At 44.9% G+C, this 128,167-nt stretch overlaps 1 protein-coding gene across 1 annotated transcript; it reads left to right on the plus strand.

The window, feature by feature from the left end:
* The first annotated feature begins 31,586 nt into the window (after positions 1 to 31,586).
* On the plus strand, positions 31,587 to 118,085 carry BCAM (basal cell adhesion molecule (Lutheran blood group)). Its single transcript, XM_063942604.1, has 16 exons — positions 31,587 to 32,047; positions 74,709 to 74,833; positions 77,531 to 77,747; positions 78,684 to 78,754; positions 79,445 to 79,541; positions 81,852 to 82,034; positions 83,272 to 83,396; positions 83,489 to 83,642; positions 84,600 to 84,715; positions 84,851 to 84,992; positions 85,262 to 85,389; positions 86,233 to 86,368; positions 87,301 to 87,336; positions 88,024 to 88,159; positions 117,250 to 117,358; positions 117,443 to 118,085. Exons 1-16 carry the CDS (start codon positions 31,993 to 31,995, stop codon positions 117,446 to 117,448), a joined length of 1,836 nt encoding a protein of 611 aa, XP_063798674.1. The 5' UTR covers positions 31,587 to 31,992; the 3' UTR covers positions 117,449 to 118,085.
* Positions 118,086 to 128,167: the final 10,082 nt, after the last annotated feature.

The raw sequence follows: 128,167 nt of genomic DNA on the forward strand, positions 1-128,167 counted from the left end.
GAAGGACTCACAGTACTGGCAGGTGCTGGAGTAACAGGAACTGTAGGAGTGTGTACACTAGGCAGGGATTGCTGTAGTGTATCTATCCGGGAGGACATCCCTTGCAGGAACTGGAACATCTGCTGCTGCGCAGCCTCTTGACCATCCAAACGGGAGACCAGATTTTGCAAGGCCTCTGACCCCACACTCCGTCCACCGTCCGAGTCCATCGATCCTGAACTTACTGTCAGACTTGGTTTTGTCTGTGTCCCCGGAGGGGGCGCTAGTGGGTCAGTGGAGGTGGATGGGAGAAAACGAGGAGACTGGATTATGTTTCTGCGCATGAGCGCAATGATATTTATTAGACAGATGGTTCACAAAACGGCAGCAGAAAATAACAGTAGGAAATGCAAATGTCAATTGTACAGCGTGGCAGCTGAAAGTCTATGGTAACAGAATGAATGGTGACTGATGAAATGATAACCGGTAGTGATGATAACAGATGAGTGATAACTTGGCAGAGAATATTCTGGTATGGGAACCAGAGCAGATTAAAACATGGAACCAGCAGAGATGGTGTTGTATGGCAAACCTGGTAGCAGAGGCAGGAGTCTGACTATGTCCACAGTGCAGGTGATGAGGCACTGGCAGCATGCAAGCTGCATCACAGGTGGAGAGATGGAACACACCTGGAGTCAGTCTCTACTGCTAGGCTGAAGCACACAGAGATGGTGGTGAGTGTGAAGCCTGTAGATGGAAGCAGGTATTGCTGGTGCTTGTAGTTCCACGGAGCTGTGAGAAGTAACCAGGAGTACAGAGTCTTAAGTAGATAGCCAGGAACACGGAACAGCAGGTAGGTATCCAGGTACACGGAGGAAACAGGAACCAGATCCTTACACATGAGTCGCAGGAGTGACACAAAGTTCAGGAAGCCTGCAGACTGATCCTGCAGCTTCATATATACCCCTTGTTACACAGTCATTGGTGGAGTGAGGAAAAGTGGGTGCGGCCAAGCACCGGATTGGCCGCCGTATGCTGACTGCTGGAGGCTGTCATGGCGGCGTCCATGCCGCGGCCTAGCGGGAACGCGGCGTGCTACACGCCCGCTATCACAGGAGCGCTCCCAGGCCCAGGATGGCGTCCGATGGCAGAGACGCGGACGACAGATGAACGCAGGGACCCAGGACGGAGTCCGCAGCGGCGGACAGATGTCACCGTGGTGAGTCGATTCCTGACACCAAAGTTATATCGGTTAGTACTTTCTACATGTATCATATTGTTTCGCTATGCTTGTTGTGACTCCACGTGACTTCCTGACGTGCTCTTTTAGCCCTTCCCCTGCTCGCTGGGACGGGGGATTGGGCTTTCGATTGTGGCTTCTCCTTCTGCGTTCCATCGGACTGGGCATTGGATAATGCCGGACCCTAAAGATGTAGAGCCCCCCCTTGATAGCTCAAGGAGGTCTCTCAAGTTTGTCTCTTGGAACGTAGAGGGTTTGAACACACCAATCAAGAGGAAAAAAGTACTGAACCACCTTAAAAAATTCCATCCCGATGTGGTGTTTCTACAAGAGACACACTGGCGAATTACTGATCCTAACATACTTAGGGACACCTGGGTTGGAGACTTTAGAAGTGCCTCATATACTACCAAAACAAGGGGAGTATTGCTCCTTTTTCGTAAATCATTGCACTACGAGATTAGGGAGGAGTGGATAGACCCAGAGGGCCGATTTTTGTTTCTAAAGGTTGATATTGAGGGGGAACGGTTTACTCTGGCGTGTATCTATGCCCCCACAGGGCCAAACGCTTCCTTTTTTTCAGACATCTTTGTTAATTTGCAGGACTGGGTAGAAGGTTCTTTGATTTTAGGGGGAGATCTTAATGTTGTTTTAGACCCGCTGCTAGACGTGTCAGGTGGTCCCAGACAATCGAGTTTGAACAGATCCACTCCCCCACCATTGTCCCTAATGCTGGACTCCTTACAGCTCCTGGACCCCTGGCAATTTCTTTATCCTGACTCTAGGGAATACTCCTTTTTTTCACACCCACACAAAATATTTTCTAGATTAGATTACTGGCTAGTATCCGCCTCTTTGATCCATAGAGTAGAAGACACCACCATAGCTAATATTCTTCTATCAGACCACGCCCCAAGCACTCTATTAATTGCTTTGACCACACCCCGCGCATATTCTCATATCTGGAGGTTCCCAGAACATTTAGCCCACTCAGAAGACTTCAAACTCTATTTGACCCAGTCATATCTCAATTACACAAGTGACAATGCAACACATATTGATGATATGAACCTTTTCTGGCAGGCTTCTAAGCCTGTTATTAGAGGTCAAATAATCTCATATGTTGCCACCAGGAAGAAACAATTTCGGGAGAGGATGGCTAAGGCCTCCCTCCAGGTTGCCTCAGTTTATTCCCAACTACTGGCTGACCCATCTGAATCCAATAGAATACGATATAAAGATGCCAAATTAGTTCATGATACCCTCTGTACTGAACAAGCCAAACTGTTTCTTTCCTTCCAGTCCAACAAATATTTTCGTTGGGGTAACCGCCCCGGGAAGTTATTGGCAAATATGGTGAAGGCTCATACGACCCCTAGGCATATCTCCTCAATTCGAGACACTCACACGTCACCTACACTGACACAGGAAAAAATCAGTGACACCTTTCTGACTTTCTTTGAGACTTTATATACCGCCCCTCCCGACAAACCAGAAATTGGCTCAGACTTTTTAACACAAGCTGGCCTTCCCGCATTATCGGAAGAGGACAAAGAGTTCCTCACTACTCCCATCACCACAGCGGAATTGGAAGAGGCCATTAAATCCTTAACCAATGGGAAGTCCCCGGGTCCTGACGGATTATCGGCAGCCTATTACAAACTACTCCTCCCACATATAAGCGACCACCTTTTAACATTGTATAATTCAATTCTGGCAGGCCATCCAGCCTCTCCTGACTTTAACACGGCACGGGTTATAGTCCTCCCTAAACCCAATAAAGATCACACTTTGGTCTCGTCTTACCGGCCAATTTCATTATTAAATCAAGACTTTAAATTATTCACGAAGATGCTTGCTTCCCGCCTCCAGTTGGTTCTGCCTAAACTGCTCCATCCTGCTCAGACAGGATTTCTATGCAATAGGCACTCCGTACATAATATTCGCTCTTTACTAGCGGCCATGATTAAAACTCATAGCTCACTAAAGATGGGAAACATAGTTCTAAGTTGCGATGCAGATAAGGCCTTTGACCGAGTCTCTTGGGCCCATATTGATAGAATACTTAGATTTCAGAATTTTGGCCTTGATTTTCTCCAGGTGTTTCGCACCCTCTACCAAACTCCACAAGCCTTCTTAACGATTAATGGTCACAACTCCAGACTCTTTTCCCTACGCCGTGGCACCAGACAGGGCTGCCCCCTATCTCCCCTACTTTTTAACTTAGCTTTAGATCCTCTTCTCCGCCACTTTGTAAAGGAAACCAGATGGCAGGGTATAAAACTAGCGGATCGAGAACTTAAATTCTCGGCATTCGCGGATGATATTTTACTTTACTTTGGCAACCCCAGGTGGCCATACCACATCTACTCAACATTTTAGATTCCTTTGAACAAGTTTCTGGGTTCAAAATCAATTATTCTAAAACGGAGGCTTTGGCCTTCTTTCCCTCGGCCAAAATGGGTTGGGGCGATACCTTCCCATTTCACTGGGCCCCAAATAACTGTATTACCTATTTAGGTATTGTGTTCCCTAATCATCCTTCCGAACTGTACTCCCTTAACTTTCCCCCATTGTTCACCTGGACATATGCTGACTTCGCTAGGTGGGCCCACCTCCCCCTTACATACACGGGCAGGAGTCATTTGTACAAAATGATCAGTTTCCCGCGTTTCTTATATGTGCTTCAGATGCTTCCGATGATTCCGCCCAGGGACATATTCGCTCAATTGGACAAGGCACTATCCAAATTTATTTGGGCGGGTAAACGCCCTAGATTCTCATTGTTTAAACAACGTCAACCTCAGTCCCTTGGGGGCTTGAATTTGCCGTGCCTGTACACTTACGCTTTAGCAGCCAATTACAGGATTGCTTTGGACTGGATCGGCGGACAGAGCATATATGCTAACACATATTTAGAACAATCCTTTACACCTTCCTGGAATCTGGTAGCCCTATTACACGCAACTCCCAATTCCATGCCAAATAGTGTAAAGGACAATTTACTTATATCCTCTACCTGTGCAGCATGGCGGTTGGTCCGCTCACAGCTTAAACTATCGCGTTACACGTCACTGTTCTTACCCCTCTGGGGTAACCCAGACTTTCAACCCCACACAACCTCTCACATATTTCAGACTTGGTACGACGGAGGCCTGAAATACATTCATCATTTTCTGGATGCTGAAACTTTGACCTTGCTAACACATTCACAGGTTATAGCACGTTTCCCACATTTCCAGATACCATTATTTCCCTTTCTCCAAGCCTGTAGCTATGTGCAGAAGGTTCTGTCCTTGTTATCGCTACTGGACAAATCCCACAATTTGGATAAAACCCTACGTCTGACAGTAAATAGTAGCTTTCCCACAGCCCTCATACACTCACACTCTCACACCCTTCTAAACATAGAATCCGGCTCAGTGGGACTCATGAAATGGCGACTGGAGTTCCCGGATCTTTCTTTAAAGTTGATCCTAGAGACCAACACTTACTTGGATAAAACATTGGGTTCCATTTCATACTTAGAAATGCATCAGAAAATCCTACATAGAGCATATGTCACCCCGAAGTTGCGATACCTTATTGGAGCTGCCTCCTCATCCCATTGTTTCAAATGCGCTGCTCCAGACGCAGATCTGGTTCATTGTCTATGGTCCTGCCCTAAGGTACAGGCACTATGGCAAGCACTCCAGTCATATATTACAATAGACCTACAGATACAGTTTGATATTACTAAAACATGGGCATTTTGGGGCATATATCCGAAATCCTCTCCTATCAGGCTGGCTAAAGGACAGCGCATTTTATTAATTAAACTAGCAGCTGCCACCAAGAAGACAATTCTCTCCCAGTGGATCTCTGCTGATCCTATACCCATCTCACTAGTACACCCTAGGATCTCTCATCTTTTCCACCTTGACTGGACTAACACCACTTTACAGAAGGAAAAACTGACGGCACAATATTTTCATATTTGGTTACCCTATGTCCTAACTCTTCCCCCGATCATAAAAGAGGCTCTACGAAACTGTTTTAAGGATACTAAATGGTATCTTTTGGAGACTCTTGATTCCGCAGCCCCCTTCTGATCGTACTGCTCCTAAATGTTCAACTGGCCCAATTGTTACTGCTCTCTTTTGCTGATACGATACTTGTTTGCCTCCTCTAAAGTATAGTTTTGATATTGCTCGGGATCTACGTGGAGCACTATTACAATCACAACTACTTTTACTATTACAGTATTGCATATCTCTCAATGTTCTCATGTATAACTTGTTGTCTATCATTTGTATGTTTTTGATGTTCACCTGTCAATAAAAAACTTTTGGGAAAAAAAAAACTGTCTCATCAGATAAACATTGAAACTTTCTTTTTTTTTCAATAATGATTTTTTTTATTAATTTCCAAATATAGAAAAGAAAAACCAGATAAAAAAAATGTACACGAACATAGGCCATATAATGAGTACAACTTTGAGCCAATACTATAGGTCCAATCATATATAACAACTCTGAGTCTAGAAGCTCAGTTCACTAACCGTGTACACATATTCTCTTAACTATCAATCATATATATAACCTTAAGAGTAGCAGAGTAGAAAGTGCAGTAGAGAGGGGAATATATAACAAGACAGCGACACATGAGGGTAAAAAAAAATAAAGACAAAGGGAGAAGGATATGCGTGTCAGGGGAGCACCTCACTCAAGTATAGTAACATAGAGATAAATAGCTAGTTAGTTAGAGGGGGCATCTGCATTAATGGGTAGTATCAGGTTGTGGAGAATGCAGAATTGCCGTGTCAATGGGATCACTAAAAATTACGGAGTGACCCTGTCTCTCCTGGAATTCACTCCATTTAAACCATCTCATGTAAATAGAAGAAGGGGATGAAGAATACACACATCCCGCTGTTTCAAACAGAAAATGCTTATGGGTATTATTAATAACCGTCTGAATGTGAGGTATGGACTGTGATTTCCACAGTTGGCCTATCGCTGCTTTAGCTGATATTAAGACATGTCCTACGATATACCTGTCGCAGCTGAGAAGAGTGTGAGAAGGGTAGTGAAACAGGGCAAACAGCGGATCCAATGGCACTGTTGTTCCCACTATTTCCCCCAAAAGAGAGAATACTTCCATCCACAGAGGCCCCAAGACTGGGCAGTTCCAAAAAATATGTAGAATGGAGCCCTCGCCACCACATTTTCTCCAGAATAGCTGGGAAGTCGAGGGCCAGATCTGGTGAAGCCGCTGCGGAGTGAAGTACGCCCTATTGCATAATTTATAGAACATTTCTGAGTGCTGGAGACATTTAGAGATTTTAAAGCACTGTAATGAAATTGTATCCCACTCTTCTTCTCGAAGTACAATAGAGAGATCTCTCTCCCACTTCAACTGCGCAGGTAATTTGCCTTTTTTATTCAAAAGAACAATATACTGGTACCACCTGGATATCCCACCCCTATGGCCCGGGGATGACAATCTAGAGAGCATACTAGCAGGAAACGGGAGGGGATTTCTGGACCCGTTAACATGTCATTGGAGCCAATGGCGTAGTTGTAAATACTTGAAAAAGTCATGCTTTGAAATCCCAAACTGAGACTGAAGCTGAGAGAACGGGATCAAGCTATTATTCAAAAAAAGATCTTTCAGTCTCACAACTCCAGCATCAATCCAGGCGTCTAATATAAGATCAGGGATAATACAAGCAACCGTTCTGATAGAGAGGTCCGCTGCGGGTAATATTATATTTGGGTCAGACTCAACCACTGAGTGCCATAGCTTCAGAGTACTTCTAATCGCGTCCCCAGGACCTACCCATTTCGGGACACTATGTATAGGTAATAGAAATAGATCAGTAATATTAATCTGTCCTAAGAAGACTTTTTCAATAACTACCCATGGTTTGGGGGAATGAGCGACAAACCAATCTCGGGCCTGGCTGAGAAGGCAAGCGGAGTGGTAGGCATCTAAGTTGGGGTAGGCAACCCCACCAAAGCCCTTGGGCAATGACAGAACCTGCCTAGAGATCCGCGGTTTCGCTCCCTTCCAGATAAAGTTTGATAAGGTTTTATTAGCTTTAACACTAAGAGCTTTAGGGAAATGGCGGGGGATGGCCCGAAACAGATAGAGGAGTTTCGGTAGCAGTACCATCTTTGTTGCAGAGACACGCCCCAGCCAGGAGATTTCATGTAAAGACCACTCTTTAATCAATTTGTCGAAGGCGCTAAATAAAGGTGTGTAGTTACAATCATAAAGGTCTTTATCGAGCGATAGATGTATACCTAAATATTTAATGGATCTCGTATGCCAAGCATATCTGTATCTATCCTTAAGTAAGGCCAGGATATGTGGCGGGATATGAAGCGGTAGAGCTTCCGTTTTGGAAGTATTCAATTTATAGAATGACAGTCTGGAGTACTTATCTAATATGGCATGGAGTCCGATAAGGGAGGATTCGGGGTTTGTCAAACATAATAGAATATCATCTGCGAAGAGGTTGATTTTATGACTCAGTCCCCCTATCTCGGGTCCCGAGATTTCCGTGTCAGACCTAATGGTCTCAGCCAGGGGTTCAATAGCCAGAGCGAAGATCAGGGGAGACAAAGGGCACCCCTGTCTTGTGCCGTTTAGAATTTCAAAACCCCTGGACAGACACCCATTGACATACACCTTGGCGGAGGGGGCAGAATATAATGCAAAGATGGAATCTAGAAACCTACCCTGGAATCCAAACTTACCCAGAACTGATCTTAGATATTCCCAGTGTAACCTATCAAACGCCTTCTCTGCGTCTAACGATAGGACGAGGAGGGGCGCTCTATTAGCATTACAATGCTCAATGACATTATAAACTCCATTGAAACTTTCTTAATGACAAAGGCATAGACGGTATCTAATTAATACCAGGCCCTTATCATAGATATTGGGATAGAGCCTCTTTTTCGCCGGACCTAACATTCTCGCTGCTAATCAAATATCCCAAATAACAGGGAGTATAGCGACTGAATGGTATATACTTTAACTACCAACCGCTTTTTGTAGTATGTTTTGTCTATCCGCTTTAGGATTGTGTTATGTATATTGGTTCTAGGAGATTAATCTTTTAAGAATTATAATTAAAAGTTAAGTTTTAATTATTTAATCGAAACATTATATTACATTTTCATAAGAGTGCGCCCACAAAGAAGTCTTCTTTCTTTTTCTTGTATAACAGGTCTACAGTAAGCAATTACTGACTTTAGGGTGAACCACTAGTTACATTTATTTGGCATTTTGGCTGAGATATTTGATATACACTGGTCTACATAATAGATACTTATGAACTGATACCAGTGAGGAATCGAACCCATACCCCTTTACATAGTTTCATGATATCATGGTGATGGGACCCAAGTCTAAGCACAGAATGCATTTATGTTTCATATACACCTCATACACACAGCCTGAAGGTAATTTTAACCAATATTTTTAATAACTTTGTGCATTAAAGTGTGTGTACATTCACACAAATCATTTATGTTTCATATACACCTTATACACACAGCCTGAAGGTCATATAATACACAAAGGGGTCAATTCTATTCTCCGACAGTTGAATAGCACCGGGAATTAGCTCCCAACGCTATTCAATTCAGCTCCAGTTAAGTCGGCGATGGCCCGTTCTCGCCGACTAAACAGGTTGAATTGTCGGGAGAACAGGCATTCTTCGACTTAACTCCCCGGCGCGAGGCTGATTCCCGACAGAATCAGCCTCGCGCCCCCCGCGAGGCAGCACTTTTGTCGGGTTTCTTCTCTCATCCCCCGGGGATGAGAGAAGAATTCCCGACAATTGAGGGTCACTTGTCGCTGTATTGAATAGCGCCGGGAGCAAACTCCCAGCGCTATTCAACTGTCGGAGAATAGAATTGACCCCAAAGTTATTAAAAATATTGTATTAAACAAAGTTTGTGTACATTGAGCCATCATAAAACAACATGATAAAACAACAACAGTCTCACTCACAAAAATTCTGTATCTTGGAATATTTGGATATGGGATACTCAACCTGTATATATATATATATATATATTAGAGCTTGTGAGATCCGCACACGTCTTCAATAGCAGTGGGGGTGCCGGCTAAAATATCAAATAGCAAAGTCCGTGTCAACCTGGGCCAATGGGTATAGAGCAACACGGGTAGACAGCACACCAATTTTGAATGCAATTAAAACTTTAATCCAATTCAGCAAAGTCTGAGCATAGCAGCACAACAAATCATTATGAGCAGTAGGTTAGCAGGGTATTTGCTGTATATATATATATATATATACACAGGTTGAGTATCCCTTATCCAAAATGCTTGGGACCAGAGGTATTTTAAATATCGGATATTTCCGTATTTTGGAATAATTGCATACCATAATGAGATATCATGGTGATGGGACCTAAGTCTAAGCACAGAATGCATTTATGTTTCATATACACCTTATACACACAGCCTGAAGTCAATTTTAGCCAACATTTTTAATAACTTTGTGCATTAAACAAAGTGTGTGTACATTCACAAAATTTATTTATGTTTCATATACACCTTATACACACAGTCTGAAGGTCATTTAATACAATATTTTAAATAACTTTGTGTATTAAACAAAGTTTGTGTACATTGAGCCATCAGAAAACAAAGGTTTCACTATCTCACTCTCACTCAAAAAAGTCTGTATTTCGGAATATTCCATATTTCGGAATATTTGGATATGGAATACTCAACCTGTATATATATATATATATATATATATATATATAGTATCTTTGAGGTCATAGGGCCCCCTGTTTTAATTCCCCTGGGACCCCCAAAGGCTAAATCCGGCTCTGGAACTGCCCCAGGCTGAACAACAACAGCAGGCCGATGCACTACATACAAACAAGCCTTCCTTGCGTACCAGCTCTCTATGGATCACTACTGTAGGTCCGCAGCGCTTCACTTACATATGGACGGAATACAGTGCCCTAGAGCTCCAGTCCAAGTGAGTGAAGATTGCATCACAGAGGAGAAGACAGAAAGACCAGCCAAAGTAGAAGATAAATAATAAAAATGTGTAAGCAGGCCACAATCATAGAGAAATAGGAGGCCAATTTTTAGGGGAGCGGGGGGTGGGTTTAGGGAACTACCTATATTTCCATGGGCACCACAATTTCTGATGGCAGCCCTGTGCTTTCTTAATAAGTGCAGGGCAGTATATCATATTGACAATTTTAGGGTAGGGGGCCCCACAAACTTAACTTGGCCCTGAATATGTCCCATGAGTGTAGGCTATAGATTACGGCCAATAAGAAGGAGTAAGAAGAGCAGGCACAGTAGTCATTAAGGAAAAGCGGCAGAGAATTTGAACCAATATATCTGTAAAAAGAGATAAAAGGGAATCTAAAGGCAGAATTAGGGGTTGTAAATACGCTAGCAGTAGAGCTCAGAATAAAAGAGTGAAGCCTATAAATTAATTGCTGAGACTTTATTCGGATGTGAGGCTTAGAGGGAAACTATAGACAAAAAAAAGAAGAGGCAAGAAATGTGCAATAAATAAAGCTGACTGGGGAAAGAGAGTGCGTAAAGACTGTATAAGTCAGGTCTTGTACTCCTGAATGCCTGTGAGGTAAAGGGGAAAACAATCCAGTGCTCTGAGGCTATAGGAAATGGCAAGAGGCAATAACAGAGCTAAGAACACAGAAGGCAGCATAGAGACCTTGAGACTCTGCCTTGCACCCCTGACTCAAGTGAAATTTAAGACCGTCACTCTGTTCTCCCATTGTTCGCACTGTCTTGAAAACAAGAGACATGACAGAGTGCAGCCATTTGCGGTCTTCACAATTCCATATGTGTGATATATTGTCCATAGCGCTAGTAAAAGAGAAGAGTGTCTGGGACTCATAGTCCAGCCAGTGACCCATAATAAATGTGTGACAGTGGTGAATTAATGCTACAGTCAAGAGGAAAAGTACAACTTTGATGTCCTAATGATGCAAGCCTGACGGATGTGTGGCTTATTCTGATTTCAAACTATTTATAGGACAAAATAACACAAAAGAACTGGGAAGTATTTAAGAATATCCTGAATTGTCAGTAAATTATATAAAAACAAAAAGCGTAAAATACAAATGCCGTACAGCTCACCCCACGTGTGGTGGGGAGCTGTGGTGTTATTCATAACCTAAAAATTAAAATAAACAATTTAAAAAAAAAAAAAATACAAATGCCGTAAGACACTTCCAAATTACTTTTGTCGATGGCTGAGTGTCTCATCTCGGCCAGCGTTTAAGACACGTTACATTGGTGCACTACCAGTACAGTGATGGAAAACAGTTCCCTTACATTATGAAAATATACCATGGTGATGGACTCTGTCATGACCACACTCTGGTAAATAAAAACACAAACACACCTTATCCAGTTCCTGTGACCTTAGGACCAGTGATCCCAGCAAGAGATACACAGCAAGTGTTTTTTGTCTAAGTTCCTATTCAGTTAGTCTTAAACATCCACCCACTAAATCCAAGGAAATGGGTGAGGGACTTTGGAGTCCCCCGAATCTCTCTCTTCTGGCACCTAGAGAGATGGGGAAGGGGGACAGGGGAGGGCACATTTGTTTTAAAGAGAGGAGTCCCTTCTTTCAAACTAAGCGCTTCCATAGATGCTAATGCCTTGTAATCAAGTGATCACAAGACATTAACTTCCTATATTGCATAATAAAACATGGAGCAGGGTGGAACCGCTTAGCACATATAAACATACATGTTATGATGTATGTAGTATATGTGCTGGCTTGTTCCCAAAGGAATCAGCAGCGCTGTGTCTATCAGGTGACATGCGGCACCCGGACCTCGACATAAGGCTTCACACTCCTAAGGCCGCCCCCAGACTCCTGTGAACCTAGCCAATGGGAGTCTGGGGGCAGGCTTACAAGGAGTGTGAAGCCTTATGCTGAGTCCCGGGTGCTGCACGGCACCTGATACACACTGCACTGCTCATAACATGTAGTTGTATATCTATTGTTGGTAGAGATGAGCAGGTTTGGTTCCCTGAGAACCGAAACACCACCTCCCCAAAAAAAAAAAAAACCTTCACGCTTCGAGTCCAGATCCGAGTCCGGCTTGGGGCTTCCTGCCAGACTCGGAAACCAGAACGAGGCAAAACGCAATCATCCTGATGTCGGATTTGGATCCCATATAAACAGCTGTGCGTTGCCGCCATTTTCACTCTGGACTTGGAGAGTGAGGGAGACAGACCTCTATCTCTCTGTGGTGTCGGGTGGGGTTAGTGTGCGCTCTCTAGGGGTGCTGCTGCAGTCACTGTGCTGTACCTGTGCTGTGTTAGGGGTGCTGTCCTGGCTGTCATTGGTGTCTCATGTGCTGCAGCTGTACATGGGTGTTACTGTCCTGGCTGTCACTGTGTTGTACAGGGGGCAGGGGCACTGTAAAATATAGGGGTGCTGATGTCTTAATAACATTACACTGGCCCAGTCTTCTATAAAAATTTGGGTGCAGTTCTTAAAATTACAGTGGTATTGTGAAAATACAGGGGTGCTGGCACTGTCTGCGGTTGCGAAGTCTAGGCCTGACTTTCACAACTCTGTATGGGAAAAGGCGGCTCCTACCACCATTTGCACGCCCCCTGCAAGTGCTGGGAGGAGCACCACCAGTCCAGTTGCTGATATTGAGATTGAGGATGTCACTGTAGAAGTACACCAGGATGAGGAGGATATGGGTGTAGCTGGCGCTGCGGAGGAAGTTGACAATGAGGATTCTGATGGTTTGTTTGAATAAGGCACCAGTGGAGACAGTTGTTGGCCATGGGATGAAAAAGCCTATTGTCATGCCCGGGCAAAATACCAAAAAAGCCACCTCTTCGGTGTGGAATTACTGTATTTCTCCACAAATCCGGACAACAGGTGTCAAGCCATCTGTTGCCTTTGTCAATCCATAATAAGTAGGGGTAAGGACGTTACACTATTAGATGGGCCAGGTGTTTGTGCCGCATACTTGTGTCGCTTAGCTTAGTCATCCAGCGACCTCGGTGCACCTCTTTTTTTCTTTGCATGATGTGCTCTTTGGGGCCTAGATTTTTTAAGTGCCATCCTGTCTGCCACTGCAGTGCCACTCCTAGATGGGCCAGGTGTTCATGCCGCACACTTGTGTCGCATAGCTTAGTCACCCAGCGACCTCGGAGCACCTCTTTTTTTTTCTTTGCATGATGTGCTGTTTGGGGCATAGTTTTTAAAACTGCCATGCTGTCTGCCACTGCAGTACCACTCCTAGATGGGCCAGGTGTTTGTGCCGCACACTTGTGTCGCTTTGCTTAGTCACCCAGCGACCTCGGTGCACCTCTTTTTTTTCTTTGCATGATGTGCTGTTTGGGGCCTAGTTTTTAAAACTGCCATGCTGTCTGCCATTGCAGTGCCACTCCTAGTTGGGCCAGGTGTTTTGTGCCGCACACTTGTGTCGCTTAGCTTAGTTACCCAGCGACCTCGGTGCACCTCTTTTTTTCTTTGCATGATGTGCTGTTTGGAGCCTAGTTTTTAAAATTGCCATCCTGTCTGCCACTGCAGTGCCACTTCTAGATGGGCCAGGTATTTGTGCCGCCCACTTGTGCGCTTAGCTTAGTCATCCAGCGACCTTGGTGCAACCTTTTGGCCTAAAAACAATATTGTGAGGTGTGAGGTGTTCAGTATAGACTGGAAATGAGTAGAAATGAATGCTATTAAGGTTAATAATAACGTAGGATCAAAATTACCCCCAAATTCTGTGATTTTAGCTTTTTTTATGTTTTTTTCTAACATCATCCAGATCCAAAACCAAAACCCGAAAGGATGGTTTTGGCAAAACCAATCCAGATCCAAAACACGAGCGGGGATCTAGATCCAAAACCAAAACACGAAAAGTGCATCTCTAATTGTTGGTGATCACAAGACAATTTTACTCTGTGCTACATAAAATGTACACTTTCCCTCTATAGTAGGGGGGCACTAACTGCTGCTTCATCCCCATACTGCCACCTGCACACATGGGGGTGTGCAGGTGGCACATGGAGCCCCCTTCTTTAAATGCTGTGGCCCAATAGAAACTATTATATTGTAATCACCAAACAATGGGCCTAACTCAGATGTGCATGGAGCTGTGGTACATAGATGTTTGATACTTTGCGCACGTGCTGGACCTGTACTAAGCATATCGGTAGCAGATAATCTGCAGTCTGTCAGTGACTGACAGTCTGACTCTGTTGTCATTTGGGGGCGATGAGGGTGCAGAGGAGTGTCGCCTCCATTTTGGGAGATCTCCATCGGAAGATGGAGATTTCTTGGCCTGTTTGTTGGACCCGTGGCAGGCTTGGGTCACTCAGCCGAACCTATGATGTTGCAGTTGATCTAATGCTGCGTGCCTGCATCCTATGAAGCAGCAGGGATCACATGCAAGTAGAAGGTATCTACTTATATCAGACACCCCATACTGCATTAACGTACTAGTGCATCTCCAACCACATCTGAATCAGGCCCATTATTACCCCTATGTGGCATACTGGAATGTTAGGAGACAACAGATTTTGGAAAGTTCCAAAAGCCTTTTGATTCTTATCAGTGAGTGGGGAAGTTTATGGCCCCAAAACCAGTTCTGGCAGACCCTGCAACATGTAAGAGGTTAGGACAGGAAGTGTAGGGGGTTTTAGGACAAGGAACAAGACACAGGTGAGAATTCAGTGTGAGCTGAGGACAGAGATGGAGGGCACAGGCTAGTGTCCAGGAGAAACGCAGTCTGGGGACTGTGGAACAAGCATGGTACTCCACAGTCCCTGGCATTATAGAACAGCATGTAGGTGCTGCTAGGAAGAGCAAGAGATATCCAGATTTGCAGTGTGAGAGCCACAGTATGCAGAGTACAGTGGAAGGAACCAGTAACAAAGGCATCTTCAGGGGTACCCAAGAAGCAGCACGGGAGGTGTGAGTCTGCGGGAGAGGACGACCTGGGTGAGTGGTAGGAAACCACGTTTGGCGGAAGGCCCCAGTAACGTGTCCATAAGAGATCCCGTTTAGATAGAGCCTCTAGCGAATGGGGGAGAGCACACTGAAATGAATCTCAGTTTGCGGTCGCCGCACTACTGATTCCCAGAGACTGCGCTGGTAAGTACTGTACTATAATGCTGTCACATCACTGTAAATGCTGTTATTGCCAGTGAAGCAAATAAAAAGAGATGTAACTTGATGTAACCCATATGAATATTGCGCTGGAGAGGAGAACAAGGAGTTAAATGTTATTGTCGTGATAACTCTGACTGAACTGTGAATAAACTTCTTGCTTATGTGATGAAACGGCCTGGCGTGCAATGCTTTTTAAAATGACTGATGGACCTCCCGCTGCCCGGCTACCACACCTGCACCATAGAAAATGTGTTCCATAGATTAGGGGGCTGGGGGAGGGGTTCCCTATATCTTCCATACCAGCCTGAACACACATGTGGGCACCCTCTTTCAGACAAGTGCTCGATAAACAGTGACGTATTTGTGATCACCAAAGACTAAAGCTGGATACAAACTATAAAGGTCAGTACACACTAGCCGAGCTCCCACCGACGCCGATATTGGTGGCAGCGGGGACTCGGCGGTGTGCCGGCATTGGTAAGTGCATACACACTTTCCGATGCCAGCGGGGAAGGGGGAAGTGAGCAACAGCGGGGTGGGAGGTTGTCGGGGGGAACGACAGAGATGTAGCATGGCTGTCATTAACGAGGACCTACCTCGTCTGTACATGTTCAGAAGAGGGAGGGAGTCATTAACGACGCGCGGGAGCATGCATCGTTAACGATAATGAGTGTACACTCATAGGGGGTCATTCCGAGTTGATAGCTCGCTAGCAACTTTTTGCAGCGCTGCGATCAGGTTAAATCTTGGCAAAACTGCGCATGCGTATGCACCGCAATGCGCAGGCGTGTCGTACGGGTACAACGAGGATCGGTGCTGGCCGATGGATTTAACAATCCATTCGCACAGCCGATCGCAAGGTGATTTACAGAAAGAAGGCATTTGTGGGTGTCAACTGATCGTTTTCTGGGAGTGTTTGCAAAAAAGCAGGCGTGTCCAAGCGTTTGCAGGGCGGGTGTCTGACGTCAATCCGGGACCAAAAAGACTGAAGTGATCGCAGTGGCTGAGTAAGTCCAGAGCTACTCACAAACTGCAAAAAACTTTTTTTGTGCCCTCGGCTGCAACAGCGTATGCACACTTGCAAAGCGAAAATACACTCCCCCATAGGCAGCGACTATCTGATCACAGCACTGCAAAAGGTTGCTAGCCAGCGATCTATTCGGAATGACCCCCAGTGTCCTTTCTGAGCAATATTGGCCCTCATTACGAATTGTTCGCTCGCTAGCTGATTTTAGCAGCTTTGCACACGCTAAACCGCCGCCTACTGGGAGTGAATCTTAGCTTTGCAGAATTGCGAACGAAAGATTGGCATAATTGCGAATAGAAATTTCTTTGCAGTTTCTGAGTAGCTCGGGACTTACTCTGCCACTGCGATCAGTTCAGTCAGTTTCGTTCCTGGTTTGACGTCACAAACACACCCAGCGTTCGCCCAGACACTCCCCCATTTCTCCAACCACTCCCGCGTTTTTCTCAGAAACGGCAGCGTTTTTCCGCACACACCCATAAAACGGCCAGTTTCCGCCCAGAAACACCCACTTCCTGTCAATCACACTCCGATCACCAGAACGAAGAAATGTCTTCGTTAAGCCTTGAGTAAAATACCTAACTTTTTGGCAAATTTACTTGGCTCAGACGCACTGCGAACATTGCGCATGCGCAGTTTGCGACAAATCGCTCCGTTGCGAAAACCACTAACGAGCGATCAACTCGGAATGAGGGCCATTGTTCAAAATATCGCCTAGTGTGTATAGGGGTTTAGATTATCTGTCCAATCTGTCGGGTATAGTGTATATCCAGCTTAAAACAGTACTTAAAAAATTATTTTTTTTCCAAAGGTGGGAGAGATCTGATATCCAGACTTACCCCCCATTAAAAAAAAGCCGGGTTCTCCTAATTTAAAGATTTTCTAGCTTACAAATTGTACACTTTGCTGGTCTTCCATATCACTCCTATACATTATAAATGCATTTAATTTAGGATGATTAAAAGAAAAAATGCATTAGAATTTTTAAGAAAAATGACTATGAAAACCTACATATCGAGTCCATGCCAAATTAATGCCAAAGCAAGTATCTTTTTGTGGTGTGAGAAGGTGATAGAAACGGCCGTTGGGCACAGAGTGCATCTGTTTTCTAACATGTTGTTTTGATAGAATTAAACAGTTTTTCTTCTGCTAATGTCAGTGCTGGATCTGCTTCTTCCCTGCTGGATCCGGTGAGTGTTTTCATAATTGTTACTGCGGACCTGGCACCAGAGTATTTACATTTATGTGTGCCATTGCTGTTAGTGGGGGTAATTCCAAGTTGATCGCAGCAGGAATTTTGTTAGCAGTTGGGCAAAACCATGTGCCCTGCAGGGGAGGCAGATTTAACATGTGCAGAGAGAGTTAGATTTGGGTGGGGTGTGTTCAATCTGCAATCTAATTTGCAGTGTAAAAATAAAGCAGCCAGTATTTACCCTGCACAGAACCAATATAACCCACACAAATCTAACTCTCTCTGCACATGTTATATCTGCCTCCCCTGCAGTGCACATGGTTTTGCCCAACTGCTAACAAAATTCCTGCTGCGATCAACTTGGAATTACCCCCTGTGTTAGCAGGGCCGGAGCTTCCACTAGGCAGCTTTAGGCAGCTGCCTAGGGGCGCCGGGACCTGAAGGGGCGGCTTGTTACAGCTGCATGAAAAAGGTAGTGTGGTCCTACATCTCATAGCAGCCGCACTCCCCATGGCACTCGTAGCTACAATAGCCGCGACTACCAAGCTCCTGTATTGCAGCATCCAGCTCCACCTGGCACAGACAGTAACTTTGACAACTCCTGGAGTCCTGGCTGGGGGTGACATGCGGTGCTGCTCTTCATTCCAGACTCTTTCACAGACTACTCAGTCCCAACTCTGCATCGCAGCCTGCAGGTAAGGTGGCCGCACAGTGCACTCTCTGCATTTAATAAGAAATGAGGGGGAGAGCAGCAGTCTGGGGGGGGGGGGGGGGGGGGGGGGGGGGGGGGGGGGGAGGGAGAGGAGTAGCTGGCATGCAAACAGAAGACATTTAAAAAAGTGGGGGGGGGGGGCAGCTGGAGCCCACACAGGCTGGGGAGAAGGGAGCAGCCATACAACAGACGGTGTGGGGGAGAGCAACAGTATGCCTTTCTCCTGAAGGGCAGGTAGGGGGAAGGGGCAGTAGGCAAAAGTTTTGCCTAGGGTGCCAAGAGACCTTGCACCGGCCCTGTGTGTTAGACATTTTAGTTACATTTTATTTGACGTTAGAGTTTTCTGAAGGGGCTCTGCACATAAGTGAGAAAGCCCTCAGCAGCGAAGGAGTAAAGGGTCTGTGGGCCTGATTTAGACCTGACCACTGCTGTGCGTTTTCACACAGTGGGCGATCAGGTCATAATTGCACATGCATATGCACCACAATGCGCATGCCCGTCGGCCAACAACAACGGGCATCGCCGGTCAGTGACAAGATGGTGCCAAAATTTAATTCGCATGGGCACTCGCAAGGTGATTCAAAGGAGGAAGCCATTTGTGGTTGGTAACTGACCGTTTACTGGGAGTGTCCGGAAAAACACAGACGTTCCCAAGGGTTTTCAGGGAGGGTATCTGGCGTCAGCTCCGTCCCCGATCAGCCTGTTGTGATCGCACTGTAGGAGTAAGTTCTGGGCTGCGCAGAGACTGCACAGTGCACACACTGGATTTTTGCAGCTCGGAGTACACATGGGATCGCACACTTGCACGGCGAATATACACTCCCCCTGGGACTACGACTATCTGAACGCAGGACAACAAAGTTAGCAGCCCAGCGATCAGGTCTAAATCACTCCCTATGTACTAAGCCTTGAAGCGAGATAACGTTAATGGAGATAAAGGGCCTAATTCAGACCTGATCGCTGTTGTGCAAAATCGCACAGCGACCGATTATCGAATGACTGTGCATGCGTATGCACCGCAATGTTCAGGCGCAAGCCCAAACAGCGACAGAATGGTGCGAAAATTTAGATCGCTAGGCGTACGCAAAGTGATTGACAGGAAGAGAACATTTGTGGGTGGTAACTGCTCGTTTTCTGGGAGTGTCAGAAAAAACGCAGGCGTTCCCAAGCGTTTTCTGGGTGGGTGTGTGACGTCATCACCGGCTACGACCAGCCTGATTCTATCGCACTGGAGGAGTAGGTCCTGGGCTACGCACAGACTGCACAGACTGGAAAAATCATTCGATGGTGAGTGAGTTGCAAACCGATTTGCAGATGTCCGCTGTCTGGCAACGTTTTTGCACGGCGTACGCATGCATTCGCACACTTGCACGGGGCGGGTTTTCTATGGGCGGCGACTATCTGATCACATTTGCAGAGGAGTGATCAGGTCTGAATAAGGCCCAAAGTGCCAGCCAATCAGTTCCTGCAGTTTTTCAAACACAGCCTGTAACATGGCAGTTAGGAGCTGATTGGTCGGTACTTTATCTCTGTCTACTTTATCACTCCCAAGGCTTGTTACATAGGGGTCTTAAATTAGGGATCATTAACAGTTCCAAAATTAATGAATTGATTTTAAACTAATTTCACCATTACATTTAAACTGATTGTTTTCACCTCACAGAGATAATTTTCAGGTGTATTAAAAATATTATTAATATTTTTGTTTGATACATTATTGATTTTAATATGATATAGTCCAACCTATTTAGTCCTCATTATAAATGGGCAACATCACCAGTTTTCTGTTTTAGAAGCTTTAGTAAATTTACCCCTAAGTGTCTATCAGATATTGGGACGTCTCGTGATATGGGGTGGTGTCTCTAAGGTAGGCTATTGGTAGTCGTTTATAGGGGATGCGGTCAACATACCAGGAGTCGCTTTCCCAACAGTCAGAAGAATGACAGCGGGATCCCAATGGTCAAAATCCCAATAGATCTCGGCATTAAGTACAAGGGTTGGAGTTAGGGTTAGGAACTAGGGTGTGGGTTAGAGTTAGGCCAGGTCGGAGATGGTCATGGTTAGGCTGCGGGAGCCTAGGGGGAGATTAGGGTTAGGCTGCAGGAGGGGTGGGTTAGGGTAAAAATGCCATATGTCAGGATTCTGGCCATGGGGATCCCGCTGTCAGTCTTCTGACTGTCGGGATTCCGACTGCCTGGGATTTCGTACCCAACCTGATATATAGGATTACCAGTGTTTTGCAAAGGAGATATCTAACTTAGTAGGAAGCGCCTATCAAAATAATCAATGTTTTATAGTCTGAGAGATAAGCTATGGAATTTGCTCTTTAAGAGGTTTATTTACTAAGCCTTGGATGGAGATAAAGTGCACGGAGATAAAGTACCAGCCAATCAGCAACTACATGGCATGTCACAGGCTGCATTTGAAAAATGACAGTTAGGAGCTGGTTTGTTGGGACTTTATCTCCATCCAAGGCTTAGTAAATAGACCCCTATGTGAATGATAGCAGCTTATGTCTCATTATGATTATGCTTCTTGAACAATTATATATTCTAGGTCTATGACCTCTTTTAGCCTAAAGCCCATCGTCCTCTGTCATAACAAATCATGCTACTGTATGACTTACATTTTTAGCCCTAGTCAGTGATGAACTTCCCTTTAGGCACATAACGCACAAGCCTAGGGGCGCCACTTGCTTGTTTTATTACTATTAGTCCAAAATGTACCAGTAACTACAAAATATTTCCACTGTACTGTACCGAATGCCATCTTTAGTGAAGTGCGGACAAGTAGAATGTGTGCAGGCTGCCTCTGCAAGCTGTCCTAATTAGTAAATATGCATATACTGTATCATTAAAACTAAAATAAAATGTCTTAGCTCATAGCTTGTTTTATTATGTAATAGGCAGATGTATTGAGCATGGAGAAGTGATAAACAAGTAATAAATGCAAGGTGATAACGCACCAGACAGTCAGCTCCTGCCAATTTACATATTGGAGTTGATTGGCTGATACGTTATCACCTTGCACTTATCACTGCTTTATCACTTCTCCAGACTTAATACATCTGCCCCAATTAAACTACCAATCACCAAATGAGTCTTTACTATATAAGAATATAAAAATTCACTCAGCCCCTAACTATGTGTTGACTATAAGGGATGCAGTCAGGATTCCAGCAGTTGGGATACCGACAGTGGCATCCCGATGGTCACAGTACAGACAGTAAGTACCGAGGTTAGGGTTAGGCACTATGGGAAGTTTAGGTTTAGGCTGAGGGGGTGGGGGAGGTTATGGTTAGTCTGCAGTGGGGGTAGGGTTAGGCTGCGGGAGGGTTGGGTCAGGGTTAAGGGTGGGGTAAACTACAAAGTGGCATCACAAGGGAGGTGTGGCCCACTCCCAGGTGCCACCCTTCCAGGGGCTGACACCAAAATCATGACAGTCACAGGAGCCGGGTGCTGCAGTGTGACATTAACCTGAAGCACTCACCTCCCATCACTGAGAAGGACCTGGCAGTGCTGGAAGAGTCTCCGGGGGTGTGATGTTAGTGTATTAGAATGCTTAATAGTTGTAGACACTCCCTTACTAATATGTGTAAGCCTGACTCTTCAGTGATGGTCCCTGGGACCAGGGGGATGCTGGGAAGTGGGTGGTCCAGTGTGCAGTGTGTCTGGAGTTGGTGATGAAATAAAACAGCACAGCAGTGAACTCACATGTCTCTGTGTCCTTATGACTGGATTTCCAAACATATGAACAAAACGTGGTGTCAGAAGAAGTTTAACTTGGACTGCTAGTGCTCTCAGAGTGTGAAAGAATCCTGCAGCAGTTTGTAAAGCTGTGATACTCAGTGTCTGCAAAGCCTGCCGTGTGCTCCTATCTTCAAACAGTGAGTAACCATGGATAAACTAGCTCCTCCAACCGGCATGCTGATGTCTGGTAACTTGTCTGAAAACTGGAAAAGATTTAAGCAAAGGTTTAATATATATCTTGCTGCATGTGGAGCTGATACAGAGGCTGACAAAACTAAGGCATCCATTTTCCTCCATGTGATAGGAGAGGATGTGCTGGACATTTATAAGTTTTCAGTTTGCTGAGGGGCAGAATATGGTGCTATCTTCTATAATGCAAAAGTTTGAAGATTACTTTGTGCCAAGAAAAAATGTGACATATGAAAGATATGTTTTTCACATGTGATCAGAAGTCTGTAGATGGATTTGATCAGTATGTTACAGAGCTGCAATCACTCAGTAAAACCTGTGAGTTTAGTGATTTAAAGGATTCACTGATTAGAGATCATATTGTCTGTGGAATACCTGATAATGGACTCAGAGAGAGACTGCTGAGAGAGCAAGACCTAACACTAGAAAAGGCAGTGACTGTGTGCAGATCAGCAGAAATAACTAGATTTCAAGCCAAAAAGTTACACAAGGAAGCTGATGTAGTGCAGAAAATAGAGCCAAGCAAACCTGTAGTGCAGGTAGTGCAGAAAACAGAGCCAATCAAACCTCCATTCTCAAGAATGAAGCAGTCTAAGCCACAGTCTAACAAGGAAATATCTAGTAGATGTGGACATGCTCACAATCCTAAAATGTGCCCTGCTTATGGTAAAACCTGCATGAAATGTGGTAGACTAAATCACTTTGCCAAATGCTGTAAAATGAAAAGTGAAACAACCAAAGTGCATGTTGTTAAACAGAGGAATTCTTTGTGGATTGCATTGAACTTTGCAGTGCAGATAAGAAAGAATGGATTGTCCCTTTAACTGTGAACGAGATTGTCATTCCCTTTAAGCTTGATACTGGAGCGTAGGTGAATTTAATATCATTTCAAGACTATAAGACTTTTAGAGTAAAACCTAAAATTCATCCAACCAAAGTGAAAGTTACAGGGTACACTGGGGAGGAAATTCCTGTGAAAGGTACATGCTTAGTGACACTGAGATATAAGGGACAACAGTTTAAAACATCTCTACTGATTGTGGATAAAAATGTGCAACCGATTCTAGGATTAAGTTCCTGTGAGAAACTAAGCTTGCTAAAGAAAGTTTTTATGGTGACATCACAAGTAGAAGATGACTGCAAATCGATATTTACAGAATACAGAGACTTGTTTGAAGGTCTAGGTTGTTTGCCTGGAGAGCATAAAATAAATATAGACACACAAGTTTCTTCAGTGATACACCCCTGTAGAAAAGTGCCGTTTGCACTGAGAGAAAAACTGAAACAAGAGTTAAATCGCAAGGAAGCCTTGGGTGTGATACAGATAGTTGATGAGCCTACTGAATGGGTAAGCTCCTTAGTAATTGTTGAAAAGAAAAATGGACAACTCAGAATATGTCTAGACCCCAGATATTTAAACAAAGCTATTAAACGAGAACATTTCAAACTACCAACCAGAGATGAAATCATGTCGCAATTTGCGGGAGCAAAATGGTTCAGTAAATTGGACGCATCTTCAGGATTCTGGCAAATGAAGCTAGATGAGGCCAGCTCAAAGTTTTGTACATTTAATACACCAGAAGGTCGATACAGATTTCTTCGACTACCATATGGAATATTGTCTGCTCCAGAAGTATATCACAAAAAGATACACATGATTTTTGAACATATTCCAGGTGTTGAAACAATGATGGATGACATTATTGTCTGGGGATCTACAAAGGAAGAACATGATTCTAGATTGAGACAAGTAATGGAACTTGTCAAGAAAGTGAATCTAAAGCTAAACAAGGACAAATGTGAATTTGGCGTGAATACACTTACCTTTATGGGCGACGTGGTCTCGGATGAAGGTGTAAAATCAGACCCAAGGAAAATATCAGCCATAGTGAACATGGAACGTCCTAACAACAAAGACGACGTCAGAAGATTCTTAGGAATGATTACTTACTTAGGAAAGTTTATTTCTCAACTCTCTGAATGAACAGCCTCTCTTAGATGGTTGTTGGACAAAGATAACGAGTGGATGTGGTCACATGAACAAGAAGAAAGTTGGCAAAACTTGAAACAGATTATTACAGAGCAACCAGTGCTAAAATTCTTTGATCCTGCGAAAAGAATAAGAATTTCAGCAGATGCTTCGCAATTTGGCCTAGGCTCAGTGCTGTTACAAGAACATGAGGATACATGGCAACCAGTAATCTATGCATCAAGAGCACTGACAAGTGCTGAAACAAGGTATGCTCAGATAGAAAAAGAACTTCTAGCGATCACATATGCATGTGAGCGATTTCATCAGTTTGTGTATGGTCAAACATTTACAGTGGAAACTGACCACAAGCCATTGGTAGCTATCATGACTAAATCATTACATGACTGTCCCATGAGAATTCAACGAATGCTTATTAGACTACAGAAATATGATGTACACTTGCTGTACTGTCCCGGCAAATACATGCACATTGCTGATACACTTTCTCGTGCTGTGGACAAAAGTGAAGGTTCCAAAAGTCTGATGGATGAAGAGATAGAATCCTATGTTAATTTGATCGTAGCTTCTCTACCAGTGTCTTTTGCAAGACAAGAACAGATTAGGAAAGAAACTGAGACAGATGACACAATGAAAGTGTTGAAAGATATCATTCTGAAAGGTTGGCCAGCAGAAAAACATGCGTGCCCGCTGTCTATCCATGATTATTGGATGTACCGCAGTGACCTTACAGTTGTCGATGGTATTATTTACAAAGGCAATAGGTTTGTCATACCTGCATGACTAAGAAAAACTGTGCTGTGCAAGATACATGAAGGCCACTTAGGAGAAGAAAAATGTAAGCGGAGAGCGTGTGAAGTTATGTATTGGCCAATAATGAACCAAGACATAGCAGAGACTACAGCTACATGTGAATTATGTCTTACGTATAGACTGAAACAACAAGTCGAGCCACTGAGTCCTCACGCAGTGCCAGAGAGACCGTACCAGAAAGTTGGCGCAGATTTGTTTGATTGTAATGGGAAAACGTACATTGTCGTGACTGATTATTACTCTAACTACCCTGAGGTGAAGACACTACATACAACTACTAGTAAAGCCATAATCAATTGCATGAAGCCAATCTTTGCAAGGCATGGTGTTCCTATGGAAGTGTTTACTGACAATGGTCCTCAGTTTTCCAGTGCTGAATTTAGACAATTTGCTGATGAGTGGGAATTTGTCCATACTACGTCAAGTTCCCACTATCCACGCTCAAATGGGTTGGTGGAAAGTTCAGTAAAAACTGTAAACAGTCTCATGAAAAAAGCTCAAGAAGGTAAAGAAGATTTCTATAAAAGTCTTTTAATCTACCGCAGTACACCTTTACAGAATGGACTTTCTCCTGCACAAATGCTGATGGGAAGGAGGATTAGAGCAAATCTCCCGATACATGATGAACTGCTTAACACACATAACTCAGCGTTGGTCAGACTGAGTAAGGAACGTCAACAAGCGAAACAGAAACTGTTCCATGACAGGCGAGCAAAAAGCTTATCTGATCTAAAATCGGGTGACCAAGTCCATCTCAGAGATCATGAGAAAGGTATTTGGGTGCAAAAGGTATTGTGCAAGCACAAGTAGCACCAAGATCTTATACTATACGTGGAATGGAAGTAAGAAGAAATCGGGTGGATTTAAGATCTCAACCTAACCATAATGAAGACAACATGACTGAAGAATACCCTTCATCTGACATGTATGATGATCCTGATAATGGCGAACAAACCACGATTCTAGAAAGGTCCAACTTGGTCGATGAAACACAGACTGTGTATGAAAGACCCAAAAGGGAAATACGCAGACCTGAGAGACTCATTGAAACGTGTTAGATGATGTTCTTAATATGACGTTGTTAATTGTTGCATTGAAGCGTACAGGGCTTATCTTTAAAGAAAAGAGGATGTGATGTTAGTGTATTAGAATGCTTAATATTTGTAGACACTCCCTTACTAATATGTGTAAGCCTGACTCTTCAGTGATGGTCCCTGGGACCAGGGGGATGCTGGGAAGTGGGTGGTCCAGTGTGCAGTGTGTCTGGAGTTGGTGATGGAATAAAACAGCACAGCAGTGAACTCACATGTCTCTGTGTCCTTATGACTGGATTTCCAAACATATGAACAAAACAGGGCGCACCCTGCACAGCCCTGGAGTGAGGTAATCAGGGGCTTTCCCTGCAAAGCCACACCCCATTTAGTGATGTAAGCGGGGCTCCCATGAGTCCACACCTCCTTCACATGGAACCCCACACCCCCTCTTCAGTCTCTTGGCTGCACTAGCTGTCACTGACCCTGAGTCTCCGACTGAAAATACCACGATCCATTGGGATTTTGAACGTCGGGATACCGCTGTTGGCATCCTGATTGTAACTACCGGGATTTCGTACCCAACCCAGCTACACAGTATCATAAGGAGTGGTCAAATGAAACCACCATTTAGCACAAAGTGATTGATTAATCGGTGTTACTTTGCAAAGTTCAAATGAGCACTCATTTAATGTCCAGACCAGAGCAGTATAAAAAATATATACCTTATATATTATAGTTATATGGTACCTTATTCAGAAATATATGTGATCTTTGTGCTCCAGATTAATCAAAATAAACTGCTTTATAGATGCCGATCCAATTGAAATAAATATTGCAGATTCCTGGAGTCCGGCAAGATGTATTACCCCCCTTGACTATTAGCACAATTGCATATACATGAAGCCTGGCTGCAGTCTCTGTATAGCCAGCCATTTTCTCCAGGATGGTCGGAAACTGCTATGGTATGGCGCTTGATCCATTCACCACCTCTAACTGCTCCGCTCCACCAGACCTGATGGATTAGCCGGGAGACAGCACTGTAGGCAGCAGAAGGCACTCGTTAGTACTCTGCCCTCAGGGTAGGAGTCAGCAGACATGTATTGTCCTAATCAACATAAAGCGGCAGTGGTAATAGAGATATCCTGTCGGTAAGAGAGCAGCTACATGTTTCATCCACTACTTTGGACTTATTCAAGCTGAAAACCAAACCAAAAACCAAAAGAGTGATCTGACCCCTGTGGCAGCACGGATGGTGTAATGGTTAGCATTACTGCCTCATAGCACTGAGGTCATGGGTTCGATTCCCACCATGGCCCTAACTGTGTGGAGTTTATATATTCTCCCCATGCTTGCATGGGTTTCCTCTGGGTCCTCTGGTTTTCTCCCACAATCCAAAAATATACTGGTAGGTTAATTGGCTTCCAACAAAAAATAACCCTAGTGCAGAGGCGGAACTACCGGCAGTGCACTGCACTGGGGCCCGCCTCTGTCCAGGGGCCCAAGCATGTAATGAGTCAAACTGACTCATTACATGCCGCTGTGCGCTGCAGGCAACCGCTGCCCGCAGCGCACAGCCGCCCGGAGATAGGAGCTGAGCAGCGGTACAGACGGGGGAAGGAGGAGGGAGCCGGAGGACGGAGCCGCAGCAGCGCTTTGTTACTGGTGGAGGCGCTGCTGCTGCTGCTCCTCTGCTTCCCTATAGGCTGTCTTCCGAGAACAGCCTATAGGGAAGCAGAGGGGCAGCAGCAGCAGCGCCTCCACCAGTAACAAAGCGCTGCTGCGGCTCCGTCCTCCGGCTCCCTCCTCCTCATTCTCTACTGCCTGGGAATCGTCGTCTGACGCAGCTGCACCGAGGAGCCTGAGGGTAAGTATAATTCTTCTTTCTTTCTTTCTTTCTTTCTTTCTTTCTTTCTTTCTTTCTTTCTTTCTTTTTCTTTCCTTCTTTCTTTCTTGTGCCTGCCTGCCGCAATGTGTAAAAAGGGGGGACTACCTGCCGCAATGTGTAAAAAGGGGGGACTGCCTGCCGCACTGTGTAAAAAGGGGGGACTGCCTGCCGCAATGTGTAAAAAGGGGGGACTACCTGCCGCAATGTGTAAAAAGGGGGGACTGCCTGCCGCAATGTGTAAAAATGGGGGACTACCTGCCGCAATGTGTAAAAAGGGGGGACTGCCTGCCGCAATGTGTAAAAAGGGGGGACTGCCTGCCGCACTGTGTAAAAAGGGGGGACTGCCTGCCGCAATGTGTAAAAAGGGGGGACTACCTGCCGCAATGTGTAAAAAGGGGGGACTGCCTGCCACTATGTGTAAAAAGGGGAATCTGCCTGCCGTAATGTGTAAAAATGGGGACGCTGTCTGCCGTAATGTGTAACAAGGGCACGCTGTCTGCCGTAATGTGTAAAAAGGGCACGCTGTCTGCCGTAATGTGTAACAAGGGCACGCGGTCTGCCGTTATGTGTAAAAAGGGGTAATCTGCCCGACGCTATGTGTAAAAATGGGGAATCTGCCTGCCGTAATGTGTAAAAAAGGGGGGCTGCCTGACGCTATGTGTAAAAATGGGGAATCTGCCTGCTGCTATGTGTAAAAAGGAGGAATCTGCCTGCCGTAATGTGTAAAAATGGGGACGCTGTCTGCCGTAATGTGTAACAAGGGCACGCTGTCTGCCGTAATGTGTAACAAGGGCACGCTGTCTACCGTAATGTGTAAAAAGGGCACGCTGTCTGCCGTAATGTGTAACAAGGGCACGCGGTCTGCCGTTATGTGTAAAAAGGGCACGCTGTCTGCCGTTATGTGTAAAAAGGGCACGCTGTCTGCTGTAATGTGTAAAAAGAGGAATCTGTTCGCTGTAAGGTGTAAAAGGGTCTCTACCTGGTGTAGTGGTGCTACTGTGCGGCGTAATTTGAATAATGGAGACTACTGTGTTGGTATTATTTTGTGGCCACACCCCTTCCCCACGAAGCCACGCCACTATGTATTTTTGCGCGCGCCTACGGCGCGCACTGCCCCCGGGGTGGACTTGGATGGGGGGGCCCAAAGCATTTTGTCGCACCTGGGCCCACCGCTTGCTTGTTCCGCCACTGCCCTAGTGTGTGTGTACATGTGTAAGGAATATAGATTGTAAGATCCACTGGGGCAGGGACTGATGTGAATGGGCAAATATTATCTGTAAAGCGCTGTGGAATATGTGTGCGCTATATAAATAACTGGTAATAAATAAATGCGCCCATTGCTCTAATAAAAGCATTTACCAATTATAAGGATGGACACTATTTGTTCTTATGACCGCATACCCACTGTGCTTGCAGTGGGGAGCAGTGACTTCTTTTGGGTTCTGTCTGTTATATTTACTCCAGTGAATGCAACTGGGTCAGTGGCGACTTTTTCATTAATCTCCTCCCCCAACTGCATACACTGGTTACCGACACATGCTTAATGAGACTGCGGTAATCAGCTGAGGGTGCAGGGAGCGGAGGTAAGGACGACAACCTCACTGGCGGCAGCATGATGCCTCTGCACTGGGTCCTTGGTGTGACATAGCCACGTGTCCAATTTGGCCTGCACTCTAGCATCGGGGGCCTTCACAGCCCATGATGGCCCTGAACCAGACTAATGAGCTGAGAATTTAGACATTTAACTAGGGGTTAAAGATTATTTTTGTTAGCATAAGGAAGTGATAGACAAGCGGATGCAGTTCAGGGGTCACATAGTTGGCCTCCTACCCTTCATAAGAGCTACACCTTATTTTTATCCTTAGTAATAAAATATCTAATCTATTAAAGATACACCTATATGCAACATCATATCAGCTGCTGCAGGCCTCATACTTGCCTATTCTCCCGCAATGTCTGTAGAGTCCCAAATTTCAGGGATTTCTCCAAGGAATGTAGACCAGCTACATGGATCTTTCCACTTCCTTAAATAAGCGGGTGATCTGGGGGTTCGATGATGCAATTTGCAGTGAATTGTGTCATCTTGGCCCTGTTATCTGATGCCCAAGGCCCTAAATTGTGGTATACAATTGTGCAGCTGGAAGGGGGAAACAATTATGCGGTTTACAACACCATACTCCAACACATTTCACCAGGATCTCTGGGATCTCCTAGGCCAGTGGTTCCCAATCTTTGTGGAATCACGGTGCCCTAGGGTATCAGAATTTTTGTTCACGTCACCTCTAGGCCAAAAGTTTCTTATTGAGAAATGTAGAAAGAAATATTAAATTAAGTAAACTGTGTTTATATGTCATCCTAAGGTTATGTGGTGAGGGACAGGATTCACTTCTGTTTGTCCACATATTTTATGATTGGACACCACCAGCACTGGTTTTGCCTATTACATTGACAATAAATGATTTAAATTGGTCCAGGACCACCAACCCAGGGCACATCTGCAAGTGCCCCGAGGCACCCCAGGGAGCCACGGCACACAGTTTGAGAACCGCTGGCCTATGCCACAAAGTAAATACAGGTTGAGTATCCCTTATCCAAAATGCTTGGGACCAGAGGTATTTTGCATATGGGATTTTTCCGTGTTTTGGAATAATTGCATACCATAATGAGATCTCATGGTGATGGGACCTAAATCTAAGCACAGAATGCATTTATGTTACATATACACCTTATACACACAGCCTGAAGGTCATTTTAGCCAATATTTTTTATAACTTTGTACGTTAAACAAAGTGTGTCTACATTCACACAATTCATTTATGTTTCATATACACCTTATACACACAGCCTGAAGGTTATTTAATACAATATTTTTAATAACTTTGTGTATTAAACAAAGTTTGTGTACATTGAGCCATCAGAAAACAAAGGTTTCTCTATCTCACTCTCACTCCAAAAAGTCCGTATTTCGGAATATTCCGTATTTCGGAATATTTGGATATGGGATACTCAACCTGTAGTATAACATGTATCGGAGGCATTTTCATACAGGTAGTGCGGGCTGTAACAAAAACAAATGGGACAATATATCAGGAAGAAGGTGAAAAGACCATCTGTTGCCATCACTGGTATGTCCATTGCTATGCTGTCTCACTGAATAAAGCGACTGTTCTGATTGAGTCACACCCAAATTTCTCTGTGCCATAATTCCAGGACAATCTAAATCTTGATCTAACTGAAGAAGAGATGACTCCATCAGTACGGTAACTGTGCGGGCTTATACTATATCTGCCAATGAGTAATACAGTATAGTATATCACTATATATTTATATTGGGATTCATAATATTGTGCCAGCTTGATGCAGTCTGTCTCAGTGTGTGATGTCAGGCAGCAGTCTGTCTCTCAGCAACTGTACCCCACTAAGAGGGTCCCAGAAATGACTCTGAAATAGGGGTCTCTCTCTTTATTAGGGATTTGGCTAATTATAAGAGGTGCACAGTCTATTATACAGTGTGACTGGGAGCGGTCTGTTATTCAGTAGGGGGTGTCTCACGGCCGGTGGGAGGTGTAAGATGAATGCAGGGTGGGATGTCTCTGCCATAGTGGGAGCTGCAGAGTATTACTCAGTACGGGGGTCTCACGGCCAGTGGGCAGTGCAGTCTATTACTCAGTGGGATCGGTCTCGCACGAGAGAGAGAGTATAATATTCAGAAAGGGGCTGTCTCTTTCCCTGTAGGCGGTGTCTCTGCCAGTGCTGCCACTGTCCCCTTTATTCTCTCTCAGGGGTCGGCGAAAGTGACTGCCCTCCTGCAGCAGCAGCGGAGACAGCCGGGGCTGGGGGAGCTATAGAGCCGGGATCGGGTGGATATATAGGAGACACTTTCTCGGGACACCTGCTGAGCGCTCCCGGCATTGCCCTTAGGGCGTCCTCCCACCCGAGACAACAGCAGCCACTGACACTCCCACCCGAGACACCATCCCGCTGCAGCAGCCCACACCTCACTACTGCTCTCTCTATGGGACCCCCGGCTGCCCACATGGATGTGCTGCTCCTAGCCCTGCTGCTGCCAGGTAAGGGGCTGTGCCCTGCTATACTGCCATGTGCTGCAAAGTAACATGTCTGCCACAGGGGCATGTGTCACATATGTAACATGCTCACATATCTATGTCACAGGGGCATGTGTCACATATGTACCCTGCTCATATATCCTATGTCACAGGGACATGTATCATATATGTAACATGCTCACATATCTGTCACATGGGAATGTATCACATATGTAACATGCTCACATATCCTATGTCACAGGGACATGTATCATATATGTAACATGCTCACATATCTGTCACATGGGAATGTATCACATATGTAACATGCTCACATATCTATGTCACAGGGGCATGTGTCACATATGTAACATGCTCACATATCTATGTCACAGGGGCATGTGTCACATATGTAACATGCTCACATATCTATGTCACAGGGACATGTGCCACATATGTACCCTGCTCACATATCATATGTCCCATCACATATGTAACATGCTCACATATCTGTCACATGGGCATGTATCACATATGTAATATGCTCACATATCTATCTGGTAGTGTGATATTTATTACATATATAATAATGTGTAAGATATTCTGTCCTCTTGTTAATGGAATCTGTCCCAGTACAATGATGATCAGTGATCAGCTATGTATAGGACACAGGTTTATTATAATGGATTTGGATTGTAATAGTCAGGGCAGGGTATATCTGCTGTACTTACAGATGAGTGACATATTGTGATGGCAGCACAAGCCCTATTAACAGAGGGGCTGGAGTATTGACAAGCACAGTGTAGAATTACCTCTGGCTAAGCACTGTACCTTGTGCCTAATATTACAGATAGGGATGGGATGTATTTTCTTATTTGGTGTTATCATTGAGTGTTACAGTATTTGCTTTTGAATTTGTAAATAACATATCATGTAATGTGATCTTTAGGTGTGTAATGTACAATATGGTTGTTTTTGGAGAGGTGTCCATACAGTAATGTTCTAGTTAATATTTGGGGGTCTAGTATATCTGTTTTGGGGATGTTGAGCTGTATCCTGCAAACACCTTACCTATATAATGCACTGTCATGGTGCATAGAGCCTTGCAGTTACATTCAGGGTTGGTATATATATTCTAACATTATAGTACAGCCTTAATATTCCAGCCCCATGAGACATGGCTTGAGACAAACACATTCTTTTGCCATTCATTATTGATTATATTGTCCGACTTCCTCATCCAAATTAGCATTTGCTAGCTCTGCTGGGTGGCTGTTTTGTGCGTTGGTGTGTCACCCTTTTCCATCCATGCCAGGATATGCTTCAGGATATTATCTGATGTATGGTCACCTCCTGTTCTGCGAGCAACACCTTACATTTATTTTAAAGTTTTGGATCTCTCTCTTGTTCTTTCATCCAAGCAGTAAATCTTGAGATCCTTTTATCTTTGGTGACACATATTGTTCCCGTATTTTAGCTAGCCATTTATCATTCGTTACTACACTTCTCGTCCTTGCAAAACTCTTCAGAGTAGAGTACTGCTTTGTTGGGTGACGCCATTTGCCTTTACTAGACATCCCTAAAGACTCATGAGTGTTACAGTATGCGCAAAGTAACAGGGTATGGCACTTTTAGTCACCGTAGCTCCAAAGATAGCTGACTGCGCCAACAGCTTATCCAGTATTTACCTTGTACCTCCTGAAAGTAAGGTAAGTCAGTATGGAGCCATATCCTATCTATGGCCAGTGTGGCACAGTCAGCGACTGGCAGTGCCCACAACATGCTGTCTTATTACATCCTCATAATGTGCTCACAGCAACAAGTGTGAAACACACCACAAGGCAAGCCTATGGCATTTCTTATTTATTCACAAAGCGTTGCACTGTTTTCTGGGAAAAGATGTTTTTTTGTTTTTTCTCGTCGCATTTCAATTTCCTTTGTCTGCTGTGATTTGTGTCTCAGGTGGTCTTAATTTGTACCCTCTCCCTTCTGTGAGCTTCCTTCCACAATAGGAAGGGCACTACTACCTATATACAGTACTAGCTAGCTAGCCTTTGTCTTTTATCTCAGGTTGCAGTGCCTGCAGTCCAGTTATTTACACTTTTTTAGACAAAGCCTGATTTGTTGATGATTAGGTCTAGTGGTTGCATGGTGGGTGCTCATTGAACAGGTTGGGACAGGCTCTGTGTACTCTGTTATTTCACAGCAAATTCCCACATTCCAGACATGGCAAATCATCACCCTTCCCCACCTCAGGAGCCCACAGAGCCCCCTCCAACAACAAACACACACGGCCCGCCCCATAGGCACACTTGCCGCCAGGTGTGATCTACTCACAAACCCGTCTGGAATCTCAGGTGCTTCCACTGATAGAAGCACGGTCCCACCAGAGAGATTGTACCCATCATCCCCTCAGCCTTCTGCCGCCCACCTCCACTCAGAATGTCTGTTGCTGCTAAGTCTTTGTTGTCATAGGAGGTTGAAATACATAGGTGAAGTTTGAAAGGGTTAAAATAGTAGTCTTTTTCTTCTATTGGAAATGGTGGCATGCAGCACTCCGCTGATTGCCCACAGAAAGATGTCAGTGCAGGTGTATATTATGAGACACCGTGAGGTTACAGGGCAGGTAACACCTGTACAGTATGTCACTGTGCTGGAGAAACACCATTTACGTAACATCTATCAGATACAAGGATAAAGCAATACATCAGTAAAAGGCTTAATTATAGCCACTGTCTGCATTGTGTAGTAATAATAATAATAATAATCATTTTATATATATATATATATATATATATATATATATATATATAGTTTTTTTTTTACTTGATCAATTATTAAATTACATGGTTTTCAGAGGTTTTATCAATATCTTGGGATTTGTAGTTCCACAACGGGGTGCCAAAATCAGTTTGTACATCAGTCTTACAGCATAATATACAAGTTTGAAACACAAATTTTATATTATATGTTTATATTAATTCAAACACACAATCAGTAATATTGTGTTGCCATCTTTCTTTTAGGCTCTTATTCTATATATTTTTCTTCCTGCACCCCGCTTCCCCCTCCAGTTCCCAGGGTGCCACTGGCTCCCCTCTTACCTCATTGAGGCTGCCTCTCTGTTGTCCATATTGACCTCTGCTCCAAGAGCAATGGTCATTTTAAGGTCTATGTAACCCAAGGCTTATGGCATTGTAGACATTAGGATATTGTATTTGCCTGTCAAAGAATAAGTCAGATTGTTTGTGCCTTCAATGGTCAAACTAGACAGTAGGGGCATTGTAGTGTGTGGTAGAGGCAAAATGTGGATCCTGATTGAAGAGATTTTTATGGAATATTTGCGAAACTTCATAACAACCTGGATTTGTTGATCGCTCATAGGGGACCATTTATCAATAAATATTTGCAGCATATTCGGGGGTGTTTTTGGTGTATTCCTGCAAATATCATGTATCACCAACACGTTTGATGGAGAGACTGCAGCAGATATCTCTGTAAGCCTCCCCAGCAATGGCTGCAACCACGCATGAGTCCTAACACAGGAGTGTACACATTGCAGAGACCTTTTCCTGCACATTCCAACAGTATAATCGCTAATATCACGCCCAGATCTCACTGCAGATGCGATTATTGATAAATGGGCATCTTAAGACAGGATGTACTAAGCATCGCATTTTGAATGCGATACATCCCGACTCTTATCAGGTGCATAGCGGCGTTAGTAGCGCCGCTATGCACCTAGAACTGTGATTAAAATCGCAAAGGACAGCTCTTCCAAAGAGAGTTTGATAGGACTTCCGGGTTTATGACCTGGGAGTGTTTCTGTGCATGCGCCCAAGGACATGAGCACCATGGGCATGCTGGGAGGGATCTGATCGGATCCCTCTTAGAGAACACTGGAAAAAGAAGCCCATAGGCTACTGTTAGGGAATGCCATCACTTAACGGGTCCAAGATCCAGAATGGGTGTGGATTATTAGATATACTCTAAAAAAGTCTACGGTCAATGGGCCTAATTCAAACCTGATCGCTCGCTAGCTTTTTTTTGCAGCGCTGAGATCAGATAGTCGCAGCCTATAGGGGAGTGTATTTTTGCTTTGCAAGCGTGCGATCGCATGTGCAGCCGAGCGGTACAAAAAAGTTTTGTGCAGTTTCTGAGTAGCCCAGAACTTACTCAGCTGATGCGATCACTTCAGCCTGTCCGGTCCCGGAATTGACATCAGACACCCGCCTGCAAACGCTTGGACACGCCTGTGTTTTTCCAACCACTCCCAGAAAACGGTCAGTTGACACCCACAAACTCCCTCTTCCTGTCAATCTCCTTGCGATCGGCTGTGCGAATGGATTATTCGTTAAATCCATCGCTCAGCAACGATCTGCTTTGTGCCCATACGACGCGCCTGCGCATTGTGGTGCATACGCATGCGCAGTTCTGACCTGATCGCAGCGCAGCAAAAAAAACCTATAGTGCGATCAGGTCTGAATGACCCCCAATGGGTCTACCACTAATGGTAGACATGCATTAGGTCGAGAGGGTTAAAAGGTCGACATAGCATAGGTAGACAGTGGGAAAGGTCGACAGGGTCAAAATGTCAACATGGAAATGGTCGACACAAAAAAGGTAGACACAATTTGTGTTTTGTCACTTTTCTGCTACAAACAAGTCCCATTAGTGTACTGCGTCGACCTAATGCATGTCTACCATTAGTGGTAGACCTATTGACTGTAGACCTTTTTATTGCAGATCTATAAACCGGATATAGGCCAGAATGTGTAGTTTTCTGGAGTTTGGCACATATGGGACATGCCGCCAAAACTCTTGAAATTGGCATTTTTCAGAGTTTTGGCTGTATTTTGCTCTTAGTGCATCCCGCCCTTACTTTGTAAAGCAAGTATATAGGGGGTTATTCAGTATGGATCATTTCTGAGATCCTCAGTACAGTTTCCCGATATTGGGGGCGTGTCCGAGAGTGGCGAGGTCAAAGACTTTGTTGCAAGACGCAGTTTCCTTGGCCACGCAAGCCACCCTGCGGCGGGCAGCCTGAGTAAGCTGAGGCTTATTCAGCTGGCAGTCTGCTGGGAACATCACCTTCTACTGCATTTGCATTGCTATGGCTCGCATTTGCAAAACTTCCTGCGAGCAGCTTTACAAATGTGATCCATGCTGAATTAGACCCATATTAGTGTGTGAGATAGAGACTTCTTTTGAAACCTATTGCATTGTTGTGATGCTTTCAAAAAACATTCTATTTTACATGATAAGTTGGCCACTAGGTGGCATACTTATTTTACAGTGTATGGCATCTCCCACTCAGATCAATACAAAAATAATATTAGGCCTAATTCAGACCTGATCGCTAGGGTGCGTTTTTTGCATCGCTGCGATCAGGATTCTCTGTGCAGGGGTGCGATCGCATGTGCAGGAGAGCTGCACAAACAAAAGTTTGTGCAGTCTCTGCACAGCCCAGGACTTACTCATCCAGTGCGATGATCAGGGCTGGAGCTGACGTCAGAAACCCTCCCTCCAAACGCCTGGTCCCTCCTGCGTTTCTCCGGACACTCCCTGAAAACGGTCAGTTGCCACCCACAAACGGCCTCTTCCTGTCAGTCACCTTGCGATCGCCCGTGCGATGGCTTTTCTCGCACATCCCGTTTCTGCCCAGCGCCCCCCATCGTTGTGGACCGACGCGCCTGCGAATTGCGGTGCATACGCATGCGCAGTTCAGACCTGATCACAGGCTGTACAAAAATGCAGTCTGGTGATCAGGTCTGAATTACCCCCATTGTCTGTGGTGTGCATATATATTATTTTGACCCATACGGACAACCCTAATCTGTATATTATTGCCTGGCCATATTTTATTGCATAGATTGTATGGCAGGTCCCTCTTTCCTTTGTCTTTTGTACATCATTATGCTAACTGTAACTTGTATTTATGTATTTCTCTCTGTGCATTTATATACTGTCTGTATTAGTCTGTACTTACGTATTTTGTTGTACGTTTTCCCCCGTGTAAGACACTACGGAGCCCTTGTGGTGCATTATAAATAAATGATAATATTAATAATGTTATATTCATACAATGAATGTGACTTCCAGGATTTTCCTCTGAATATGATATCATTGCGACTTCTAAAGTTAATAAGTAAAGTATATATGTATAATTTATCATGGACGACATAAGAAGACCAGCCCTCTCATGAAATATATGTCTCATCTTTATTTTTCATTCAGTCAGATTCTTTTTCTCAAAGCAGGATCACATTTGGGGCCTAACTCGGGTAAGGATTGCATTTGTAAAGCTGCTGGCAGTTCTGGATGAACACATCGACTATCGGTCACGATTTTATCAGCGACTGCAGGCTGCGTAAACCTGAGCTTACTCAGACTAGCAGTCGTAGTGCGGCTTGCGAGGCCAAGGAAACTGCATCTGGGACGCCACTGCCGGGAAATGACAATGCAGAACGGGTGCTGCGCATACGCAGTTTCCCGATAAGCTTAGGTGATCCAATCTGAATCAGGCCCTTGGTGCCTGTTGATTCCAATATGGGAGAGCTTATTTGGTTCCTCATACACCATAGGGCAGTGCCGTTACCAGTTCCCTGCGTGTAACAATGCTGGGAAGTGATCAGAAAAACGCTGTCAACTAGATAGGGCACCAATCTGGTCTTGCAAGTTATGGTCCTGACTGTTCTGACAACTGCAGATATCAATTTCAACAGCTCCAGCTGTCGCAGCTGCATAAACTGCACTGTCCGTGGCTGTTGGTACAGTACTGTATATGCAGGCAGGGATTGTGTTTAGAAAAAAAAATAAAAAATAATATATATATATATATATATATATATATAAAAATATATTTTCCCATAAGCCGCTGGGAAGTTTTCACCAGCACATGTGTAGACTCACTGCAAGCGCCAGTAGGAGGGAGAGGATGATTTGTCGGATAGGTGAGTTAGTATTCTCCCTCTTTGGCGAATGCTTAGCTCACACACTGTATCGGTAATTGGTCCTAATGGCATTTCTTTGGGGGGCCGCACAGCCCTCCATGTGCTCGCCAGAGGTAGCCTGACTGCCATTAGGTACCGAGATGAGATCCTCAGACCCCTTGTGAGACCATATGCTGGTGCGGTTGGCCCTGGGTTCCTCCTAATGCAAGACAATGCTAGACCTCATGTGGCTGGAGTGTGTCAGCAGTTCCTGCAAGACGAAGGTATTGATGCTATGGACTGGCCCGCCCGTTCCCCAGACCTGAATCCAATTGAGAACATCTGGGACATCATGTCTCGCTCCATCCACCAACCATAGACTGTCCAGGAGTTGGCGGATGCTTTAGTCCAGGTCTGGGAGGAGATCCCTCAGGAGACCATCCGCCACCTCATCAGGAGCATGCCCAGGCGTTGTAGGAAGGTCATACAGGCACGTGGAGGCCACACACACTACTGAGCCTCATTTTGACTTGTTTTAAGGACATTACATCAAAGTTGGATCAGCCTGTAGTGTGTTTTTCCACTATAATTTTGAGTGTGTCTCCAAATCCAGACCTCCATGGATCAATAAATTTGATTTCCATTGATAATTTTTGTGTGATTTTGTTGTCAGCACATTCAACTATGTAAAAAACAAAGTATTTAATAAGAATATTTCATTCATTCAGATCTAGGATGTGTTATTTTAGTGTTCCCTTTATTTTTTTGAGCAGTGTATATATATATATATATATGGAGTAAAAAGGTTCTCGTGGGAGCCAATCAGCCTTTAGAATAACAATATTTAAAAGTTTTTATTCATACACAAATGAAAGGTATTTGTAACCTAAAAGTTCGTCATTGGTACAATTATCTAAAAATTCAATAAAACAATTTTACAATCTTATACATAGACATTTTTAGTTGATATGAGGAATTTACAATCAGGTGATCACAATCGGAACTTGAAAGGGACGTGTATCCAACCAGATGCTTGTGGTGGTGGCTTTGTTAACCCAATAATGCGAAACCCAATGCGTTTCGTCCGTTAGGACTTCATCAGGGGTTTACAATCCGTTTTTATGATAAAATGATTTACCACTGGTTAAGACAGGTTTAAATTCTTAATGTTACATCCAATCACATGTTCTTTTCAGATGATATGGTATCTAAATGTGCTTCATCAAAACAGAAAATTTACAATTAAGTTGAAGTCAGATGTTGTAATTTTCCCTAATCTCCTCAAGGAGAGTGGAACCCTATAATCCACCTCTGCTCCAAACAATATCACCAAAAATGGGGTTCTTTAGAGATCTCCAATCCTGAACCGCACTATTCCTTTTTCACAGGAACCGGCACAACCTCACAGGAACACAGCTACGTAGATATTGTTTGGAACAGAGGTGGATTATAGGGTTCCACTCTCCTTGAGGAGATTAGGGAAAATTACAACATCTGACTTCAACTTAATTGTAAATTTTCTGTTTTGATGAAGCACATTTAGATACCATATCATCTGAAAAGAACATGTGATTGGATGTAACATTAAGAATTTAAACCTGTCTTAACCAGTGGTAAATCATTTTATCATAAAAACGGATTGTAAACCCCTGATGAAGTCCTAAAGGACGAAACGCGTTGGGTTTCGCATTATTGGGTTAACAAAGCCACCACCACAAGCATCTGGTTGGATACACGTCCCTTTCAAGTTCCGATTGTGATCACCTGATTGTAAATTCCTCATATCAACTAAAAATGTCTATGTATAAGATTGTAAAATTGTTTTATTGAATTTTTAGATAATTGTACCAATGACGAACTTTTAGGTTACAAATACCTTTCATTTGTGTATGAATAAAAACTTTTAAATATTGTTATTCTAAAGGCTGATTGGCTCCCACGAGAACCTTTTTACTCCATATCTATTTTTGATACCTTATCTGACAGAGGGTATTTCTTAGTGGTTTGAGACTAGTGGTACAGCGCAAAAAAAGGGTTACCTCGTTTTGTAATATATATATATATATACTTAATTTTGGATATTTAATGAAGTTCAAATTGACGTTTGAAATTTTCATGACCGTGACAAGCTAGGTGGTTATGTCTCATGTAAATACAAAATAGTTACATACTGTATACAGTGAAACTATTAATTTTGACCTTAGAGATTATAATATTAGGACCTCAAAAGCTGAGCCATGACTATAAGGATTTGCTGGAAATTCTACATCTTAGACTTAGACCCGTATTTCCTTCCTTCTGCTCCTGAGGCTATGGCGGTTGCGTGCAGCGCCTGTTTCATGAACGATATTTTGTCTTCACTCATCTCAACACCAAACCAATGCTATTACCCATAACTCAAGTTGGCCTATATTGATAAATACATGCTTTAATATTATACTGTTTAGCAAATATAAATGAAATACTGTCCATGACGCAAAGTTTTTCTCTGCTATTATATTCTGCTTTCCACATTGTTAGTTGTCTTCTTTCTCCCTATCTCACCGCTTTCACCAGCACTCTATGTTCTCTTTCTTTCTGGCCTCCCCTCACCCCCCTCTCGGGCTTTCCTGAAGTGTTTAGAATTCAACAATAGACCATGTGACTATGAGACACTTATTGTGAAAAGACTCAGAGGATCCTGCCCCCCCCCCCCCCTTTGTGCGCTTTCTCTTTCCAATTCTGTGCCCTCCCTGTGTAACCCTCTGTGTACCCTATTCTAAACATTCTCTGCCCCCTCCTCGGCATGGTTCTATCTGCTTTACCATATTTCTGCTCCCTCCCTGTGTAAGCCTCTGTGTGCCCTCTTTTACAGGAACTTTGCCCCCTCCTCTGGCACTATTCTGACTGATTTATCTTGTATCTGCACCCTCCTTAAGTAAACCTCTGAGTGCCCTCTTCTAGGGGATCTCTGCCTAGTACTCCAGCATGTTTTACCCTGTATATGTGCCCTCCTTGTGTAACCCTCTGTGTGCCCGTTCTACGGAATCTCTGCCCTGTCCTCCAGCATTGTCCGCTCTGCTTTACCCTATATGTGCACGCCTTGTGTAACCCTACAGGATCTCTGCACCATAATCTAGTAGCACTGTTCTGTCTGCTATACCCAGTATATCTGTACCTGCCTTGTTTATTCCTTTACGTGTCCCCTTCTACAGGATCTCTGCCCCGTACTCTGGCACTGTCCTATCTTCTTTACCCTATGTGTATGCCCTCTATGTGCCCTCTTCTACAGGACCTCTGCCCGATACTCTGTCACTGTTCTTCTTTACCCTCTTTGTGTAACCCTCTGTGTGCCCTCTTCTACAGGACCTCTGACCCATACTCTGTCAGTGTGCGTTTTTACCATACATTTGTGTCCTCTTTGTATAACCCTCTGTGTGCCCTCTTCTTCGGGAGGGGATGTCCCCTCCTCTGTTCTCTCAGCCTTACCCTCAGTGCCACTCCTTGGTTTATTCACATGTGTTCCCTCAGGACTTTTTGCCCACACAGAATTTCTTTCCTGGAACAGTGGACCCAGTGATACCATGCTCTGTGCTGTTTGTATTTCTGACATGTCTGCCACTGCCTCAGCTAGCCCCTTCTCCCCTCCCCCATCTCCGTCTCATTGCACTGCACCGTGCATATCTGCCTTCTTTAGCATCAGCCTCATTATTTTCCTCCCTCTGCTCCAGTGCACTTCCCTGTAAATGTTCTGTGTCTCAGTGTGCCCCCTTTAGATTGACAGCCCCCCCTCCCCACCCCTCTGTTGGTTTTTGCAGCCTGATCTCCCTGCACCTGTTAATCTTTAATCCTCGTAATTTTTCTTCCCTTCCTCCATTTGGGGGAGAGGCTTTAAACACTTACATGAACCTCTCTGTCAGGAGTTTCTGCCTTCTCTTCTTCCACTTTTACCATCCATCGCTCCCTTTCTTCCACGGTTCCCAGATTTTTCATTTTTGACAAAAAGCCCACGTACATTCCCCTCCCCCCAGTTTTCAGAGATTCCCACAGTCCTTTCAACAACAACAAAGACCGACAATTGATGGTTCTAGTTTGAAGTCCCCACTCTGGTCAGAGAATCTATCACACCTTCTCACCATGACGGGGACTGATGGAAGTTTTGTGACAAAAACACTGGTGTAAAAAAGATGAATTTTGCCAGAACTACAAGGATAGCATATGATAATAGGAAGCAGTAGTATCAGCGCTTGGTTAGGCATATCTGTGCCACGTTGAAGCCAGGAGAAAACACGAGTATATGTGCCCGGTTGATGCCATGAGCAAACAATAGTATCTGTGCCAGAAGAAAACAATAGTATCTGTGCCAAGTTGGTGCCAGGAGAAAATAATAGTACAGGTTGAGTATCCCATATCCAAATATTCTGAAATACTGAATATTCCGAAATACGGACTTTTTTGAGTGAGAGTGAGATAGTGAAACCTTTGTTTTCTGATGGCTCAATGTACACAAACTTTGTTTAATACACAAAGTTATTTAAAATATTGTATTAAATGACCTTTAGGCTGTGTGTATAAGGTATATATGAAACATAAATGAATTGTGTGAATGTAGACACACTTTGTTTAATGCACAAAGTTATTAAAAATATTGGCTAAAATGACCTTCAGGCTGTGTGTATAAGGTGTATATGTAACATAAATGCATTCTGTGCTTAGATTTAGGTCCCATCACCATGATATCTCATTATGGTATGCAATTATTCCAAAATACGGAAAAAGCCCATATGCAAAATACCTCTGGTCCCAGGCATTTTGGATAGGGATACTCAAGCTGTATATTTGCCAGGTTGATGCCAGGAGAAGGCAGGAGAAAATAAGAGTATATAGTACTGTGCAAAAGTTTTAGGCAGGTGTGGAAAAAAATGCTGTAAAGTAAGAATGCTTTCAAAAATAGAAGTATTAATAGTTTCTTTTTATCAATTAACAAAATGCAAAGTGAATGAACAGAAGAGAAACCTAAATTAAATCAATATTTGGTGGGACCTCCCTTTGCCTTCAAAATAGCATCAATTTTCTAGGTACACTTGCACATAGACTCAACATCATTGAGTCTTTCTAGGATTATGAAGAGACAGAAGGATTTGAGCAAGCCTACATCCACAAAAGATCCGTGGTTAGTTCTCCAAGATGTTTGGAACAGCCTCCCTGTCGAATTCCTTCAAAAACTGTGTGCAAGTGTACCAAGAAGCATTGCTGCTGTTTTGAAGGCAAAGAGAACAGAGAACATCCGGGAACAGGTGTGTGGGCGATTGCCCCTTTGTCGACCCCCCCCCCCCTTCCCCCTCCATCTCTCTTCCCCTTAATCCGGCCCTAGGCAGGTTGATGCCAGGAAAAACAATATACTATTTAGTATCTGCTCCAGTTTGACAGCAGGAGAAAATAGTAACTTTGCTTGGTCTATGACAGCAGATTACAGTAGCATCTTTGCCATGTTGACGCAAGGATAAAAAAGATGTAGTATCTGTGCCATGTTGACGCCAGGAGAAACCAGTAGTATTTGTGCCAGGTTGATGCTGCGAGAAAACAGTAGTAACTGTGCCAGGTTTATGCCAGGAGAAAATAGTAGTATTTGCGCCAGTTTGATGCCAGTAGAGAACAGCAGTGTATGCTTCTGGCAGCAGATGTGGCCTGAGAGTGGTTTTAGTAAATTCTAGAGTTATAGTACACAATATAGTACTTTAATGAAGTGTCATTCAGTGTAACATTTAATAAAAATAAAAGTACTAATTAAGTTAATTAAATATAGACATCCAGACTGAATGGAATTATGCAATTAGATTGTAGGAGTCACACGACTAATAGTATCAGGGGGGTGGGGGGGGGGGGGGTTGAAGACGTGGTCAGATGATCAGAAGCATTTATAGACCATCATAATCATTAGTATCATAATCATTAGTGTCATAATTATTAGTGTGAACTTTGTACCAGAGCTCGAGCGCCCTCAAGAGATATATATCCCCTGACAGACGCATATGCATCTATTCTGTGGTCTCCATGAGCCGCATTTGTGTGAACTTACTGTACTTGACCTATACTTGTACCCCAGCTCCATCCTCCATTCCTGCTCTCTAAGCATTAGAAGTCATCAGTGCACAAGGCAACTGAATCTACTTGTGAATATTTGCGAAGCAAGTGTGGGAATGTGCACTTTGTGCCTAAGTGCTATTTGACAGCAGCGGGATAGGCTGTGGGGCTTTTTGGTGGCACCAGAGGCGTCGGAACAGGGGGGGCAAGGGGGCAGCTCGCCCCCCCCCCAAACATAAGAGGCGCCGGCTGATTTACAGGAGGAGCGATGTGCGGTCAGCTGAAAGACCGCACATCACAGCCTCCGTGCAGGGACCCAGAGCCGGCGCTAGCTATAGGCAACCTAGGCTATTGAAATTTCAAGCCTAATGCCGGCAGAGTTTTGAAACACATGGGATGGCGTGTCTGGCTGCCAAGATCGGAGAGGCAACTCAGTCAGCGCACGCAGCAGCAGGGAGCAGACAGGGGGCCTCGGTTGAGGATGTGTGTGGGCGGAGCTATAAACTATCCAGGGCTGAGCGCTTCCCGGCGGGAGACTTGATTCTATAGCATCTACCGACAACTAAGTGTGTGGTGATATAGCTTGACTTATCCAGGGGGTGTGACTGTCAGGAAGGTTGCGCAGAGGCAGCTTGCTGTCCGGGAACAAGAAAGCAGCGGCAGCACTGCGAGGACAGCACGATGCAGTGAGAGGGAGCAATGCTAGAATCGGGAGTTCAGGAGGTCTCCTCTCCAGCACTCCCAGCAGCTGCACTTCCACCCCGCCAAGGACAAGGTAAGCTGCCACTGGCCTGAGCACCTGCAGGGAGATGGGGATCTGTGCCATGTTGGGTCTGGGGGTTACTGTCCAGGGTATTGGGGGTGGGGTGGGGGGTGCTCTCCAGGGTGTGTGGGTGGGGAGTGCTCTCATAGGTGCTGGGTCTTTGTGTGTGAAGGTGATCATTTGGGTGCTGGGTCTGGTGGGGGGAGCTTCACTGGATGCTGGATGTGTGTGTGGGGTAGGTGTAGGGGTGCTGGATTTGTGTGGGGGATTCTCCTCTGGGTGCTGGGCCTTTGGGGAGGGGTGCTTCCCTGGGTCTGTGGCTGACAGTGCTACCCTGGCTGATTGGCCTGTGGTGGTGGTGCTGGTGGTGGGGTCCTCCTATGGATACTGTGGACTCCTGGGTGCTGTGGGGATGACACAACCCCACTCCTGTGTTATGCTGTGACATGTGCCATGCAGTGCTCAGTGACCCTGTGTCAGGGACAGGTTGGGTATGGTAGACCGGCAGTAAGGATGCCGGCAGTCAAAATACTGACCCATGCATCCCAACTGTTCGGAATCCCAACAGGGGCACTGCACTAAAGTAACCCTAATCCCAACCCTCCCACTAACCCTCCCTCTAGTGCGTAACCGTAACCTCCCCCCACAGCCTAAACCTAACCCTCCCCGGCATACTTGTGTTCGGAATTCCAGGTGTCGGATTCCAGTGCCGGCATTCTGACAAGTGTCGGGATTCTGGCGCTGGTATTGTGACCGCCGGGATGCCCACTACATCCCGTCAGGTATACCCTTAATGTATGCAGTATGGGTGCAGTTCAGTGTACAGTATGTCATGGCCGCCTCCAATATTACAGTGCAGACATCCAGAATAATATATATTATATACACATACAACGATCTTCCACCTACTTCTTACAAAGAACAAAGGATCAAACAGGGTTAAGGTTACCTAAAGGTAAAAAAAAAAGTGGCAGTCTAGAAAGGCCAAGTGGTTCTTATCTGCCATCACAGTCTGTGTTTCTATGTAAGCAGAGTCTGGAGCTCCGCCTTCCAGTTCACTGCGCAGCGGTGATGACGTCTCTCACACAGTATTGAGGGTGGTATGTACTGTCACTGATCGCGGGTCATCACTGGTCAACGCAATGATACTTATCGCATATGTACTAACATATGCGATTAGTATCACAGAGCGATGCCAGGGGTGTCCTGCGATCAGTGATGGTCCGCAGGACAAGGTTTGTGGCGGCTTCCGTCACCTCCCAGCCCCGGGAGGTGACGTGCAGGGAGTCCCCGTGATCCTCCTTCTCCACCCTGCAGCTGAAAGGAGACAAGGCTGTGCTGCGGGAGAGAAGGAGGAGGGGGTCCGGGGGTAGAGAGATCGTCGTGAGCGGCGCAGTTCGGCAGCGGTAAGAAGCCCATAGGCTTCTATGGGGTATCGCCATCAAAAGATGGCGATACCCCCGACGGCGTAATCCCAGCGGTGGGGCCTTAGTACATATGAAAATGCGGTAAAACCCCCGCATTTTCCCTTTAGTACATCCCGCCCTGAATGAGGTGCGGCGGGAGTTCGGAGCAGTGGCAAACCGTTGCAGTGAGTCAGCAGTCTGGTGGGTGGTAAAGGGAGGCCAACTCGTAAACTACAGTATATTCATCATCACACACTGGGCTTTGCGGCTCCTTGCATCCATCCTATGTGCTCCATAACCATCCTCCCTTACTGCACTCCACACTGATCATCCATCACTGCTCCCTACATCCTTCCTCACTTTTCATTACATTCACTGCTCCTTACACCCACCCTCACTGCTTCCTACACTCACCCTCCCTCACTGCTCCCTACACCCTTCTTCACTACTCCCTATACTCACTGCTCTCTACAACGACCCATACTCACTGCTCCCTACGCCCATCCTTTATACTGTCTCCCTCTCTCTCCCCCTGACACATGACTCTCTCTTTCTATCCTTGACACTGTCCTGACCGTGGTGCCACCTCCATTTCGTCGCCGTAGTTCCGCCTGCTCCTCATGGAGGCTCCGCCCCCAGGGGCACCAAACTCAGGCTCTAACTTGCCCCCCCCCAACCTAAAAATGTTCTGACGCCCCTGGGTGGCACCCAGGTTGTAGATACCAAACCTGCTCCTCTGGTCCCATAGTCGAGTTGTGGTGATGCCAATTTTAGGCTATTTCCTACTCCAGGCGCAGTTAGCCACTTCCCCTACGAATTAGGTCATCGTTAAATAACTGGACGCATGTGTACTGCACCATGTGCTGTTCTAGGTGCATCTTGCTCTGTCAGATCTATGAAGGCTAGTGACAGCTGCTCTAGCTGTGGACGTAGCTAGCTGCTCCTAACGTAAATTCATTTTGTTTTACCAAGCGTGTACTGTACATGAGTTTATGCTTCCTGTTGTAACAGCCGTAAAAGAACATGAGGCAGACAAGGAAAATGTGCAGATTGGAGCAGAAATTGCCAGGGCTAGTTTATTAAAAGCGTTGTGAGTGGGACATATACTTTGTAATATTGCGACCTTCATTAAGGAGGTCCAGAAACAGAAACATCTTCTTACCCCCAGGTGCTCCTATAGCGTCCTCCTCTCCACAGCAGTTAATAAAACAGGCAGACCTGCAAGAATTTAATATCCCCGTGCTTAGAAGTAATCCCGAATTCCTCCTTCTTGATCAAGTTAAGCAGCTAATTCCCCTGTTCCATAGAGGCTGTGTACTTCTACACTGAGCTGCCAGCACATTACATTAAAGGAGTCCAATGATTATAATATGCAAAGCCTGTAATATAATGCAGACATGTATATTACATTCAGGGGCACTTTCTGCTGTGTGGGAATGGCAGACCTCTGGAGCCTGGCTCTTTTCTGCTTTGAGATGCCCCTGTTGTTTTTACTACACCCCTTGTTGTTCTCTGTTTAACCTTTCCACTAATGTCCACAAATCCTGTCTGACACTACGTTTTTCAGGGGACCTGTATACTTGTCCTGATAAAGAAATCTATCAAGGAGGGACAAAGCCCAGTAGGTCCGGCATCGATTAAAAGAAAAAAGTGTTGTGTGAACTATATTGAAAAGAATGACCTTTTCTGGTTTATAGTATTAGGAGGGTTATTCCGCTCTTGGGGCCTAATTCAGACCTAATAGCTCGTTAGGGTTTTTTTTGTACTGTTGCGATCAGATAGTCGCCGCCTATAGGGGAGTGTATTTTCGCTTTGCAAGTGTGCGATCGCATGTGCAGCCGAGCAGTACAAAAAACTTTGTGCAGTTTCTGAGTAGCCCAGGACTTACTCAGCCGCTGCGATCACTTCAGCCTGTCCGGGACCGGGATTGACATCAGACACCCGCCCTGCAGATGCTTGGACACGCCTGCGTTTTTCCAACCACTTCCAGAAAACGGTCAGTTTACACCCACAAATGCCTTCTTCCTGTCAATCTCCTTGCGAACGCCCGTGCGAATGGATTCTTCGTAAAACCCATCGCACAGCAACGATCCGCTTTGTACCCATGCGAATTGCCTGCGCATTACAGGTGCATACGCATGCGCAGTTCCGACCTGATCATAGCACTGCAAAAAACGCTAGCGAGCGATCAGGTCTGAATTACCCCCTTGGTCATAGAAGGGAAAAAAAGCTAATATTTCTGCTAATAAGCAGCCCTGCAATTGGAACACAGGGGGTCATTCCGATCTTCCCTGACATACGGGTGAACGCCCAGCACAGGGCTAGTCTGCCCCAAATGTCAGCCCCCCCCGCACAAGTACGAGTAACTCCCAGCCAGCGCAGCTTCTGCGGCTGGCTGGGAGCTACTCAGTGCTGCCCGGCTGACGTCACGCAGCCACTGCGTTCCACCCCCCGCACGGTCCGGCCACGCCTGCGTTGGCCGTGCCCACAAAACGACGGCCAAACGCCGCCGTGCCGCCTCTTCCCACCCAGCGACTGCCTCTACCTGTCAATCAGGCAGAGGCGATCGCTAGGCAACGACAGCCGTCGGCTGTCAGCCATGCGCCGGTGCACTGCGGCATTGGCGCATGCGCATTTCTGACATGAACGTGCGCTTCGAAGAACTGCAGCGAGTGTTCAGATCAGAATGATCCCCACAGTTCCTAGGCTCCCAGTGTTTCTGAATCGTGCAGAGGATGGCAGTGATGCAACAATAGGACTAACTGATATTTTAACAACATGAAGCATAGATTTAATATTGAATCTTGTTATGAGCATACTGTGGTGCATCCCAAACGGTAACAACAAGTCATTACATTAAATGATATCCCTAATCTGGGATGGCGTTGTGGTTACCTATATTTTACCCACAATCGGGGACGGATGACCGGTGTGGAACGAGTTAGTAATGAAGCATACTCCTGTAACTGGTGATTAGGTTTGATAGCACGGCAGCAGCAAACCGGCCTTAGAAGCGCACAGAGAATATCCACATACAACAAGTATTCATAGCTGCCGTGTGTGCCTTATTTAAAGTGATGGTAACAGGTTTTGTCTCTGCTCTATCCTATCTATCTATCTATCTATCTATCTATCTATCTATCTATCTATCTATCTATCTATCTATCTATCTATCTATCAATCTCTCTGTCCTTATTGTGAGGCGTGATCACTCTAGCCATCATTTGGTCTCACAGGATTTGGATTCATTTGGCAGCTACATTGCAATTCAGTCTGCATTGAAGATGAAAGCATAGGTCTCCGAGCAACATGGAAACCGCTTTAACAAAGGAAAGTGACCAGGGGCCTATTTATTATTCCCTAATAAGCTAAAAATCCAGATAAAATTACATTTTGTTAAGAAAAAAGCTATCGCTGTATTAAGGGTTAATACCTTATGTCCTGCACTTTATCGCCTTTCCCCGTAAACGTCTGCTATGATGGAGGAATTAGTCAGTTTAGCTAGCGCCATTTCAGAATGCTGTGTGCTATAACTGGCAGTGGAAGCTGGAGAGGCTTCGCTGGATCCCGTTCAGGTCAAATCACTATAATGATGTTAACCACACATGGGCATATCACTTTAACCCTTTGCCGGCAGCGTTAGGCCCTCAGGCACTTAACGCTGACATGGTAAATTGCAGCAGCACGTCATTATGTAGTGTTGTGATACATAGGAGCAGATTCAATTAGCCGTGTGTTTCTGCTCACACCCTCCTGAAGTGGTAAGTAAAGCTTTTTGCCCTCACTACTCCTGCCGCGAGCATATTAACCCATGGTTCCAGCACGTCACCTAGTATGGGTCAGTGCGTGTTAGCCGTGGGCTTACTAGAGAGGTGGTGGAACTCACCCCCCCGGCGCCCATGCAAAAGGGACGTGGTCTCAAAGAGAGGCGTGGTCACACAATAGTATACCCAATTAAAATTACGCCACACACTATCACAATCTTACTCACATTACACCACATAGTAGTGTCCCTTATTCATGTTATGACACACATTAGTGCCCCTTATGCACAAAGCCCACAGTAGTAGCACCCCTAATACACATAATACACATGTAGTTTAGCCCCCAGTGGTAATGCCCCCTGTAGTTATAGCCCCTGCAGTTATGCCCCCAGTAGTTTAGCCCAACTGTAGTTTACCCCCCCCAGTAGTTTAGCTCCCATGTAGTTAGCCCCCCAGTTGTAATGCTCCCCAGTTGTAATGCCCCTCAGTAGTAATGCCCCCAGTAGTTAGCCCTCAGTAGTAATGCCCCCCAATAGTAATGCCCTCCAGTAGTAATGCCCCCCAGTAGTAATGCCCCCCAGTAGTTAGCCCCCGTGTAGTTTGCTCCCAGTAGAAGCACCGCTAATACACTCAAACATATAAAAAAACAACAACAAAACACAATACTCACCAAGCCCTGCTCTCGTATCTGACCGCTGCAGTCCTTCCGGCGTCCGCTCCTCGGCACTATGGGAGAGACGTCATGACATCTCTCCCATAGGGCACACTGACAGATCCGGAAGCCGGAGCTCAGTAGTGAGCTCCTGCCGCCGACTTCCACTGTTGAGAGGGAGCCGGCGCCCACTCGTAACACAATCTCAGCTGGCACCCGGCATCTCACTGCGGCGCCGGGCACACATCGGGTTTTGTGAGGCGGAACTGCGTTCCATCTCCAAGTGGAACTGACGAAACGCAGTTCCGCCAGTTCCGGCTCACTTTAACCCCTGGTTGACAGAGAAATGGTTGACAAAAAAAAGGTTGATACAGGTTTTTTTTTTTTTAAATTTGTGCGGTTAGTGTTGATAGTTTCCTGATCTGGGACCACCATTTGTAGAAATGTGTCCCCACACTGGTTCGTTTTGCTCGCCACACTTTTGGTGCGGTGTCTCGCTCCGCCTCACTTGACAGAAGATTATGATTTGTGGCATAGATTGTCAAGGATGGAAAAGGTAAAAAAAACCACAAAAAAAACCCCCATGTGTTGACCATTGACACGTCGACCATTTGAACCTGTCGACCTTTTGTACCTTTTGTCAATATCGACCTAATGCATGTTGAGAATATGGTGTCAACGTAGACATTGTAGATCTATAGTCTGGATCCCTTACAGTATGATGACGAATATTTACACAGATAGCAGTCCTGGTGCCTTATTTGTATAAACCCCTGCTCTAACACCACCAGTGGTTAGTGTAAGGTGAACATCACAGATCCCAGTCACGTAGCTAGTACATGAAGCGGACCTCAGTCTGGGTGACTTGTATACAATGTTTCTACCCATTCCTGGTGACTAGTATATAGAGTGTGCAGCAGTATAGGAACTAACCAGAGTGGTTCTGTTCCCTCATTGCCTGCACAGAAATAAAATATTTGCCGTCATGTTGCATAGCCCACATAGACCACACACACACCACTAAAGCCCAGTTACGCTGCTTCAGTTGTTAGTGGAGATGCGATTGAAATGTGTTCAACACGTGGTTTGGGAACCTGCTCAGTGCATACACAGCCAAGATATGCTCTGAATATGAAGCATCACATTATTATTATACTCTAAAAAAAAACAAAAAACATTTCTTTCAACACTTACAAGTACGATAATAACTATATATCTAGCACAGGCAGAGCCGGCACTAACCAACTTGGGGCCTAATTCAGACCTGATCGCAGCAGCAAAATTGTTAGCTAATGGGCAAAAACCATGGGGGTCATTCAGACCTGTTCGCATGTTAGCTTTTTTTGCAGCGCTGCGATCAGGTCAGAACTGCGCATGTGTATGCACCGCAGTGCGCAGGCGCGTCGCACGGGTGCAAAGTGTATCGTTGCTGTGCGATGGGTTTTATGAAGAATCCATTCGCACGGGCGTTCGCAAGGAGATTGACAGGAAGAAGGCGTTTGTGGGTGTCAAATGACAGTTTTCTGGGAGTGGTTGGGGAAACGCAGGCATGTTCAAGCGTTTTGCAGGGCAGGTATCAATTCCGGCCTCGGACAGGCCGAAGTGATCGCAGCAGCTGAGTGAGTCCTGGGCAACTCAGAAAATGCACAAAGCTTTTTTGTACCGCTCAGCTGCACATGCATTCACACACTTGCAAAGCTAAAATACACTCCCCTGTGGGCGGTGACTATGCGAACGCAGGACTGCAAAAAAAACCTTAGCGAGCTATCAGGTCTGAAAGAGTCCCCATGTGCACTGCAGGGGGGGCAGATATAACATGTGCAGAGAGTTAGATTTGGGTGGGGTGTGTTCAAACTGAGATCTAAATTGCAATGTAAAAATGAAGCAGCCAGTATTTACCATGCACAGAAACAATATAACCCACCCAAATCTAACTCTCTCTGCACATTTTATATCTGCCCCACCTGCAGTGCACATGGTTTTGCCCATTAGCTAACAAATTTGCTGCTGCGATCAGGTCTGAATTAGGCCCTTGATGCCCTAGGCAGGATTTTGGCTATTGCCCCCTAGCACCAGTGCTAGTTCTGCCTCTGACCCAGCACCCCTCACCCGCCACAGCACCCATCACCCAGCAGCACAGATCACAGAAGCAGCCAGCAACACCCATCAACCCTCACCCATTGCAATCCTCATCCACAAAGCCGTAATTAGACATTATGGTGCCCTGTGTCAGCAAGAACATTGGCACCCCCACCCTCCATATTTTAAATAGGGACAGTGCGCACTGAAGGCTCGTGTCCCTTGAAAGGGGCGTGGTCTTGCAGGGAAGTTGCATGGCCACGCAATAGTACCCGTAATTCAAATTACTTCACACAGTGGTGCAACCTTATTCACATGATAGTCCCTTATTCATGTTATGTCACACAGTAGTGCCCCTTATTTACATTACCTCACGCAGTACTTCCCCTTGCACCATATTACACCCGACACAGTAATGCCCCTTGCACCATATTATGCCCTACACAGTAATGCCTCTTACACCATATTATGCCCCACACAATAATGGCCATTACACCATAGTATGCCATTCACAGCAATGGCCCTTACACCATATTATGCCCCACACAGTAATGCCCCTTACAAATTATGTCCCACACAGTAAGGTCAAGGCAACACCAACCTTTAAACTTTGTCAATGGTGGATGTGTTCCTGCTTCTTGTCAGGGGTTTTATGTGCAATATGCCACCCCCTTACCACCCATTTGTAGCCCGTGGTCAGTGGTCCCAGCACTTCCTGTTTGGAAGTTTTTTGTTACTAGAAGTACTACCGGTTCTTTTGCATCCACCACAGTTGTCTCCCCTGAGACCATTTTGGGAGAGTCATTTTCAATAGAATTTTTGCTACTTCCCCATGCCCTCCGTCACTGCTTCCTGCTCCAGTACTACTGCTGCTGGCGGCTCAGCTTTGTATATGCTGCGCGCCCGATCGGAGATTAGCTAAGGACTCTGATCATGGTAGGGCAGCAAATGCAGAGCTGCCAGTGCTGTCCGTCCATCCTGCCGTTGCCCGCACTTGTCAAGCTGACCGTGAGTCAACTCTAGGCTTGGAATGAATGCCCCTATGTTGGCTGTGAGCCCAGGAGAATTATTGATTTCTGTTGTGTCATGTCAAGGGTCATTGTGTACCACTACCTACACTCGCTTATTGTGTTGCCACATACTCTGCCTCTTCGCCTACATCATTCTGTAGCTTTGAACTATGCTGATGTGTGTTAATAACCCTACGGAGCTTAGTGTCATCTGCAAATATGGACACCTTATCTTCTAGCCATCAACAAGGTCCTTAATAAAAAGTGAAAGGGACCAATACTGATCCCTGTGGTATGCCACTAATAACTTTATCCCAGTCTGGGTATGTTTCCCTTATAACCTTAAATCAGTTATCAATGCCACTGTCACACGTCCCTGCAGAACGTCATACAACTCTTACTTAAACATAGTCGTCATATACATTCTAATATCCTCAGGTCACAAGATGTCTGTTCTATATAAAAATCTTTTGTTGTCATGTCTCCAGTGGTCTCCTGTAAGTGAGTCCTAGGTTTTTAAAAAGTGTCCCTGAAAATGTCCTTGTTTTTCAATATTGACCAAAAGCACAGTTTAATCCATAGTATTGATGTAATGTAAGTCTTAGAGGGATATTCAATTACCAGTGAAAATGCATCGGGTGCGAAAAACAGACCCGAAAAAAAAATTGTTTTCACCAGAAAACACTCAGGTTCAGTGAAACCTGTGTGTTTTCATTAGAAACAGCCCTGTTTTTGCTTTAAAATGGGTCTGTTTTCAGGGATTTTACTTTGCCTGCCTGAGGCAGGTGAAACAAATCCCTGATAAGCCGCGTCTCACTCCAGTTTATCGGGGCTAATTGAATAGCCCCTAGCGAGGCAATTACCCACAATCAATGATCGCGGGTGTCTGCTAACACAGGCCTGGCCAACCTGTGGCTCGCCAGCTGTTGTTAAACTACAAGTCCCAGCATGCCCTGTGGCAGAGCATTCTGGGATTTGTAGTTTAATAACAACTGGAGAGCCACAGGTTGGCCAGGCCTGGTCTAATACATATTCTGTTCTTTATAAATTAAGAACTATTTAGGAGGACAATGAAAAAAGAAAAAGTTCACAAAAGAATGTTAAAATTAAATTCGGTTAACGCAACATGATAGGGATTAGTGCCCCAAGGTCTGACGGGATGGCGTGCTTAGATATAGCAGCTCAGCAGACTGCATCTCTGGAAAGTATTTTAAAATGCTGGCAACTATGCATCCCCCTGGCCCACACTGGTTGCAGTGTAGCCCGGATTTTCTTTTTGCATTGTCTCAAAGCATCCTGTATTAAAGGGAAGCCTAGTCACAAACTCTGTAATTATCTGATGTTTCATTCTGTAACCAGTGGCAGAAACAAAAGATACAGTGTGTAATGAAAGAGCATGGATCGGCAAACACAGGCTGGAGCCAGTGAGTGTTTGCTGTGCTTGCTTGAGTGTGAAGTTACCAGTGATTTATGTTCAAAGCAGGTTACAGTTTTATTTGCTTGTGCTGACAATGGACAAAAGTGATCTAACAACTGATCTCACTTGTTGGATTTAATTCGGAGGATGTGTTATTGCAATTGTGTAGTATATAATTGTATTAAAAGGCACCACAAGGGTTTTGTGGCACCCAGGAGTGGTTCAAGAGGGGAAAGTGCATGTGTGCAGGCTCGTGCAGCCCCCCGTGTCTCATCTCTGGCAGTGCAGTAGGCTCTAGCTTTGTGCCAGAGTCTATTGCACATGTCTATGTCTCCGGGAAAATGGCGCCTGGGCTATGTTTGTTTCTGGAGACTTCCCTACTGCACATGCAGAGATCTCTGGGAAAATGGCGCCCGCAATTTCTGTCTGGAACCCGGGACTCTGCAGAGGTAAGTATAAGTATGACCCTGGACCCATTATAGATATGTCAATGGTAGCACCGTATGTTTAAAAGTATGTATGATCAATAGTTTTGTGAATAAACACACACACATACATGTACTATGTATAGAATTTTTTTGTTTTTTTGTTATTCTATGCTCCAAACAATTATTGGTACTTAGCACTATAACTAATTAAAGATGGCCACAGCTTAGGAATGCAGTGAGACCTTGCTGCTGTATATTGAGCAGGCTATACATGATGTAAATGATGTGACGAATCTTTGTATAGGTCCTACTTTGAGTGAGATTTAATGATTTAAGTCATGTCATGAAGCCTCAACTACCCCCGCTAACTGAACACTTCTGTGTACACCTGGATCAGAGCCATGAATAGAAAGCAAAAAGGGAGAAAACCAATGCTACTTGAATGGTTTCCTTATAAAAGATTAAACCAGTACTTCTCAGCCTCAGTCCTAAAGGCACAATAACAGTCCAGGTTTTAAGAATATCCTTGCTTGAGCACAGATGGTTAGCTCAGATTGGCTGAGGTATTAATGAAGTCATCCCTTTAGAATGTAAGCTCTCACGAGCAGGGCCCTCTTCCCTCATGTGCTTATCCTTTCTTACTTTAATAATCTTCAACTGCATTAACTCCAGCAATCTTCTGCCACCTGATACTTATTCCAGTGTCATCTGCTGATGTAACTATGTTTATTTACCCTGTACTTGTCCTATACTGTCATCAGCTGTAAGTTGCTGTTTTCCTGTTTGATTATTCATGTACTCTGTAATTGGGCGCTGCGGAATCCTTGTGGTGCCATATAAATAAAGGATAATAATAATAATAATAATAATAATAATAATAATCTGTGCTCAGACATGGATATTCTTAAAAAACTTGGGTTGCTTTTGTGTTAGTTCATTTGGGAAGCACTGGATTTGCCTAAAGTGTTGCTGAAAATAATAAAATAGATCAAACTTATCTACCAGAAACCGTGTATGTTTATATAGAAATTGGTCGTGTATCTGTCTTGCCCTCCAGTTTCCCACAGCATGAGAAATAATAAAATAATTTAAATTAGAAATATCTAAATTGGGTAAGACCGTGAGACAGTTTTCTATGTTTAACCTGTCAATCAAAACCCCCAGCCTGCACAGTCCACAGATGCCAGCACTGGCGGGAATATTCCGGGACAGCTCTCCAATGTGAACCGAGCAATTCTTAGCAATATGTTGGGCACAAAGGGAAAGTCTAGGGGATCGTTTATGCGAATGAGTAGGTGTAGACACAAGAGTGTTCTATTTGAACACATTCAAATGATAAGTAACATTTATCTACTATTCCGGAATATTGAGGAAACATGAATCTCAAAGAGAATCTCGGAGAATCCCTCGCAGATTAGCAGTGAATGGTGTCATGTTGGTCCCACTACCTGACAGAGCGCAGTGGGGGTTGGGGTCACAAAAGATGCAAATTGTGTTGCTGCACCCCCACATTTACCTTTGGGGTGGTATAAGAAGTAGGGGAGTAGTAAATAACATTTCTTTATATGTTTTAGACAATTACATAATAACCGTTTAAAAACTTTCATTTTATTGTATTAAGACTAAAATAAAAAAACATAAAATCTAGTAAATGTGTATCTATATTAATACCCCCAAAATGTAATTTCATTGGTGATTCTACCCATTATGATGCCAATTTGTAGAAGGAAAGTACAATAAAATACTCATTACCAGGAGTAATGCCCAGCAGTGTGATGCCTAGTAAAATGCCTAACAGTTATAACTATGCCTACCATTGGAATCATGCTTAATAGGAATGAAGATGACCATAGTCAAAAGTAATGTGCCCATATATTACAGTGATGCCCAGCAGTACGACTGAGTTACAGACACCTGGGTTTTTGCTGAAGAGAAAATCCCGGCTCTAAGCAGGGAAATTCCCGGGTCGTGTGTCTGAAGGGGGTATCAGTCACCTTAGTCCCAGCAGCTTGGAGGCCAGGCTATATACTACCAGCTTGCAGGTCTGGTTTGTATAATATACACCAGTAAATATATCACCATAATAACTACAATAAGGGGTAGAAGGGGCAAGGCCCCTGCTTAGCAAATGACAATGGGACCTAAGATTTCTTATTTAGGAATAATGCATATCTACCAACTGGCACAAATTTCCTGGAACTGTCCAGAGATTTCTATTGTACATTAGAGTCCTTTAAGTCATGCAACCAATTAGAAGCCAGGAAATGTCATATGTTGGCAAATCAGAGACTTCGGAGGCCTGGTGGTCATTGGATAAGATGACAAGGGGTGAGTAACACTGCTTATTGGGCACCACTAGCACTGGGTGTTACTGCTATTTAGCATTTTTGTTCGAGACCCCCTTTCACACTACTCTACAGTAGTGGCCCCTTTCAGACATAAGCTGTTTTCTCCAGCTTTGAAGGCAGTGTCATCATGGTAGTGTCTAGTTACCCTTCGTGGAGAGGACCTTTCCCATAAACCCCTGGGTCCATGTCACAAACTATTTGAAATAGTAACCTGTGGCGAGCGAAGCGAGACACTGAACCCGAAGCATGGCAAGCGAAGCGAGCCCACGAGGGGACAATGGTGCAAAGACAAACAAAATAACCTCAGACGAACGGAGAATGGATACAACATTTAGGTGCTGTAAGGGTGGAGGTTATCTACTGCCCTCTCGTGCTGTCACTTCCTGGTCCTGATCATGAAGGGAACATAGGGCCTAATTCAGACCTGATCGTAGCTGCAAATTTGAAAGCAGATGGGCAAAACCATGTGCACTGCAGGGGGGAGGGGGCAGATATAACATGTGGAGAGAGAGTTAGATTTGGGTGGGTTACTTTGTTTCTGTGCAGTGTAAATACTGGCTGCTTTATTTTTGAACTGCAATTTAGATTTCAGTTTTAACACACCCCACCCAAATGTAACTATCTCTGCACATGTTATATCTGCCCCCCCCCCCCCCCCCCCCCTGCAGTGCACATGGTTTTGCCCATCTGCTAACAAATTTGCAGCTACGATCAGGTCTGAATTAGACCCATAGACACAACCGTGTCATCATTTTAAGGGGACAGTTTGCTTGCACACAATAATGAGGTCCTCCACCTTCCAATGAGACATGATAAACAGAATGGCAGTCTCTTCACTGGCAGCCTATTGCACTGGCACACTTCTCTGCACAGCTCTGTGTTCCTCTCATGTGTGGTGTCTCTTCACTGGCAGCCTATTGCACTGGCACACTTATCTGCACAGCTCTGTGTTCCTTTCATGTGGTCCGTCTGTTCCTCTCCGGCTGCCGCTTATGATGTCATCAGCAGGCATCAGGCTGCCCTTCCTGGCCAATTAAAACTGTTTACATGCAGCCAGAGAGCAATTTTCCGGGTCGCGTCATTCATACTAAACCCGAGTCGCCACCCTCGGAAGAGAGACCCGGTAAAAACCCAGGTCAATTCCAGGGTTGGCGACCCAGGAACACGTTCCCGGGTTGGTGGCTTTCAGTCATACCAAAATCTCCGGTTGATGCGCGTTCATGTGCAAAATTTTGGAGGATGTCTGAAAGGGGTATATGCAATAGCAGGCTGATAGCATTCAGCTAAAGTAGAGAGAGATAAGTGAGCCTGGAACATGGCAGTTAGGAGCTGATTAGTCGGTACTTTATCTCTCACATTATCACACACAGAGGCTTAGTACAGCTCACCCTTAAGTTTAAAAAAAATGACAAAAGCTGATTGGTTGATACTTTATCTCTCTCCAAGCTTTGATATATATACACCTTTGAAAGGAGTTGGTGTTTTGGGTGCCTTTGTCATGAATTTCAGTGACCAAAACAGTTAATGTTTCATGAGAAAGGTGTCTAGGGGGCTGTCAGCATAGTGCTCCAACGGGAAATCTTCTGCAAAGAGAAACTGTGTAGGTGGAAACCAAAACTCCACCATCACGATGTCCATTAACACAAAGTGCAAGGCAAAATACAGTAGTTACCGTATTTGCCGGCGTATAAGACGACTTTTTCCCCCTGAAAAACATGCCTCCAAGCGGGGGGTCGTCTTATACGCCGGGGGTCGTCTTATACACCCGGTGCGGGAAGTCGCGAAACAGGGGCGTGGCCTAGCATAAGGGGGCGTGGCCTCACGGGCGGACCCCCGTTTTCAGCAATCCAGGGGGTTAAGAAGATGATGTTGGCTGCCCCCCCCACTTCCCCTGTGAAGTGCCTCTATCTCACCTGTGTGAGTGTACGGCGCTGCCGGCGGGTGAAGCTGTGTGAAGTCCGGCTCCTACACAGGGACAGGAGCCAGGTGCTGCACGTATTGTTACAGTGCAGCACCCGGCTCATGTCACTGAGTAGGAGCCGACATTCAGCAGTGACAGGCGGTTAGGCAGGGCGGACAGCGGACAGCGGCAGCACTGACATGTCTCTTACAGTATAAGAGATTTGGAGTATCAAGGTATGCATAAGAAGGGGGGGGGGACAGCGGCTTAGGCAGGGGGGACAGCGGCAGCACTGCAGGGAAGCTGCAGGTGAGGGGGGCTTACAACTTTATTTGGTGGGTTAATACTGGTACTACAGGTATCCATAATATGGATTCAAGGGCGGACCAGACAGCTGCTAGTGACAGGGAGACGGCAGGGACCAATCCAATCAGGCTTTGTATACAGCCAACAGCCAACCACAGTACTGCACCATTGTTCTTTTACGTTTTATTTGGTGTGTGGAAGGTGTGCGGAAGAGGGGGTAGTCTTATATGGCGAGTACATAACAAACTCTATATTTTGAGTGGAAATGTTGGGGTGTCGTCTTATACGCCCAGTCGTCTTATACGCCGGCAAATACGGTAATACCCTGGGGATTCATTCTGTTAGGACTAGAGGTGTCGTGTGCATGCGGCAGGATATGGTTGCTTGGCTGCAGCCAATTAGGTGCCAGCATTCTGCAGTCTTACTGTGTAACATTAGGGAACTTACATAGTTCTTTTGTTACTTCACTCAATACAATGATTACAGTTTATGGCATAAAGGGGAAAACACCCACCAGTGTTCTGTTCTATATATTTGTAACGGGTGGTCTTCAGTTTGCCGGCTGTTGGGATCCCGACGCACAGTATACCAGCGCCGGAATCCCGACACCTGGCATACCGACACCTTTTCTCCCCCTTGGGGGTCCACGACCCCCCTGGAGGGAGAATAGATAGCGTGGCGCGCCACCGTGTCCGCAAGGGGCTCATATGTGCTTGCTCAGCTGTCGGTATGCCGGCGGTCGGGAATCCGGCGCCGGTATGCTGGCTGCCGGGAGAGAGCGGCCGCCGGCATACCATACTACACCCGTTTATAACAATGCGGTTGACTATGATAGCATACAGTAGGTAGGAATGTGTGAAAGTAAGTCTCAGTTTGCTCGGCAAGGCATACCGTGGCTTTCAGTTCCACAATGTAAATGCAGAAATAGCTGTCAAATTAGGCTGAAAAGTTAAATCAAGTTGAAAACAGAAAATGCAAAGTGTTTACATTATTCATCCTTGTGGTTTCCAGTTCTAAGTCACTTTCACCTCTTTCTCATACTGTATATATGGAAAAAGCTCCTAGTAACGGTTACATGTATGTTTGTATGAAAGTTGCTGGATCTTGTCAGAGATGAAGGTCTTTGACATAGCTTACATATGTGACATCCTGTTCTGCTGCATGGCAGGCTATTATTTCATTTCCATTCTTCCTATTTTATAATACTGTGTGACAGAGCTTGGGATTTTTGCTACATATGTACATTGGGGTAAATTTACTAAGGTCCCGATTTTGACCGAGATGCCGTTTTTTCATCAAAGTGTCATCTCGGTAATTTACTAAGCAATAATCACGGCAGTGATGAGGGCATTCGTAATTTTATGGAAGTCCAACAAAAAAAATACAAATGAATACACCATCGGTCAAAACGCGGCTGTTTAAGTATGAATCTCGGTAATTTACTAAGAAGTGCAAAGCAAAAAAAAAACAAACACTGCGTGAAAAATTACAACTCGTAAAAAAGTGCTAAAAAAAAACAGACCTGCTTTTTTAATCCGTGATTGTATAGGCATGCAGGGATCCATGAGATCCGTGCATGTATATCAGTGGGAAGGGGTGGGAAAGTGGTTATTTTATAAAAAAAAATTGCGTGGGGTCCCCCCTCCTAAGCATAACCAGCCTCGGGCTCTTTGAGCCGATCCTGGTTGCAGAAATATGGGGAAAAAATTGACAGGGGTTCCCCCATATTTAAGCAACCAGCATCGGGCTCTGCGCCTGGTCCTGGTTCCAAAAATACGGGGGACAAAAAGAGTAGGGGTCCCCCGTATTTCTAAAACCAGCACCGGGCTCCACTAGCTGGACAGATAATGCCACAGCCGGGGGTCACTTTGATATAGTGCCCTGCGGCCGTGGCATCAAAAATCCAACTAGTCACCCCTGGCCGGGGTACCCTGGGGGAGTGGGGACCCCTTCAATCAAGGGGTCCCCCCCCCCCAGCCACCCAAGGGCCAGGGGTGAAGCCCGAGGCTGTCCCCCCCCATCCAATGGGCTGCGGATGGGGGGGCTGATAGCCTTTTGTGATAATGAAAAGATATTGTTTTTAGTAGCAGTACTACAAGGCCCAGCAAGCCTCCCCCGCATGCTGGTACTTGGAGAACCACAAGTACCAGCATGCGGCGGAAAAACGGGCCCGCTGGTACCTGTAGTACTACTACTAAAAAAATACCCAAAAAAAGACAAGACACACACACCGTGAAAGTAAATATTTATTACATACATGCACACAAACATACATACATACTTACCTTATGTTCACACGAGGGTCTGTCCTCTTCTCCAGTAGAATCCAAGGGGTACCTGTTGAATAAATTCTACTCACCAGATCCCGGGTCCCAGGGTCCTCGGGGCAACCATTTGTAATCCAGGTACTTGCCCTGCGGTTGACCTAAAGTGACGTCACCGCTGAGCAGAAAGTTCCCACCATTGGTTACAATGGAGCGCATAGGCGCTACATTGTAACACTGCCGTGTGCCGCCTGTCACTCAGTACAGGAGCACACAGCCGATCAGGAGGGTGCTACAACGTAGCGCTCCCTGATTGGCTGAAGAAACCCACTTAGACAGAAGTCAGAGTGGGTTTCTGGCATTCGGGGAAAGGAGTCCCATGTGAAAACATGGGGCCCCTTTCAGTTCGTGGCTCGGCTTTCCGTTTTGTTATTTTATGCAAGAACCTGGATTACAAATGGTTGCCCCGAGGACCCTGGGACCCGGGATCTGGTGAGTAGAATTTATTCAACAGGTACCCCTTGGATTCTACTGGAGAAGAGGACAGACCCTCGTGTGAACATAAGGTAAGTATGTATGTATGTTTGTGTGCATGTATGTAATAAATATTTACTTTCACGGTGTGTGTGTCTTGTCTTTTTTTGGGTATTTTTTTAGTAGTAGTACTACAGGTACCAGCGGGCCCGTTTTTTCCGCCGCATGCTGGTACTTGTGGTTCTCCAAGTACCAGCATGCGGGGGAGGCTTGCTGGGCCTTGTAGTACTGCTACTAAAAACAATATCTTTTCATTATCACAAAAGGCTATCAGCCCCCCCATCCGCAGCCCATTGGATGGGGGGGGACAGCCTCGGGCTTCACCCCTGGCCCTTGGGTACCCCGGCCAGGGATGACTTGTTGGATTTTTGATGCCACGGCCGCAGGGCACTATATCAAAGTGACCCCCGGCTGTGGCATTATCTGTCCAGCTAGTGGAGCCCGGTGCTGGTTTTAAAAATACGGGGGACCCCTACTCTTTTTGTCCCCCGTATTTCTCTATCGTCCTAGTGGATGCTGGGGTTCCTGAAAGGACCATGGGGAATAGCGGCTCCGCAGGAGACAGGAGACAGGGCACAAAAAAGTAAAGCTTTTACCAGATCAGGTGGTGTGCACTGGCTCCTCCCCCTATGACCCTCCTCCAGACTCCAGTTAGATTTTGTGCCCGAACGAGAAGGGTGCAATCTAGGTGGCTCTCCTAAAGAGCTGCTTAGAGAAAGTTTAGCTTAGGTTTTTTACTTTACAGTGAGTCCTGCTGGCAACAGGATCACTGCAACGAGGGACTTAGGGGAGAAGTAGTGAACTCACCTGCGTGCAGAGTGGATTTGCTGCTTGGCTACTGGACACTAGCTCCAGAGGGACGATCACAGGTACAGCCTGGATGGTCACCGGAGCCGCGCCGCCGGCCCCCTTGCAGACGCTGAAGAGAGAAGAGGTCCAAAATCGGCGGCTGAAGACTCCTGAGTCTTCATAAAGGTAGCGCACAGCACTGCAGCTGTGCGCCATTTTCCTCTCAGCACACTTCACACAACAGTCACTGAGGGTGCAGAGCGCTGGGGGGGGCGCTCTGAGAGGCAAATAAAAACCTTATTAGAGGCAAAAAATACCTCACATATAGCCCACAGAGGCTATATGGAGATATTTAACCCCTGCCTAACTTCAAAAATAGCGGGAGACGAGCCCGCCGAAAAAGGGGCGGGGCCTATCTCCTCAGCACACAGCGCCATTTTCTCTCACAGAAAAGCTGGAGAGAAGGCTCCCAGGCTCTCCCCTGCACTGCACTACAGAAACAGGGTTAAAACAGAGAGGGGGGGCACTGATTTTGGCGATATTGTATATATATAAAAGATGCTATAAGGGAGAAACACTTATATAAGGTTGTCCCTATATAATTATAGCGTTTTTGGTGTGTGCTGGCAGACTCTCCCTCTGTCTCCCCAAAGGGCTAGTGGGTCCTGTCCTCTGTCAGAGCATTCCCGGTGTGTGTGCTGTGTGTCGGTACGTGTGTGTCGACATGTATGAGGACGATGTTGGTGAGGAGGCGGAGAAATTGCCTGTAATGGTGATGTCACTCTCTAGGGAGTCGACACCGGAATGGATGGCTTATTTAGAGAATTACGTGAGAATGTCAACACGCTGCAAGGTCGGTTGACGACATGAGACGGCCGACAATCTATTAGGACCGGTCCAGGCGTCTCAGAAACACCGTCAGGGGTTTTAAAAACGCCCATTTACCTCAGTCGGTCGACACAGACACAGACACGGACACTGAATACAGTGTCGACGGTGAATAAACAAACGTATTTCTCATTAGGGCCACACGTTAAGGGCAATGAAGGAGGTGTTACGTGTTTCTGATACTACAAGTACCACAAGAAAGGGTATTATGTGGGAGTGAAAAAACTACCTGTAGTTTTTCCTGAATCAGATAAAATAAAATGAAGTGTGTGATGATGCGTAGGGTTACCCCGATAGCAAATATTGGCGTTATACCCTTTCCCGCCAGAAATTAGGGTACGTTGGGAAACACCCCTTAGGGTGATAAGGCGCTCACACGCTTATCAAGTGGCGTTACCGTCTCCAGATACGGCCGCCCTCAAGGAGCCAGCTGATAGGAAGCTGGAAAAATATCCTAAAAAGTATATACACACATACGGTGGTTATACTGCGACCAGCGATCGCCATCAGCCTGGAGATGCAGTGCTGGGTTGGCTTGGTCGGATTCCCTGACTGAAAATATTTTATTCATGTAGAGCATTTAATAGGATGCATTCTATATATATGTATGTGAGATGCACAGAGGGATATTTGCTCTCTGGCATCAAGATAAGTGCGTTGTCCATATCTCCCAGAAGATGTCAGGGACACGACAGTGGTCAGGTGATACAGATCCCATACGGCAGATGGAAGTATTGCTGTATAAAGGGAAGGAGTTATTTGGGGGTCGGTCCATCGGACCTGGGGACCACAGCAACAGCTGGGAAATCCAACCTTTTTTACCCCAAGTTACATCTCAGCTAAAAAAGACACCGTCTTTTCAGCCTCAATCTTTCCTTTCCCATGAGGGCATGCAGGCAAAAGGCCAGTCATATCTGCCCAGACATAGAGGTAAGGGAAGTAGACTGCAGCAGGCAGCCCTTTCCCAGGAAAAGAAGCCCTCCACCGCGTCTGCCAAGTCCTCAGCATGACGCTGGGGCCGTGCAAGCGGACTCAAGGTGGGGGGGTAGTCTCAAGAGTCTCAGGGCGCAGTGGGATCACTCGCAAGTTGACCCCTAGATCGTACGAGTATTATCCCAGGGGTAAAGATTGGAGAGTCGAGACATCTTCTCCTCGCAGGTTCCTGAAGTCTGCTTTACCAACGGCTCCCTCCGACAGGGAGGCAGCATTGGAAACAATTCACAAGCTGTATATCCAGCAGGTGATAATCAAAGTACCCCTCCTACGACAAGGAAAAGGGTATTATTTTTCCACACTATATTGTGGTACTGAAGCCAGACGGCTTGGCGACACATAGTCTAAATCTAAAATGTTTTGAACACTTACATAAAAGGTTCAAATCGAGATAAAGTCACTCAGAGCAGTGATAGCGAACCGGAAAAAAGGGGACTATATGGTGTCCCTGGACATCAAGGATTACCTCCATGTCCAAATTTTGTCCTTCTCATCAAGGGTACCTCTGGTTCGTGGTACAGAACTGTCAATATCAGTTTCAGACGATGCCGTTTGAATTATCCACGGCACCCCGGGCCTTTTTACCAAGGTAATGGCCGAAAAGATGTTTCTTCAAAGAAAAAAGGCATCTAAATTATCCCTTACTTGCACGACCTAAAAAGGGCAAGTTCCAGAGAACAGTTGGAGGTCGGAAGAGCACTATCTAAAGTAGTTCTTCGACGGCACGACTGGATTCTAAATATTCCAAGAATCGCAGCTGTTTTCCGACGATACGTCTGCTGTTCCTAGGGATGATTCTGGACACGGTTCAGAAAAAGGTTTTTCTTCCCGAGGAAAAAGCCAAGGAGTTATCCGACCTGTCAGGAACCTCCTAAAACCAGGAAAGGTGTCTGTACATCAATGCACAAGAGTCCTGGGAAAAATGGTGGCTTTTTACGAAGCAATTCCATTCGGCAGATTCCATGCAAGAATTTTCCAAAGGGATCTGTTGGACAAATGGTCAGGGTCGCATCCTCAGATGCACCTGCGAATAACCCTGTCGCCAAGGACAAGGGTATATCTTCTGTGGTGGTTGCAAAAGGCTCATCTATTGGAGGGCCGCAGATTCGGCATACAGGATTTGATCCTGGTGACCACGGACGCCAGCCTGAGAGGTTGGGGAGCAGTCACACAAGGAAGAAACTTCCAGGGGGTATGGACGAACCTGGAAAAGTCTCTTCACATAAACATTCTGGTACTAAGAGCAATCTAAAATGCTCTAAGCCAGGCGGAACCACTCCTGCAAGGAAAACCGGTGTTGATTCAGTCGGACAACATCACGGCGGTCGCCCATGTAAACAGACAGGGCGGCACAAGAAGCAGGAGTGCAATGGCAGAAGCTGCCAACATTCTTCGCTGGGCGGAGAATCACGTAATAGCACTGTCAGCAGTGTTCTTCCCGGGCGTGGACAACTGGGAAGCAGACTTCCTCAGCAGACACGATATTCACCCGGGAGAGGGGGGTCTTCATCCAGAAGTCTTCCACATGCTAATAAACTGTTGGGAAAGACCAATGGTAGACATGATGGCGTCTCGCCTCAACAAGAAACTGGACAAGTATTGCGCCAGGTCAAGAGATCCACAGGCAATAGCTGTGGACGCACTGGTAACACCTTGGGTGTACAAATCAGTATATGTGTTTCCTCCTCTGCCTCTCATACCAAAGGTATTGAAGATTATACGGTGAGGAGGAGTAAGAACAATACTAGTGGCTCCGGATTGGCCAAGAAGGACTTGGTACCCGGAACTTCAAGAGTTGGTCACGGACGACCCGTGCCCTCTACTTCTGAGAAGGGACCTGCTACAACAGGGTCCCTGTCTCTTTCAAGACTTACCGCGGCTGCGTTTGACGGCATGGCGGTTGAACGCCAGATCCTAAAAGGGAAAGGCATTCCAGAAGAAGTCATTCCTACCTTGATTAAGGCAAGGAAGGAAGTCACCGCGAAACATTATCACCGCATTTGGCGAAAATATGTCGCGTGGTGCGAGGATCGGAGTGTTCCGACGGAGGAATTTCAACTGGGTCGTTTCCTACATTTCCTACAATCAGGATTGTCTATGGGTCTCAAATTGAGATCTATTAAGGTTCAAATTTCGGCCCTGTCAATATTCTTCCAAAAAGAATTGGCCTCAGTTCCTGAGGTACAGACTTTTGTTAAAGGAGTACTGCATATACAGCCTCCTGTGGTGCCTCCGGTGGCACCGTGGGATCTAAATGTAGTTTTAGATTTCCTCAAATCCCATTGGTTTGAACCATTGAAAAAGGTGGATTTTAAATATCTCACATGGAAAGTGACTATGTTACTGGCCCTGGCTTCCGCCAGGAGAGTATCTGAATTGGCGGCTTTATCTTATAAAAGCCCTTATCTAATCTTCCATTCGGATAGGGCAGAACTGAGGACTCGTCCGCATTTTCTCCCTAAGGTGGTATCAGCGTTTCACCTGAACCAACCTATTGTGGTGCCTGCGGCCACTGGCGACTTGGAGGACTCCAAGTTGTTGGACGTTGTCAGAGCCTTAAAAATATACATTTCAAGGACGGCTGAAGTCAGAAAATCTGACTCGCTGTTGATACTATATGCACCCAACAAGTTGGGTGCCCCTGCTTCTAAGCAGACGATTGCTCGTTGGATTTGTAACACAATTCAACTTGCTCATTCTGTGGCAGGCCTGCCACAGCCTAAATCTGTTAAGGCCCATTCCACAAGGAAGGTGGGCTCATCTTGGGCGGCTGCCCGAGGGGTCTCGGCATTACAATTCTGCCGAGCAGCTACGTGGTCGGGGGAAAACACGTTTGTAAAATTCTACAAATTTGATACCCTGGCAAAAGAGGACTTGGAATTCTCTCATTCGGTGCTGCAGAGTCATCCGCACTCTCCCGCCCGTTTGGGAGCTTTGGTATAATCCCCATGGTCCTTTCAGGAACCCCAGCATCCACTAGGACGATAGAGAAAATAAGAATTTACTTACCGATAATTCTATTTCTCGGAGTCCGTAGTGGATGCTGGGCGCCCATCCCAAGTGCGGATTGTCTGCAATGCTGGTACATAGTTATTGTTACCAAAAAATCGGGTTATTGCTGTAGTGAGCCATCTTTTCTAGAGGCTCCTCTGTTATCATGCTGTTAACTGGGTTTAGATCACGAGTTGTACGGTGTGATTGGTGTGGCTGGTATGAGTCTTACCCGGGATTCAAATTGCCTCCCTTATTGTGTACGCTCGTCCGGGCACAGTACCTAACTGGAGTCTGGAGGAGGGTCATAGGGGGAGGAGCCAGTGCACACCACCTGATCTGGTAAAAGCTTTACTTTTTTGTGCCCTGTCTCCTGTCTCCTGCGGAGCCGCTATTCCCCATGGTCCTTTCAGGAACCCCAGCATCCACTACGGACTCCGAGAAATAGAATTATCGGTAAGTAAATTCTTATTTTTTGGAACCAGGACCAGGCGCAGAGCCCGATGCTTGTTGCTTAAATATGGGGGAACCCCCTGTCAATTTTTTCCCCATATTTTTGCAACCAGGATCGGCTCAAAGAGCCCGAGGCTGGTTATGCTTAGGAGAGGGGACCCCACGCAATTTTTTTTTGGGATTTTACAGTGTTTAATTAAAAAAAAAAAAAAAAAATGAACCCCAGCACGGATCACACAGATCCGGCCGAGATTCATTGTAAAAAAGTCGGCAGTGTTTTGCTAATCACTGCCGTAAAAATTAAAAAAAACACACGAATGACATCGACATCGGAACAAAAGAAAAACCCGAATACGACAGCTTAGTAAATCCGTCGTAACAAATTCAAAAAGTTGCAGTTTTACACTTTCGATGTCATTCGTGATTATTCTCCCACCAAATCGGGAGAATTACGAATGTTAGTAAATATACCCCATTGTGCCAGTGTTACGAGGTGCTTTTACATTTCAAACCACTTTTACCTCTTTCTCTCGCTGCAATGTTCACTGTATATCTCTGTATGGTATAGAAAGGACGTGAAGACGACACATCTTTGACTGTCTTTGCTTTAATAATAAAGATAGTTTATGAATTACCCGGTTACCCTGAGGAGAAAGCGTGTTAAACTGAAACATTGGTCTGCTGGTGATTATCAGTACAAGTATTCTGTATCTGCTATGTCCTGTTTGCTTCTTCGGATTTTAGGCCTGATTTAGAGGTGGATGCTGTTTGGTTGAGCCGCGAATGGGTGATGTTTTGAGGATTGCGAATGTATCGGTGCTCACGTGCTTTGAAACAGCCGGTCGCAGTGTTCTGTAAGCCGCAACATGACATGTTGCAGGAGTTTGGGGGTGTGTCTCAAGACATATGTAATATATTATATGTCTGTGATATATGCGTAATTAAGCAGAGATTGTGATTAGCCATCATAAGGCATTTTTTCGACATCATACTGTGATTTGGTCACCTTGGTTAGTTATTCGCAGCAATCTCTTGACCTCACATCCTCTTCATGTATCTTCCCTATTTAAGGCTCATTTCCTTAATTAGCACGCCCTGAAATCACGTGCATTATCTCCTCACAAGTACTCAGATTGCTTAATGCAACGTACGCCTCCACTTTCCACTTCAGTCTCATCCTTTTACGTTGCTAGTGACTACAGTACAGGGCACTTCTAGCGTTCCGCAGTTTTGTGTCCTGTATTACTCTACGTCTACACCTGAAAATTAGGAACAAACCCAGGAATGACAGAGTTGTCCATGGAACACTTTGCTCTTGGTTGTTAATATTAACCACGTGCATAGGTGCCAGCATTTGTAATATCCAGGGACTCTTTGCTGTTAAGCAGATCACACTAGCACTGTCTAAGTAACCGGACTGATGCGGAGACCCCAGAATTGGCATGTATGCAAGTAGCATTACTATTTCTATTTCATTTACTGTGGATGTCAGAAAGACTTGTGGGGAGATGTATCCAACTTTCTAAAAAGTAGTGGGCATGTTATCCACTTGGCCTCATCACTCTTGAGATGGTTTGATACATTACCCCTTTAGTGCTCTAACGGGGAGGTTTTACAAACCATCTAATGAGTATAATTGGAGAAGTTGCTCATAGTCATAACCAATCAGCTTCTAGATATCATTTATCTAGTACATTGTATAAAATGATAACTAGATGCTGATTCGTCCTCCACATGTCCACTTTAGAAGGAAAGGATAAAGCAACATGTATCTCATAGCAATTAATCCAGTGTTAGTTTTCTGGTTTTAGAAAATGAAAGGAAACAACTGAGTGCTATCGGCAACACCACTGATTTTCTTTAGGTCACTCCCATATACAGTCTGGCGCAGGTTCACACATCAGGTTCTGAAAGCTTTGCACTATTGCCTCCAGTTCTCCACTAGACGGCCACACTACCATAGTAATTGGGGTTATCTGACTTTCTGCCATGCCAAATCAGATCCTGTCCAATAGGACTTGAATGTGAATGTGTATAGCTATCATTATGGGGTACATTTCTTCCTTTGTTTAAATGTATTAATTATTGCATTGCAGGTGGACAGTCACCCCAATAAATGATAGCAAAGGGAAGCAGACAGCTGGCACAAAATGGCCTTGTAGTGATAACTATAAGTATTCTGTATTTCCAATCCACATGCCTTGTCACTGTAATAGGCCCTACACATTAGGGGATATAAGTGAACGATATGAACGTTCTCGTTCATTAATGAATGAAAACTCGTTCATATCGTTCAGTGTGTAGGCAGCAACGATGAACGATGTGCGGCCCCGAGCTCGTTCCGTTGGTGCCGGGTCACTTATGCATGCAAGCCAGTATGGATAATCTCATCCATATTAGCTTGCACTGCTATGGAGCCAGGTGACGGGGGGAGTGAAGAACCTTCACTCCCCCATCACCTCCCCCCTGCCGCTGGGTCACCCGTCTGGCGTATCGGCCGTCGGGCAGCTCGGCGGCAGGTCGCCGTATGTGTAGGGCCCATTACACCTTCACTTTGTACTGCACCTAAATTGATGAGTCTCTATTCTAGTGATCCTTAGGGAGAGATGTACAGTACTAAGCCTTCAGGGGTGTGGATCATTAGATCGACAGTGTCTAGGTCTACAATGTTTAGGTCGACCACTATAGGTCGACAGGGTTTGAAGGTCGACAGGGTTTCTAGGTCGACAGGTCAAAAGGTCGACATGAGTTTTTCATGTTTTTTTGGTGTCGTTTTCTCTGTACAGTGACCGGGAAGCCCAATTAGTGCACATGTCCCCACACATGGCGAGCGATTCGGGCATGGTGCCTCGCTCCGCTGCGCTCGGCACAGTTTACCGTTCCAATCGTAGTCCACGTGGATCGTTAAGTATGAAAAAGTTCAAAAAAATTGAAAAAAATTGAAAAACTCATGTCGACCTTTTGACCTGTCGACCCTGAAAACATTTCGACCTAGTGACTGTCGACCTACAGTGGTCGACCTAAACATTGTCGACCTAGACACTGTCGATCTTCAGACCGGATGCCGCCTTAAGGCCCCCATACATCAGCAGCCCCATTCCCGATAATAGTCAATATGTTGGGGAATCTGGGAAATTGAACATTTAAAAAATGCCCGATCTGTCGATCATTTTTGGTCGGGATTGGGGAATCAGGATTTTTAATACGCAATATGTCGCTGTTGTATGGGGTCCTTTAGACAGAGCTAAAATGGGGAGAGATTTGGGGTCTATTCATGAAGCAGTGAAAAGTGTGGAGAAGTGATCCAGTGGAGAAGTTGCCCATGGCAACCAATCAGCATTGAAGTAACTTTTATAATTTGCATACTATACAATTGTATGGAGCAGCTGATTGGTTGCCATGGGCAGCTTCTCCACAGGCTCACTTCTCCACTCTTTTCACTGCTTCATGAATAGAGCCCAAAGTACCAGCCAATCAGCTCCTAACTGCCATATTACAGGCTGTGTTTGAAAAATTACAGAAGCTTGTTGGCTGGTACTTTATCTCTACTTTATCACTCTCCAAGGCCTTAGTTTTTGATATGTTTTCTGTCATACATTGACGCTACATCTCAGTCTATCTTGGATAGCTCAGTCTTTCTTTAATAAATCTGTTGCTGATTTTTGGCAAATGAAAACTACTTTACACACTGCTCTCGTGATTGTCCATTATTTACGAACATTGACTTTTCATAAAAAGTTAAGGTAATTGCTTGGTCTCATAGGGCTAAGAAATCATTAGTCTGTGAACGTTCACCGTTTCTTTGTTATGTTGCATAAGAAAAAAAAGATTCTGCATTTCTTTTTCCTGCATTAAGTATATTACACACGTTAGCTGGTAGCAGAGTACTTACAGTACATTATTGGTATATTTACTGTAGAACATATTTACATTTCCATAAAAGTCCTTTTACAGCATGTGGTTCTTTGACGTTATTGCTGTTTATTTCCACACATCTTCAGGTTTAAATGTCTCCAATACTCCATCAGTGGTTCCCAAACATTTTTGAGTCACAGCGCTCTAGAGTACCAGAATTGTTTTTGTGGCACCCCTAGGCCAAAAGTTTCTTATTGAGAAAGTCAGATAAAATATCAAATTAAGTAGATTGTGTTTATATGTCATCCTTAGGGTCAGTTATGTGGTGAGGGACAGGATTCGCTTCTGTTTGTCCACATATTTTTTGATTGGAAGTCACTAGCACTGGTTTTGCCTATTACATTGACCATACATTATTTGAATTGGTCCTGGACCACTAACCCAGGGCACCTTCAAGTGTCCCGAAGCACCCCAGTTTGGGAAGTACTGCTCTAAGTAGTTCCCAGACTTTTTTGCACCATACACCCCATTTATATACCTATCTCTATTGAGGAGAGATGTATCAAACTTCTAAAGGAGACAAGTGGAGGTGATGCCTGTAGCAACCAATCATAATCATTTTTAGAGTGTACCAGATAACTAGAATCTGTTGCTATGGGCAACACCTCCACATATCCTCTTTAGCAGTTTCTAGAAAGTTTCAGAAATTTTGATACATCTCCCCCTTGTCGTCTTCTCTCAACCACCGCAGTAGTTTCTGCTGTCAGCTTTGTCTCTTACACTCATTCTTTTTGCTGTCTACTCTTATGCTCTCAGTCTCTTGATGGTGGCCTTGTCTCTGTCTTTGCAGGCTGTCTCTGTGCAGTCACAGTTTCCGTCCCCCCAAAAGTTGAAGTTGAATCTGGTCATGAGGCAGTCTTCAAGTGTACACCGAAGTTCAGCGGCTCTCCGAAGTACAGCGTGGAGTGGTCTTTTGTGAGTATGGGGCGAGAGCAACATCAGCTTCTCAATTAATATTTAGATTCAATGTAATGTGAAAGTCTGAGCTGGCAATCTACTGTGATCACTGTGTTTTAACATTAGTTTTGTTTTGTGCAACTAGTAATATTGAATTCTCATATACAGATTCTGAACTGCGTGCAAGGCTGGCGCTACCATTAGGCAGACCTAGGCAGTGATTGCCATAATGTCACACGTCTAGTTATTTCAATGAGCCATATGGAGTGTCATCTATCAGCTAGCAGCTTATTGTATGTGCAGTTGCCAGCTAGTGCTCCTTCAATTTGTGTTACATTGCAAGTGTGGCATTTGCCCCTGCATCTTGCCTGCCAAGTTAAGATTGGATGGTGAGCTGCTTCCAAGTCTGAGATGTTAGAGGGTAGGGGTTAGTGATTACATTATTCCTTTTTGTGTGTACATTAGGGATGGGATGTAAATAACTGGTAATAAATAATAAAGAAATAAATGGAAACATTGGTGGTACTGATGTTTAAAACATCGGATTATCACCATAGATATCACCAGGAAATCAGATGTAAAACATTGACAGTTTTAGTAGTGAAAACAATCAGATGGAACAAGGTGTGTGTCTGTACTCAGTACTTAAGTACTAAGCCTTGGAGAGAGATAAAGTGGACGGAGATAAAGGGGTATATTCAATTAAAATCGGATCCATTCCGACATGTATTTGTCGGAATGGATCCGACAACCCCTATTCAATCCCCATCTTAATTCGACTTTTTCAAGTCGAATTTAAGATGGGACGCAGAGGAAGTGAGGGGGGCGAGCCGCGGGGGGACAACCGGCGGGCATACAGGAGACATCAGCGCTACAGTAGCGCTGCAGCAGGATGTCACTCAGCCGCCCGACCTCACGGCAGCTTCCACCCGGCTCCAGCAGCGTGCGGGTGAGTGACATCCAGCTGCAGCGCTACTGTAGTGCTGATGTCTCCTGTATGCCCGCCGGCTCTCCCTGCGGCTCCCCCCTCGCCTCCTCCGGGTCCGCATATCAGTCCGACATCATTTTGATGTCGGACTGAGATGGTCGAAAAGGGGGCCAAAACCTGTCGGATTTGGCCCCGTTTTCGACATTAACACGTGGATCGGTAGCTATTCTGCCGATCCATGTGCTTTTTGAAAAAATGTTGAAAAAAATTGAATATGTCGAATCTGGATTCGACCAAAAAAAGTAGAAAACTGCCGTCTTTTCGACAGACGGCAGTTTTCGACCTCAATTGAATATACCCCAAAGTATCAGCCAGTCAGCTCCTAAATGCCATGTTACAGGCTATGGGGCAGATGCATAGGCGTGCGCAGACACTGACAGGCGGGTGCCGCTCCGGACTCCCCCCCCCTCCACGGCATTATAGTGTTCTCTCACCTCCCCTGTCCTGGATATAGACTGCTTACCTGGGCCGCCCAGGTGAGCAGTCTATGGGCCGCCCAGGTGAGCAGTCTATATCCAGGACAGGGGAGGTGAGAGAACACTATAATGCCGTGGAGGGGGGTGGGGGGGGGGAGTCCGGAGCGGCACCCGCCTGTCAGTGTCTGCGCACGCCTATGGGCAGATGTATTAACCTGGAGAAGGAATAAGTAAGTGATAAACCAGTGATAAGTGCAAGGTGATAAACGCACCAGCCAATCAGCTCCAATATGCAAATTGACAGTTAGGAGCTGACTGGCTGGTGCGTTTATCACCTTGTACTTATCACTGTTTATCACTTTCTTATGCCTTCTCCAGACTTAATACATCTGCCCCATGTTTGAAAAATACCAGTAAGGGAGCTGGTTGGTTGGTACTTTATCTCTGTCTACTTTATCTCCCTCCAAGGCTTAGTACATAGACCCTGGTGTCTTTTACAGCTCCTGGTGCACATGCTGACATGCAGTACCAAAACCCATTACCCAGAAAGTGGAACTGCTCCTATTTCAAAAAATTTTCCGCGTTTCCGGCAGGAAGTTGTAGATGGTTATTAGACAAAAGCTCTATCCATGCCAAAACCATTGGAACATTGGAGCCAAAGCATTGATTGTTCCATCATTTAAATCCTATCCCTAGTGAGCATCTGTGAATGGTGTTCTGCTCTGTTTTTTGCTACTTTGAAGGTACTGTAGTTGGATTTGTGTTTGCATTCTGAAGAGGTATCACTATAGATTATTAGATAGATGGTCATTGTAGCAACTGGGTGGTCTTCAGTTTGCCGACTGTCGGGATCCCAGCGCACAGTATACCGGCGCCGGAATCCCAACAGCCAGCATACCAACACTTTTTCTCCCTCTTGGGGGTCCACGACCCCCCTGGAGGGAGAATACGCGCCACCATGCCCGCAGCGTGGCGAGGGCAGCTAGCCCGCAAGGGGCTCATTTGTGCTCGCCCAGCTGTCGGTATGCCGGCGGTCGGGATTCCAGCGCCGGTATGCTGGCCTCCGGGAGCCGGCCGCCGGCATACACTACTACACCCGTAGCAACTATTGTTGTAGACTTTATAAAAATTACATTAAACATTTAAATGACCTGTAATTCAGTTGAAAGATTTGTGTTTGTGTGACTCTAAGGGACGAAAGTGGAAAAGATGCACTATAGTGTATATGCACGTTTGTACATTTTTACCTGATCTTTACAGGGTCTTTAATGGTAGTCTGTTGTATAAGTCTTTTGGTTGTGACCTATGCAGACGGACCGAGAAGGCAGACAAAGTCGGATAGCAGCCTATAACGATGGGCGCACTTCCGTAGAGCCGGGCACAGACTTCAGCAGCAGAGTGGACATTAAGAATGATAACAGCCTAGTGATAAGAGATGTCCGCGTCAAAGATGAGAATACATTCCAGTGCCGAGTGAGCGCAGGGAGCGAGGGGAGCGGAGAGGGGAGCTCTGAGCTGAGGGTGTATGGTGAGCGTGAACATTAATACTTGTAAATAATTCATAGTTATTGTCTGTTCAACTGTTTAAGTAATCTCACTGTCTCTCACACACTGAAGGATTCTCATTTCGCATTAGGCAATAGCATTAATTAGACTGTAATGTACCCAGCTGACACAACTGTTTGAAATGCACAAATAATACAAATATTATAATAATTCTTTATATTGTTCCTTTATGGAGATAATGGAGTTTCCCCCCACAAAGCACATTTGTAGTCACTAAACCCCCCCTAACTAGCAGGTCCCGGGGGTCCCATGCCAGGGGAGTACCAAGAGAATACCTGGTGGCAATGAGAACTACTGGCCTGCGGGGAGAGGGACTGGTGACAAAAAAAAAGTAGTGGATGGAAGTTCAAAGAGTAACACAGATGGCGAACACCGTAAGATATTAGTAATGATAATAATGATAATTATAATAACAAAACACCATTTAAAAGCAACATGTTTTAAAAAGGCAGACAATACTGAGGGCCTGATTCTGCGTCTTTTGCTGGTTTTGCACCTGCGACTTTATATTAATGCCGCTATAAGGCCTTACCCGGTGTATAATCATGCGTCGGAATGAGCAAGCACTGAGAAGCCCACTGTCTGCGTCTTTAGATTATGAAATATTGATTAATGCGTCTTTAGACCCTACTATCGGTCGCACCTTCAAACCTTGTATCAGCCCCATGGGTGCTTGCAACCACTTCTGTGACACGCCAGTGATACTCCCATTGCACACCCATAAGGCGCACCATCCCTGTGCATCAGAATAGGAACATCCCAGTCACTGCCCAGGAACGCACTGTATATTTTCAATACTTTTCGACTCAGGACCAGACCCTGAGTGTTGTAATCCATCCATTTGTGATATGCGTTTTCTTTGTGACTTGTCCCTTATTGCTATTTTCACTCTTCTCAGTGTCTCCATCGGCTCCAGAGCTTACTGTAAATACCCAAGTGTTATCCGTCACAGATTCTGATGCGTCAGAGGTACAGTAACTGGATGTATTTTATATCTGTCTTGTGGGTTATTCTTTTCCTCTTTTCATCTCGACACGAAAGTATAGGAGTATATTCAATTGAAGTCGGATCCATTCTGACATTCATTTGTCGGAATGGATCCGACCTGGGCTATTCAATGTCATCTCAATTCGACTTTTAAAAAACCTGTCGGCTTTGGCCCCGTTTTCGACACAAGCATGTGGATCGGCAGCTATTCCACCGATCCACGTGCTTTTTGACAAGTCGAATTCCTCGACTTGTCGAATAATTTGGGATTAGATTGAATAGGTCGGAACCCCATCCAACCTAAAAAAGTCGAAAACTGCCGTCTTTTCGACAGACGGCAGCTTTCGACTTCAATTGAATATACCCCATAATCTAAATGCTACAGGTGGAGTAGACTTCAGATTTATTGTAGATTTAAAGTAACCTGGCTCGTCATATAGTTCTACATGGAGAGATCATTCTAACACCTTTCCATAGAATTGAATAACACGTAGCAGACGTCCTGTGATATGTGCACTAAAAAACTGAATGTGCACAAAAATCTACTCCATCTGTCAGCAAAAGTTGACTTTAAATGGTGTGTTATGCTTGTTTGTAAATATATTTCAGTTGCATCACCTGCAAATAACCCATGTCCCTCCGTTTATCTACTTACTCTCTTTCTTTCATAAGGTTGGTACCTGCACTAGCCGAAATTCCTATCCAGCACCTACCATAGAGTGGTACAGAAACCAAGTTCCTCTGAATGCTGGGACTGAGAAAGGAACAGGTACGCCTAAGGTGGAGTAATGGAGAAGGCATCTAAAGAAGGGTTAGAGATGGAGTATTAGAGGAGAATAGATGTCTACAGGAATATGAAGAGTTACCAGGAAGCTGTATGATATTGCCTGACAATACTCAGGCAAAATTGGAACAAAATAAGTCTAGGCTCCAAGTAATATAACAGCCACGTCACTGCTGCACACAAAACATATCCTTATCCTCCCAGCCAAGCCCACTTCATATTCATATTCCATGCACTGCACTGCAAGCCCTGCCACTTTCAGGACCCACGGATCGGGACTTCCCCACTGCAAACGGAACATTTGAGAGATATAGGGGTCTATGTACTAAGGGGTACATGTACTAAGCAGTAATAAAAGTGGAGAAGTGAGCCAGTGGAGAAGTTGTCCATGGCAACCAATCAGCTGCCCTGTATACTTTTATAGTATGCAAATTATAAATGTTACGTCAATGCTGATTGGTTGCCATGGGCAACTTCTCCACTGGCTCAATTCTCCACTTTTATCACTGCTTAGTACATGTCCCCCTAAGCCTTGGAGTGAGATAAAAAAGAGAGAGTTAAAATACCAGCCAGTCAGTTTCTAGCTGCCATGTTACAGGCTGTGTTTGAAAAATAACAGGAGCTGGTTGGCTGGTACTTTATCTCTCTCCAGTGCTTAGTAAAGAGACCCCATACTTTGGTGTGAAACAGATAGTGGAATGGTAAGAGTAAAATGTTCTGGTCTGCACTGGGTGGGTGCAGTGATTTTGTGGGATGAACCAATATTATTATTATCATCCTTTATTTATATGGCGCCCAATTACAGAATACATAAACAAATAATCAAACAGGAAAACAGCAACTTACAGTTGATGACAGTATAGGACAAGAACAGGGTAAATAAACATACCGTATATACTCGAGTATAAGCCGACTTTTTCAGCACATTTTTCTATGCTGAAAAAGCCCCCCTCGGCTTATACTCGAGTCAATGGCTGCAGCAGACGCCGTGGGCTGTGTGGGCGTCCGCTGCAGCCGGCTCCAGGACAGACACTAGAGGTCATTATTGACCACTAGTGTCTGTGCGCGTTGCTATGGGAGAGACGTCATGACGTCTCTCCCATAGAGATGATCGGGTGCCGGGGAGAAGAGGACCAAGGACAGAACCTTGGTGTACCCCTACAGTTAGTGGAAGTGAGGGGGAGGTGGAGTCATGAGAGGAGACAGAGAAAGAACGGTCAGAAAGGTAGGAGGACAGCCAAGAGAGGGCAGTGTCACGCAGACCAATGGAGTGAAGAATTTGCAGTAGGAGAGGATGGTCCACAGTGTCAAAAGCAGCAGAGAGATCAAGTAGAATAAGTATAGAGTAGTGTCCCTTAGATTTAGCAGCATGGAGGTCATTGCATACTTTTGTAAGGGCAGTTTCAGTGGAGTGGAGAGGACGGAAGCCAGACTGGAATGGGTCAAGCAATGAGTGTGAGGAAAGAAAGGAAGTAAGGCGGTTGTAGACAATACGCTCAAGGAGTTTGGAGGCAAAAGGGAGGCGAGAGATGGGTCGGTAGTTGGAGAGAGTGTTTGGATCAAGTGTAGGTTTTTCAAGAATAGGAGAGATGAGTGCATGCTTGAAGGCAGAGGGGACAGTGCCTGATGAGAGGGACAGATTGAGAAGGTGGGAAAGATGGGAACAAGCAGAAGGAGAGAGGTAGAGGAGGAGGCGGGAGGGGATAGGGTCAAGTGGGGAGGTGGTGAGGGGACAGGAACGAATGAGGGCCATGACTTCCATCAGTTCACTAGGAATCTGTGATATTGTACCTCTTGCTTCAGTGATGTCATTTCCTGTGAATGGATAGGTTGCAAGGTTATGAGTTTTGGTTCAGCACACAAAATGGCTGCATCCATCAATTGTAGGAAATGGCTATACTTTTAATGAACAGGTGTATGAAGACTTAGGCTGGGTACACACCAGGGGATGGTATCGGGATCCTGGCACTTGGGATGCCAGCAGTCAGAAGACCAACAGCGGCATCCCGATGGTCAGTATCCTGACACCTTTTAGGTACGTATCCTAATCCTCCCCCCTTAACACTAACCCTCCCTACCTGCAGCCTAACAGTAATCCTACCCCTATGTGTGCTGCACAGCCGATGTGATATGTCTGTAAGCGGTGTCATTTACAGACATACCAGGTGTGCACACCCGCCGATGGGCTCGTTATATATATCGGCTATTTGCATGAACGGCCGATGTATTGCCTGGTATGTGCCCAGCTTTATAGTATGCAAAGATCACTAATGAAATCATTTGCTCTACCTGTAGATTTATATGCTTCATCCCGCACAACAACTGAGGCCTCCGGCTTGTACACTGTCTCCAGCAAGCTCTTCTTGAAGCCCACAAAAGAAGACGCAGAGGCTGTATTCTCCTGCAAGGTCGCATTTCCCCTACCAAAAGACACCACCAGTCACATGGAGTCCAAGGAATTTAAATTGTCTATACATTGTGAGTGAGACTCTCTATCCTATTTCCCTCCCATTCTATGCTCAGTGTCTCATGGTTCCCAATACTATGTATTGATCACACGTATTAATAGTATTTACCTACAGTATAAGTCATTTACTTTTTGCTTTAAGATGTAATGAAACCTAGGTAATGAAATACAGTATGTGTTGAGATATCCTCCTTTTTTTTAAAATTATTTCTATAGGACAGACTTTTTTTTCCCCCAATATACTCAGTTTAGTGATAGGTAAAATGTTTAAATGGCTCTTAGGCACATTCTCTTTGAGGAGAATTTCAGGAGAATTATTCAATCAAATTATGAGAACAGCCGAGCCAGTATGTTAACCTATGCTTGGCCTGTAACCTAAATAGTGTGACTGCACTATGTGTTGGAAATGGGTGTGATACGGAATGGTGGCAGTCGGGATGCTGGCGGTCACATGACCGACCGCGGCATCCCGGCTTTTACAATGCCGACAGGGTAACACATTTACCCCTCCCCTGCCACCTAGCCTAACCCGCCTGTGGTGGCGGCCAGGGCTAAGATAGTGGGGGTGGCGGCTGTGGCTAATCACAGGGGGTGGCAGCTAGCACTAAGGCTCTTGGTGGCCCTTATGGCTAAACCCCATCTAGTGCCTAACTCTAAACCCCCCATGGGCCCTAACCGTGTCGGGATTCCGGTTTCGTTCCATGTGATGTGGTTTATTGAGGATAACAGGAACAGCTGTGCTCACTGTGATACACTGGTTATAACATGAAGTAGAGCTTGTAGGGGATGGGGGTTGTAGCAGTTTTCCAGTCTGTGTGTACATATAAGAGGTAACAGTGGAGGATTGCTGATACAACGGTGAAAGCAGGTGATGGCAGGATCTCTCTGGAGCTAAAGGGGAGATGTCCATCTCCGACTATATCACTCTACATAGTAACAAGATGGAGCCACGGGCACTACCTACAGCGGTCATCTTGGTAAGGGAATAAATCCTGCCTGGTGGAACTAACTTGGAGCAGGTGCAGTAGCGCACTCTTATACCAACTCTATGCTTGCTCTATTCAGATGCACAGGGATGTTGCTATGGGAGTGTCCTGGGCATGTTGCTGATAGTAGTTGCATACAGAGATGCAGTACTGTTCACATAGGGGGGCATATTCAAAGGGATACACTGCACCTGCCATAGGCCCCGTTGCAAGTTTTACCTTGTTTAAATTATAATAATAATGGTTAAATTTTCCATTTCAGATTACACAGAAAATGTAATGTTTACAGTGTTACCTGATGAACCCATTAAGGAGGGAGATACCGTGACCTTACGCTGTGAGGGAGATGGAAATCCGTCCCCGACTTACCTGTTCCACAAACTAAAGGTATTTGTAGTAGAACTGTATCTGTTTTTGCCCAGCCTTCCTCAGGCAGTGTATATATTAGTGATGTCTCTATCATCCATCCATCATTTCAGGGCACTAACGACGAGGAGCTGAACTCGTCGGATGGCATTTATGTATTTGATAACATCTCCAGGAATGATGCTGGGAAGTACCGATGTGAAGCTCTGGATTTTGACAGCCCCGAACATGTTGAGCTAATAAAGGAGTTAGAATTTGAAGTACACTGTAAGTGTAGTATGGTCCTCTCCCTCCCCCCCACCCAGCCCAGAATTCCCTTTCTCGTGGACCTTAACTAAAGGTGTATTCGCAGTTCTGTAACGGTCTACTGCAATCCGGGGGCAGAGCCTCACAGTGAGGGGGCATGGCCTCATATGAAGCTCCTGTTACATCAGTCCGGGAAGTGTGGGGTCACAGAATTCAGGAAGGAGATGGTGGGCTGCCTTAAGAGGCTCTAGGCTGCACTGCCGGCTCCTCTTCAGTGACATGGACCAGATGCTGTCATTACGGAGGAGTCCGCATTTTGGTGTCACTCTCTGGAAGGGTGACACCTGCGTGCCATTTGCACCTCACTTCTGACAACTCTGCACTGATGCATAGACATCCAGCTTTATAACCTGGGGTAAAAATGTATTTGCATGGCCATCATCCTTTGCATTTGCAAGCCACCCATAGGCTTTTATAGCCAACAACATCTTTTGATGGCACTAGCTATTGGGCACAAGCTTTCCGGAGCTTGATGTATGTGCATATGGGCACATCTCAGCCCTATAGAATCCAATCTCTTATCTTCTGTAGACCCTTTTCTTACTTATTAGGATTCATATGTGGCACGGCAAACCTCCATAAACTGCAGTTTTCTGAGGTTTTGCCACATTTTTCACTTTTACGCATCCCGCCCTAAATCTTGTAATGCAAAAGGATATCTGTTTTTGCATGTCGGTATAGGAAGGCCTCCAGTGTGTCAAACTCCTCCCATTAAAAGCGTGCCCCTTGAGAGTTCTTAAAAAACAATCTATTTGATTTAAATTTTAAATTAAGGACAGTTCTCTTACCACTGGACACAGTGCTCCTGTCCCAAAGCAAGTGTCATATAGCCTACATTATTTTACCATGAACTCCCTTTTTATTTTGTTTTTCAATGTTTTTTACATAATAGTAGTTTCTCTCTCTTGTTTGCTACAGACCTAAACCCTGTCACTGTTATCCCATCGGAGCAAGAAAAACATTCCATTGGGGGGGATATCCAACTGTTTTGCTCTTGCGATGGCTCAGAAAAGCCCAATCTAGTCTGGAAAAAGGTAACCTAATCACCACTCCCTCACATCTAACTAATCACTTTATATTCTTTTGGGATTTTTTTATTATTATTAGTCAATTCTTCGTAAAACACTAAGGTTACTTCTAAATGTTTATTTTTATTTTGTTTATCATAGGATCAGGTTGTTTTGTCTGAAAACAGTAGGTATCGGCTACGTAATTTGTCCTATTCTGATTCCGGGGTTTATACGTGTGAAGCTACTGTGGCGACAGTACCAGGACTGCACAAGGAGCAGAGCATCAGTGTTATTGTGGAGGGTGAGTGCAAATCTATAGGGTTGTGACTAAATCAGCACTTATGTGATAAAGATTTCATAAGCCAGAACTCCAAATCTATGCAATCTTCACCAAACCAGCCATGAAGTGCCTAGAATAGGGGTGTGGTAGCAAGGTGTGTGCTAGAAGTGCTATCCCTCTACAGAACGCGTTAGCAAGTCTAGGCAGTTGGCAAACTGACGCGTTTCGACAACTTGACGCTCAATCATTGACAGCATACCCTTCTTTTTTTTTTTTTTTTTTTTTTATAGGTCCTCCAATGCTGGAATTTGGAAATGATTTCTTTGAAGTACCTGCTGAAGGAGAGATGTTAACATTAGTGTGCGAAGCAAAGGGTTACCCTGAGCCTGAGATTACCTGGAATCCACCAGAGCTGAAGGTACACGGCTATACTGTACTATGCTATGACCATGGTAATTCCTAATACTGTGGAAAAATTCCTTTTAGTGACTGTGGGGGTAATTCAGACCTGATCGCTCGCTAGCGTTTTTTGCAGCGCGTCGCACGGGTACAAAGCGTATCGTTGCTGTGCGATGGGTTTTACGAAGAATCCATTCGCACAGCCGATCGCAAGGTGTTTGTGGGTGGCAACTGACCGTTTTCTGGGAGTGGTTGGCGAAACGCAGGCGTGTCCATGCGTTTGCAGGGCGGGTGTCTGATGTCAATTCCGGGCCCAGACAGGCTGAAGTGATCGCAGCGGCTGAGTAAGTCTTGGGCATCTCAGAAACTGCACAAAGTTTTTTTGTACCACTCGGCTGCACATGTGTTCGCACACTTGCAAAGCTGATCGCTGGACTGAAAAAAAAATGCTAGCGATCGATCAACTCTGAGGGCCTATGTTAAGCACACTGTGTCATGTGCTGGCTTTTGTCACCCGGAAATCTGAACAAGCTCACCAGTCATCTCCACACTTGTGGTCTGCGAAATCCCTTTGTCTTGTATCCTCTTGGTCATTTTAGCAGATGATCTTCACCCTATGACTCATTAATTTTGTTCTTGGGCTCTGCATCACTTACAGCACGTGTGTAGGCAATTCTGACCAGAACTCTTCATAATCTATTAGTCTTCTGGTCATTAAGGTTTATTGCTCTTTTGAATGTTTCTAGTGGGTTCCATACGTTTCTCTTGACTAATTCCACCCAAACAGTAGTCTTTGTTCTTTCTTCTCAGTCCTCTGTCAGTCTCTGGCCTGCGTACAGTGATTGTTGTGTTTCTGTTCCAGGGTTCCCGGTCAGTCTCTGGCCTGAATGTAGTAAGTGAGGTCTCCGTGAAGGTCACGTCCAAGCTCATTAATGACGTCTCTTGCAAGGCGCAAAATTCTCTTGGAACCAAGGAGAAAAAATTCACACTAAGCATCTGTAAGTCTGATTTAGGCAAGGGCATAACTAGTGAGTGGGTAGATGTATAATAAAATGCCACAGCATATTATTGACCTTGTAGTTGGGGTTACAGTAAGTAAATGCTAAGGAAATTACTGTAAACGGGAAATACAAATATTGCTAACCATTTGCTTCTTCTTCTGTTTAAGTGTATATGGCCTTCCAAGTCAGCGTGGTTTATCCAGCAAATTAATTTCCTAATAGTCAATAGAAGATCTTCTTGCATCATTTACAGATTGTACCATTTACATCCCATTAATGGAAAGAGTACCCGTCATCTGATATATAGGTTATATTTATACTAATAGAGATGCATAGTTATTTAAGTTTTCCTTAAATTCCTATTATTCGGCATGATTCTGAGGCCTAAGTAATAAGGTTGCAAATTCGGGCAACTACAGCAATTTCAAGTTCTATGCAAGTACAGGCCCTCATTCTGAGCCAAATGCAATTTTCTTTTAATGTATTATTGCCATCCAGAAAGTCGCAGTGGCGGTTGTGAAGAGGTGGTTCATTTTATATATTTTATATGTTACAACAGGATAGTAAACAGTAACGAAATGTATTATACTATACTGTATTATACACAACTGTAAAATAGAATGTGCAGTGCCCTTATACCTTAACATTAGCCATCCCTTACCGGAGTCATTCAGTTGGTGGACTGAACTAGGAAATGATGCCTCAATGTTTCTGGTCCATACCTACATACTTAAGATTGAACTATTTGGTACACAGAGTTAAATAATTCAGTTTATTGCTGTTTAATCAAAATTGTATTATAATGGGCAAGGGGAAACCAAATTTAAATATTTATGTATATCGCTAGATTTAGTTACTTTTTAAATTCATTATTATTTGTATTAACTGTAACTTCAGATATTGATAGAATATTTCTTTTTTTTGCACAGCGAGTATGGTAGCCCCAAGCACTGCACCTGCCCAAGGTAACTGCAGTCATCCTAATAGGCCACTGTCATTGTCTATGTACACATTTTAGCCAATTGTATGATGTGTAAGAATGTTACCTCTCACTAGAGATGCTTTCACATAGATCAGAATTTGTTCTAATTCTGATTAGAGATGAGCGGGTTCGGTTTTACTCAGATTTACTCGGGTATTTCGGGTTTTGCTTATTGGCTATCCAAAACGCGTGACATCCGTTATCCAATAAGATGCCATTTCGAGCCCCGAGTAAAATCCGAGTAAAACCTAACCCGCACATCTCTAATTTTGATAGCCCTTGATTAAAATGTGCGGCTCGGTCCAGAGGCCCGCCATTAGCTTAAATGTACTTAAATAATACTTTTAAATAATAAAAAGTATTTTATTTTATTTTTTGCTTTTAAGCACAGTTTACACACCACTGCATATCAGCAATATCAGCTTCATCTTGAATTTTTCATTTTTAATCAGTCTCTATTTCAAGATCTGTTGTTATATATTTGTTGGACATCTCTACCCCTTGTTGAACGCTTTCTGTTTCCCGCCCCCTGTATAACTCACAACACATTGTATATTCCTATACATTTACTGTCTCTTGTCATCACCCCGCTGCCCCCCATTTTATCCCTGATCCTACTGCTACTGTTACGTTGCTTATATGTCTGATTTTATCCTATTGTCTTTCATAGAGCAAAGCGGTGGAAGCAGCACAGCCATCATCGCGGTTGTTGTGTGTGTCATACTTCTACTTCTGGTCGTCGCTCTTTTCTATTTCCTACAGAAGAAAGGAAAGCTGGCATGTGGACGGTCAGAGAAACAGCCTCTGTAAGTCAGGTGGCCGGGGTGTGCTCGTAACTAGGAGGGTGGACTGGAATGGAAATGTCAGGAGAACCTACTTGTACATGCTTGCAGGTCATGTTGCCCTGATAGGCCTTATGGAATGTGCTCACCGGGCTTCTATAATGCACTACAGGTCCTTACTGTATAAAGGAGATCTATTACTCACTAAGTGGAACACAATTGCAGTACTGGTCGTGCCAACATAAATATCTGCTAGACAAGCTACATTTCAGGTCAGCATTTAACCTTAGAACCATTAGTAATGGCACTATTGTCCTCTGAGGTAATTTTGAGGTGGTGCTGTGTTTTCCTCCCGGGAAATACAAGGAAAGACTGCTCAATTGTCTCTACAACCTCCCAGGAGTACAGATGTCTCCACTTACATCCTTGCTGCAGTCACGCTAAACAGCCCTTGACGTTGCACCATGCCGTGGCGGGAGTCTGTAGCGCTGAGCGTTTTATTTTGCGTTTTTACTGCGAAAATGTGTCTTAGATGCACAGCAATGTAATAGGACGCACAAGCAGCTTATACTGATTATAATGATATGCAGCATGCCTATATTGTTTGTGTAATTGCGGCTTTAGCTACATCCAGGAAAACACTGTATGGCATTTTGTATGCAAGGTCGCAGTCACACACAGAATGTAGGCATGCTGCATATCATTTTAATCAGCAGAAGCTGCTTGTGCGTCCTATTACATTGTTTTGCGGAAAATATGCAACAAAAGATGCTACTGAGTCACGCGGCATTATGCATAACGCGACTTGTAGCACACGGAGCAAAGATGTAAGAGGACACATCTGTATGAGCCCTAACAGAAGTTTTATGGGGGTCGATTCAATTCAGCAACAGTTGAATAGCGCCGAGAATTAGCTCCCACCGCTATTCAATACAGCGACTAGTTACCCTCAATTGTCGGGAATTCTTCTCTCAGCCCCGGGGGGTGAGAGAAGAAAACTGACAAAAGAGCTGCCGCGCAGCCAGCGCGAGGCTGATTCTGTCGGGGATCAGCATCTCCGCGGGTAGTTAAGTTGGAGAATGCTTGTTCTCCCGACAAAACTACCTGTTAAGTCGGCAAGAACGGGCATTCACCGACTTAACTTTAGCTGAATTGAATAGCGTCGGGAGCTAATTCCCGGCGCTATTCAACTGTTGCTGAATTGAATCGACCCCATGGAATGAAAATGAAAGGTGGAATAACGTCACATTGAGGGGTTGATTCTTGGACTCTGCACAGACACAAATGGCAAGTTTTTGTATACAGCGCCTGCACAGGTCATTTACACATTCTTACGCACGTCCGTCTTATTCTGAGTCTGATGCAACTTGGTCTTGGCTTTCCTTGAAACTGAGCGTTTTAGGGAACTGGGTGTCGCCTGTGCGATCATAAGAACCATCCTGACTTGCGAGAGCGTCATGGGCATATAGCTAAATCCCCATGCTAGAGTTGTGCGTACTGGGACAGGAAGTCTGTTTCTGACGTATGTCTTTTAGCTATCATGGGGCTGCTGCAAGTGCTGACACCAACATTGATGATGGTTGCAGCTGCCGCTTGCAGAGGTACTGTCCTCCACATTAGCTGAACAGAATCTCACATTAGCATTTGGTAGTGAATGTGGCTTCCATAGCTGCCCGCAGATGCAGCCTTTGTGTGACAATCAGCCCCTGTGATTAGAGATGGCTCAATGATATGGGATAGGTTCAACTCATGCTAAAGGTGCATATGGTATCCGGACTCTGGGATGACACCAATTAGGTCGGCACCCATCGGTCGACAGTGGCTAGGTCGACACTAGAAATAGGTTGATACGGCCATTAGGTCGACATGAAAAAGGTCGACATGAGTTTTTCACATATTTTGGGACTTTTTCATACTTTACGATCTACGTGAACTACGATTGGGAACGGTAACCTGTGCCGAGCGCAGCGGTAGTGAAATGAGGCACCTTGTTCGCTCGCCATGCAAGGGGACGCGGTGCACTAATTGGGGTTCCCGGTCGCTTGACGGAGAAAACGACATAAAAAAACATGAAAAACTCATGTTGACCCTTTTTCATGTTGACCTTGTTCATGTCGACCTAATGGCCATGTCGACCTAGCCACTGTCGACCAATGGGTGTCGACCTAATAGGTGTCGACCTAATTGGCGTCAACCCTGAGTCCCATATCCGGTGCATATATAGAGAATCATTGTACCTGGTGACTGCGCACTTCTGCAGTGGTACATAGCTAGCAAGTCGCCAAACAGCTATGCAGACTTAAGCCCCCCACACACCTGAAAGACCATCGGGCCGATGCGCCTGATATCGGTATATCGTTAGTGAAAGTTCAAATCGTTTGCACTACACTAACGATGACGATCCGATGTGCGGTCCCGTCATGGGTCGTATGCACATAAGTTCAGGCGATCTGGGTAGTGGTGATTCACATAGGTCGTACGATAGATAGATACTTTTCCTGACATAACGATCTATCGTTCTCCTGGAGCTGCCGGGAGAGCTGCGTGGGAAATCGTAAGGCTGCTGTCGTCCTAATGTATGGACCTGAGCGGCTTTCTGACCTACAGAAGGACATCACTTAATCCTATACGGCACATAGTAGTACAGTAAGGAGATGTTTGGGTTCATATTATTTCCTTCCCGACCTCACATCTAGTATCTCCTCTGCTATCTCCGATCTCACAGTACTTTCTCCTGATCTCCGCATAATCTCATTGTACTTTCATTATACATGGCCTACTGCCAGACTAATCTTCAGTATTCATCTCTTCAGTATCCTGTAGGCTCAGATTAAAAGTCACTCCCTCCGATAAAGATCCTATTGAGCTGTGGCTGAATAATGGAACTGCCGGATAGACTTGAGCAGTGCTGTCAATAGCTAAGGCTGCATGTTATAAATGCATAGTGCCAAGCTGAAATCATTATCTTATAAAACAGTGGTAGGTCATTCTCAGGATAGCTAAGGCTATAACAAAGCCTTGGCATGGTGTTTGGACCTTGGCGTGCTAGTTGGACCTTATTGATATAGAATATTTTAAGGTTATAGATAGGCTCCAATATCCAACGGTCTTGTTTTGGGGATTTATTTCAGGGAAGATGTGGAGGAATTATGGATCCAGGTTCATAGATGGCTCCAACTGTGTATGGTTACCAGAGTGCTAAAAACAAGACTTGTTAAGAGTATTTTAAGGCTTGCACTGAAAGTCCTTCTTACATTGCAGCAAGATTACCCAGAAAGCTTTGCATACCGTAAATGCCTCTGTTCATAATTGGCACCTCTTACCATGGGATTTTATCTGTCCGCCAGTCAGCAGCTGTGCATGGTGACTCCAGTGTGTCCGCCAACAGTCATTTTCTTATCAGCTGCTTTTATCATGAGGCATATGCTATAATATCATGTCTGTGGCATCTTTTCTGTCCGTTCGTGACCTTATAGATCCCTGTCGCTCCATTTCCATAGCTTTTTACTTACACAAGATGACATGCATGTTAGTCATGCCAATATTTACTCACTCTGCTTGTTTGCAGATTTTATGTTGCAAAAACGTATTGTGATGAAATTTAGAGAACAGTGTCTTACGTGGATAGTACTCCTTTTCCTGGAAGATTCTTTGTTGCACATTTCTAAGTACACTAATAGTGACTCGGCCTGTGGCATTAAAGGCTAGCGATGGGCGATGGTTTCTGTGTGTCTTTGTGATATAAATGTGCAGCACAGAGGTTATAATGTAGGGAGCAGGGAACTCTGGGTAATATGTAGCGCTTAGTAAAATGCTTAGGCTTATTTTTGTGGACAGCGAGGGTGTGGTGGGATATACTGTAATATGGAAGGTGCGGTGGTATAATTGCTGATCCAGACACGTTCTGCTTGCCTTGGCCACTGAGAAATGCTCCCTGGTGGCTGGAGCATGCATGGTTGAGCAGGTGGCTTTTTGGGTTAGGTCGAATAATTTAGAGTTAAATCTGGTTAAGATGGTTGAGATGACTGTGGCTTTTCGGAAGCAGCCTCCTGCTGTGCTGTGCCATCCCTCACTATAGCAGATAAAGTAGTATCTGTGGTGGAGTCCTCCAGATTTCTGGGTTCTGTTATCTCCAGGAATCTGAAGTGGGCAATCCATATTGATGCTACTGTGAGGAAGATGCAGCCGACGCTGTCCTTTTTACGGTAACTTAGGAAGTCTAATTTGCCACAAGGACTCTTGATTCTTTTTTACTCACCAATAATTCAGTCTGTTCTTTGTATGTCGATCACAATGTGGTTTGGCCACAGAACAAGATAAGAACCGACTTTAATGGGAAGTTAGGATGGCCAAAAAAATTATTGGGGTTGAGCTTCCCTCAATTCAGGAATTATACTCGACTAGAGTAAGGAAGGGATGCGATTAGCATCCTGGCGGTCGGGGTGCTGGTGGTCACATGACCGACGTCGGAATCCCGGCACTGCTTACAACACAGGCGCCGGAACGCCGACCATCGGGTACCCTAGGGTAAGTGTCTGGGAGGGTATTAGGGTTAGGGCCCCGGGGTAGGTTTAGTATTAGGCATTAGGGCAGGTTAGGGTTAGGCACTAGGGGGGTGGTTAGCCGTAAGTCGCCAACCCCTAAAATTTTGCCATAGCTGCCACCCCCCTAGATTTAGCCCTACCGCCACCAGGGGAGGGTTAGGGTGGAAGTGGGGGAGTTAGCTTCCCTAACCCCCAAAACAGTCGGGATTCTTGATTTTGGGATGCCGGGGTTGGTCATGTGACCGCAAGCATCCCAAATGCCAAGTTATTGTATCACATCCGAAAGAAAGCAGGCGGGTGATATTATAGAAGATCACTTGCATTCTGACCATGATCTATTTCAGCTGCTGCCATCTGGCAAATGCTAAATGGGGGTGATTCAGAGTTGATCGTAGATGTGCTAAATTTATCACAGCTACGATCAGGCACACAGACATGCGGGGAGACGCCCAGCACAGGGCTAGACCTCCCCACATGTCAGTCCCTGTCCCGTCGCAGAAGTAGAAAAAGCAATGCTTTTGTACCTCAGGAGTAGCTCCCGACCAATGCAGCCCCTGCGCACTGGCCGGGAGCTACTCGTCGATGCCCGGGTCGCAGCGGCTGCGTGTGACATCACACAGCCGGCACAGTCCAGCCACGCCTACGTTGGACGGACTGCGCCCCTTAAACGGCGGCTTAACGCCGCCATCCCGCCCAGCGAATGCCTCTGCCTGTCAATCAGGCAGAGGCGATCGCTAGCTAAAGACAGCCGTCGGCTGTCTGGCAAGCGTCGGCACACTGCGGTGCCAGCGCATGCACAGTTCAGGCCTGATCGCTGCTGTGCGAACACTCACAGCACCGATCAGGTCTGAATTAGCCCCATATATCACTGTTGGTGAGAACCTCAAGACATAGGAATAGTTTCTTCCCCCAGGCTGTCACTTTGTTAAATATCTGAGGTAGTTAGTCTTAATCGGAGTTCGTGGATTATATTGGATTTTAATTGTGGATATATGTTTTATGTGTTCCTCTTTTATGTGTTCTCTCAGGAGACTACATTTCTTGTAGATTTTTGTATACTTGGCCAATAAAGCTGATTCTGATTCTGTGTTTGAGAGCATGTTACATGCAGAGCAGTTTCTTGCCAGAGAGGAAGTTGTTCCTTCGCAGAGCAGCTGCTGTCTGACAGGATAAAATGTGAGGTCATTTAAGTCCTGAACTTACTTAATACACTTGTATGGTTCCCTGCCTAGCTTATAAGCTACATTTCACTTTTATTAATGTAAATAACATTAAAAATAACCATAACATAGTAACCCATATTCACCAGTCAGAAATTAGCATTATTTGATCTGGGTACTAAATTTCTCAAAGCCAACATCTGATTGGTTGCAGGGGTTAGTCACCCTTACTCATTTGTCCTATTCTTCTGCTGCCTACATTTTTTTTCCACCCTGTTAGCATCACAAGACTTTTTTCTTTCTGAGACATCCGCAGATTATTGTTTTTTGCACAATAGACAAAGGATAAATTAATCTTGTAATGAATTCAGTTTCCCATAGAAAAGGTTTCCTGTTTTAAATGAATTTTAGCTAATTCATTTTGATGAACCACAGGACACTTAAGATGTGGCATAACTTCGCCTAAGTATGAAATTCCCTGGCACGTCTGTTGAAAACAGCCACAATTCCAGTGGGTTCTTGGTTTAGAGATAATAAAAGGCACGTAACTAACTATTGGGTGTGCACATTACATATTATAGAACAATCCAGTACATAGCAGTTTGTGTTTAGCTCTCTCTGACTCCATCACCTTTAAAATCGTCATGATTATGGTCAAAGTACTGCCGTGGTAGTAATATTAATTCTGAGAATCATGCTACTGTGTTTTCCAGCACCACCTGGCCAACCAACAATTATTATAAATATTATTTTTAGCATGTATTAATATAGTGCCAGTATATACCACACCACTGTACAGTTGGGAATTCACACCATAGTAAGACAAGACGAACGGCCGGATGTAGTGCTGTCCAAGTTGCCGAAAGTGCGGGTTTAAAGTAAAATCATGTACAAGGAATGGTTTTGCACTTTCGGCTGAGAACCCGCACTTCCGGCCAACTCGGACATCATCACATCTTGCCCTTCAAGTTTATTTATCAGTGTTTGGTTTTTAAAAAGTAATTGTTATGGTCTGAGGAAAGTACTTGGGCAGACTAGTGTGGAGACCTGGGTGAATGAAGATGATGAGTAGGATGAACTTGGAAAGATGATGGTCTTCTGGGCAATAACCCTGGATCTTCTGGACAATAACCCCAGACACCTGACAGTAAGACTCATAGAGTGCACCAGCAGGTCTGCTTGCCTGTAATAGCCGCTTTTCCCATAAGGCTAGACGCGCCTACCGGTACTGGGATGACCACCAGGATTTACAAGTTTATCCCTGAGATGACCATGGATGTTTTGATACAGTACCTCACATGAGGCTTATCTACAAATTAAAGAGAACTTGGGCTAGCTAGCACAATGGCCCTCATTCTGAGTTGTTCGCTCGCTAGCTGCTTTTAGCAGCAGTGCAAACGCTAAGCCGCCGCCCTCTGGGAGTGTTTCTTAGCTTAGCAGAAGTGCGAACGAAAGGATCGCAGCGCTGCTACAAAAAAAGATTGTGCAGTTTCTGAGTAGCTCGAGACTTACTCCTAGCTAGCGATCACTTCAGACTGTTTAGTTCCTGTTTTGACGTCACAAACACGCCCTGCGTTTGGCCAGCCACGCCTGCGTTTGTATCTGACACGCCTGCGTTTTTACACACACTCCCCAAAAACGGTCAGTTACCTCCCAGAAACACCCACATCCTGTCAATCACTCTGCGGTCAGCAGTGCGACTGAAAAGCGTCGCTAGACCTTGTGTGAAACTGCAATGGCTTTTGTGAAAGAACGTCGCGCGTGCGCATTGCGCCCCATACGCATGCGCAGAAGTGGCGATTTTTTGCCTGATCTCTGCGCTGCGAACGAAAGCAGCTAGCGATCAACTCGGAATGACCACCAATATGCACATGGGTTAGAAATTGGTTACCAGCGGCGAGTGGTGGTAAATGGAACTTTTTCAAAATGGACTAAGTGGTGTGCCACAAGGGTCTGTACTTGGACCACTACTGTTCAACATTTTCATAAATGACCTAGAAGTAGGTCTAAAGAGCATAATGTCAATTTTTGCAGACGATACCAAACTGTGTTAGGTTATAAATTTGGAGGAGGATGCTGAGTCTTTTCAGAACGACTTATTTAAATTGGAGGCATGGGCAGCAAAATGGAGAATGCGGTTCAATATAGACAATTGTAAACTAATGCACTTTGGTAGCAAGAACAAATATACCACCTGCACACTAAATGTGGAAAAACTAGGGGATTCAGTATTGGAAAAAGATTTAGGTATTAACATAGATAACAAACTTAGCAGTAGTACCCAAAGTAAAAATGCAGCAAATAAAGAAAACAAGGTATTAGCATGCATAAAGCGGGGACTTGATGCAAGGGATGAGAGTGTTATACTCCCATTATATAAATAACTAGTGAGGCCACATCTCGAATACTGGGGATAACTCAGACTGCATCGCTGCAGCACTCTGAATTACTTTGTGGAGTGCGCATGCACAGCGGCTGCACTGCGCGTGCGCACCCTGGGAACCCAGTGAGATGCTATCAGCATCTCACTAGTGTGATCGCCTCTGCCTGATTGACAGGCAGTGGTGGTCGCGGGGCGGGAGGGGGCGTGCCAATAGAACGCCATCGGCGGGGCGCGGTCCAGAACAACGGAGACATGTCCGGAACTTTGGGGTGGGCCGCGGCGGCTGCGTGTCATCACACGCAGCTGCCGCGACCCGGGACGCGGCGTGTAGCTCCCTGCCAGAGCGCAGGAGCTGTACTGGCAGGGAGCTACTCGTCAGGTACAAAGTATTGCCGCCGTGCGATGCTTTTGTACCTGTGCGTGGGGGTGGAGGGGAGGCAGAGCCAGACTTGCGAGGTGGTCTAGCCCTGTGCTGGGCGTCCCCCCCCCCACCCCTTCCCCGCATGTCTGTGAAACTGATCATAGATGTGCTAAATTTAGCACATCTACGATCAGCTCTGAATTAGACCCAATGTGCACAATTATGGGCACCATACTATAAAAAGGATATCCTGGAACTAGAAAAGGTTCAGAGACGGGCAACCACATTGATTACGGGTTTGGAGACGCTAGAATACGAGGAAAGGCTTGCTAGGTTAAGCATGTTTACACTGGAAAAAAGGAGATTAAGAGGGGACATGATTAACATTTACAAATATATAAGGGGACAATACACAGAGCTAGCAGGGGATTTGTTTTTTGTAAGATCAACACGCGGACAATCGCTTAGGTTAGAGGAGAGGATATTTCACACCCAGTGACGGAAAGGTTTCTTCACAGTAAGGACAAAACGTAGAGAGTAGTAATGGCGGACTCGATCATTACTTTTAAAAACGGGCTAGATAAATTCCTGACGGATAAGGATATACACGGTTATGGTGGGTAATTCATGAACGATAGTTAAAATAAAAAGATGAATAGACATAACAGCTAACCATTCCACACAGTTAAAATTAGTTTTAAAATATCACAATATAGGAGATCACTAACAAGTTGAACTCGATGGACAAATTGTCTTTTTTTTTAACCTCTTAACCTCAGAAACTATGTTACCAGAGTTATCTGTCGGTAGAAAAGACAAGGACAGGAAGAGAAAGACTGAGACAAGGAATGACTAATGGAGCTGACAAAAGAGGCCACGGAGAGACACTGTAGTGGAATGGGACTGTGGTGGTAGAGGCAAATGTGGTTATGCTGTAACGTAGCATTTCGTATGCAGGTACAGGCATGTTCGCACACAGAATATAGGCATGCCACGTATCATTTTAATCAGCAGAGACTGCGTGTGCGTCTTATATGCATAGTGATATGAATAAGACGCATTTTCGACAAAAAAAGACACCCAACGCTAACAGAGTTGCACGGAACCTGTCAGCTCACTCATTCCAGGCATCTCCTGCTGCATGGTGTATTGAGGCTAGATGTATGAGGACATATCTAGAACTTACAAAATGTATGTTTTGTGTTAAATTTTGGGCACCATATTATAAAAAAGATATCGGGGAGCTGGAAAGAGTTCAAAGGCGTGCTACTAAACTGATTATAGGGTTAGAGACACTGGGGTATGAGGAAAGGCTTAGTAGGTTAAATATATATTCCCTTGAAAAGAGCAGACTGAGAGGAGACATTATTAATATCTTCAAATATGTAAAGGGTCAATACAATGAGTTAGCAGGGGATTTGTTTATTAATAGAACTCTATAGGACACGTGGGCACTCACTGACGCTAGAGGAGAGAAAATTCCGTACAAAACGTAGGAAAGGGTTCTTCACCGTAAGAGCAATAAGGATTTGGAACTCCCTGCTGGAGAAGGTAATAATGGCGGACTCTGTAAATGCATTTAAAAACGGTTTGGACAGTTTTCCAGCTGATATAAGTATCCAAGGCTTTGGCATTTAATACATTGATATTAAGTAACTGGGAGTGGTACGAAATAATAGTTGTCAATTCGTACGAAACCATTACTTCAGATGGTGCATTGTAGTGTGCACAGCATGATACGGAGCGCAGGTTGAACCCGATGGGCATTTCGCCTCTTTTCAACCTCATTAACTAGGTTACAACAAGGGAACGTATAGATAATATATAACAGTTGACTGTGACTTCGCTTAGGAGGATTCCAGCTATTTCCTTGTGGTGTACCTTCACCTTGAGCATATATTGAGTAAGAAGTTGGAACAACTACACTCATTACCTTCCTTTAAATTAGTGGAGCCTGATATTATAAATTATTGGGTTGTTTTTTTATTGTGAAGAAGGACATTTGGGACCTTATTTTCTTCAAACTGCGCCTGGGTTCTATTTCCTTTTCTTTTTGTATTGCAGTGGGTTAGAGAGAATTGTGGCTCTGAAGTAGAACTGGGCAGCGTTTTTTGGGGCATTGTTTGTTCTTTTGAGCTGTCTCTTAATGCAGACCTTCCCAACTAAATCCAGAGGCAGAAAATTTTGTGGCTTTCCATAACTGATTGGCACTGTAAATATGATCTCGTGTTTTCTAAGATCATGGTGGTGTTTGTTCTGCGTCCTGGCTGTCATGGAAGCAGGAAATGACTAAGTACATAAAGGAAGCATTAAAATAACTTTGGTCAAATGTATCAAGTTTGATCACTTAATAAAAACAGCGTGCCTCTCCATCTTCAAAGCATAACGCTATGTAGATTCAAATGCAGCTCTTGAAAAGATTCCCACACAGAACGGAATTTTACAACCTTCTGATAAGGGCGATGTCCAAGAGGTATTCATAGAACATTGACGTCATCTCGATTTGGTCCCTCTAGATTGTAGATGTGGATACTTATCCAAACCAAGTCCAGTAGAAAATGTAGCGACAACAAGCCCACCTGCGTTTATGCACATCTGATAAGCAGTTACGCAGAGAGGTAGAAATGTAATTGTGGTTCTTCAGCAGGAATCCATATCCGGTACACCACCGGTCACCTGTCTACATCCCGTCCACAGAGCTCCCCCAGCCTGGCCAAGTTCCAGGCAGTGAAAGAGCAAATCTTTTTATGGCAGCTACTGTCTCAGTGATCACCTTGTAGTGCCATTGAGTCCAGAGAAGATGTGATGCAGCAATACATTAATGTCAAAAAGTAATAAGATGGCGGATTCACTAGTCTGTCAGATGTGTGTCAGAGGAGAAACACCTCCCTTCACTAGCACATTCAACCTTAAAGGACTACTAAGTCTAAAATAATAGTATAAAAGATGACTTTTGTATAAGACCAACTAGTAGCCTCCACGTTTCCTGATAGGAGAAGTTGAAATATTTTGCATTGTATGGTCATTTGCTGTTCTGCTTAGTACGAGCTATTGCTCACTGTTATCAGCCGTTTCCTGCAAACAGTGACTAAAGGGGTCAGTCTGCAGTGACCTGCGTGAGATAATAGGATGGAACAACAAATTCCCCCTCATGATCACAACTTTGGGGGTCATTCCGAGTTGATCGCTCGCTAGCTGTTTTTAGCAGCCGTGCAAACGCTAAGCCGTCGCCCTCTGGGAGTGTATCTTAGTTTAGCAGAAGTGCGAATGAAAGGATTGCACAGCGGCTACAAAAAAAAAAAAGTGCAGTTTTAGAGTAGACCTACTCAGCGCTTGCGATCACTTCAGACCATTCAGTTCCAGATTTGACGTCACAAACACGCCCTGCGTTCGGCCAGCCACGCCTGCGTTTTTCCTGGCACGCCTGCGTTTTTTCGAACACTCCCTGTAAACGGTCAGTTGACACCCAGAAACGCCCCTTTCCTGTCAGTCACTCTGCGGCTGCCATTGCGTCTGAAAAGCGTCGCTAGACCTTGTGTAAAAATACATCGCCCGTTGTGAAAGTACGTCACGCGTGTGCACTGCGCCGCATGCGCAGAAGTGCCGCTTTTTCACTTAATCGCTGCGCAGCAAACATTTTTCACTAGCGATCAACTCGGAATTACCCCCTTTGTCTCAAATTATTCAGCTATGTGATGCTCCATCACACTGATATAGTACCTGTCTCTGAGACACCTGGCGCCATTGCCAGACTCGCTAATCACACAGCTGCCCCCACACGCACAGAGAGAATGCATCATTAATTTTAATATTGGTTTAAGTTCTCCCCCTGCATTTGTTTTTGACATTAGAAATGTCATCAGTCATGTTTCTTGCATGAACCCAGTAGAGAAGTGTTTATACAGTATATATAGCATACATACAGTAGCATACAGTTCCCTCCTGTAGTGTGTACTGAGTGCTGCTGCCAGACCCATGCTAGCTTCTAGTTGCTATACATCTGCTTCCTCTGCGCAGGCTCCCACTCACCCTTACATTGCTATCCTGGGGCCTGACTCAGAGATGTACAGAAATGCACTTGCAAATTAGCACGCAGCAGCTGTGTGAACATATGCAAATGTTGCAGCCGCCGGGATTTGTTTAAAGACTCCTATAGTGAGTGCCTCTGATCCGCCGTTTCCATACAAAGACGCAGCCTTCAGACACACATCAAGCAAACATTGACCATTTGAGTAACCCTGTGACTACGCAGCATGGTCGCTGGAAGTAAGACGCCATTGTCACTAATTATGGGATCGCAGACGCATGCTGTGACACACCTTCATTTTTGCCACCACTCCCCCATTACCTCCCACAAAAGGTCCCAGACTGTGTCCGGCATACAGAGATATGGGGGCGTGCCGTGAGGCCAGGCCCCCTTGACTCGCGGAACGCCCCGTGACCCATAACCACACTCCCTTCTTTGCGTGCGTGCACACAGTATAATGCTACGGCTGTTACACAGCCCCAGTCCATCCACGCACTGTACCGTATACTGAATGATGTTAATTGCTTCCATGCTAGTACCTCTGGGTCACCATTTCCCACGTATCCTGATTTTAATTGTTACAATGCCTGAGGAAATTACATTATTTGTGGCTCTGGTCAAGTTCAAACTCAAGATGTCTAAACTCTTCTATAATAATCTGCCAAAAATATTACAATCCTTAGAGAATACTTTCTGCCTGATCTCTTATCCAGGAGAGCAGGGGTGGGGTGGCCCTCCAACTGTTGTTGAACTACACATACCAGTATGCCTTGCTACAGTTTTGCTATTTGACCATGCTAAAAGTGTTGCAGGGCATTCTGGGATGTGTAGTTCAACAACAACTGGAGGCCCGAAGGTTCCCCATCCCTGCACTAGGGACACATATTTTTTTTCTTACTACCTTCAGATTCTCTGTAGCATGTATGGCATATGTTTTCCTGAATGCAGCAACATTGTTGCAACAAAGTAAAAAAAAAATACTTTCAGAAATTGTTTGCAGATGGATGTGCGATGTTAGTGGCTGTAAAATGCAGACTTTACCAAATCTGTAAAGATGCCCACACACGGCACAATATTTTAAACAATGTGGGCGTTTCTGACCGCTCGGAACGACACATTGTTTAAAACGTGCCGTGTGTGGGCATGATAACGACGCCGATGCGACCCACTGGTCGTTCGTCACCTTTTCGGATCCCTTCAACATGCAGAAGGATCTGAGGATTTTGCCGAACAATGCCATGCTGCTAAATGCAGCATGGCCCCACTCCCCCCCCCCCCCTACCGTCGATCGACGTTGCAGCACACTTGCCGATGCCGGCACCCCGCCGCGCCGTGTCCCTGGAGTACACATAGCTCCGTGTGTGGGGGCCATAACTCCCAAGAATTAATGAAATTAAATATAATCTTTTTTTACCCCAACAGAAGCTAGCAGAAAATTTATGATAATTTTATAATTATCCTATTATCACTTACAGGATTATGGATTACATAAGCATATAATAAATATATTTACATTTAATTAACAGTAAAGATCTGTCTTGGATGTTTCTCCTTTAGTTAGTAGATTGACAATGAAGATAATTTGCCAACTGGAAAAAAAAAGCACCCATACCCAATATCATTTGGTGCTGAGGTGCCCTGTTATCGACCTGGTGCATACATAGGGGCACACCCAAAAACAGCGTTCTGGAACTGCCCCCGGTAAAGCACACGTTGCCTATTTGTATAGCCTGATGACCACTATGTAAATGAGAAGGACCACCACAATATTCTGCTTACTTAAGCCTCGTTTATAATGTAAAATAACCTTGTGAGTGAGGGGATGTTGTGTCTGTAGCAAGATTAAGGGGGGAGGTGGCGCAGGGCATACTGTACCTCGGCCCCCTTTTGTCAGGGGGCCCACCGGACGGAGCACACTGACATCACTAGCTTTCCCTCTTGTGCAGCAGCAGAACCAGGCAGCCAGAATGTGAGCAGGACAGTATGCAGTGCAGGCAGAGACACAGGAATATCAGGTTTCATGAGATACCGATGGAGCTTTCTGACCAGATGAGAGATAGGAGGGTGGAGAGAGCTGTAAGGGGTATGGGTCATTAGGTCGACCACACTTAGGTCGACAGTCATTAGGTCGACCACTATTGGTCAACATGCAGTAGGTCGACATGGTCACTAGATTGACATGTACTAGGTCAACATGGAAAAGGTCAACATGAGTTTTTAGACTGTTTATGGTGTCGTTTTCTTCGTAAAGTGACAAGGAACTCCAATTAGTGCACCGTGTTCGCTCGCCATGCTTCGGGCAAGGTGCCTCGCTCTGCTACCGCTGCGCACGGCACAGGTTACCATTCTCAATCGTAGTCTATGTGGATCGTAAAGTATGAAAAAGTTCAAAAAATGTAAGAAAAAATGTAAAAACTCATGTCGACCTAGTACATGTCGACCTAATGACCATGTCGATCTAGTGCATGTCGACCAACAGTGGTCGACCTAATTACTGTCGACCTAAGTGTTGTCTACCTAATGACCATATCCTGCTGTAAGTGGCACAGGGATCCCAGCTTCTCCTCCTCCCCTACTGGGTGTCTGGGTCCAGGGTTATAAAATAGTTGCCTTTCAATTAGGTGGAGCTACAGGTTGAGTATCCCTTATCCAAAATGCTTGGGACCAGAGGTATTTTGGATAATGGATTTTTCCGTATTTTGGAATAATTAGATAGCATAATGAGATATCATGGTGATGGGACCTAAATCTAAGCACAGAATGCATTTATGTTACCTATACACCTTATACACACAGCCTGAAGGTCATTTTTGCCAATATGTTTTATAACTTTGTGCATTAAACAAAGTGTATCTTCATTCACACAATTCATTTATGTTTCATATACACCTTGTATACACAGCCTGAAGGTCATTTAATACAATATTATTAATAACTTTGTGTATTAAACAAAGTTTGTGTAAACTGAGCCATCAAAAAACAAAGATTTCAGTATCTCACTCTCACTCAAAAAAGTCCGTATTTCGGAATATTCCGTATTTCGGAATATATGGATATGGGATACTCAACCTGTATAAACAGTAATCAGGCAATATTAAACTATTAGTATAAATGTAATATAGACATTCCATACATCCCAACAGGACCCATTCCATGAGGGACAAAGTGCTCGACCTGGACTTCCTTCTTAAAGTATGATTGTAACCACCTGTGTTTAAACACTTTTCTTATCAATTAAATAGTTTAACACAGGTGACACCAATCATATTAAGAGGGAAGTCCAGGTAGAGAGCATTTTATCCCTCCTGGAATGGGTCACATTTTTGAGTGTTATCCCCCCAAGGCTTGATCCGGCCCTGGTTGAGTCTGTATTACATGAGTTACTATGCCGCATTTCAATGCCATTTTTATGTTGTCAGAATTGGCACGTCCCAGCATATGAAGAAATAAAATCCGATAGAAAATGAGGCTTACAAGTACCCCCAACCCACATTGTGTTATGAACCATCCAACTGATGCCATTAGATCATACCCCCACAGATGACGCCAGTCTTGTGTTTTCTAATAATAATAAGCTGTCTGCATTGGTATAAGAATGGGCGCATGATGTCACAAAACACAGTTTTCCATTTTTTATAAATGACCCTTAATGCTAACAAAAAAGAGGGCTGATGGTGATACACATAGTAAAGAAAATATTTACATTTTAAACTGTCCTGGAATACGAATAAATAAGGGGGAGAGTTAAAGACTGAAGAAGTTACCCAAGGCAGTCAATCAATTAGCTTGTACCTACAGTATCATTTTACAGACTGTACTAGGTAAATAATAGGTAGAACCTGATTGGTTGCTATGGGAAGCTTTGAAACAAGTCCTTAGATATGACAACGAATATGCTCAGGTCTGTGACTTGCATTGAGTGGAATCTATACAGCACATCTGTTGTCATGTCATATGGAAAATAAATACATCTGGCTGGATAGTATAATTCTCTGAATGTGGAATTCCCTTTAAATTCATAGAGGGGAATACAATTAGTTGCGGTTAATTTGTGCACCAAAGCTATTCAATTAGTGGGGTTTACCCCGCACACGAGACCCCCAGCATCGGACTGGACCTCGCAGTAAAGTCCACGTAAAAAACGCCCCAAAATCGGTCGCCCGCAGGAAAGAACACACTGATTCCGCAGTTTACACGGAATCAGTGTGTTTCAGCACATGAATCCCGATTTTTGGGCGCTGGAAAAAGGTTATTTTATTGAATAGCCCTTTCCCGTGCGCAGGTGATTTTTTAGCAAAAATTACTCGCGGGGAAAACTCTGTGGCTAATTGGATTCCCCCCATAGTGGGCAATCCAGTATTCTACATAACGGTTTGCTTGTAATACAGTTGTTTTTTAGGGGAGTATTATTTTACATATGGCAGTAATCTCATGAAAATATGACTTTTGTTTTAAAATAATTCATTGTGGCAGGCTATAAGAGGAATGTTGGTATTTACCATTTCTCTAACGTCCTAGTGGATGCTGGGGACTCCGTAAGGACCATGGGGAATAGACGGGCTCCGCAGGAGACATGGGCACTTTAAGAAAGAATTTAGATTCTGGTGTGCTCTGGCTCCTCCCTCTATGTCCCTCCTCCAGACCTCAGTTTGAATCTGTGCCCGGGCGAGCTGGGTGCTGTTCAGTGAGCTCTCCTGAGCTTGCTGTGAGAAAGTATTTTGTTAGGTTTTTTATTTTCAGGGAGCTCTGCTGGCAACAGACTCCCTGCATCGTGGGACAGAGGGGAGAGAAGCAGCCCTACTCTCTGAAGCTAGGTCCTGCTTCTTAGGCTACTGGACACCATTAGCTCCAGAGGGATCGTACACAGGATCTCACCCTCGTCGTCCGATCCCAGAGCCGCGCCGCCGTCCCCCTCGCAGAGCCGGAAGACAGAAGCCGGGTGAGTATGAGGAGCAAGAAGACTTCTAAATCGGCGGCAGAAGACTCCGTTCTTCACTGAGGTAACGCACAGCACTGCAGCTGTGCGCCATTGCTCCCACACACCTCACATACTCCGGTCACTGTAAGGGTGCAGGGGGGGGGGGGCGCCCTGGGCAGCATATGGACCTCTTTTGGCAAAAGTACACATATATACAGTTGGGCACTGTATATATGTATGAGCCCCCGCCAAGAAAATGTATATTTAAGCGGGACAGAAGCCCGCCGTCGAGGAGGCGGGGCTTCTTCCTCAGCACTCACCTGCGCCATTTTTTCTCCACAGCTCCGCTGAGAGGAAGCTCCCCAGGCTCTCCCCTGCAGATACACGGTAGAAAAGGGTAAAAAGAGAGGGGGGGCACATAATTAGGTGCAAAAATCTATATAAACAGCAGCTACTGGGTTAACATTAAGTTACTGTGTTATTCCTGGGTTTATAGCGCTGGGGTGTGTGCTGGCATACTCTCTCTCTGTCTCTCCAAAGGGCCTTGTGGGGGAATTGTCTTCAGATGAGCATTCCCTGAGTGTGTGGTGTGTCGGTACGTGTGTGTCGACATGTCTGAGGTAAAAGGCTCCCCTAAGGAGGTGATGGAGCAAATGTGTGTGTGAGTGGTGTCTCCGTTGACAACGCCGACACCTGTTTGGATATGTGAAATTAAGTGCTAAGGAAAATTTATTGCACAAAAGATTAGAGAACAGACAGGGAATTTACCCATGTCTGTCCCTATGTCGCAGAGACCTTCAGAGTCTCTCAATGCTCACTATCCAAAATAATAGACACTGATATCGACACGGAGTCTGACTCCAGTGTCGACTACGATAATGCAAAGTTACAGCCAAAATGGCAGGAAAGTATTCAATATATGATTATTGTAATAAAAAAATGTTTTGCATATCACTGATGACTCATCTGTCCCTGACACAAGGGTACACATGTTTAAGGGGAAGAAAGCTGAGGTAAATTTCCCTCCTCTCATGAAGAAAAAGAGCGGGAATCTCCAGACAAGAGACTGCAGTTTCCCACAAAGAATTCTCAGGGAGTATCCTTTCCCTATTAGGGCCAGGATACGATGGGAATCTTCCCCTAGGGTGTCACGTTTTCCCAAAAGGTAGCGCTGACTTAACAGCTATCCTCAGGGATCCTGCAGATAGCATGCAGTAAAAGTACTTTGAAGTCCATTTACACACTTTCTGGTACACTACTCAGACCGGCGATTGTGTCGGCATGGGTTTATAGCGCTGTAGCAGCGTGGACAGATACCTTATCAGCAGAGATTGAGACCCTAGTATGTATATATATATGTATATATATAGATATATATATATATATATATATATATATATAAAAGATGCTGTCTTAGATATATATATAAAACATGCTTAAAGAGACATTAGTCTACTGGGTTCTAGAGTCAACGCTATGTCGATTTCTGCTTGACGTGTCCTGTGGAACATGCAATGGACAGGTGATGCCGACTTAAGAGGCATATGGAAGGTTTACCTTACAAGGCTGAGGATTGTGTGGAGAAGGAATCTCGGACCTGGTCTCCACAGCTATAGCTGGTAATTCTGATATTTTGCCTTATATTCCAGCACAGCCTAGGAAAGCACGACATTATCAAATGCAGTCCTTTCGATCACAAAGAAACAAGAAAGTCCGAGGTGCGTCCTTTCTTGCCAGAGGCAGGGCAGAGGAAAGAAGCTGCACAACACAGCTAGTTCCCAGGAACAGAAGTCCTCCCCGGCCTCTACAAAATCCACCGCATGTCGCTGGGGCTCCACAGGCGGAGCTAGGCCCGGTGGGGGCACGTCTTCGAAATTTCAGCCACAAGTGGGTTCACTCCCTGTTGGATCCCTGGGCAATAGATATTGTGTCTCAGGGATACAAGCTGGACTTCGAGGAGATGCCCCCTCACCGACAGCCCTGCCGGCTTCCCCCCACGAGAGGGAAATAGTGTTAACTGCAATTCGCAAATTGTATCTTCCACAGGTGGTGGTCAAGGTTCCCCTCCTTCAACAAGGAGGGGGTTATTATTCGACCATGTTGTAGTCCCGAAACCGGACGGTTCGGTCAGACCCATATTGAATTTAAAATCCCTGAACATATACTTGAAAAGGTTCAAGTTCAAGATGGAATCGCTGAGAGCGGTCGTCGCAAGCCTGGAAGGGGGGGATTTTATGGTGTCTCTGGACGTAAAGGATGCATACCTTCATGTCCCCATTTATCCACCTCATCAGGCGTACCTCAGATTTGTGGTACAGGATTGTCATTACCAATTTCAGACGTTGCCGTTTGGTCTCTCCACGGCACCGAGAATATTTACCAAGGTAATGGCGGAAATGATGGTACTCCTGCGGAAGCAAGGGGTCGCAATTATCCCATAATTGGACGATCTCCTCATAAAAGCGGGATCAAGAGAGCAGTTGCTGATCAGCGTAGCACTTTCTCTGGAAGTGTAACGGCAACACGGCTGGATTCTAAATATTCCAAAGTCGCAGTTGGTTCCTACGGCTCGTCTGCCTTTCCTAGGCATGATTCTAGACACAGACCAGAAAAGGGTTTATCTCCCGATAGAGAGAGCTCAGGAGCTCATGACACTGGTCAGGAACCTATTAAAACCAAAACAGGTGTCAGTGCATCACTGCACTCGAGTCCTGGGAAGAATGGTGGCATCATACGAGGCCATTCCCTTCGGCAGGTGCCATGCAAGGACCTTTCAATGGGACTTACTGGACAAGTGGTCCGGATGACATCTTCAGATGCATCGGTTAATCACCCTATCCCCCAGGGCCAGGGTGTCTCTCCTGTGGTGGCTGCAGAATGCTCACCTTCTCGAGGGCCGCAGATTCGGCATTCAGGACTGGGTCCTGGTGAACACGGATGCAAGCCTCCGAGGGTGGGGAGCAGTCACACAGGGAAGAAATTTCCAAGGTCTGTGGTCAAGTCAGGAGACTTGCCTTCACATCAACATCCTGGAACTAAGGGCCGTATACAACGCCCTACGTCAAGCGGAGACCCTGCTTCGCGACCAACCGGTTCTGATTCAGTCAGACACCATCACCGCAGTGGCTCATGTAAACCGACAAGGCGGCACAAGGAGCAGGGTAGCGATGGCGGAAACCACCAGAATTCTTCGCTGGGCGGAAAATCACGTAAGCGCACTGTCAGCAGTGTTCATCCCGGGAGTGGACAACTGGGAAGCAGACTTCCTCAGCAGACACGACCTCCATCCGGGAGAGTGGGGACTTCATCAGGAAGTCTTCGCACAGATGAGGGCATCACGCCTCAACAAAAAACTACAGAGGTATTGCGCCAGGTCAAGAGACCCTCAGGTGATAGCTGTAGACGCCCTGGTGACACCGTGGGTGTTCCAGTCGGTCTATGTATTTCCTCCTCTTCCTCTCATACCCAAGGTGCTGAGAATAATAAGAAAAAGAGGAGTGAGAACGATACTCATTGTTCCAGATTGGTCATGAAGGGCCGTGGCCTCTTCCTCTAAGACAGGACTTGTTGCAACAGGGGCCCTGTCTGTTCCAAGACTTACCGCGGCTGCGTTTGACGGCATGGCGGTTGAACGCCGGATCCTAGCAGAGAAAGGCATTCCGGATGAGGTCATTCCTACGCTGATAAAGGCTAGGAAGGACGTGACAGCTCAACATTATCACCGTATATGGCGAAAATATGTTGCTTGGTGTGAGGCCAGGAATGCCCCTACGGAGGAATTCCAGCTGGGCCGTTTCCTTCACTTCCTACGGTCAGGAGTGAATTTAGGCCTAAAATTTGGGTCCATTAAGGTCCAGATTTCGGTCCTATCCATTTTCTTTCAAAAGGAGTTGACTTCTCTACCTGAAGTTCAGACGTTTGTAAAGGGAGTGCTGCATATTCAGCCCCCTTTTGTGCCTCCAGTGGCACCTTGGGATCTTAACGTGGTGTTGAGTTTTCTGAAATCCCACTGGTTTGACCTACTCAAAACGGTGGAGTTGAAATATCTCACGTGGAAGGTGGTCATGCTATTAGCCTTGGCTTCGGCTAGGCGTGTGTCAGAGTTGGCGGCTTTGTCACATAAAAGCCCCTATCTGGTTTTCCATGCGGATAGAGCAGAATTGCGGACCCGTCCACAATTTCTGCCGAAAGTGGTTTCATCCTTTCATATAAACCAACCTATTGTGGTGCCTGTGGCTACTACGGACTTGGAGGATTCCGAGTTGCTTGATGTAGTCAGGGCTTTGAAGGTTTATGTAGCCAGAACGGCTAGGGTCAGGAAAACAGAGTCTTTGTTTATCCTGTATGCTTCCAACAAGCTTGGTGCTCCTGCTTCAAAGCAGACTATTGCTCGCTGGATCTGTAACACGATTCAGCAGGCTCATTCGGCGGCTGGATTGCCGCTGCCAAGATCAGTTAAGGCCCATTCCACTAGGAAGGTGGGCTCTTCTTGGGCGGCTGCCCGAGGGGTCTCGGCATTATAACTTTGCCGAGTGGCTACTTGGTCAGGTTCAAACACTTTTGCAAAGTTCTACAAGTTTGATACCCTGGCCGAGGAGGACCTTGTGTTTGCTCATTCGGTGCTGCAGAGTCTCTCTCCCGCCCGTTTGGGAGATTTGGTATAATCCCCATTCCCCATGGTCCTTACGGAGTCCTCAGCATCCACTAGGACGTTAGAGAAAATAAGATTTTACTTACCGGTAAATCTATTTCTCGTAGTCCGTAGTGGATGCTGGGCGCCCGTCCCAAGTGCGGACTTCTTCTGCAATGCTTGTATATAGTTATTGCTTAAATAAGGGTTATGTTATGGTTGCATCAGGGTTGACCTGTTGCTCTGTTGTTGTTCATACTGTTGACTGGGTAAGTTTATCTCAAGTTATACGGTGTGATTGGTGTGGCTGGTATGAATCTTGCCCTGGATTACCAAAATCCTTTCCTTGTACTGTCAGCTCTTCCAGGCACAGTTTCTCTAACTTAGGTCTGGAGGAGGGACATAGAGGGAGGAGCCAGAGCACACCAGAATCTAAATTCTTTCTTAAAGTGCCCATGTCTCTTGCGGAGCCCGTCTATTCCCCATGGTCCTTACGGAGTCCCCAGCATCCACTACGGACTACGAGAAATAGATTTACCGGTAAGTAAAATCTTATTTTTGCTTGGTTTGTTTCTTAAGGCATCTATTAATAGATTTTCAATTCCATGCAGTGTGATAGACTACCATGGCAACCACGTTCACATGGAACATGTTGTGGGGAACAGAGTGATTTTGGAATGCTCCTCTGTGCTCTATCTGCTTTGAGCTCTGTAAAATCTCCCCCTTCAAATATGACATGACATGCTAAAAGGCCTGTGTGTGACTGACACCCAAATTGTGTGCTTCCTCCAGAGAGATTTTGAAAAGGAGATAATGATTTGTAGGACAGCTACCAAAAAATTAGATCAGATGTATGCTTAAAAGCTTCGTTAGCTTGCTATTTAAAGACAACAAAATAAACATTTGTAGGATTACTGCTTTAAAGAGGACTTCTGCTAATATATATGCACATTATTGAAATTATGACAACAGTTGTTTGAAATTTAGTAAACCTAAAACTATAGTCCTCAACAGGTCATGTTTTCAGGATTTATGACTTTAGAAGCAGATAGGATAAGTATTGACCTAGCAAAATAAATTAATGTGCAAGATGGAAAAAAAATTCCTGAAGACATGACCTGTTGGGGATACTTCGGAATTGGAGTAGAAAAACCCTGACCTACTGGAAGTAAACACAAGACAATAAATTGTAGGAAAACAGTAGTTCTATAATTACAGAGTTTGGCATAAATCCACATTTGCAAAATATACCCAAGATTAATAACGAAGGGTCATTTTCTGGATGATTTTATATTTTTTGTGACTTTTACTATGTTGAATTGCACAAGATTCAACTAATGCTACTAATGTCATTTATGGCGAGAAGCTCCTTTAAAGAGAAACTCTTGTTTCAGACAGATTGTGTTCCTGCTAGTTTTGTTGTATTCAGTTGCGATTAGATGGAAGAGATCTGCTGTATAAATATAATTGTATCTAATTCTGTACCAAATGCTTATCTGCTGTGGTCATTGACTACGAGGACATTGGACATAAACAAATCTGCATGGGAGATAAAAATGAATTAAGGCAGTGTTTCCCTTATATATGCCAAATCTATTATTTTAGGAGCAAGTTTACTTCATAGTCTGCTCTATGAAAGATTCCAGGAGATGACTAATTACCTTTTGTTCCACTCTGTATAAAGAGATTCCCCAATCTCGTTAGTTCTCTGCTTCCTCAAAGGGTTCAATTGTGTCAATATTGTTTGTTTGGATTTTTTTAAACATCCTTTCAGGAAACTCAGAATCTTGTCGTGCTAAGTTCAACGTTCACTCATTAAACTATGAAACAAATGTGGTGTGTACAATCGGCTAAATATACCCATCATGCTCTTTGCACGCTGCTACTACAGATTGCTGCCCAGTGGCTGCTACCGCAATTTAATTGCGGTCACAGCAACTGTGGACGACCCCTGCAGCCGCAACTAGGCTGCGTATTTATCTCATCGGACCGGCTGCATGTAACATCACGCAGCCGACCCACCCCCGTTGTCCCCCCGCCGCCCCTGCAACGCACCGTCACCGCCCCCGCCTGCCCTGCAAATTGCTCTGTCAATCAGGCAGAGGCGTTTGCAGCCAATGCAATCTGATCACATTGGCTGGTCACATGCGTGCAGGATGGGACCTGCGCGTTTGCATTGCTGCCGGGACCGGGGTTATTGCAGTCGCATCGCTTAGCGAAGCAACCTGAATAACCCCCAGCGTACGCAGTGGCTGTACGGGAATATGCAAATGTGCCAGGATTTGTATTAAGACAACCACTGGAAGGTGTCGCAGATTCGCCGCATGTGTGCAAAGACATCAAATGCACATCAGTCTATAAATGACCGTATGAGTGGCCCTATGGTCGCGCAGCATGGCTGTCAGAAGTAAGGCGCTGGAGCCATTGTAACTGTGTATTAAGGCCCTCATTCCGAGTTGATCGCTCGCAAGGCGATTTTAGCAGAGTTACACACGCTAAGCCGCCGCCTACTGGGAGTGTATCTTAGCTTCTTAAAATTGCGACCGATGATTTCGCAATATTGCGATTACAAACTACTTAGCAGTTTCAGAGTAGCTTCAGACTTACTCGGCATCTGCGATCAGTTCAGTGCTTGTCGTTCCTGGTTTGACGTCATAAACACACCCAGCGTTCGCCCAGACACTCCTCCGTTTCTCCAGCCACTCCTGCGTTTTTTCCGGAAACGGTAGCGTTTTTAACCACACGCCCCTGAAACGCCGTGTTTCCGCCCAGTAACACCCATTTCCTGTCAATCACATTACGATCGCCGGAGCGAAGAAAAAGCCGTGAGTAAAAATACTTTCTTCATTGTAAAATTACTTGGCGCAGTCGCAGTGCGAATATTGCGCATGCGTACTAAGCGGAATTTCACTGCGATGCGATGAAATATACTGAGCGAACGACTCGGAATGAGGGCCTAAGTTCGCAGTTGCAAGATGTGACACGCCCCCGAAGCGGTCACTACACGCCTGCGTTTGATTTGGCCATCCCCCTGTTACTGCCCACAAACACTTACTGCTTGTCACTCACTTTGGAAATATATCCTAGTGCATAGTGTATATTGGTTCATTTATACTCAGCATCATGATCAAGTAATTCTCAACTTCTTGAGCTACTATACAATATCAGGGTAACACTGAACTATGTATCGTAACTTCATGGTTAATATAAGAAAATCTAAGTTAGTGATAGTCAATGGTTTATAGCCAAGTTTTTTTGTGATGGTGACTGTAACTAAATGCCTTCACTTCACCAGGCGATGACTGATTCTGGTACGTAGAGGAGGTTCTTAAGCAACTTGACTGGGCTTACATTACCACTCCTAGGGATTCTGCCTGTTACTGACTCCGCCCACTGGGGATAACGCAGATGTAGTTGGAGTAGCTATCTCTGCTGCTTGCAGCAATAGTCTGTATGTAAATGCAGCGGGAGGCGTCTAATACAGGTAGGCACCTCCTGCTGCAGTAGTGATCCGAACTGCACCCCAGGTTGCAGCATTGGATTACTGAGACACCATCGGGTGGCACACATCCGCCTGTCGCAGATCCTCGTAAGAGGCCAGGAAATCTCTGTCCAACGATGGAAATTCTGGCCACTTCCCTCCCCCTAAACAGAGGTTATTACCACCCCCAAATGGTATCAGACTCTCAGTCACTGTACTGCGCCCTGTGTCGCAGGTCCATCGAACATCGGTACATTGCGTATCAGGACGCAGATCCTTTGGGATGTAAGTTAGCCCCACTGTGTCGTGGGCAGGTAACTCACTGCTACCACCAGGCTCCTACATTACACCGTAGCTGCTTCTCTTTAGGTGCATACACACGCATAGATTTAGCAACGACCAATCTTTCACTGTGTGTATGAAAGATATATCTGCCAATGCGCACACCCGACACTCGCTTATAGTGGTCTATGATCTTTCATGCGGTGGTCATTCCGAGTTGTTTGCTCGTTGCCGATTTTTGCTATGCTGCGATTTGTTGCTTAATGCGCATGGTTCACAGAGCGCATGCGCTAAGTTATTTAACACAAAGCTTAGTAGATTTGCTGGTGTCTTTGCGGCGCTTTTCAGTAGCACTGCTGATCGGTGAGTGATTGACAGGAAGTGGGTGTTTCTGGGTGGTAACTGAGCGTTTTCCGGGAGTGTGCTAAAAACTGCAGGCGTGTCAGGGAAAAACGCGGTAGTGTCTGGAGAAACGGGGGAGTGGCTGGCCGAACGCAGGGCGTGTTTGTGACGTCAAACCAGGAACTAAACTGACTGAGCTGATCGCAATCTGTGAGTAGGTCTGGAGCTACTCAGAAACTGCAAGAAAAAATTTTGTAGCAGTTCTGCTAGTCTTTCGTTTGCTATTCTGCTAAGCTAAGATACACTCCCTGAGGGCGGCGGCCTAGCATGTGCAATGCTGCTAAAAGCAGCTAGCGAGCGAACAACTCGGAATGACCACCTATGATCTTTCATGCATGCAGAAAGATCACAGACCAATCTTTTGCATTGTGTTCAAATCTCTTCATGTGTATGCACCTTTAGTGTCCTATACTACTTACTTCTTGGTATGTCTGGTCATGCTGCTGCAACACTTCCTTGTTGGTGTCAGCTACTTCCCACTGTCCACTCACTATGGACCAACCTGCTCTGGGCTTCAGCAGGGGATCAGTATGATTTACCTACAATCAAAATCCCGATGGTCAAAATACCAACAACAATTGACTGATGGTCAAAATACCAACATTTAAAATGTCGACAAGTCAAAAAGTCGACACATGATTTAAAAAAAAAATTCCCGTGTGTGTGTATGTTGACACAGGTCGACATGGACACCGTATAAGTGTACCGCGTTCCCTCGCATGGCTCGCTGCGCTCGCCCAGCTTCGGGCACGGTGCCTCCCTGCGCTCGGCACCCTATTCCATTCCCCCTCCAGGTCCACTGGGATGGTAAAGTATGAACAAGTCGGTTTCAATGAAAAAATGAAAAACTCATGTCAATTTTTTTGACCTGTCGACATTTTTTAATGTCGGTATTTTGACCGTGTCACCATTTTTAATGTTGGTATTTTAACCATGTTGGTATTTTGACCTTGTCGGTACTTTGACCTTCGGTCAATGGTTGTCGGTATTTTGACCGTCGGAATTTTTATTGTAGGTAAATTGACTGCATCCCGTCAGCAGAGGGCTTGAGTTTAGAGAAACTGCTCAATCCAGAAGAGCCAGAGAACAGAATAGTGTTTTGTGCAATTCTGGTGGTTATGGGATGCAATTAGATGGGATCACATGTTTATTGCTCAAATGGTAATACTTTACAAAGATAGGGCCTGATTCTGACAACACTGCGTCCATGTCTGCATCTTATGCCGCGTTGCGTCTCTCCCCATGGACATCTGTGATGAATGTGCAGTGAGCGAGATGCCAACTTTGAGCCTCTTCAGATGCTGAAATACCGCTTGGTGGGTCTTTAGACACAACAACTGGTTGCACTATCGAAAAGTGCCACAGCGCCACGCTAGGTGCAGATTCTGTCAAAGGTTTGGGTGGTTTTATCTTTTAAACGGTTGCCACTTTAAGACATTGGGATCTTGCCGATGCTTGCAAGTCGCAGGTTTTAACATTTCCACCCAAGTCTTTATAGTAAAATATGTTTTACATTTGATACTTGGAATACAAAAGGCTTAGACTCTGTGGGCCTAAGTTAGCGATTTGCACAAACCTGATGGGTTGCGTACATCTTCAAGGTTTTCAGATCTTCGCATGTGCAAATCTCTGTATTGCTCAGTGCCGGACTTCATGCCAACGTGCTGGATCCTCATCCTGCAGCACTCGGGGAATACCTGGAGCTGGCTCACCAAGGGTTAACATGCATAATGACACAGCCATCGGTGGTAATCTGGGACTGTGGTACATCATATAACCTATTTAATTAACAATCTTTGTGGGATATCCAGTGAAAACATTAAGGGCGGTATTCAATTCTTTCCGCCCCTTTCCACACCCGTTCTGTTTCTGCTGACCGGCGTGGTATCATCATTTCAGCTCAATACCCCGGGGTAGCGAGGGCGCCCTAATTCTTTACGCAGCTAAACCTGATTACTATGGGTGCTATATGCGCGATAATGGGGATCACTTTAGAAAGTAGATTAGGCGTGATATATCATTTGAATACTGCCCTAAGGATCCCCCAGATGTACAATGGTGAGACCACAGCAGATATCTCCGATCTGTCTATCAGGTCTACTATGCAGTTGGATTTACCAAGCTCCAGATCTTCCCCATCTGCGACAGCCAGACATGCTCATTGGCTGTGAGGGACCCGAAGCAGGGAGCAGAGTAATTCTTTTGCGTCATGTCATGCTACAGGTCAGATTCAATCATCTCATCATCTGCTTTTGGAACGATGCTGAGCCCTGGGTGCTGGATAATCCTGGTTTCTTGGGCCAAGCCTGTGCTGTGATAAACAGGATTGCATTTTTAGACTAAACAATTAATAGAGACATTAGGAATCACAAATTGCGTATTTTATTTCATTGGGAGATCACCAACTCCAAATGGATGTTGTTTAATCTAATGAGAACTACTGAGTCCTGGGGGTATACCGGATTTACTAGAGGTCGGTTTTCATCGATTTTTTTATTTATTTTATTTTTTAATTCTTCACTATTATTTGTAATGAAAAATCAATCTAAATCGATGTTGTGTTTCCAGTAAATGTGCATTTTAGCCTCGATTTAGATTGATTTTTGATTGATAAAAATACATTAATTCTTTAATAAATAAATATCAATGAGAATCGACCTTTACTAAATATTCCCCTTGATGCTAAGTGATAGGCAAACAATAAGCAAGCAAGCTTTACCATAGAGTACAGCCTAGTTCTCTGTAGCTTTATGTGATCAACACTACTCTGTATAACCATCTGTTAACCTTAAACTTTATGACCTTGAACCTTTTTCCTTCCACCGGTTTCCTGTACTAATGATCATCGCACTGACCCTACTACAGTACGTGCCCCATTTGTAATGACCCTCTCTTACTGTTTTCATCTGTACGTCTTTGATTACAGATCTCAGGATCCTGCTTCAGCTGAGCTTGCCGTTGAGTTAAAATCAGAGAAGCGACATGACCAGCGTGGGTTGTTGGGATCTCATGGAGGAGGCGGCCCATCTGCAGAGGTTAGAGTTCAATCATTGTCACTTTCTGTTCACAAGACACTGTCACCTTTAATCCTAAAACTCCATCATTCTCTATTTCCACAGTGTTAACAAGCACAGATGCTGGGTTCTCCTGTTTTATGGACAGTGCCATCTTTGCTTGACCCAGAAGTCAGCTGACCTCTCCAACCTGTGGATTAAATATGTTCATGACTTCTTGCACTTGATTCAAGCTGCAAGAAAAGAAATAACGCAAGGACTCAATATATAAGAGATTACGTCCAGAGATCCCATGGAAGCCCAATAAGATATTTGGAGATCTATTATTCTGCTTTGGGATATTTTTTTTATTTTTATTTTACGTTATGGACATGTTAAAGTTACCATACTAAGGTCTGTTGTTGGATATACCCACAACCTAGAGTTGCCTTAAGTGGTGTTTTTTTCATCGCTGCATTACCCACCACAGACCTCCATCAATTACCCGTCAGTTTTTGTGTTTTCGTTTGGGCTTTTTATGCTTATGTGTTTTATTTTATTTTTTTACCTGACTTTTTTATTTTTTATTTCTCCAAATGTATGTAAATGACTTACACAGTCCTGCTGTTTTGAAGCTGTTCTCCCAGCATGCCTTGGGGCAGTAGTTCTCAGTGGGCTTTAAACTGTTACACTGGTGTTGGCCTGCTTCTGTCCGGCCTGTATGTATATAATGGATTTCTCTATGGTCATTACACTGGTCAGACCCCTATTATGTCTGTCTGTTATCATTACTTTCTTCCTTGCCCAATTTACCGGAACCATAGAGAATATTTCTTAGATTGTATATTGTTAGTTAAACACAGATGCTCTCTAATGCCACCTAGAGCTTAGCCTCTAAGACTAGAGCCCTAGAAACTCAACTGTATGCTGCTGTTGCAGGGGTAAATTTAGTTGGGGGCGATTGGTTTGTGGATTTAAAAAGATCATTCTGAAATTTGAATGATAATCTGATTGGCCAGTGACTGCAATCTGTATATTTGTGTGGTCCTTTGCAGAATAGTTTAGATTCGTTCTTTCAGGCTGATCGCCAAGTTAATGATTTGTACTATTTGGCCAATGAAAATGATACAAAGCTGGTGGTTAAATATTCTTGTTAAACGACCTACATATGACAGGTTTGATAAGAATTAAAGAAGGTGCCAAATTAACGAATGTTTAACCCTTTCTAGGTACAAACATTCTAACTTACCTGCAAGCTCTGTACAGTAAATGCAAATACATACACCAGAAAGCCATTCTAAGAGATCACCTTCACCCTAGTACCACCAACAAATTAATCTATCTTGCTGGGTCAGTAATTATTCGGGTTGGGTTCGTTTTGCCGGTGTTTGGGATGCCGGTGGTCAGAATACCGACCGCTGTTCGAAAAAACACGGCATGGGAAGGTAAGTATACTTACCTCACCCCCCTGGACCCCTAACCCACCCTTTCCGCAGCCTAACCCTCCCCACCCCGCAACCTAATCCTAACCCTACATGATGGTGTCTAAATCTAACCCTCCCTCACCACAACCTAAACCTAAATCCCCCCTTCCCCTGCAGCCTAAGTCTAGCCCTCCCTGGGAGTGGTGCCTAAAACTAACCCCCCCTCCCAACAGCCTAACCCTAACAAACACCCCTCCCCCCGGAGCGCAGCCTAACCCTCCCCCCACAGCCTAAACCTTACTCACCTCCATCTCCACATGTCTCACTTCTCCAGCGGGCCGGTGTCTGCTCATTCGGCATCCCGGCTGTCGGGATTCCGGCACCGGGATGATGAACCTATTAGGGTTGCCGGTGTCGGCATTCCAAATAGTGTCGGGCTTATGGATCCTGACAGCCGAGATCCTGACCGGATCCTCTTGTTTCCACAGGCAGAGATCCTCAAAACATGACCTGTTAGGAAACCTGATGGTTCAGGTGGGAGATCCACTCATGTAAACCATAGGACATAAACATAATAGGTAACAGATATACAAAGCAGCCTCCACTATCACAACCATCATTGTACATGACTGATATGTCATTGTGTCACATCTGTTCAGCAGTTCAAATACTTATAGGATCCATTCCTTAAGCATTGAAGATGCTCTGGTAATTCATGTTGACCCAACACCCTATTTGAATACAAGGAAGGAATGGGGAGAGCACTTATGGAAGTCTGCGCAGATGAAAAGGGTGGTTTTCACTATAGGAATCAGACGTAATGTTACTGTCATATTTCTAATACAGATTAGACATTAAGATTGGCGTGTTGGCTGCCCCTGTCTGCATGGATGCACAGGAGACAGCTGCCTCCTGGTATTGTTCTTTATGTATATGAGTCTACTTGTAGGAAGCGTAACAATCTGAAAATGCACCTGGTTTTTAAAATGTTTGGTGCCCATAAGAAAATAAAACCTAAGAACGATGAAGAACCAACACATTATAACTGAACTCTATTGTCTGTGTTAAGACAATACTTATAACCATCTGCGTCTAGAGAATTAGAGGCAACTAAACAAAGTTTTCATGGGGAAGAATTCACAGACATTGTTTGACCTTAGACAATGGTTTGTACAGGGCACCAGTTCTTACGTAAGCGGAACATACACTTCCTATCTGTGGCAGGAAATTACACCTCAGTGTGGTCTTTTGTCCTACATACGGAACATAAGCTTTATTGCTGAATTAAACAAACTAGTGGATATTTAATAAAAATCATTATGAATTGCACAAGTTATAGAGCTGATATTACGAAACTATATCCATGTAAATACATCTTTAACAAGTTGCTCAGACAGTTCGGGGCACAGTGTACAAAAAAAGGTTGGCCAGAAATGCGCTCAAGATTGTCCCAAATATACAATTTTGTGTCCAATTAGAAAAAGTGTTCCAGTCCAAATAGTGCAGACTCTGCCCCTCCAGGATGTTCTCCGATGATATAGCAAAACAAAAAACACATTACATTTCACACCACATGTGTAGAGATAGCGTTTACTGGTGATCGAAGAACAGTCCCAACAGACTTCCAGAAACCATAGTGCGTCAAAAGATTTTACGATCACCTGAAGCGATGAAACAAGGGATCTCCTAAAATTATGCTTACATAAACACGAAAGTATTATGGGGCCATCACATAAAGGTTTCTTGGTTCTTATGTATGTATTCTTATATGGAAGACATTCTCATCCAGCAGCATAAAATAATAAAAATGCTCATAGTACAGTATTGTATATCAAGCACTAAGATTTATTAAAATAAAAATAAAGTGTATGTTATACTTAGCAGACAGTATAGTAGATGTCACATAACAAACTCTAGGCAGAAAGATGAAACCGGGTATCCTACACTGAGTTAGAAATGGACTGCTGGATCAATGAAACACCCCACCATGTCACTCTTCCAACGCGTTTCAACGCCCACTGCCATCTTTCTCAAGGTGAGCGCCTGTTTGTTGCAGTACTGTATTAATATTGCTTGCAGTCTCCTAGGTAAAAAAAGCTTTTACAGTTTGATGGATACATGAACAGGGAAATAATTCACTGCAAACATGACAAGTTTTTGTCTTACTGTATCTAGGCCCTCATTCCGAGTTGTTCGCTCGCAAGCTGCTTTTAGCAGCTTTGCACACGCTAAGCCGCCGCCTACTGGGAGTGAATCTTAGCTTATCAAAATTGCGAACGAAAGATTAGCAGAATTGCGAATAGACACTTCTTAGCAGTTTCTGTGTAGCTCCACACTTACTCGGCAACTGCGATCAGTTCAGTCAGTTTCGTTCCTGGTTTGACGTCACAAACACACCCAGCGTTCGCCCAGACACTCCTCCGTTTCTCCAGCCACTCCCACGTTTTTCCCAGAAACGGTAGCGTTTTTTCGCACACACCCATAAAACGGACAGATTCCGCCCAGAAACACCCACTTCCTGTCAATCACATTACGATCACCAGAACGAAGAAAAAACCTCGTAATGCCGTGAGTAAAATACCTAACTGCATAGCAAATTTACTTGGCGCAGTCGCACTGCGGACATTGCGCATGCGCATTAGCGACTAATCGCTCCGTTGCGAAAAAAATATAACGAACGAACAACTCGGAATGACCCCCCTAGTCTGTGAGCTCCAGTTTTTACCTTGTGGTTGAGTATACACCATCATTCTTTTCTACTTAAGAATTCTGTAGTGGAAATACATTTTACTTTCAGCTTCATATACATATGAATTTTTATTTTATTTTGCAGTTTAGTTCTTTAAGGGCTTAGAAAAACTGCATGGTTCCAGGTTTTAACAATAATAACCTTGAAGTCACTAGATCATTTGTACACTGACAATACATAACACTTTGTGGCTCAACCATCACTTTATACTTAGAGATAGACTAAAAATTAACATGTTTAGCTGCTTTTATATCTTTTATGGTAACATCTGTGAATGCTGCTATTTGGACTACATACAGTAATTGCATATGAAGTTTCAAGATCTCCTGTAACATGCAATAAGTACATTGAGACTCATTTAGGAATGGCAGAAAAATGCATCCACAATACTTGAATATCAGTTCACATTTGTCTGAGAGACAAGTGTTTGTGAATGTACAGGACAAAGGGGGTAATTCTGAGTTGATCGCAGCAGGAACTTTTTTAGCAGTTGGGCAAAACCATGTGCACTGCAGGGGAGGCAGATATAACATGTGCAGAGAGAGTTAGATTTGGGTGGGGTGTATTCAAACTGAAATCTAAATTGCAGTGTAAAAATAAAGCAGCCAGTATTTACCCTGCACAGAAACAATATAACCCACCCACATCTAACTCTCTCTGCACATGTTATATCTGACACACCTGCAGTGCACATGGTTTTGCCCAATTGCTAACAAACTTGCTGCTGCGATCAACTCAGGATTACCCCCAATACCCCATAAAGGTCCAGAAAGTGTCTATAGTTAAAACATGGCATTACAGTGCAGCCTTCCTCTATCTTGAGACCACACCCCTTCATTAGCTTCAACTTTTATGCATTTATCCTAATGCTGCTTGGTTTACATTTATCATGATATTTAGGAGACATCAGGAAAGTGCTTAACGTATCTTTTTAAATGGCTTTGATGTGCACCTAGAAAGCCAAATTTCCAGCAATGTGTAAAGGGGGCAACTTTTTTTTATTTGGGGGGAATATTAATAGGTACCTCAGTCTTACACCTATAGGCAGTTGCCACAAAAGTGCAGATTTTAGTGAATGCTCTTATATATGTATAATAATGTTTCAGCTCACTGGGCCTGGGGGGTCGTTCCGACCCGATCGCACGCTGCAGTTGTTCGGCAGTGCGCCGGCGCATGCCAGACGGCCGAAGGCTGTCGCTGCCTAGCGATCGCCTCTGCCTGATTAACAGGCAGAGACAGTCGCTGGGCGGGAGGGGGCTGGATGGCGTGGCCAGACCATTGGAGGGGGGGCAGGCCGCGGCATCTGCGTGACATCACACGCAGCCGCTGCAACCCGGGCAGCGATGAGGTTCTCCCGGCCAGCCACAAGAACTGCACTGGCCGGGAGGTACTCCTGAAATGCAAAAGCATCGCCGCTGTGCAATGCTTTTGCCCTTCTGCGGGTGGCCGGCACTGACATGCGGGGCGGACTAGCCCTGTGCTGGGCGTCCCCCCGCACGATCAACTCGGAATCACCCCCTGATTCTGATTTGAAAGTAAATTGTAAGGCGCAATATACTGTACTTTATAAGAATCTGTAAATAAAAAGTAAAGAAGAAGCACATAATTGTATCTAGAAAAAACCACGTTGCCATCAAAGGGAAGGAAATTCTTTTATATTTTTTCTGTGCAGGGTAAATAGTGGCTGCTTTTGCATGTAACCCACAAATGTGATACAGCTTTATTTTTACACTAGATTTTAGATTTCAGTTTGGACACACCGCACCCTAAATCTCTCCACACATTATATCTGCCCCATTTGCCTTGCAAGATGGTTTTGCCCTGGTGCACTGCTGCTTGCTTTTTTTTGCTTTGCTTCCACTTTATCACTGTCGTCGGTTAGGGCCCTATGTATTCTTATGCTGCCCCTGTTAACACGTGCGTTTAAAATATATGTAAACACATATACATTTTTGGATAGCAGTGTACAAAATGAAGTGTCCTTGCTTGATTCAATTGATTTGAATCATACTTCTCTCCTCAAATATCTGGGACACGCCCAAATTTGAAGGCGTTCTCACGGCCCCAGCACACTTCACCATTGCAGTTGGTTTTGAAAAATAATGATTCATGGTAATCTGCCCCCTTGCACCTCCTGCCAGTTTCCTGGACCTCCTGGAGGTCATCTTAAAAAGGTAACTGATGGAATTATGATTTTATTGATGTGAATTAATCAATTTAGCATCCAATGATTTATAAAGCATTATGACTAATTAGTCTTAACTTCCAATGCAATTAACATATACAGTGCCTTGCTAAAGTATTCACCCCCCTTTGCATTTTTCATGTTTTGTTGCCTCACAACCTGGAATTAAAATGGATTGTTTGAAGGTTTGCATCATTTCATTCACAGAACATGCCTACAACTTTGAAGATGTTTTTTTTTTTTTTTTATTGTGAAGCAAACAAATAGGACAAAATAACAGAAAACTTCAGCGTGCTTAACTATTCACCCCCCTAAAGTCAGTACTTTGTAGAGCTACCTTTTGCGGCAATTACAGCTGCAAGTCGCTTTGGATAAGTCTCTATGAGTTTGCCACATCTTGCCTCTGGTATTTTTGCCCAAAATTGCTCCAGCTCCTTCATGTTGGATGGTTTCCGCTTGTGAACAGTAATCTTCAAGTCTGACCACAGAATTTCAATTGGATTGAGATCTGGGCTTTCACTAGGACAATCCAATACCCTTAAATGTTTCCCCTTAAACCACTCGAGTGTTGCTTTAGTAGTATGCTTCGGGTCATTGTCCTGCTGGAAGGTGAACCTCCATCACAGGCAGACTGAAACAGGTTTTGCTCAAGAATATCCCTGTATTTAGCACCATCCATCATTCCTCAACTCAAAACAGTTTCCCAGTCCCTGCTGCTGAAAAACATCCCCACAGCATGATTCTGCCACCACCATGTTTCACTGTGGGGATGGTGTTCTTGGGGTGATGGGATGTGTTGGGTTTGCGCCAGACATAACGTTTTCCTTGGTGGCCAAAAAGTTTAATTTTAGTCTCATCTGACCAAAGCACCGTCCTCCATACATTTGGGGAGTCGTCCACATGCCTTTTGCCTTCTTATTTTTAACACTAAGACAGTAATGGCTTTTTTCTGCCCACTCTTTCATAAAGCCCAGCTCTATAGAGTGTACGGCTTATTGTAGTCACATGCGCAGATACACCAGTCTCTGCTGTGGAACTCTGCAGCTCCTTCAGGGTTACCTTTGTGCTGCCTCTCTGATTAATGCCCTCCTTGCCCGGTCTGTGAGTTTTGGTGGCCGGCCCTCTCTTGGCAGGTTTGTTGTGGTACCATGTTCTTTCCATTTGAAGATGATGTTTGATGGTGCTCCAGGGGATCATCAAAGATTTGTATATTTTTTTATAACCCAACCCCGACTTGTACTTCTCAACAATTTTGTCCCTGACTTGTTTGGAGAGTTCCTTGGTCTTCAAGGGGTGATGCCTCTTGCTTAGTGGTGTTGCAGCCTCTGGGGCCTTTCAGAAAAGGTGTGTTTATACTGACAGATCATGTGACACTTAGATTGCACACATGTGGACTTCATTTCACTAATTATGTGACTTCTGAAGGTAATTGGTTGCACCAGAACTTTTGAGGGCTTAAAGGGGGTAAATACATATGCACATGGCAATTTTCTAATTTTTATTTCTAAAAATTATTTTTTTTATATAGATATTTCTCATTTCACTTCACCAACTTAGACTATCTTGTGCAGATCCATCACATAAAATTCAGATTAAAAAAAAATTAAATTACAAGTTGTAATGTAACAAAATAGGTAAAAAACCAAGGGGGGTGAATACTTTAGCAAGGCACTGTAGATGTACATTATGTGATCATACCAAGTACACATTCATGTCAAGCATTGTATTTTCCATTGTTACAGTAATAAATGTTTAGGGACAGTTCCAAAGTATTGCTATTGTTTTTATTTATGAGGAGCCACAAGGGCTGCACATACTGGATGCAACACAATTACATAGTATGTGGAAGATCAAAAAGGACAGTTAAGGTGGGTACACAATAATAGATATATCTGCAGATCAATTGATCTGCAGATATATCTATGGACGGATCGAGCAGTCTGTTCAGCATACACACTGCTCGATCCGTCGGGGACTGACGTCATGAACTGGGTGGGCGTGTACACACGCCCGCCCAGTTCAGCTGTCAATCACCGCCGGCCGCCGGAGCATGTGTACGGGCGGTCGGCCGACCGCCCCGTACACACACAGCGACGCGCCAATATATCGGTAGATATATTGGCCGTCGGCCGTGCTGCGCGGCCGACGCGATACGTCTGTGAACGACGGAGTTCACAGACGTATCGGCCATACACACTGGCCGACGGTCCCGCGATATATCGGCCGTTCAAAAGAACGGCCGATATATCGACCAGTGTGTACGGGCCTTTACAGTTACAGTTTACAGATGTACAAATAAGCATAATAAAATAATCAGATTTCATAATTACATAGAGACCACAGAACAGTTGGCTCTGTTCACAAGAAAGTACATTCTAAAGGGGCTGTGGGTGGGCACAAAGTTAGAGAGGAGCAGAGTTGGGGATTGCAGAGGCTATTGCATTAGGAGGGTTTGGATGAAGAGATGAGTTTTGAGGGCTCATTTGAAGGCTGGGAAACTGGGAGAGTGTCTCATAGAGCATGTAAAGGCATTCCAGAGGAAAGGACAAGCAGCATAAGAGAAGTCCTGGAGTCAGGCATGGGAGGAGGTCATAAGGGAGGAAGAAGAGAGACTGCAGTCATTGGAATAGCGAGGTGGGCTAGGAGGAGTGCTCGTGGGAATGAGGCTGGAGATATAGGGAGCAGACCAGTGGTTGATGGCTTTTAAGGTGAGATAGAGGAGTTTAAATTTGATTCTGAGTGGAGCAGGGAACCAGTGGAGGAATTGGCATAGGGGGCAGCAGAGGTGGAATGATGAGAGAGCAAAATAAAGCAGGCAGCAGACTTAGGGGCAGATTTATTAAGCTCGGTGAAGTGATAAAGTGGAAGGTGATAAAGGACCAGCCAATCAGATCCTAACTACCATGTCACAGGCTGGGTTTGAAAAATGACAGGAGCTGACTGGCTGGTCCATTATCACCTTCCAATTTATCACTTCACCGAGCTTAATAAATCTGCCCCTCAAGGACAGACTGAAGCAGAGTGAGGCAGGAGATTGGTATACTGCTGAGGATTAGATTACAGGAATCAATGCAATTGATGTAATAACGAGATTGAGGATTTTAGTGGCTGATCGTGGAAATATTGTGGAGATGGAAACAACAGGATTTAGAGAAGAACTGAATGTTGTCAAAGAAAAGTTTGGCAGTTAGACATTAGACTTAGGGAACAGAGGACAAGGAGGTAGTGTCAACGGGGGAGGGAAGTAGTGAGGGGCATTGATTGGGTAAAGATCTTCAGTTTTGGAGAGAATGAGTCTTTGAAAGTGGCACTACATGAGCTATGGTACAGCACACATTCCAAATTTACATTAACAGGCCACTTTCTCAGTTATGTTAACTTTAGATGTGCATAATAACGAGTGTGTGTTATATATAGAGTGAAATAAATATGGTGTATAAACTGCACAGAGTTTATGTCACTGCCATGTTTCAAAGGATATAATGGGGTAGATGTATTAACCTGGAGAAGGTATAAGGAAGTGATAAACCAGTGATATGTGCAAGGTGATAAACGCACCAGCCAATCAGTTCCAATATGTAAATTAACAGTTAGGAGCTGATTGGCTGGTGCCTTTATCACCTTGCACATATCACTGGTTTATCACTTCCTTATGCCATCTCCAGGTTAATACATCTGCCTCATTGTGCCTTAAAGTGCAATCATAATATGGCTTCAGACTGCATTTCTCCAGGCAGTTATATGATTAGGAAAATAATAAGAATAAAATGAATATGTATAATTCAGACCGATGTACCAGATTGATACCAATACGATTACTCCACATATACTGTAAGATCACATCACAATTTGCTATTGGGCCAAGATTGTTCTAGTTATCCCCTTGGCTACTGTATATTTTCCAGTATTTAAAGATAATTTAGTGAAACTTTTAATCTGGGCAAATGCAGGTTGTGGGGTGCTTGGTGGAAATGTAACAAGCAAGGTATAATATGCCTACAACAGTGGTTTTCAAACGTTTTTGAATCACGGCGCCCTAGAATATCAGAAATTTTTTCACGGCACCCCTAGGCCAAAAATGTCTTATTGGTGAAATTTAGAAAGAAATATTACGTTAATAGGTCATGTTTATATGTCCTTAGGGTCAGTTGTATGGTGAGGGACAAGATTTGCTTCTGTTTGGCCACATATTTTATGACTGGCAGCCACCAGCGCTGGTTTTGCCTATTATATTGACCATGAATAATTTGAATTGGTCCTGGACCACCAACCCAGGGCACCCCTGCAAGTGTCCCGAGGCACCCCAGGGAGCCACGGCACACAGTTTGGGAACCTCTGGCCTACAAGATAATAATACAGAAATATGTGTCTGTTTATTCACATGAAACAAGTATTACTTGAACCTACATAGAAACATAGAATTTGACGGCAGATAAAACCTGTTGGCCCATCTAGTCTCCCATGTACACACAGACACATTCACACTAGGGTTA

Source organism: Pseudophryne corroboree, chromosome 10 (genome assembly GCF_028390025.1).
Source record: "Pseudophryne corroboree isolate aPseCor3 chromosome 10, aPseCor3.hap2, whole genome shotgun sequence".
NCBI classification, from domain to species: Eukaryota; Metazoa; Chordata; class Amphibia; order Anura; family Myobatrachidae; genus Pseudophryne; species Pseudophryne corroboree.

Coding starts and splice junctions, on each gene's coding strand:
- BCAM (XM_063942604.1), top strand. CDS start 31,993: ATGGGACCCCCGGCTGCCCACATGGATGTGCTGCTCCTAGCCCTGCTG. Junction 83,397..83,488: donor ACCTGTTCCACAAACTAAAG/GTATTTGTAGTA, acceptor CCATCATTTCAG/GGCACTAACGACGAGGAGCT. Junction 86,369..87,300: donor AAAATTCACACTAAGCATCT/GTAAGTCTGATT, acceptor TTTTTTGCACAG/CGAGTATGGTAGCCCCAAGC.